We start from the raw sequence: 144,179 nt of genomic DNA, 5'->3' as shown, positions 1-144,179 counted from the left end.
CAGTAGTCATTGCTAGTTTCTATCCTCTGAAGATTTGCAGATACCCCACTCATTTAGCAATTAATCTATGCTGCTTTCTGATACTTAAACATATTGCTAGTAATAAATGATTCTAGATATTTTTTCATCAGCAATCCAGAGACAGATAGCTAGCAACACTTAAGATCTGATCATTTTGTTCTTTAACATTTCTCTGCCAAAGTAAGAGCCAAGTCAGTTTTTTTTTTTCCTCTTATGTGAACTGTTCTTTCATGGAAGAAGGTGCTCACAGCCTGTATCTCCAGTTGCTCTGTCCTGTTATCTCTCCCACCTCACTGTGGCCAGACGTACGTAGCTCTTAACACAGAGTTCAGCATCCAGTGAACGGTCTGTAATATCAAGCAATCTAGCACACACTAAGAATATCTCTGAATTATTCTTTCAACTTCAGTGAAATTTTGTCCCTTTGAGGAACCATCAGAGTACTGAACCAGGAAGATTCCCTGGAAGAGGGCATGGCAACCTATCCCGTTATTCTTGCCTGGAGAATCCCATGGACAGAGGAGCCTGGTGGGCTACGGTTTATGAGGTTGCAAAAAGTTGGACATGACTGAAGTGACATAGCATACACGTACACAGAGCACTGAATATGTCTTTGGGATAGTTCTGGTATTTTATACACTAGGAAATTATTCAACAAGCCATATGGAGAAAAAGAACAGAAAATCCTAAACATTTGTACATAAATTTTAGCTTCTGTTTATCTTTATGCTTCCACTCCACCTTTTCTTGTGTCTTATTTTTGTCCATCTCATCCTCTTTAAAACTGCCTGTTTATGTGTCATTCAAATATAAGCCAATATACAAACATTCATACATGTTTTCATACTGCTGAATTTCTATACCATTTCTTCCTTAAATTTTTGGTTTTCCTTCTAATTTTTAGGGGTTTCTTGTTTGGTTGTTTCTTTGCTCCCCCCCTACACCCCACCACCAACCAGCACTATTAACTATAGTCATTATCTTGTACCTGACCTCCCCAGTACTTAACATTTTTAAAACTGAAAATTTGTATCTTTTGACCACCTTTGTCCACTTCCATTATCCTGCAAACTCTACCTCTGATAATCACAAATCTGATCTCTTTTTCTGAGACTTTGTTCGTTTTTGGTTTTAGATGCCTCGTATAAATTATACCATGCAGTATTTGAATTTCTTTGCCTGGCTTTTTTGACTTAGCCTCAATTCCTCAAGGTCCACTTATGTTGTCAAAAATGGTGAGATTTCTTTCTTTTGGCTGATAATATTCGATTTTATATAAATATATAAATGCTACTTTTTTTTATCCATTCTCCCATCAGTGGACACAGATTGTTTCCAGGTCTTGTCTATTATAAATAATGCTGCTATGAACATAAAGATGAAGGTATTTTTTTATACTGTTTTTACTTTCTTTGGATATATTCTCAACTACATCATATGGAATTGTTATATCATATGGTTATCCTCTTTTTAACTCTTTGAGTAACATCCATACTGTCTTCCATAGTATCTGTACCAATTCACATTCCTACCAGTGGTACATGAGGGTTCTCTCTCCTCCATATCCTCAGCAACATTTTGAATCTCGTTTTTTGATAATGGTCATTCTAACAGGCATGGGGAGATATAGTGGTTTTAATGTACGTTTCCCTAATTACTGGTAGTATTGAGCACTTTTTGATGGACATGTTGGTTATTCATATATCTGCTTTACAAAATGTATATTTAGGTCCTTGGCCATTTTTAAATGGAATTCTTTGTGTTATTTGTATGAGTTCTTTATATGTTATTCTTGTTCAGCCACTAAGTCATGTCTGACTCTTTGCAACCCCATGGACTGCAGCATGCCAGGGCTCCCTGCCCCTCAATAATACCCAAATATATTTCTTTATGTATTTGGATATTAACCCCTAATCAGATATATGGTTTGCAAATATTCATCCCATTCTCTATGTTGTTTTTCATTTTGTTGGTCATTTCTTTGTTCTGCAGAATCTTTTCAGTTTGATATAGTACCGCATGCTTATTTATTTTTTATTTTGTTTCTTATGCTTTAGGTGTTCTGTCAAAAAAAAAAAAAATCATTGCAAAGACCCATATCAACAAGTTTTTTCCTATGTTTTCTTTTAGAGGATGTATGGTTTTCAGTCTTACATTTAAATCTCCAATCCATTTTGAGCTAATTCTTGTGAGTGCTTTAAGATGGGAATCTAGTTTCATTTTTTCAGTTGTGAACATCCAATTTTTTCAACAACACTTATTGAAGGAACTGCCTTTTCTTCATCAAGTCTTCTTGGCTCCTTTATTAAATGTTAGCTGATTTTATTTACCTGGGTTTGTTTCTGGCCTCTGGATTCTGTTCCCCTGTGTTTATTTTTAGGTAGTTTTTCTTCTGCTTCTGGTAGCCAGGACTGGACACAAACGTGCAAAAGTAATGGAAAATCCATACTCTAATTGATTTCATTTAAAAATGTGTGTTTACTATGGTTTTCATCAAAATGATTGAGAACTTCAGAAAAAAAGCTAATAAAAATTGTAGCATATTTAAATATCATGCATACTATGTTGCTTTAGTCATGTGTGACTCTTTGCAACCCTATGGACTGTAGCCCGCCAGGCTCCCATGTCTATAGGATTCTGTAGGCAAGAATGCTGGAGTGGGTTGCCATTTCCTCCTCCAGGGGATCTTCCCGACCCAGGATTGAACCTGCCCCTCTTATGGCTCCTGCATTGGCAGACAGGTTCTTTACCACTAGCGTCACCGTATCCTATACAAATGCACAGGGATTTCCACAGTGGTCCAGCGGTTGAGACTTTACCTTCCAATAGAAGAGGTGCAGATTCAATTCCTGACCAGGGAGCTAAGATTCCACATGCCTTTCAGCCAAAAAATCAAGGCATAAAACAAAAGCAATATCGAAACAAATTTACTAAAGACTTTAAGAGATGTTTCACATCAAAAAATCTTTTAAAGAAACCACAAATGTGCAAATATTTAGATCGATATTGTCTTTCTGTTAAGGGCTTCCCTGACAGCTCAGTTGGTAAAGAATCCACCTGCAATGCAAGAGACCCAGGGTTGATTTCTGGGTTGGGAAGATCTGCTGGAGGAGGGATAAGCTACCCATCCAGTATTCTTGGGCTTCCCTTGTGACTCAGATGGTAAAGAATCTGCCTGCAATGTAGGAGACCTGGTTTTGATCCCTGGGTTGGGAAGATCCCCTGGAGAAGGGAAAGGCTACCCACTCCAGTATTCTGGCCTAGAGAATTCCATAGACTGTATAGCCCATGGGGTCACAAAGAGTTGGACATGACTGAGACACTTAGACTTTTTTTCTGTTTTAAAAAGAAATGCATAGGGAAGACAAGGAGGAAAAAAAAGCAACAATGTAATTTGAGTTAGTATATTTGTGGCATAGCAAAACAACATATTCATTATTTTCTTCCCATTGAAAACTGAAATCTATGTCCCTTCCCTTCAAAGTCCACTGTTCTTTTACTTTCATTATATAAATACCATGAAAATGACACAGTGTCAATTACTGGCTTAGCCTTTATGAAAATTGCCATCTTCTGTGTCTTTATGTTTGGAAGTTGACTATCTTCTTGAAGATAGCAACTGGAGAAGCCTTGGGGTGCCTTGGAGAGGAAGAGAGACTGGCTGAGTACAGCCTTGCAGACTGTCCATCCAGTAAAGTGAGTATACAGGAGGAACCTTCTTGCACACTTCACACTAGTTTTGTTACAAGTGAATACAACCAAGATATTCCTCTTTCTAATGCTAAATGGAGCAGAACTGCCCAGTCAAACCCTGACCAATTTCCTGACCCATGAATCTGTGAAGTCAATAAAATGACTGTTGTTTCAAGTGACTGCATTTCGGAGTAATCCAACATGGAGGAACAGATAAAGGAAATGAGAATCAGTGTGTTTTACATAAAATTACATCAATATATATTGTAGTTGTTGCATATTTTTACTCATTTAACTTTTCCTTAGTGTGGAATTTCTCTCTTTAAGGCAGTTCTGTGAGATTATAAAATGTATCTTTCTCAACATTGTTGTTAGTATTAAAATATATTTTTCAATAAATTTTAAGACTTCAGGTATCTTTAGGATATGATTTATCTATTTATAGCCATTGTATTGACAAAACAAGTTAGAATGATAGCATTTCATAATACATAGGAGTGTATTATATAATTTTTTACTCTAAAAGATCAATTAATCGAATCTCTTTTCAAATAGTTTAATCATAAGACCTATTCTTCCTCCCAGTTTTCAGTATTTTATATTAAAACTGAATTTAAATATTGTTAAGTGAATATAGTTAGAATATAAAGATGTAAGTAGTAAATGGTAGCATGACTACTAGGCTGAAACTGTTGCATAAAACTAGTTATCAGACAAAGGGGGAAAAAATGCTTCCAATAGCTAGCATTTGAAAAATGGAACAGATGCACAAACAATTCTATAAAGAAAAAAATAAAATAACCAAAAAAAAATGCCATAGGCAAAAATACTTTAATCAAAATATAAAATATGTAGTTTTATGAAGTGGTTTTGTAAAATTACAGATTTTAGCTCTTATATTTAGGTAAAATATGTTTCTGTCTCAATTGCAGTAGAGCAAAACCAGCTTAATATCCCTAATCCACCTCTTCATTTACTTTGAAAACAGTCATATTTATAAATACTCCTTAAGACTTGGCTACTTCAGTAAATTTTCATTTTTCTGAGCTCCCCAAAACAGGGAAAAGTTTTCTTTTTCCTTATTTAGAATGACAGGCACATTTCCCCCTGTAGGAAAAAAAAAAAAAAACAGCCAATGTCACTTGTGGGGTAAAGAAAGATTTAAAAAAGAAATAAATGCATTTCCACATTTTCAAAGAATACCTGTTCTTTAAATGTTGCATATGCTTCATACCAAAGGCATAAACATCTACAAAAACAAGTCATATCAGCAATAGATATTATATATTTATTTTCCCTGAACGAGAGATTTTCTGAGTTTTTTATTTATGGTAATTGATGATTAATATTTGGACAATTTCTTGTTATTATTATGACTTATTTGATTATAATATGACAAAGTAGTCAATGCTTGTAACAAATTTGTTTACATTCTTTAGGACACCGTATCAAAGCCAGAATACACAACATTAATGAAATAAGTACACAGGCTGTTTCTTGGGAATGTCACTTCTCTGGCAGAAATAATGAAGTTTATCTTGCTGGCAATCTTTCTAACTTATCACCAGTCTCTCCTTTGCTAATCAGAGTTTTCTGATACTCTAACATTTTGTTGAGAAGTCATGATCATCCCGAGAAGTTACACGAGCACTACACTCTATTGAGTCTCCAGATACTGCAACTGTCAGAACTGATGAATCATCTATTATTATCTCATTGTTTTAGGTCAACCTTCATAGTTTAATGTGTTCATTTACCTCACCATTTTAAATCACTGATGATCATTTTCGAATAATAGAATAAAAATAATGCATTTATATAATACTTCACATCTTACAAAATATTTTATGGAACACTAAATATTTTCAAAGAAAAATAGGAGTTCTATTAAAATCTTTAGTCTCTTTGGTATAAGTAACTCAAGATACATTTACAGAGAGCAAATATTGGCGAGAGCAAATATTGAAGAGAGACCACTGAAAACTCATAAGAAATACCTCTGCACTTAGTAATTCACAATGACACATAAGATTTCTACAAGAGAGATTTCTACAAGGTGTGAGACTGGACAAGTATGAGGAGCTGAATAACAAGTCATCGAACAAATCAGCAGGAAAGAACAAATAACTATTCATTCCTCAGCTGCTCCACAAATTTATTTACTTCCAATATTATGCAAATACCATAGTATGATTTTCCACGCCTTGTAGCCCTGGGAGTTTTACAAAATTCAAATAAGACATTATCACTACCCTCAAGGAACTCATTGTTCTGTCAAAGACATAAGATTAAGTGTAATAAAGGTTATACCAGTAGAATGTAAAATACTCAACATGAGCAAAGGAAGGAGTTTTGGAACCTTTTGGGGGTAGTTTTCATAAAACTTCAGAAAGGAGTATTTTAATCTGTGTATGCAGTTTGAATAGAAGTTTACATGGTAATAAACTGAAGAACAAGCAACAGAGGCATGAAAACGCAAGCCTCTAATTCTTAGGGAAAGAACTCTGACTGAAACTTCCCACCCTGGCCAGGCACCATAGTAACCATTTACATGAGTTGTTTTACCACAGGAGGTTCTGCTAAGGAACACGGAACTAATAAGCCACCACCAACTGGAAGAGTTCAGGAAAGGTCAAAAGGAGACACCACAAGTGTGACCACCTCCCAGAATCCTCGCTGGCATCCTTCTTGGCTGAACAAGGCGTGCACCGCCAGGAAGGACTCTGAGTCAGAATGATTGGCTAAAGACAACCCAGAAACTAATCCCATCACCATAAAACCCGAGACTGCGAGTCAGGTGGCAGAGCAGTTCTCCTGGGTTCCCTTACCCTGCTGCTCTCCACCCGGGTGCCCTTTCCCTAATAAATCTCTTCCTTTGTCAGCACATGTGTCTCCTCAGACAATTTATTTCTAAGTGTTAGACAAGAGCCCAGTTTTGGGTCCTGGAAGGGGTCCCCCTTCCTGCAACATAACTGGGAGAACCTGAGGAATAAGAAAGGGACTAAAGGGGTCTTGAACATGTGCACAACGTATAGTATTGTGCTAAGAAGAGAATAACCCAAGAGAGAAAAACCCCATTTCAACAGCCTGTAATTTTTGCAGAGTGCTGCAATTCCTTCAGCACCGAGGTTGTTCTGACTCATAAACTCAACTCTAATCTATCTGGAAGTTTAAATCCCAGTAACAGAAAAGGAAATATTCAGTTGTAATTAGCTAACGATATTGGCTAAAGAAATCATCATAATAAGTTCTCCTGGCTGGAGTGCATGCTTACTAACCACTATCTTATTAAGCATTCCCTTTACTCATAAAAGAAGCAGATGTGTTCATCCCTTAATAAGCATCCCCAGTCATCTTCACGTTCTGAAAGACTTTGAAAAGAACGCAGGTTGTATAGCTCTTCTGCAGAAAACACCATCATCATTCCCTGCAGCATTCAGAGTTAAAAACCAAAGTTCTTTTAACAGACCACAAGTTCCTCTACCATCTCTTTTCCATTCTACATTTCCTCCCTGGCCCTTGCTTACTACTCATCATCTCTTTTATGGTTCTAGTTACACTAACCTCTGACATATACCTGTTTTAGGCATTTCCCTGAGCTGTTCCCTCTCCCTGAAAAATCCCTATTTAGTCCTGGCATAGTTAGCTTTTGTTATGGTATTTCACCACTTGGTGTTATTTTAATTTCTGGCCCTATCATTTTTTTTTAATGACTAAGAGAGCATTTTAGAATTGGGAATTGGATAAGCTTGCATGCTACCAGCCCTGGCTGTATTGCTTAACTCCTTCTGCTTATTTTCAAGCGTGCATGTGCTGTGCAGGATGCTACAGAATGTGTGTGTGCCTGAGTGAGTCCAGAGAAAGACTTGCTATGTGGTTAGGGCCAGGCGAGTAAAGCTGAGAGAGACGCTTTAGGTTACAATGAATAGAAATTAATCCAAGAATTCATGTGACTGTGACAATTAGTGAAGCAACTTGGGCAGAAGGATTCTCTTGGACCAGGGCAATACAGAGGGATCTGTGGTACTGGCTGCAGTGCCAGCATCACTGGCATCACTTGGAAATTTGACAAATGGAAATGCTTAAGCCCCCTCCAAACCTAATCAGTCAGGAACTGAGAGTACAGTTCACCAACCTCTGTTTAACAAGCCCATACAAGCTAATATTTCAGAACAATTTACTTTGAAGCAGATTAAGGTTATAACTGAACAGTGATCCATTCAATATAGAGTAACTATGAGTTTCTGAAGGATATTAGTACCATACATGAACGGTGAACTTCCTCATGTTCAAGCTGGTTTTAGAAAAGGCAGAGGAACCAGAGATCAAATTGCCAACATCTGCTGGTTCATGGAAAAAGCAAGAGAGTTCCAGGAAAACATCTATTTCTGCTTAATTGACTATGCCAAAGCCTTTGACTGTGTGGATCACAATAAACTGTGGAAAATTCGGAAAGAGATGGAAATACCAGACTACCTAACCTGCCTCTTGAGAAATCTGTATGCAGGTCAGAAGCAGCAGTTAGAACTGGACATGGAACAACAGACTGGTTCCAAATAGGAAAAGGAGTATGTCAAGGCTGTATATTGTCACCCCACTTATTTAACTTATATGCAGAGTACATCATGAGAAATGCTGGACTGGAAGAAACACAAGCTGGAATCAAGATTTATGGGAGAAATATCAATAACCTCAGATATGCAGATGACACCACCCTTATGGCAGAAAGTGAAGAGGAACTAAAAAGCCTCTTGATGAAATTGAAAGAGGAGAGCGAAAAAGTTGGCTTAAAGCTCAACATTCAGAAAACCAAGATCATGGCATCCAGTCCCATCACTCCATGGGAAATAGATGGAGAAACAGTGGAAACAGTGTCAGACTTTATTTTGGGGGGCTCCAAAATCACTGCGGATGGTGACTGCAGCCATGAAATTAAAAGACGCTTACTCCTTGGAAGAAAAGTTATGACCAACCTAGATAGTATATTCAAAAGCAGAGACATTACTTTGCCAACTAAGGTCTGTCTAGTCAAGGCTATGGTTTTTTCCAGTAGTCATGTATGGATGTGAGAGTTGAACTCTGAAGAAGGCTGAGCGCCGAAGAATTGATGCTTTTGAACTGTGGTGTTGGAGAAGACTCTTGAGGGTCCCTTGGGCTGCAAGGAGATCCAACCAGTCCATTCTGAATGAGATCAGCCCTGGGATTTCTTTGGAAGGACTGATGCTAAAGCTGAAGCTCCAGTACTTTGGCCACCTCATGCGAAGAGTCGACTCATTGGAAAAGACTCTGATGCTGGGAGGGATTGGGGGCAGAAGAAGGGGAGGACCGAGGATGAGATGGCTGGATGGCATCACTGACTCGATGGAAGTGAGTCTGAGTGAACTCCAGGTGTTGGTGATAGACAGGGAGGCCTGGCGTGCTGCAGTTCATGGGGTCTCAAAGAGTCGGACACGACTGAGTGACTGAACTGAACTGAACTAACATAAAAATGGCAAATGGGGTCCTCCCTGGCCGTCCAGTGGTTAAGACCTGGCAATTCCAATGCAAAGGGTATGACTTCAATCCCTGGCTGGGGAACTAAGATCCCATATGCTGCAAGTGAAGATTCCCTCCCAAAAACATGGTGCTGCTGCTGCTAAGTCACTTCAGTCGTGTCCAACTCTGTGTGACCCCATAGATGGCAGCCCACCAGGCTCCCCTGTCCATGGGATTCTCCAAGCAAGAACACTGGAGTGGGTTGCCATTTCCTTCTCCAATGCATGAGTGAAAAGTGAAAGTGAAGTCGCTCCGTCATGTCCGACTCTTAGCGACCCCATGGACTGCAGCCTACCAGGCTCCTCTGTCCATGGGATTTTCCAGGCAAGAGTACTGGAGTGGCTTGCCTTTGCTTTCTCTGCCCAAAAACATGAGAAAGAGAGAGAAAAGAAAACTGCAAAAAGGGAATCAGTTTTCAGAGCAAGAAAATTTGGCTCATACTAATTTCAAGTTTCCTATGGGAATCCCAGATGGAGCTGAAATCAGTTTGATTGATTTATTTCTAACATGATTTTTCATATATATATTACATACATATATATATATGACAAAACATGATTTTAAAACATGGCTATGAAAACATGGGTAATCATTAGCTAAATCCGTTTCACCTATAACTGCTTTTACCTGTCAAGATTGTTTTAATTATTGCCACTGAAGACTCTCATTCTACCAAGCAGCACCTGGCCTCAATAACAAGCTGTTTCCCCAGGACTTGGACTCAGGCTGTGCCTGGGTGCAGCTAAGCGGGTAGCTAGAATGAGACCACTGACCCTTCAACAGTGCACATGCTGACATCTGTGCGCTTTGACCTTTTGAACCAGCAGAGGCCTATAGCTCAGTTACTGGGCCTGCGCCTGCGCAGAATGGTGATTACCCATGTTTTTCCACTTTTCTCCATGCTCCTCACGCCTCCTCGCAGAGCCCTGCTTCTTTATTCTTTCTCTGCGATACCCTGAACGCCTTACCTTCTGCGGCGAGGAATATTTAAGACTGATTCTCCTTGCAAATAAACCACGTCTTGGCCGCAAACCTGGACATAGCCTCATTTTGACTTGCTACGCATCGGGCAGGATGGACCTGGGTCAGTTAACAACTAGTTTAACAAAGTACAGTTCAGCTTAAACATGGATACGTGATTCAAACTTTAGAGAGGTAAGGCGCTTCATATATTCATCTGGAGCCAGTCAGGTAAAGAATGAAAGCAAAAATGAAAGGATATTTTAGATATAATTAATGTTCCAACTCAAATGATTTGACTTAATCAGGAAAAGGTGACTCTGCATAAACCTGGCTTAATAAGGTAAAACTTATAGAGAGGTCAGGGCTCCAGCCAACCACAGACCACAGAGGCCCTGCTTGCTGACTCATTTATTGAAGCCACCGTGTTAGAAAGGCCCACTGGGTTTGGAACCCTGGGTTGGCTCTAGAAATTGAGACTGGCTTCCAGGATATAAGGAAATGACAACCCACTCCAGTATTCTTGCCTAGAGAATTCCATGGACAGAGGAGCTTGGTGGGCTACAGTCCACGGGTCGCAAAGAGTCAGACACGACTGAGCGACTTCACTTTTAACCAAAATCTAGCAAATATCCAAATCCCTCAGTCAAGAAAGAAGTCTGCCAATCACCTAAATAATCTTGAGTGAGGCTTCTTCTAGTCTCTGGATGAGAATGCAGGCGAGCTGCCATCAGCAGAGGACCCAGGTAGGCTGTCTCCAGCCCAGGCTCATACACAATGTGAGATACTACTACTTTAAGCTGTACTTACATGATAGTTTATTATGTGTCAGTATGAAAGTAATACATGAGCCTCTTCCTGCATATAAGGGTTAAGCATATATTTTTAAGTACAATCTATAGGTATGTATTTGGAAATAGGGGAAAAAATGTTGATGTGGTCTGTAGTCTTCTTTTTGTTCTCTCTCGCTTCTTCCCTTCCTCCCCTTTAGTCACCATGGAAGCAGGGAAAGCTTACAAAATGGCTCTGGTGGTATTTTAAAGTTTTTTAGGATACTATTTGGCTGAGGGAACCAATAAAAAAAAAAAAAGTCAGATTTGCAGGAAAACTTGTTTTTCTAAGCCTTCATAACACTTAGAAAGCCCTTAGGCCAAAACAAATACTTTCTGTTGCCACATAGAAACTCTTATGAAAGGTGAATACACAACTATCAGGCTGAAATTCACACCTAATCAGTTCTATATTAGAAGAATAAAAATCTCACACCAAAGAAAAATGGGTGTGAAAGCCGATTGTGGAAAGAAAAACATATATTCATTTTATACTGTGTGATCCTATTTCATCCTAGAGTCTAAAGGAACAAAAACAAATAACTATCTTTTAAAATATCATCTTTACAATGTTTATTTTATCCTGTAAGACTTTCATCACCTCAAAAATTGTCTTTGGAGAAGGAAAACTTCTTAAATATACCTCACTGATCTTTCTAACAAAGCAGTAAGTTGGCATGCAATTATTTCAGAGTTTTACTGCTACTTATGAAAGAAAATTGACAACCCATAAAAAAATTACATATGAAAAAGTAATAAAATTTCCAGAATCTTAAAAATGCCTTACACATCCCTGTCACTGATCCATAGTTTACTCTATTAGAGATTATAGTGTAGTCTTAGAGATTAGTGTCTTAGTTTGCTTACCTCCTGGGTATAAACCTAAGTCTGTGCTATTTATCATTCTTTTTCTATTATGCAGATTTTTGTTTGTTTGTTTGTTTTTCTCTTTATCACCTGAACTGTGTCACTCTGCCAGAATCCCACTGTGTAAATATGTCTGTACTTCACAGTTTGGAGACAGTTAAAATTGAACCCACATCCCTTTTCTAGCTTCTGAGCACGTACATTGGGGTAATTGTTTGTTCTTAAATATTCTGTGATAAAGAGCCTTTGTCTGATTTGGAAACTCAGAGTGATATCAGTTTCTGGTCTAGTTAAAGTATCCTGTAACTTATATGTTGGTTCTAAGATTACATTTTTCTTCCAGAGCTTCAAACAATTCAGTCTTGCAAGTGCCACACTATTTCCCTTTATCTACTCAATGGCAACAAAAATATTCAAGATAGCTGAAAGTGAACTCATCATTATAATCTATTTGTACCAACAATCCAGTTGCCCAGCTCAGAAGCCTGATGCTCATTCTGGGTATCCTGTACCTCCTAAACTCCTCAGTCTTCCTTAATTTCATATTCAATCCATCAGTGGCCTGGGCTGTTTGCCACCTGCATAGCTCACACCTTTACCTTTCTCTCCCATCCCTATTTCCTGCTCATAATGAGTTCAGCCTTGAGAAAAGCATATTTGACACCTTGCTCTAGGAGAATCCACAGTAACACAAAATTCACAGCAATAGGTTCAATTTTGTTAGGGATGTTTATAATGTTAATTATTTATCTTAGAAATATTATGAGTCTGGAATCTATTTCAGTGAGCACACCATTAAAGCAAAAGTGATATATTAGTAATTTATCATTCTAATTGTGAAAAAAAAATGTGCAAGCTAAAGTTCACTGAGCAATTACTGCATTCAGTTTAGATGCATTATCTTATTTAATTTTCCCAATAATCTTACTGCATCTTATGAAAAGGCAGTATAGCTGTGGATTAGAGCCTAGACTTTGAAGTCAAACTGGTTGAGGTTGAGTTGCAGCTTTGCTATTTAAAACTTGTGTAATCTTAGACCAATTTTTAAATTCTTTGGTGTTTTGGCTTCCTTATATATAAAATGGGCATGATGATAATCATAATGTACTTGAAAGATCTTTCTTGGGATGGGGTATACGCTCAATGATTAGATATTTTTATTACCTTTATTATGTGATTCTTAGAGACTCAGATTTTAAATAACTTGTCCAAAGCTGCACAGTCAGTACAGCAGTATAAGTTCAACTGAAATATAAGTGTTTACTCAGAATGCATAATTTTAATCTTACTGCTTTACTGTCTTCCTACTAGTGTGAAGGCTTGGAAACACAATTATCAAATGATTTTTTTTTTCTATTTTCAGTAAAATATATTTTTCAGTTGGTATTTTGTCATATTATTTTGCCATAAAATTTATGAGAGATTCTTAAGAATTACATTAACATTTTAGAAAATGAAAATAAAATGTTGACTGGCATTTCCCTTTATTGCTGCCACCTGGAAAAAACATGTGAAAATAGTATTTACTTAGCCCTTATCCTGTCCATTAAAGTCCTAAATGAATCATCTTGTAGGAAATGATTTACAGTGAGTGGTATATTTAGACATTTACATTTTGCAAGGAAATAGTCACATCAAAGTATTTAGAATATACTACATAGTCTTCTTTTGATTAAATATTCTGCTCCCATGACTAAAGGATGAATTAAGGTTTAATAGACTATTTTCTAGCATTTAAATTACAAAAAATAACATCTTGAATTTTCATCTTCATTGATTATTTTACTTTGTGTCTTTATCAGTTCCTACTGTTTGAAGTCATAATGCAAAACAAGACTTGTTGTTTCCTTTAATGTTGGTCATCCTCATGTTGGTATGAAATAATCTGTGAGCTGTATCAGAGGACAGGGCTGACATTGCTAATGACACCTGGTGCGGTGTGAGAATGGTTTATTGGGGAAACCTAAAGGCAAGGGGTTCCTCACACTCTTATCTCATAATGCCACACGCTTAAATCCGGCACGTGGTGGTGCTGAGGGAGGGAGACTTTCCACTTCCCTGTCACTCTGCCTTCTGTGTATTTGTGAGGAATTAGTAGGGGATAGGCAGTGAGCGAACCATTCTGTAATGAGGGAAGAATGTTCATTCCTGGAGTTCCTGGTTACAGAAATTAACATCAGTATATGTTTACTGTTTTTTGCCTAGAAAAATTTCTCATATAGTTTAGGGGGAAAAAAAAAAAGCTCTTATTGGTGGATATTTTCCTCTTGAAAAATATGTATTTATTTGGTTGTGTTGCCACATGGCATGTGGGGTCTACATCATGCTGATTCTCTAGTTGTGGCACACATACCCAGATGGTTCCAATCTATTTGTTGAGATAAGCACACTCAGTAAGGCACCATTTAATTTTGTTCAGTTATTTGGATTTCATGGATCCTATTCCAAGTCTAAGAACAGAATGTTGATTGAATATTGATTAGCAGTCATGGTAATTCCATTCTCTTTGACAGCAATTGTTTTAGATTTGTCCATAGTAAACACTCTTGACTAATGTAGAGATGGAGTTGGTGTTAGGGAAAATGTTCCTAAATAGATATCAAATGGCAGCTCATCTCTTCTTGGCTTTGGATAATGTTCTTTGAGGATGAGATGTGGGGATCTGCTATAACCCCATAGAGAAGCTTCTCTGGGTCCCTCAATTTGTGATCAGTTGAAATATTCCTGAAGCTCTTCTGGCTACAGGCTCTTGCTATGAAACATAAACAAGAGAGAGCCTTATTTATGCATATTTTATGTGTGTGTGTGTGTATTTTTAAAGATATTTTATCTTTTCCTTGAACAGGTTTTCCTTAACCACATCGGCCTCCATTTTTAATAATTTCTTGCCATTTCGGTGTGACTTTGTATATATGTTTTATATTGCACTTTGTTTTTAATAGTGGTTTGTTTGGGCAGCTATGACATTTACTGTTATTTACTTAAATGTGACCCATACTTAGTTTTTGTGAATTCATTCCTCATATTGATGCAGTACTTCTCTGAAGGTGTTTCCTAAGAAGTTCTCTGATACATTACCTATGGTTGCCTGAGAGTATGTTTATTTTCTTGGCATTTAGATGATATTTTAGCTGGCATTAAAATTATATGGTCTAAGTTGTTTTTCTGCAACACCTTTACTCTATTACTTATTATCTTTGTACATCTTGGTTTGCTCCTAAAAATGTGATATTTATATAGTTCTCATTTCTTTGCAAGTGGTTGTAGTTTTTCAGTTTTTGAAAGATTTTTGTATTTTAAATCTGTCTTAAATCTCATTTAATTGTGATAGGGGGTTTTTCTATGGCGTATTTTTGTGTTTGTGTGTAGTTATGATTGTCACTCAACATTTTAAAACAGAGTATCTTCTGTTGGAAAAATTACCAACCATTAATTCAAATATAACTCTAATTTATGTTTTTCTTTCTATAAATCTCTAAATAAAAATGATATGACTTCCAGTTTCTGATGGGTCCAGCATGTTAAGATGGAAGTCCTTACACCCTATCCACCTGACCAGAAAAAAGCAAGCTGAAAATCAACAACTGTTCTTAGATTCCTCAGAGAATTGAGGAGACAGGAAAAACTGCTGCCTGAAAAGTTGGAAAGACCAACAGCTGCGTAGAAAAAATAATAATAATTGTCATACTGCTGGTGACTTAGTGCAGACAAGTGGGAGAGTTAAAATTCCATAGGTGGGGCTAGTCTCAGGGGGCCCCCTATACTTTCATAAGGTTTACATCTGGGAGGACTACCAGGTTACAAGAATGAAGACTGGGGAAAGTTCATATTCTTTTGACAGAGGGGAGGGAAAAGGCAGCCATTTAAATTGCATTCAGGGGACCTCCCTGGCACTCCAGTGGTTAAGATGCCACACTTCCACTTCAGGAGTCACAGATTCGATCCCTGCTCAGGGAAATAAGATCCCAAAAGCCATGCAGCAAGGCCAAGTAAATAAGTGAAATAAATTACAAGAATGTATTGTACAACACAAGGAATATAGCCAATAAATAAAATGCATCCAGAGCACTCTCTCTTTTCTACAAGGCAACCCTCAAAGGCACTATTTTAACAGACCCTAACAGGGAAATGGCACCCCACTCAAGTATTCTTGTCTGGAAAATCCCATGGGTGGAGGAGCCTGGTAGGCTACAGTCCATGCAGTGGCAAAGAGTCGGAAATGACTGAGCAGCTTCACTTTCACTTTCAACTTTTCTTATGGGGGTTTGTTGTCTAACTGATCTGGGAGGAGGGAAATTGATAACTCTAGTCCCGTTTAGCTTTCCACATGTGGGAGAAGAAAATGCTCACCCACGTCACCTACTTGCTTTCCTATAACACCTAAGGGAGGGAGAAAACAGGTAAACTGGGAAACAGTTATGAAGGTCACAGTCCAGGGCTTAGGCTCCCTAAGAAAGACTAAGACCTATTTAAAGGGCTGTAAAGCATGTCAGTAGTGTTCCTATATGATAGCAGGAAAATACAAAGACTCTAACTTTTGTCTCAAACCTTAAGGAGAAATTTCAGGGAAACTCAAAAACAAAACAAAAAAAACAGCCAAAACAGGTACATCAGAGGATGGTTTAGTCTCTGACATCTAGAATTATAGCAAACAGTAAATACAGCCTAACGCCTAGCCAGGTAAACAAAAAACCCACAATAAAGACCCGTTTCTGTTCTGTTTACCCAATATATTCCAGCATTCAGCAAAAATTGCAAGACACACCAAGACAAAAAAGCACTGTTTGAAGACATAAAGCGTGCATCAGAACTAGACTCATATACAGCAAAAATTTGAGAATTATCAGACCAGGAATCTATAATCTGTAGTTAAAAACTATAATCAATTTGTTAAGGGCTGTCATGGAAAAAGTGTACAAGATGCAGGAACAAATGGGTAATGTAAGCAGAGAAATGGAAATTCTAAGAATCAAAAGCAAATGCTAGAAATAAAAATATGCAGTAACAATGTTAAACTAGTTTGTGTATTTGAAATTAAATTCTAGAAGGTCATGACATATAATGTTTCTATTTGGATGAGGATTTTTGCATCTATGTTCATGAGAGCTATTGGTCTGTAATTTTCCTTTCTTGTAATATATGTCTTATTTTGGAATTAGCATAATACTGACCTTACGGAATAAATTAGACTAGGAGTCAGACTACGTTTACTGTTCTCTCTCAATGCAGTATCAGAGGCTGAGATCTTTATAGAGTTCTCATTTTTGTCTCCCCTGTTGTGTTTCTCCAGAGACTATTTCTTAAATAATATCTGAGCCCTTCAGTTCTTTCACCTGCAACTCCTGTTATTACACAGTACCACAGTTGATGTAGTAGTGATGTGGGGCAAGAGAGAAAGTGTCTATAATTCTATGTTTGCTGCTGCTACTGCTGCTAAGTCGCTTCAGTCGTGTCCAACTCTGTGGACCCCATAGACTGCAGCCCACCAAGCTCCCCATCCCTGGGATTCTCCAGGCAAGAACACTGGAGTGGGTTGCCATTTCCTTCTCCAATGCAGGAAAGTGAAAAGTGAATGTGAAGTCACTGAGTCATGTCCAACTCTCAGCAACCCCATGGACTGCAGCCTACCAGGCTCCTCTGTCCATGGGATTTTCCAGGCAAGAGTACTGGAGTGGGGTGCCATTGCATATTCAAGGGGATCTATCTGCTTGAGCTCTGCCTCCATGAGTACTTCTCAGCTTGCCCCTGCCAATCACTTCTATGTGAGAAAGGAAGGCTAGTAAAGGATGGAGTTAGGAGTTAAATTTCCCTACCCTCAGGAGGGCCATGCTCTGATAAAATCCAAGTTGGTTAGACATTAGTAAAATATTAATAGTTTCCTCTGGGAACAGGACTTTGTTAAGGAGACTAGCCTGCGCTAGGGCTATTTTCAAATGATTACATTTCTTCTCCCTGTGCCAGAAGCAAGAGGCATTTTTTCCAAATAGCTATTCTGAGAACCTGGTGGAACTGCAGGAAGTAAACAGAGGTTTGGGGGGTCTCCTTAAGACTGGGCCCCAGGGAGCTTTTAATCTCTCAGTCTCAGCCCTCATCAGTTAGTTAATTACTCAATGATTTCTGTCAGTTGCTGGCTCCAAGAGCAGCAGCTTTGGTTCCCAAATACCTTTGATTCTCTGTGTTTACCTTTTTCTATTTTTGATGTGATATTGATAGTTTGACTCCTGACCTCAGTCCTCTGATACATACAAAAAGAGTTGTCAATTTTCAGTTTGTTCAGCTTTTTTCTTACTTCAAGAATGAGGATGACAACTTTCAAGCACTTTACATGTTGTACCAGAAACCAAAATCTGCTTTGTTTTTAATTATGGTTGAATTTCTCATGTCTCGTGGTCCCTCATGTCTGCAATATTCTCCTGCAGTTATTAAATAGCTTGGATGGTGAATTCTATTTAGTAGAGATACTTAGATTCCACCATGTGTGTGTTCAGTTGCTCAGTCATGTCCAACTCTTTGCAACCCCAAGGACTGTAGCCTGCCAGGTTCCTCAATCCATGGTATACTGGTGTAGGTTGCTATATCCCCCTCCAGAGGATCTTCCCGACCCAGGGATCGAAACCATTTCTCCTGTGTCTCATGCATTGGCAGGCAGATTCTTTACTACCTGTGCCATTTGTAAAGCCTCAGATTTCACCATGTATGACATCTAATGTGTTTAGATGATGATGGAAAAGCCTCCTGAGAACAGAGAATTTGGTATTAAAGTCTTAGAATTGATGAGGAATATTTGATCCAGAACATTCTGTTTAAGAACTCTCTGTTGCAACTCTGTCCTCTGGGAGATAGTGGAAGACAGAGGAGCCTGCCAATTACAGCGCATGGGGTTGCAAAGAGTTGGACATGACTAAGTGACTGAACAGCAACAATTTCAACTCTACTAATCTAGTTCTCTGGATAAAGAGTGAGAATAGGGAAAAGAAGAATGGACTAATCATTATCTCTTACTTAGTCATCTTGTCCCCTTCTTTGTAAAATGCTAGCAATATCTTAATATAATTCAGCTGATTTTTTAATTAATTTATTTTAATTGAAGAATAGTTTCTTTACAATATTGTGGTGGTTTTTGCCATACATCGACATGAATCACCCATGGGTACACATGTGTCTCCTATCCTGAAACCCCTCCCACCTTCCTCCCCACCCTATCCATCTGGGTTGTGCCAGAGAACCAGCTTTGTGGCCCCTGTTTCATGCATCCAACTTGCACTGGTCATCTATTTTACATATGGTAACATACATGTTTCAATGCTATTCTCTCAAATCATCCCACTTTTGCCTTCTCCCACATAGTCCAAAATTCTGTTCTTTACACCTGTGTCTTTTGCTGCCTGGGATATAGGATTGTCTTTTCCATCTTTTTAAATTCCATATATATGTGTTAATATACTATATTGGTGTTTCTCTTTCTGACTTACTTCACTCTGTATAATAGGTTCCAGTTTCATCCACCTCATTAGAACTGACTCAAATATGTTCTTTTTTATAACTGAGTAATATTCCATTGTGTATATGTACCACAACTTCCTTATCCATTGTCTATGGATGGACATCTAGATTGCTTCCATGTGCTGGCTGTTATAAACAGTGCTGCAATGAACACTGGGGTACACGTGTCTCTTTCAATTCTGGTTTCCCCGGTGTGTATGCCCTGCAGTGGGATCGCTTGGTCATATGGCAGTTCTATTTCCAGTTTTTTAAGGAATCGCCACACTGTTCTCCATAGTGGCTGTACCAGTTCGCATTCTCACCAGCAGTGTAAGAGGGTTCCTTTTCTCTACACCCTCTCCAGCATTTATTTTTTCTAGAATTTTTGTGGCCGTTCTGACTGGCGTGAGATAGTACCTCATGGTGGTTTTGATTTGCATTTCTCTGATAATGAGTGATGTTGAGCATCTTTTCATTTGTTTATTAGCCATCTGTATGTCTTCTTTGGAGAAATGTCTGCTTAGTTATTTGGCCCACTTCTTGATTGGGTGGTTTTTCTAGTATTGAGCTGCATGAGCTGCTAATGTATTTTGGAGGTTAATTCTCTGTCAGTTGTCTCTTTTGCTATTATTTTATCCCATTCTGAAGGCTGCCTTTTCACCTTGCTTATAGTTTCCTTCGTTGTGCAAAAGCTTTTAAGTTTAATTAGGCCCCATTTGTTTATTTTTGTTTTTATTTCTGTTACTCTGGGAGGTGGATCATAGAGGATCTTGCTATGATTTATGGCAGAGTGCTCTGCTTATGTTTTCCTCTAAGAGATTTATAGTTTCTGGTCTTACGTTTAGATCTTTAATCCATTTTGAGTTTATTTTTGTGTATGGTGTTTGAAAGTGTTCTAGTTTCATTCTTTCATATGTGGTTGACCAGTTTTCCCAGCACCACCTGTTAAAGAGATGGTCTTTTCTCCATTGAAAATTTTTCCTCTCTGGGCTTTCTATTTTGTTCCATTGATCCATATTTCTGTCTTTATGCCATACCATACTGTCTTGATGACTGTAAGTCACCTGAATTTGATACCAATTTTTTTGTTGTTGCTCTTTCTCAGTAACAACTTAGATGGTCATTATCTAATAGAAGAGAACACCTAAAGGTATCTCCTCCAGCCTAGTTCCTGTTTCTTAGCTAACAGTTTTCTTCTGCTCCAGGCCTTTTCTTTGGGGTTTATATTTGCAAATCAGATGTATTAACTGACTTCTTGGTTTTCTGACATCACATGGATTAGGATTTGGAAGGGGAATTGACAGTTACAAGTTATATAACAACAGGCTCTGTTGTGCATGTCTTCTCATAATTTAGCCTGTTATAATCAGATATATATATATAGAGAATATTTATCAACTCTTCATGGGCTCTTTGCCACCTAAGGTTCTAGGGAAGGTTACTTGAGGAAGGCCCTTTAGTTAGTTTGTATCCACTGTGTGCCTAGGGTGCATGTGCAGGAATTAGAAAAGTACCTGTGGTTATTTTGTAGCATATCTCTGAGCTCTCCTGGGCTGTCTGGGATAGGGTTTAGAGATCAGCTTGCATCCTTTCTGGCTAGGTTACCCCTCCTTGCTCATGCCTAACTTCCTACCTAAAAGATCTCTATCCTTTTTATTAATCTTGCCCTTATACAATGGTTGTATTATGGCTCATATCTCAGTCTATTAACTTTAAAACTTCTAATCCTCTTTTGTAGGGTACATTTATATAAATGATGATAGAAACAAATGACAGTCCCTCTCCTCCATCTGCTATCATAGTCACAACAGATTCTCATGAAGTTCTTTTTCTATCACCCATTCTAGACTCTTCTGATGAAGAGGTGTCTTGCTTGGTGGGGTGACCCAGATCCTCATTCCTGAGTGATCTTAGCTCTATATACCAGGCTCATTTGAGTCCCAATGCTGTGCTTGTTAATTTACCATCAGAATTAGAATGGGGAGTTAAAGACTCGTCAAGTGATCTCTTGGGTGCTATACATATTCCCTGATAACCATTATGGCACAGAAAGTGCACCTCATTCCAATGATCAGGATTAATTCTCCCTGAATGGTGAATGGCTTCTCTCCTGACAACTGCTATCTTGGAACAGGAAAACTGAAATATATGGACAGGGAACAGTCTTCATTTGAGGATGAATGGAACTCCTTCTATAGCATCTGTTGGAAGAATTTCTCTTCTAGGAACTAGAATCTCTGAGCCCAGAATTGAGGGTTTTTAAAGTACAAATTTGCCAAGCCGATTACTGAGTGCTGTTGCAAATGCAAATCATGAGTTGAGTTTCACAAAAATCAGACTCAGAGTTGTTGAGATTTGCTTGCATGAACTTTATTGGAAAGTGTTCTTGGCATCAGACTCTGGGAAACTTGAAAAAATATAATTCACATGAGGGACAATGAGGTTTTGGTACAGTCACAGTAGATTTTAGTTAATCTCACTGAGACTACTAAAATTGTTGAAATAAAGGTGGGTTGTAGTGGAGTATGTCATGTGTTGTCCAGATTTGTCCTGCAGAACTCAGGCTTTAGTTTACCAGCTAATGGGGGTATTAGCAACCAGCAGTCTCAACTAAGTCTCTCTGCCTCTTTTCTCAGATAAAGTCGCAGCTCAGAAGTCACCCACCTCTTCCTGGGAGAAGTTAATGACGAGGTGTGAAGATACGAGATCCAGAATCATTAGCGAATTAGCTCAGACCTTTGTAACTAAACTTCAGCTCACCATTGCCATCTCCCAGTTCTACTTTCTTCCTCCTGTCCCCCAGGTAATGGGTCCTGAGAGCACTCCCTGTTAAACTTCACTCATGTCTCTATGCATGTCAGATTCATCTTTACGGGGAGACTCTTGTGACACTAATATTTCCTTGGCACAACTCTCCACACATATTTCATGAAGCAAGTGGATCTGAAAATGAAAGCAGCCTTTGACAATGACGGTTTTTTTCATGGCTTTCACATTTTTCATGGATGAAATTGCAAGATCCCCTTGCTTTTCGATAGTAAAGTACCTTTTTTATTCAGTCTGCACATGAGATGGGAAAGCAAGACGATATGTAGAGTTTTCACTTCATTCTCTTATTTTTGCCTTCTTATTCTGCACTCTACTTTTCCAGATTCCATTGTCATCCATTTTGATGACTTGGAACTTTTGCTGTTACTTATGTCAACTGTCTCAATGATTTAAAAATATAACTTTCAAAATCTACACCAACTCTTTTCAAGTATTTTTAAATTCATTTTAGGGAAATAATCCTGGGAAACTCATGCTGAGTTCCTCCAAACACTAACTATTGGAATTTCCTTTTTTTTTTTTTTGCCAAATTTTAAATGTCTAATCATTGTATCTGGCCTTAGAAGTTTCAGTTTTACAAAGATATGTTCTCATATGGAGTTTGGAGAAGGCAATGGCAAGCCACTCCAGTACTCTTGCCTGGAAAATCCCATGGACAAAGGAACCTGGTAGGCTGCAGTCCATGGGGTCACGAAGAGTCAGAGACGACTGAGCGTCTTCATTTTCACTTTTCACTTTCATGCATTGGAAAAGGAAATGGCAACCCACTCCAGTGTTCTTGCCTGGAGAATCCCAGGGATGGGGGAGCCTGGTGGGCTGCCGTCTATGGGATCACACAGAGTTGGACACAACTGAAGCGACGCAGCAGCAGCAGCAGCAGCAGCATAAGAAGTTTAAGGACAACACTAGCAATGGTACTACTTTTGGTACTCTGATCTTAATTTGTGCTTAGAAGCTATGCTAATATTTATATAAAACATTATCTCAATATACATTTATAATCCAAAATTTTAATTTGGTACTAACCTTTTTCTAGTGTAAGTTCCTGATATTCAGAAAGCATTTAATTTTAAAGTCCCTTGTTTGTCTACTCACCAGGTAGATCTTTACAATTGCCTTTCCAAAAGCTTATTCCTTGAAGGAATTCTGTGTGTTTGTGTGTAGGGTGAGGGGACTATTTTGAATAACATCTGAACGTGAAAGAAAATATGACAAATAGTTATAAAATCTGATTCTCCTCTGAGATTCAAAATAACACAGAGTACAGATATGACAGCGTTAATAGGCAGAAAAATGATTGAACGAATTGATTATTTTTAGGTCCAGTGTTGGCTGATCATTTTGTGAACTATATTCTCAAGAAAAAAAAACAAAAAACAGTAAGATTTCTCTTAACTGATACTAACTTTGAATATATAGTGTAGGCAATAATACTGAATGTTGTGAGTTTTGGTAGATAACAAAAATTTTATTTTTCTTTAAAATTTTTTATTTGAATCCCTTTGTTTATTGTTATCCTGCCTATACAATATTTGAAAGAATAAAGAGAGAAACTTTCACACTTCTCTAAAGTCTTTGAATTTTTAAAGTTAGCAGTATGCTGTTTTGTTGAATTAAATTTCAAATTTTACTTTGAAAAAAATTTCCATTTATAAAGAAAGAAAAACATGCTAAAGGAGTTTCTTTAAAGTGTTTCATTCTTTAGCCATATTGAATGTTTTGTATTTTGATTTTTTTCCCCTTTGCATTTGTTGTGATGTATTGTTTCCTAAAAATTTATCTCTAATGTCCTATTCTGTTAAAGTCAAAGAGGCTTTAGTCTACATTTTACTGTTTTATAAGTGACTTTTCAAAGGGAAGATTTTGTTCCCTCTCAGCTTGATCCTTCTTCAATAGTGAAATGTTGCATTCTGACTCTTCATTCTGTCTTTAAGGAAATCAATCCCACATAATTTACTTTCTAGAAATAACTAATGATGCTGGAAGTCCTTTGGAAGCATAGAAACTTTTTGTTAGTTTATTATTTACAGTTGATATAAGATCAGACTTTGCAAATCTATTCTTTAATGTACTTTACTTATTTAGCTATTATAGCAATGAAAGTGAAAGCGAAGTCGCTCAGTTGTGTCTCTTCATGACCCCATGGACTGTAGCCTGCCAGGCTCCTCCATCCATAGGATTTTTCAGGCAAGAGTACTGGAGTGGGTTGCCATTTCCTTCTCCAGGGCATCTTCGCTACCCACGGATTGAACTCAGGTCTCCCACATTGCAGGCAGACTCTTTACCGTCTGCGCTACCAGCGAATAGAGTGGCAAAAATAAAGCTGAAAAATCAGACCCATGATTCAGATTTTACAATAGACACTCACTTCTTTCTTTGCCCAATATCAAAATGTTTGTGTCTCTGTTCAAAAATTAAATTTGATAATTATTCAGAAAATACCAAAAACCCATATGTGAAAAGATCTTCCACACTTAGATAGTACTATGTTGTTCACAGAGCAGAGTTAGCACCATATATCACTTACCCACCAATATCCTAGAGTAAGGATGTATCACTTACCCATCAGCATCCTTAGAGTAGAGTAAGGGTAAATGAAAAACCCTTTACCCAGATTCATCCTGAGCTTTCCTTTGGCATAATTTTGATTACTGATTCAGTTTCCTTATTTGTTACTGGCATGTTCATGTTTTCTGTTTCTTCATGATTCAGTCTTAGTAAGTGGTTGTAGGTTTCTAGAAATTTATCTATTCTTTTGGGTTGTCAAATTTGTAATAATTATTCATGGTAGTCTCTAAGATGCTTTTATTTCTTTTTCATCAGCTGAATCAAATGCAATAACCTATCTTTCATTTGTAATTTCAGTCTGTTTCTCTTGGTTAGTGTAGCTAAAGGCTTGACAATTTTATCATTTTAAAGAACCGACTCAGTCTTGTTAATCTTTCTATTTTTCTAGTCTCTATTTCATTTATTTCTACTGTTAATAATTTCATTATTATCATTAATAATTTCGTTCCTTCTGCTAACTTTGGACTCAATTCAGTTTGTTCTTTTTCTAGTTCCTTGAGGTATAAGTTAGATTATCTCAGATTTTAATTCTTTCTTAGTGTAGGCATTTATCACTGTAAATGTTCCTCTTGCCGTTTTTGCTGTATCCCATACATTTTGGTATCTTATGTTTTCGCTTCATCTGTCCTGATTTTTTACTTCCCTTTTGAATTCTTCCCTGAGCCATTTATCAGGGAAAATGATAAACTTAAAATGAAATGTAAGTTTATTTTTACAACAGAGGAAACAATATAATGCAAAGACAATGCAGGAATGGAAGAAAATCTTTGTAAAGCATATATTGTATAAGAAACACCTATAACTCAATATATAAAGAACTTCTACAACTCAGTAGCACCAAAACAAAAGCAAATAACCCAAATAAAGGCAAAGTATTTGAGTAGACATTTAACCGAAGAATATATGTACATAGCCAACAGATGTATAAAAAGGTGTCTGTCACTACTAATCATCAGATAAACACAAGTAAAAAATCACTGTGAGATAGTGCCTCATAACAGACGGCTATTAAACATGACATGTGATAATGAAAATGTAAAGAAATTTGCTCCTTTATATGTCGTGGGAGGGAATGTAAAATGGCACAGCCTCTTATGATAAACAGAGTTTTCCTCAAAATTTGTACAACTGCCACATGATCCAGAATTCCCACTGCTGAGTATATACCAGAAGAATTTAAATTAGAATTTTGAAGGGAAATCTGCACTCTCTTGTTTACTGCAGCATTGTTCACAGGAATCAAGATAAGAAACCAACCCATATGTCCGTCAACAGATGAATGGCTACAGAAAATGTGTTCTATGTGTATAATGAAATATTAACCAGTTTTTAAAGGAAAGAAATCCTACCATTTAGGACATCATAGACAGACATGGAAGACATTATGCTAAGTGAAATGTCTGCCATAGAACCACAGATACTGAATGATTCTATTTATTTGAACTATCTAAATAGTCAGACTCACAGAAAGCAGAATAAAATGATGATTGTTAAGGGATAAAGGGAGAGATTATGGACAGCCTTTTCTGGTTATAAGGATAAGTGAATTCTGAAGATCTGTATAACATCAAGTTTAAACTTAATATGGTATTGTGCTCTTAAAATCATGATAAGAATATAGATTCCATGCCAAGAATTCTTAACACACACACACATACACAAAATATTTTGAAGTTGATGAGTATCTTTATTACCTTGGTGGTGGTGATGGCATTGTGGATGTATGCAATGACCAAGCTTATCAAAATGCATATATTAAAAGTGTGCAACCTTTTCTATATTATGTATACTGCAGAGCTGAAAATAAAGAATTTATGGGAAAAGGAAAGGATCCATTTACACTATTTTGGGGATTTTTAAAATGTACGGTAACTAAAAATAAGATGCTATGTACAGTAATTAGTAGTCCTTTACTAATATTACAAAGATTCAAAGCATAGCTAAATTTGACACATTTAATATGTCCTTTCTCTAGTTTGTCCACTTCAGTAATGTATTTTCCAATAATTTCCTAATGGAATTTTAAAAGTTACTGAGTCCAAAAATCTTAACTTTCAAGTGCTGTATCTAAACTTTCCATTAAGTATTCTGCAGATTGTTCTAAAGTCTGAGTGATTAATCTAATGGCTGAAAGTCCGACGTGGGATTTCTGTTGCTTTGTCATTTGGGGGCTGTGCTGGCCTGACACTCTTCCTCTACAGCTCAAGTGTGCTTTGAGTAGATGACTTCTGCAATCGTTATCTTTGCTCTGATAGAGCGCACATGTAAATCAAGTCTGACTGTTTCCCTTTCAGACTGTGCTTTTAATTCATTGTGATAGATTTTGTCTTTCAAGTCATGCCAGATCTACTGGGATTGATGTGCTTTTCATCTGTCACTCTCTTCACACTGTTTGATTAAATTGGTTCTACTGCTTTCAGAGGAACCGGCTAAAAAGCCTAAGTGGCCATTTCTAACTCAATTGTGTAATTCAACTGTTTTACTATCCAAATTCTTCTCATTAGCCCGAGTTTTCTTTCAAAGGAATTACTATAATTTGTAAAGTTGTCCTCTAACAATCCTTTAAAGGCAAAATTCAAAATAAGATATCCTAGTTCACATTCACAGTAGTTCTATGAAGATTCTGAAATGCATTTTGAGAGTAGATTCTGAATTTCATTTTGTACATTTTGAATAAGACCATGTAAAGAAGCGCCTGCCAATGTAGGAAACACAAGTTGGATCCCTCGGTCAGGAAGCGTTCCTGGTGAAGGAAATGACAACCCACCCCAGTATTCTTGCCAGGAAACCCCCATGGACAGTGGACAGTCCTTGGGGTTGCAAAGAGTCAGACAGGACAGACTTAGTGACTGAACAACAACAACAAGATACCATATTAAAAATTAAATATAAACATAAAAAATGCTTTAAGAAGAGATGTTGTCATTATATTAAAATTTTCTCCTGATATGTAAATGAAAATATACTGAATTGATAGACTATTACATCAATGTCATTCTTTTTATAAATTAAGCTTAAAAAAATGCTCTAACAGCCAGAGTTTCTGGTTCCACTAATTAGTTCAGTTCAGTTCAGTTGCTCAGTTGTGCTGACTCTTTGTGACCCCATGAACCACAGCATGCCAGGCCTCCCTGTCCATCACCAACTCCCGGAGTTCACCCAAACTCATGTCCATTGAGTCGGTGATCCCATCCAACCATCTCATCCCCTATTGTCCCCTTCTCCTCCTGCCCTCAATCTTTCCCAGCATCAGGATCTTTTCAAATGAGTCAGCTCTTTGCATCAGGTGGCCAAAGTATTGGAATTTCAGCTTCAAGATCAGTCTTTCCAGTGAACATCCAGGACTGATCTTTAGGATGGACTGGTTAGGTCTCTTTGCAGTCCAAGGGACTCTCAAGAGTCTTCTCTGCACCACAGTTCAAAAGCATCCATTCTTCAGTGCTCAGCTTTCTTTATAGTCCAACTCTCCCATCCATATATAACTACTGGAAAACCCATAGCCTTGACTAGATGGACCTTTGTTGACAAAGCAATGTCTCTCCTTTTTAATATGCTGTCTAGGTTGGTCATAACTTTCCTTCCAAAGAGTAAGCATCTTTTAATTTCATGCCTGCAATCACCATCTGCAGTGATTTTGGAGCCTCCAAAAATAAAGTCAGCCACTATTTCTACTGTTTCCCATCTACTTGCCATGAAGTGATGGGTCCAGATGCCATGATCTTAGTTTTTTGAATATTGAGCTTTAAGCCAGCTTTTTCACTCTTTTCCCTTTCATCAAGAAGCTCTTTAGTTCTTCACTTTCTGCCATAAGGGTGGTATCATCTGCATATCTGAGGTTATTGATATTTCTCCTGCCAATCTTGATCCCAGCTTGTGCTTCTTCCAGCACAGCATTTCTAGTAGCTAAGGCCAAATTTTTAAACTTTTTTGTGCTTTACTTCTTTATATATAAGATGAGAGAGCTGAAATTTAAAAAAAAAAAAAAAAAACTTTAAGGTTATTTTTAGCTCTTCAAAAATCTATATTCAGGTTGTCATATGTCCCTATCTGTCAATAGGTGTGCCTACATAACCTCCTGTCTGGATAGGAGGAGATGTGCCTATATCTCCTCCTGTTCAATGGAGATGAAGTTGAGTTATTTTCAGAGATATTCTACTTCAGAGATTGAGACTGCTGTTTCCTTTTTAAATGTTTGCATGTGTATTAAATTTAAACTCTAATCTCAGTAATCTTGAAATTTTGAGAAGACTGGGCTGAAATCCTTGTTCCCAATTCTTCCTTGTTATGAAGCCTTGAGAGATTGCATATGTCTATGTGTGTATTTGTTTAAATAATTGCAGTATAGCTACACATTAAAATAATTATTCTTACAGAGTTGGTGTAAGTTGCTTAGTGTAGTATATGGAACACAGTAAATGTCCAGTAGATTATAGTTACATTAAAAATCATAAAATTTGATATGTAATCTATAAATTACCTTTAATACTGGTTTTCTAGAAATAATACTATGCTATTCTTGTCTTTACAAAACCTGGCTCATGTAGTTTAATTTTTCCTTAAAGATTAAACAATATATCACTAGTTAGAGACACTGTGGGGATTCTGCTGAGAGAAAACACTATATAACCAGTATTATATGTTATAATGTTAGTATAAACTAACATTGCTGTTTAGGTTGGATTATTTGAGTTATATGTAATATGTTTTATAATGGTCTCAAGTTTAGTGAGAGGGAGTTTCTATGGATTATCTGGTATATTTAATATGTGATTCATTTTCTTGTGTGGAGAAAAGGCTTATTTCTGATGTCTACCTTGAAAACTTAAAGAGACATGCAGTTTAACCTTTCTAAAGAAAATAGTAAAGGTCAAGTTGCTGGAATGTTAGCATCCACCTGAATTCCCAGAACTTTTTGGTTCAAAGGACCTATGTACATCTCTGGTATTTCTTGCATCCTTGTCTTAAGTCCTTGGGGCCCAATAGTGAGAAACTGAATTCTTAAGGTATTAGCAGGAATAAGTCATCAAGTAGAATATGTATAGACATATATGTCCCGTGATGTACCAGTAATGTTTTACTACTAGTTCTCTCGAAAAAGGTCAGCACTGAGCATGCATGCATGCGTGCTCAGTCATTCAGTTATGTCTGACTCTTTTTGACCCCATGAACTGGGATTGAAGCCACGTCTCTTGCACCTCTTGCATTGGCAGGGAGATTCTTTACCACTGTGGCATATGGGCTTCCCTGGTGGCTCAGGCACTAAAGAATCTGCTTGCAATGACAGGAGACCCAGGTTATATCCTGGATTAGGAAGATCTCTTGGAGAAGGGAAATGGCAACCCACTCCAATATTCTTGCCTGAGGAATCCCAGGGACAGAGGAGCTTGGAGAGCTATAGTCCATAGGGTCACAAAGTGAGTGACTTAGCACGTTTAGCAGGAGACCACTGGGGCAGCCCTGTCATACATACACACAGCTTTATTATAAATTGTACTTGTAAATGGGATATGGACTACCAGTTTTACAAATGACATATAATATTGCTTATTATAAATTCCATATAGTCCATTAATTCTCATAAAATACTTTTATTGATTTTTTTCCTAACTGGTATCTCAGATGGTAAAGAATCTAGCTGCAATGCAGGAGACCTGGGTTCAACCCCTGGGTTGGGAAGATTCCCCTGGAGAAGGGAATGGCAACCCACTTCAGTATTCTTGCCTGGAGAGTTCTGTGGACAGAGGAAATGGAGGGCTACTGTCCATGGGGGTCACAAAAAGTCAGATGTAGCAACTGAAAAAAAGCAAAATGGGGAAATTGAGTAAATTCTTGTATACAAACTTATTTATACCAATTCCATCCCCAAGATCCCCTGGAGAAGGAAATGGCAGCCCACTCCATTATTCCTGCCTGGAGAATCCCAGGGACAGAGGAGCCTGGTAGGCTACAGTCCATGGGGTCCCAAAGAGTCAGACATGACTGAGTGACTTCACTTCACTTCACTTCAAAGATATGATCTTATAATGTTATAATCATTTCAAGGATTAAAATCAATCATGTATATAAATACTCTGTCATAATATTTGCTTTATGACTCTCCTTAAATGTATTTTCTTTTGCTCTTCATCTGCCTCTTAGAATATGGATATATTCACATAGATAAAATTGTAAAATAAGAAATAATTATGTCCATTAATCTTAAAATAATTTGATAACAATAAAGTTTAATGATAAATTATAAACATGTGTATATGATAAATTATAATATAAATGTGTATATATGATAAATTATAATATAAATATATATATATATGATTTATATGATTATAAAGCTAAGCCAGTTAGCCAGGGGTAAAATACTAGTTCCTTCAGTTCTCAAGTGTGTGGCACTGAACAATTCCTTTAAATATTTTGTATTGCCATTTCTTCATCTTAAAACTAGTATGATAGTTCCTTCCTTAGTTACTACATGTTAATTACTTACAAAATTAACTGGTAAATAATAAACTTTCAGTAATGTTTGCTCTTGTTATCAGGTAGACTTCTCTTTCAGAGGTGGGAAAAATCAGTTCACATTCTACACTGTAGACATGATTTCCTTGAAGGTGGTGAATGAGACTCTTTTCCCATAAGCCTTAAAAGACATTCTTGAATTACCTACTTTATAAATAAAGCAGCAAATAGTAAGTGATTGTATATTTTCCATGGGAGTATATCTTTGAAGAAACGTTTTGTCTCCGTAGAGAAGGAGAAGTTCTGTATCAAAATAAATGTTTTATCATAGTACAAAATATGAAGGAAATAATCCAGTTTTAAAGTGCCACCATATACCACGCACCTATAGTTGTCTAGTCTTCCTAAACATGAACACGAGTGATATCCTCTTAGATTAAACCAAAGGGCACATGACAGCAACTTAGTCAATCATTAAGTATTTCATGAAGGCAATGGCACCCCACTCCAGTATTCTTGCTTGGAAAATCCCATGGATGGAGGAGCCTGGAAGGCTGCAGTCCATAGGGTCGCTGAGGGTCGGACACGACTAAGCAACTTCACTTTCACCTTTCACTTTCATGCATTGGAGAAGGAAATGGCAACCCACTCCAGTGTTCTTGCCTGGAGAATCCCAGGGACAGGGGAGCCTGGTGGGCTGCTGTCTATGGGGTCGCACAGAGTCGGACACGACTGAAGTGACTTAGCAGCAGGGTGGAATTTACTTCTTATTGTTTGTGACTTTATGTTGTTTGGTTAAAAATAATCCAGCATGATTGAGAATAGGTTAAAAGTGTAGAGAACATTTCAAAGTGGAACATATCTTGAGAAACTTTTTCATAGACAGAAACATCCAAGATACTCAAAAAGCGAGAAAAGGGTCAATGGGAAATATTATGGTAGATAATATTGTACAAAATAGCAAATTTAAGAACTGAAGCTGAACAGTATTTCCCTTAGAATTAAGTACAGACTCCGCTAGTTACTTTCCTGATTACATAAGTTAAATGCCTGTAATAAAAAAACATATAGCAATTATTTTAATCTATTTAAATTTGCCAAAGTTTCATTCATGGGTACCCTCCATTTTAGAGCACACAGTTATTTTCAGGTGACTGGAAAATGCAATTAAGTACAATGCTTGTGTAAAATATGTGTATTGTACTTTATGGTGGTAGCCCTGGAGAACGTTTCCCATTTTAAAGAAATCAGCTACAAAGCAAGCCCTGTCAATTATTTGCATGCAGTTTTGACAGATTTCACAGGAAAATATGGACATGGAGTATTTGTATACAATATTTTGATATATACATTTGGACAACTAAATGTTTTATAAAACACTGTGTGTAAAAAGCTCACTATTCATTAGACAGATTTGTTCCCTGTGCTGTTGATTCCCATCTTCATCCTAAAGATGAACAAATGGACTAATTCAGCATTCCATCAATTGATATATACAGGTTTAAATGATTATGAATGCTGCCTCCCATCCATCATGTTCTTGTATCACCATGAAATCCCTCAGTTGCATACATAAACTTGATTGTCTCACCTTACTGACATAACACACGCACATACACACCTGGGAATGCAGGTATAAATCCTGCAAATATTTTTCTGCAGGCCCTTTTAAGGTTCCATTTCAAAACTACCTTTAACACCTATTACTTCAAAACACGCTAACATTAACAATTCTTGTTGGGTATAGAACACAGTTTGATTTTTTTTTCTTACAGTTATTAATGTCCTGATAGTTTAACGCCAAATTTCAAATATTTGAAGAAATCTTGCTTTATACTGTCATCAATTTTTCCTTTTGTATGGAAATATATTGGTTTTATTTCTAAGAGCAATGATAACATAGTAGTTGAAAACATTGCATAATGTGTATTATTAAGCCTTCATTTAAATCACTTTTCAGAGGCATTGAACTCTCTTATCTCTGATCATCACTTCCAGTGGCTATGCAAGGGCAAGTAGGGAAGGTTATCTGAAGAGATCTATGTTGATTATAATTGCATGGAGGGAATGTACCCTTTCAAATTCCTCCCTTACTTTATTTTCCAAAGTACACTATAGTGCAGACAAACCTCACAGCATGGTATCAGTTTTCCCTGGGTCAAAGAATAGTCCTGTGGTATGCAAAATGTAATTATGTTCAGCAGGATAACAGATAATTGGGATATGCATAGAGATATGTTTTTATCACATCCTGTGCTGTATACAGTCTTGTCATTTGTTCCTGAGATGTGGGAGAAGTCATAATAACAATCTCTTTATAGCAATCAAAAGAGCTATCAAACAAGTGTTCCTGTGCTCCCACTGTATCAGGTGAGCAAGAACATACATTAATGAAATATAGGATCCTAGCTCTCTGTCACAACTAAGAATATACCTCATAGGGTTCATCCAGGCTCTTGACAAAAATGTTTTTCTCCAAGAGAAACTGAAAAAGTAATTGAAAACATACTGGCAGAGAATCTTCTGGTTTCTGTATTTGCATGTAAAGATCTTTTACATTATCACTCCTGTACTGACAATAAGAAATGACTGGAAAGCATAAAAATTAGTGACTTTTCTTGGACCCATTAGAGAACAGAAGTTGTAAAGAAAACCATAATCCCAACCTTTGAAAACCATGCAAATCAGTCTCTTTCCTCCTCCCACCCTCCTGTTGGGCTTCCCCTTTCTCTCACTGCTTCCTCTCTCTCAGATATAGATATGGAAAGATAAGAATAGTTGCCAAGCCACCATTATAATCAATTTCCTGTTTGTATTTTTTTTTTTACTAGTTTTTTCTAGAAAAGGTGTTTGGTGTTGAGCAAATAAATTATTTTATTAATTTAAAAGTATACTTTTATATATCAAAACCTTTATTTGGGTCTTTAAATGTACTTTGCACTCTGTTATATAGTCTGCCAAGATGAATTAGGCATAGTGCCTTTCATGAAAAAACTGTACCATCATATTTTTAACACATTGTTATGGAATAGAAATATTTCCCATTCTAAACACATCATGTAATCTGTTTCATTTGCAATAATATGATTTGCTGCTGCATCTATTTTACTCACATTATTACATCCAAAATTTGAGTCACAAGATTTGTACATAAAGCTTAACAGATGGAGTTCTTAAATTTTATCCAGCAAACAATAATCTACCACAAGTGCTTAAGAGTCCCATTCTAACACATTGAACAGATGCAATTCCAGTTTCAGCACATCTATTCCTAAATGAAAGAGCTCTTTTGAATTTGATATTTTGTTCATTTTTGAAATTAAGAATATGATAGTCTGAAAATAGTTGTCAGTCCTTTAAGAAAAAAAAAGAATGTACTAGGTGGTTCCAAAATTTATACAACGCATATATACTGTTACATAGAAATTTTAAATGGATAAAGAACTTACTTAAAAGCTTGCTGAAAAATTTTAGAACCAATGGTTTAGTGCTTTAAATTAGCACTTTTCCAAATGAAAAATAATTTAGCTTGACTTGGCAAATTAATCATCTTTGTGTTAAACGTTTACATCTAAAACTAAAAAACATAATTTGCATTACCATTCAGTGCCTCTGGATATCGTAATTGTATTTGTATACTATTTCAAATTTTATGAATATATCTTCTACCTAATAATATCATTGTACCAGTTGGCTTATTGTAATGTAACATAATTATCACAGAAAAAAAAAAAAAACCCTAATAGTGCCAGTAGTCATTCTGAATCATTACAACTGTGAATAAATTATTTTTTTTTCCTTACACATACAATGTATTCAGGAAAGCTGGGACTTTAATTCATTAGCATTCAATAAACCATATGTGCCATAATATAGACCTGCTGCTGCTGCTAAGTTACTTTAATAGTGTCTGACTCTGTGCGACCCCATAGATGGCAGCCCACCAGGCTCCCCCGTCCCTGGGATTCTCCAGGCAAGAACACTGGAGTGGGGTGCCATTTCCTTCTCCAATGCATGAAAGTGAAAAGTGAAAGTGAAGTCGCTCAGTTGTGTCTGACTCTTGGCGACCCCATGGACTGCAGCCTACCAGGCTCCTCTGTCCATGGGGTTTTCCAGGCAAGAGTACTGGAGTGGGGTGCCATCACCTTCTCCGATATAGACCTGGTTTTGTTATAATCAATTTTCAGTCTTCAAGGCAGATAATCCTTAGGTATTGAAAATAAAATGCATATATCTTTCAATCTTTATTCAAAACAGGAATTTGACTCACTAGAAAAGAATATTGTGAAACTAGACAGTACAAAGTAGGTTAAATTACATATTTAACATTAGAATAAAATAATACAGACAAGTATTTACTATAAATAATTGAATTTTTCTTAAAATTCAGAGCAGGGCAGAAAATTACCTTTGAAAGTTGAGAATGAATTATTCTGATTATTCTTCTTTATCAACTATTCCTTAATAGGTCCTAGTTATTTACCTAGGTAACACCTCTCCTATTTTCCCTTTCTTGCCAAATGCAAACTGAGTGACAGAGTGATGAAAGCATCTAGCGAGAAATTTTTTTTTTTCCCCCCAGCTTCTTTGACAGTGGTTACCAGAATCTATCACTGGTCAATTTTAAGATAAACAGAGTGTCTCTGTAGCTTTTAGGAAGAAAGAGAGAGTCAACAATGTCAAATAAGTAGGAGAAATGTAGCTTACATACAAGAGCAACAAAAGAAGGCATGAGTAGGTATTTTCTCCTGTCACCTTTCTCACTGTTAAATTGAGTCCTAGAGAATAAAAAACATACCATTGTACTTTGGTAGGAAAGAGCTCCTATATATTAAGTTTAGAAGATAAATTATATGTGAGTGTGTGTGATGTATATATGCAGAGTATATGTGCATATACTTGTTTGTTCTTAAGCTGCTTCATCATCTTTTTTTCCCTGTCTTTCATTATGAATGAACTGACATTTTAAAGGTCACAAGGACCACAATTACTGGCATGCTTGCTGATTCAAAGCAGAAAAAAAACCCAAAACTAAGATTGATAATTCTGTGGTGACTGAAGACATTTATTTTATTGACTCCTCTCTAAAAGGCTAGTAAGAAAGAATATGTTATTTGGTCTGCTTGAAACAAACTCCTTCTATGTATTTGATGAATAGCTTCCAAATGATCAACAAAACACGACATCCCAATTATTTTATGTTTTGTTTACCATAAAGAAATGTCATAGGTAGACATAAAAAGCAATCTTTCAAGTATAAAACATTGCCATTGTTATGCCAACAATAATTGTCTATTAGCAGTGGATATTTATGCAGATGCTATTTTAAAAATCCCCTGCAACTTCTCATTTTCTGTAACTTAAATTTTTCTTTATTTACTTGCATTCTTCCATCATCAGGTACCTAGTTTGGATTACAGTAAATATAAAGATAAGTATACATCTTTTCCTCCCAAAATGTCATGGGCATGTACATCGATAAAGGTGCATGTAAATTCAAAGGCTTAATGAAACCCCTGAAAATCATACATGGATCCTGGTCCTTCAACAAGAAATGGAGGCTATTTTCAAAACTACTATCAGATCTAGCTCAGAAACATCTGTTTTTTTCTATCCTTTATAATGATTACTCTTAAGTAGAGAAAAGTCCACTAGTTAATGATGAATAATATGCATATGCATTTTATCAGTCATAGTGATCAGCTAATTGATCTATTGACTTACAAGAAATGTGATCTTTTGAATGGTATTTGTATAACTTCCTTTAAAATTGTATTTCAGTTACTGTGTATTGTCTCCATTGGGAAATGTAGATATCCTCCCACTGACATATAATTTGATTTTACATTTGAAACCAGTAAACAGTGGAATTGGAATGATTTGATGCTGGGAGGGATTGGGGGCAGGAGGAGAAGGGGACGACAGAGGATGTGATGGCTGGATGGCATCACAGACTCGATGGACGTGAGTCTGAGTGAACTCCGGGAGTTGGTGATGGACAGGGAGGCCTGGCGTGCTGCAATCCATGGGGTTGCAAAGAGTCGGACACGACTGAGCGACAGAACTGAACTGAACTGAGACACCTTTAGGAGCAAACAAAAGAGGAACCACCTTTACTATTAACGTTTACTTTTGTGCTGACTTGGAAACAGTCAAATGAGTGATGTTCTCTCAATCAGTGAGTGAGTTAGTGAAAGTTACTCAGTCATGTCTGCTCTTTGTGACCCCATGGTATGCACAGTCCAAGGAATTTTCCAGGCCAATCAGGCATAAATGCAATTGCTTTATGATATAATAAGTTACATATTCTCCATCATATCACCTTAATTTCTTCCCCCTACATTTGTGTTAGCTAGCTTAATCTACCCTATAACAGTTCCTTTTACAATATGTCCTATCCTGTTTTAAGAAGAAGCAAACTTAAGATGGACAAATATGTACAGCATTACAAAAAAAAACAAGAAAAGCAGGTTTTGGATTTTAAAAGATGCATGAGTTTGGAGTATGTTGACATGATTGGCAGATATCAAAATGTTCCTTCATATATATGATTGAAAAGTAATAAAGGAAATAATTCAGCTGTCTGTGAGTTTGCCTCACAACTGTAATCAAAGTGTTGCTGTTCAAACCTCAACATGACAGCTTCCTAATTTTCATTGCTTATTTAATTTTTTAAAGTTGCCGAACCCCCAAGGGCTAAATTCCAATGATTTGCTCATTGTTAGAGAAGTTGAAATTGAAGAACAATGAGCATAAACATATCATAAAAAATAAGGAAATAAACAATAGTAAAAATGCCTGTGTGCATTTCACATAATGTTATTTGAATTAAGCATAACTATGACAAAATTTCCAGTTAACTTTTGGATAATATTGAATTGATAAACCTTGAAACATTATTCAAACTGGTATTTAATTATTTATGTGCATTTACTGAGCACTTCTTATGCAGTGATTCTATATAAATCACATTGAAGCATAGGTAGATATTTTTATTTTTAATATTCATGTTCATATATTATTAATGAATGTATTTAAAATATAAACTTTTATGGCTTTATTTTAGCCCAACCCCATGCATTAATTTGAGAGAAAATATAATTCTTTTCAGTTTTTTAATGTTCACAGTGTTTTTTAATATGCATCATCAAATATACACTCCTTTAGCTTTTCTTTCTTTGATCAGACATCCCACAGTATTATTCTTTGACTTACACTTTTTAAAGTTTTTATAGGTAAATACAGTTTTTCTTTAATTGCTTCAATATTTCACTTTGTTTCACTTTGCTTTTTTTTTCCTTCTTGAAATTTTAATTCACTTTTCAGTGTTGTGTTTTTAATGTACTTAAAGGTTGGACAGAGGAGCCCGGTATGCTGCAGTCCATGGGTCTCAAAGAGTCAGACACGACTGAGTGACTTCCCTTTCACTTTTCACTTTCATGCATTGGAGAAGGAAATGGCAACCCACTCCAGTGTTCTTGCCTGGAGAATCCCAGAGACGGGGGAGCCTGGTGGGCTGGCGTCTCTGGGGTCGCACAGCGTCGGACACAACTGAAGTGACTTAGCAGCAGCAGCAAAGGTTGTTATACATAGCACCGTAAATTAATACTTAGTTTGTATATCAGTGATCTTGAAATTTATTATCGTAAGCAGGTAAAAATATTTCATAAATTCCTTAAACTCATTGATTTTACTGAAACTCATGATTTTTTTTCCATATGTGTTTTTAATGTATAACAGTACTGCTGTAAAGCAAGAAAAATGAATAAACTGTAAGTATCACTGACTCAATGGACATGAGTTTGAGTAAACTCCGGGAGTTGGTGATGGACAGGGAGGCCTGGTGTGGTGCAGTCCATGGGGTCGCAAACAGTTGGACACAATTGAGCAACTGAACTGAATATACATAGAAATGAATGACTGACTTGTCCAATGTAATGTAGAATCAAAAGGCAAGTAATAGAAGAGTCCATAGAATAACACTAAATATTTGTTATCTGATTATTTAGTAACACACCTCTATGCCTATATGAACAGACTCAAAATTACAATGACATAAACTACACGTATAGAAATTTTTCTCTCGCTATTAGTGTGGAGAGAGAAGTTGAACCTTAAAGTCATACTTCTAGATTGTTATGCAACCATAACCTATCATCTGTTGTCTCTTCATCCAGAAAAAAAGCAAAAGAGGATGAGTAGAAAACAATTTTCTCTTTAGCAGTGCTGTAAGTCATACACACAAATCCAGGCACACTTCGTTGGTCAGAAGCTAGTTTTCCTGGTCACTATTATAGTAGCTGGTAGCGAGAGTCACAAACGTCATCTCTCTTGATCTAGATCTGTTTGTCCTAAGTAAGGTATAATCTGTGTACCTGTGGTGGTAAGGGGTTATTTCTTAAAGAAAGAAATAGAAATTTCTGTCACATTATTTAGAAAACATTAAAATTCAAAACAGATTAATATATTATTTAATGTTTTATATGTATATGAAAAGAAACATTATGAGTAGCATTATATAACAAAAAACAGAGCTATTACAGTTTTTATTTACTTATGATTTATAGCTTTTTATTCTGAATACAAAAAAATATAAATAGTATCCTTAAATACGAACTTCCTAAATTTTTCACATCTACCCAGTCATGTTTTAGGGGTAATTTATATTTTCATATACAAATACATACATGGATATACAACCTGTTTTAAGCTGTTACCTTATTTTAATTGATATATTTTAGATATTTATAAAAGAATATGAAGTTTTCCCATAGTTTTCACAGCTGCTTTATATTTATTGTTTGGGTTGATACAACTTTGTACGTATTTTTTTTTCTCTAAGTATCAGTAGGACTTCTGTTTAATGAGGACAAAAATACTATCCACTTAATAAATCCATACAGATATGCTAGGTTTTTACAGTGAAATCATCGTCTAGTTGTTGGTAAAACATCCCATATATATTAGTTATTGCTTTTAATAGTAGTATTGCAAAGTGTTTAGCATTTTTTAGCAACAAAGTGAGCTTCCTGGGTGGCACTATTGGTAAAGAACCTCCCTACCAATGCAGGAGACCTAAGAGACACAGGTCCAATCACTGGGTCAGGAAGATCCCCTGGAGGAGATGGCATGGCAACCCACTTCAGTGTTCTTGCCTGGAGAATCCCATCGACATAGGAGTCTGGCAGGCTACTGTCCATAAGGTGGCAAAGAGTCAAACAGGACTGAATCAACTTAGCAGCAACAACAATAAAGCATTCTTTAAACGATGGTACATTTTTATGCATATTTCTATCCTATACTAATAGATTATGGTATAGTGTGAAGATAACTTTATATGCACAGAGAAACCAAAAAAATTGTGACCTGCTTTACCATGATACTGGCTTTATTGGGGTGATCTGGAATCAAACCCTCAATAGCTCTGAGGTACGCTTGTATTTTACTGTTGCAATAAGCAATATTTCCTTAATTTTTGCCTAACTAATATTTGTATATGAATATATATGTACATACACATATATGTATATGTATGTATATATCCATTGATGTATAAGTATATATATATATATATATATATATATACACACACACACATACATACATATGAACATTTCCTTATCCCGTCATCCATTGCTAGACACTTGGTAGACACTTTGGTTATGTCTGTATTTTGACTGGAGAAGGCGATGGCACCCCACTCCAGTAGTCTTGCCTGGAAAATCCCATGGACAGAGGAGCCTGGTAGGCTGCGGTCCATGCGGTCGCGAAGAGTCAGACACAACTGAGTGACTTCCCTTTCACTTTTCGCTTTCATGCATTGGAGAAGGAAATGGCAACCCACTCCAGTGTTCTTGCCTAGAGAATCCCAGGGACGGGGGAGCCTGGTGGGCTGCCGTCTATGGGGTCACACAGAGTCGGACATGACTGAAGTGACTTAGCAGTAGCAGTATTTTGACTATTGTGAATAATGCTGTGATTAACATGGGGTTGCAAATATCTCTTTGAGTTAGTGTTTTTGTTCTCTTTGAACGGATACCCAGGAATAGAATTTCTGAATCATGCAGTAGTTATATGTTTAATTTTTTGAGGAAAGCCCATATTGTTTTCCATAGTGGTTATACCAATATAGATCTCAAACCAACAGTGTACAACAGTTCTCTTTTTCTCTACATCCTAGTCAGCAATTGTTATTTCCTGTTTTGGGTAATAACTATTGTAACAGGTGTGAGGTGATAATTCCTTGTGGTTATAATTTTCATTTCCCTGATATTAGTAATGCTGAACACCTTTTTATGGATGTTGGCCATCTACATGTCATCTTTGGAAAAATATACATTGGTTGCCATTTCATTTCATTGATATTTCTTTTTCTGTGCAGAAGACTTTTAGTGTGATGAAGCTCCATTTGTTTATTTGTCCTTTTGTTGCCTTTGCTTTTAATTTCAAATCCAAAAAACCATCACCAAGACCAAAGTCAAGGAGCTTACGGGTTTTTATAGTTTCAGTTTTTTCTTTCAAGTCTTTGATTCATTTTGAGTTGAATATTGTATATAGTATTTGATACAACTTCATTCTTTTGCATTTGCCTGTCCAGTTTTTTTTCAGAACCATTTATTGGAGAGACTGTCCATTTCTTACTATATATTTTTGGCTTTTTTGTCATAAATTAATTGACCATATATGCATGAGTTTATTTCTGGGCTCTTTATCCTCTTCCATTGATCTATGTGTCTATTTTTGGTCCAATAACATACTGTTTTGATTGTTACAGCTTTGTAATAATAGTTTAAATCATGGTAAGAGATGACTCTGGCTTGTTGGTTCTACTCTTCAGTAAAGTGTCGTAGGAATTTTGATAGGGATTGCAGTGAATTTGTAGATTGCTTTGGGCAGTATAGACATTTTAATAATATTAATTTTTCCAATCCATGAGGAAAGAGTAACTTTGCATTTATTTATCTCCTCTTCCAATTCTTAATATCTTGCAGATTTTAGTGTACAGATTTTTGTTGTTATTGTTATTTTTAGTTGCTAAGTTGTGTCAGACACTTTGGGGACCCCATAGACTATAGCCCTCCAGGCTCTTCTGTCCATGGGATTTCCCGGGCAAGAATACTGGAGTGGATTGCCATTTCCTTCTCCAGGGGATCTTCTCAACTCAGGGACTGAACCCACATTTTCTGCATCTCTTGAATTGACAGGTGGATTCTTTATCAGTGCGCCACCAGACTCATTTAAATTTATTCCTAGACATTTTACTGTTTTGGATACACTTTTTTTTTTTACACATTGGATACACTTTTTTTCTACACATTGCATATACATTTTTGCACATTAAATACATGGTTTGTTAATGTGCTCTATCACTGATTGATTTGCAGATGTTGAAACATTTTTATAACCTGGGAATAAATCCCACTTGATCATAATATAGGATCCTATGAAGGTATTATCTTCCCTGGTGGCTCAGAGGTTAAAGTGTCTGCCTCCAATGCAGGAGACCTGGGTTCGATCCCTGGGTTGGGAAGATCCCCTGGAGAAGGAAATGGTAACCCACTTCAGTATTCTTGCCTGGAGAATCCCATGGACGGAGATGCCTGGTAGGCTACAGTACACAGGGTCGCAAAGAGTCAGACACGACTGAGCGACTTCAGTTAGTCAGTTACAGTTATGAAGGTATTACTGAATTCAGTTTGCTAATATTTTGTTGAGAATTTTTGCATCTATTTTTATCAGGTATATTGGCCTGCAGTATTCTTTTGCTGTCCTCTTCTGATTTTGGTGGCAAAGTAATGCTGGCCTTGTAAAATAAATTTGGAAGTGTTACCTTGTCCCCTGTTTTTTGAAAGACTATAAAAAGTATTGGTATTGTTTGAATGTTTGGTAGAATTCATCAGTAAAGGCATCTGGTCTTGAAATTTTGTTTGTCTCTGACTACTGATTCAGTCTCTAGTAATGATTCAATTACTAGTAGTCCTAATATTGATTCTTACTAGTAATTACTCTGTTTATATTGTCTGTTTCTTCATGACTCAGTTCTGACAGATGGTATGCTTCTAGGAATTCATTCTTTTTAATTATTATTATTTATTTTTTAATTGAAGGACAATTACATTATAGAATTTTGTTGTTTTCTGTCAAAGCTCAGCATGAGTCAGCCATCAGCATTCGTCTCTTTACGGTTGTCCAGTTTGTTGCCGAATAATTGTTCATTGTACTCTCATAATTCTTTGCATTTCTGTGAAATCAGTGGTAATATCTCCTCTTTTGTTTTTTTATTTTATGCATTGGAGTTTTCTTTCTTTCTTGGTGAATCTAGCTAAAAATTTGTTAGTTTTATTTCTTCAAAAAAAAAAAGAGTTCTTAGTTTCATTGCTTTTCCCCTTTTAGTCTCTATTTATTTCTGCTCTATTTACTTCCTTCTTTCTACTAATGTTGGTCTTTGTCTTTTCTTCTTTTTCTAGTTCCTTGAGATGTACAGTTGAGTTGTTTGTTTAAGATCTTTCTTGTTTCTTGATCTAGGCATTTATTGCTATAACCTCTGTTCTTAGAACTGCTTTTTCTACATCCTATATGTTTTGGTATATTATATTTACATTTTTTATCACAAGGTATTTTTGAACTTCTCTTTTAATTTGTCCGTACCTCTTGGTTGTTCAAAAGCATGCTGTTTATATATTGGTGAAATTTCTACTTTTTTATTGTAATTTATTTCAACTTTCATATTATAATTGTAAGAAAAGATTCTTGACATAATTCCTGTCTTCTTAAATTCATAAAGGCTTGTTTTGTTCCCTGATATATCTATTCTAGAGAATAGTCCATGTGCCCTTGAGAAGAAGGTGCATTAAATGGAATATTCTATATATATCTGTTATGTCTATCTTGTCTAATGTGTCATTGAAAGCCAGTGTTTCCTTATTGATTTTCTGTCTGGATGATCTATCCATTTATAAAGTGGAGTATTAAGTCCCCTAATATTATGGCAGAAAGTGAAGAGGAACTAAAAAGCCTTTTGATGAAAGTGAAAGAGGAGAGGGAAAAAGTTGGCTTAAAGCTCAACATTCAGAAAACGAAGATCATGGCATCTGGTCCTGTCACTTCATGGGAAATAGATGGGGGAACAGTGGAAACAGTGTCAGACTTTATTTTTGGGGGCTCCAAAATCACTGCAGATGGTGACTGCAGCCATGAAATTAAAAGACGTTTACTCCTTGGAAGAAAAGTTATGACCAACCTAGATACTATATTCAAAAGCAGAGACATTACTTTGCCGACTAAGGTCCATCTAGTCAAGGCTATGGTTTTTCCAGTGGTCATGTATGGATGTGAGAGTTGGACTGTGAAGAAGGCTGAGCACCGAAGAATTGATGCTTTTGACCTGTGGTGTTGGAGAAGACTCTTGAGGGTCCCTTGGGCTGCAAGGAGATCCAACCAGTCCATTCTGAAGGAGATCAACCCTGGGATTTCTTTGGAAAGAATGATGCTAAAGCTGAAGCTCCAGTACTTCGGCCACCTCATGAGAAGAGTTGACTCATTGGAAAAGACTCTGATGCTGGGAGGGATTGGTGGCAGGAGGAGAAGGGGAGGACCGAGGATGAGATGGCTGGATGGCATCACTGACATGATGGACATGAGTCTGAGTGAACTCTGGGGGTTGGTGATGGACAGGGAGGCCTGGCGTGCTGTGATTCATGGGGTTGCAAAGATTCGGACACAACTTAATGACTGAAGTGAACTGAATGTTATTGTATTACTCTCTATTTTCTCTTCAAGTCTGTTAATATTTGATTTATATATTAAAATGTCCTTTCATTGGGCGCGTACTTAAATATACTCTTTTTGGATTCAAAGTGTTTCTTATCTTCCTCTAATTGTTGTAAATAATTTTATGGCTTGATAATATGCTCATGTTAGGTAAAAATATGCCTTATCAAAATCATATTTAAAAGGATTAGCTAATATATAAAAATAATGTAGCAGATAGTAACTTAATTCAGTTTATGAGTTCAACTGAGAGTTGAACTGCCTCTCTTAAGTGTAGCCCTCATATGTGAAGAAAGTCTAGGAACATTGGTGTTTAATACTACAGAATTTTATTTTTTCCTGTGATTGGTGAGCTTTTTATATTTGGAATATAATTGACCAAGATGTTTTATGGTGGTTGTTTGGGGAACTGTATATTTTTATTTTCTTTTGTTATTGGTAATAAAGAATCATATTTGAAAGTTCAATTGTTTACATTACATAATTGAGTTTCATCACTTACTATAACACCTTTTGAGGATATACATCTCTCCATAACTCACTGTTAGGTCCAAATTTTGAAAATCAAATGCTGAATGAGTATAGGATGTCTACTTTCCAAGTACATTCATAGAAAGTTTTGATACTTTTTTTTCTGATTTGTAAGTGTGTGCTCACAGCAACATTTCTCAGGAGCCTGAGGAGTTTAAAAAAGTTGCAGAGACTCTGCTTTGGTCCCTGATCTCAAGAAAAGTACATGGTGAGATTGTTTAGGTGGTGTTACCATTTGCCGTCCTTCTGATCTTGTCAGCACCTCTATGTGTCAGTAGCTCCAAACCGTGAAAGACAGCCAAGATATAAAGAAACTACTGACTCTATTCTCTTCACTGCCTTCTTTAGGTATTGGATTTCTTTTGGCAAAATTTGTCTGGTTTTGTGGTGGTTTAACCTATGAAAGCAGATCCTTAGAGTCTATATTTCATCAGCTTCTTCCACTTCATAATCTGATTTTCTTGATTTTTCCAAAATAACTGGAAAATTTAGCATTGTGCTTTCAAAATAATCCTGAAAATGTACCTAAAATTTTTCTTCCTTTCTTTCTCTTTCTTCCCTCATTCAATACTAATTTATAGGACTTTGAGTGCTGATTTCTATATCTTATTATTAATAATACTTATCTCTTTTTATTTTCCTGTTTCACTGTTTCATCTCTCTGCCTACTTTTGGTGGCAAAAGATATTATTTCTTTCTACGAGAGAAGAATCTCAAAAAATAAAATAAAATAAAAACCATATATTTGTATTTAGAAAACTCAAGTTTACTATTTGCAGCATAATTCTTAGTGTTTTCCCTACTTAGAGAGAGCAATACTATTACTATTACTCAGTGTTCATAAGATTCTCATACTGATATGGCACTACTCATGAGTATATCTACAATTTCTTAGTGTTATTTATAATGATTAAACCTACCTTCTACACTGACACTCATAAAAAGCTTAGTATAGAGATAATATTACAGTTGTTTTAAATTAAAAGATATGCATGTAAATTTAAAATATGTAAAATCAAGAATGACTGTAAGCTATTCAGATAGAAGGTTGGCATAATTTTCTATCCAGGATATGAGGGATAACTAGTCATGTAACACTATTAATTGATTGTGTGGATATCTAGAAGAATACAATTCCTATAAAGAAATATTCTAAAATTTAAAATAATATATGCTAACATGGGCCTTCCAGGTGGCATTAGTGGTAAAGAACCCACCTACCAATGCAGGAGACATGAGAGACATGAGTTCAGTTCCCGGGTCTGGAAGATCGCCTGGAGAAGGCAGTATTCCTGCCTGGAGAATTCAATGGACAGAGTAGCCTGGCAGGTTACAGTCTATAGGGTTGCAGAGTTGGCTATGTCTGAAGCAACTTAGCAGGCAGACATACATGATGGCATAACTTGCAGAATTGTTGTTTTCCCATTTCCCCTTTAAATTTAATAGTATATTAATTTGACTATATTTAAAGATTATATATTTGATCTTCATATCAAATGTTAAGAATTTTCAACTTTTTAAAGAATTGAAATAATTTTTAAGAGGAGAAGAATATTTCTATACTACCCATCACAATAGTAGAATGGAATAGGTCAATATGAACATTTTTCGAATCAACAATGGAGCAAAGAGTGAGGGAGAATATCTATCTTCGTAGCTTAAATACAAGGAAGCAAGGAATTACTTGCTATTTTAGAAGAATAATATGTCAGTTAACAATATAGTCACACATAAAAGTTTTAAAAAATTTCCGGGAATTCCCTAGCCATCCAGTGCTTAGGATTTCACACTCCACTACAAGTAACATAAGTTCAGTCCCTGGGCAGGGAGCTAACATCTTGCATGTTGAGCAGGATATGTCACAGTGCAGCCAGAAAAAAAGAGATGTTGAAAGTAGTTCTTCAGAGAGAAGGAAAGTGATATGGGTTAGAAACTCAGATCTACATAGCAAAGAGAGTTTGGGAAATGAACTGTTGAGAAATGAAGGTAAAATCACAAAAAAAATTTTGCATTTCTTATAACTCAATTTAAGTATAATCTTAAATCTCCAGTTAAACTAGAACAGCAACTTATTATATCACTAAATTGGAATTTATGCCAATGAAGAGACTTTTTAGGATAAATTAAAAATTAGAATATAATGTTTTGCCACTTATGAATAAATACCAAATTTTTTCAAGATTTTTCTTAACACTTATTTTTCATCTACTAAAATATTATCAAGCTGTTTCATCCATCTTGTTCCTTGGCCTTGAGATCTATATTTACTGCCATGGGACTGGTTGGAATTGTCCATTTGGACAAGATACTCAGATTCTAATAACCAATGTCTATAGTGGCCTTTTTCTTAGACTTCCCCCCAAAATTTCCTTAACTCAGAATTCCAATTTTCACAAAATTAGAAACACAAGAACATTGAGGCTTGTAGAATATTAGATAGCTTTTTTATTAATGTTGATTGAAGATTTGTGAGGCTGAGGCTGTATGTTGACCAGTGAATCCAGGCACTTGACTAAACATTGATTCTATGCCACTCACTTGCCATGTATAGCGACACTGGTTAGTGCATGGAGAGTTCCAAAAAGAAGATGCATATACCCGTAATGCCCTTATATTCTGACTCTCTATCAAGTAAACAATATTTTCTAATGTCTCACGACTGTACCCAAGCATTACTCTAAAGAACCTTGGCACCTGTTTATGACATTTCCCACTCAAAAGGTTTACATAGTCATTTTTTTATTCAATATGGTATACAATATGATAATATTTGGTAATATCAATTTAGAAATGTTTAATTTAAAAAAGGCAATATAAGATAAGGTGTCAATAGGTGTGTGAATTTATCTCTGGGCTTTCTATTTTTTTCCATTGATCTATATTTCTGTCTTTGTGCCAGTACCATACTGTCTTGATGACTGTGGCTTTGTAGTAGAGCCTGAAGTCAGGCAAGTTGATTCCTCCAGTTCCATTCTTCTTTCTCAAGATTGCTTTGGCTATTCGAGGTTTTTTGTATTTCCATACAAATCTTGAAATTATTTGTTCTAGCTCTGTGAAAAATACCGCTGGTAGCTTGATAGGGATTGCATTGAATCTGTAGGTTGTTTTGGGTAGTATATCATTTTCACTATATTGATTCTTCTGATCCATGAAGAATATATGGTGGTATATTTCTCCATCTAATTAAAATTAAAAGCTTCTGCACAACAAAGGAAACTATAAGCAAGGTGAAAAGACAGCCTTCTGAATGGGAGAAAATAATAGCAAATGAAGCAACTGACAAACAACTAGTCTCAAAAATATACAAGCAACTTATGCAGCTCAATTCCAGAAAAATAAACGACCCAATCAAAAAATGGGCCAAAGAACTAACTAGACATTTCTCCAAAGAAGACATACAGATGGCTAACAAACACATGAAAAGATGCTCAACATCACTCATTATCAGAGAAATGCAAATCAAAATCACAATGAGGTACCATTTCACACCAGTCATAATGGCTCTGACCCAAATGTCTACAAGCAATAAATGCTGGAGAGGGTGTGGAGAAAAGGGAACCCTCTTACACTGTTGGTGGGAATGCAAACTAGTACAGCCACTATGGAGCACAGTGTGGAGATTCCTTAAAAAACTGGAAATAGAACTGCCTTATGACCCAGCAATCCCACTGCTGGGCATACACACCAAGGAAACCAGAATTGAAAGAGATACATGTACCCCAATGTTCATCGCAGCACTGTTTATAATAGCCAGGACATGGAAACAACCTAGATGTCCATCAGCAGATGAATGGATAAGAAAGCTGTGGTACATATACACAATGGAGTATTACTCAGCCATTAAAAAGCATACATGTGAATCAGTTCTAATGAGATGGATGAATCTGGAGCCGATTATACAGAGTGAAGTAAGCCAGAAAGAAAAACACCAATACAGTATACTAACACATATATATGGAATTTAGAAAGATGGTAATGATAACCCTGTATGCGAGACAGTAAAAGAGACACAGATGTATAGAACAGACTTTTGGACTTTGTGGGAGAGGGAGAGGTTGGGATGATTTGGGAGAATGGCACTGAAATATGTATACTATCATGTAAGAAATGAATCGCCAGTCTAAGTTCAATACAGGATACAGGATGCTTGGGGCTGGTGCACTGGGATGATCCAGAGAGATGATATGGGGTGGGAGGTGGGAGGGGGGTTCAGGACTTGGAACTCATGTACATGCGTGGTGGATTCATGTCAATGTATGGCAAAACCAATACAGTATTGTAAAGTAAAATAAAGTAAAAATAAAAATTTTTAAAAAGGCAATATAAGCCCAAATTGTGTATCATATCACTCTTATTTAAGAGTGATGTGATTTTATTCATAAAATGTGATGTGATCTAATTTTATTTATAAAATTTTATGAATAGATATTTGAAGTCTATATTGTGCAACTATGCCCCTTTGGGTTCCAAGTGAATTGCTACATCCTGATTTTAGAAGGTAACTCTCTTCTAGGTCATGCCAAAACCCTTTCAAATATTTTCAAACAGAATTTGCAATAAAAAGAGAATCATTAAAAATACATGAATATAGTAAGAAGAAACTTGGGAAAAGGCCATTAGTGTCTGTTCAGTTCCTTAGAAAAGAAGATGAAAGAAAACTCTCATGTCAAGATATATCATGTTTACTCTAAAAATATGGAGGTAGCTTTTCATGTAAAATATGTTTCATTTAATTAATTTCAGGTACTCTTGAGAAACAAAATGAGTCAACATAATTGCTATATGAATTTTCATGAACAAGTCTAATTGGAGTTTTTCATCATACCTTTGTAAATGATTACTTCCACAAGAGAAAATTAAAATGATTGCTCATGAAATACAGTCCTACCTTGATAGAAAATTACTAAATCAAGATGATTCAAGAATGGAAAGTGTATGGATAAGTATATGTACGATAGTTTACTTAAACTTTAAAATGCTGTTAAACTTAGTTTCCTGAATTTACTATTCATGAAATTTTCAAGAAATTCATGTATTTGAAACTTAAATAATGTAACATTATCAAGAGGAGCTAAAATATAAGAAAAATGTAAATGTATGATAAGAAATCCAGTTGAGCTATTTCAAATTCCAGTGATGGAATTCCAGTTGAGCTATTTCAAATCCTAAAAGATGATGCTGAGAAAGTGCTGCACTCAATATGTCAGTGAATCTGGAAAACTCAGCAGTGGCCAAGGACTGGAAAAGGTTAGTTTTCATTCCAATCCCAAAAAAGGGCAATGCCAAAGAATGTTCAAATTACTGCATAATTGCACTCATCTCACACGCTAGCAAAGTAATGCTCAAAATTCTCCAAGCCAGGTTTCAATAGCACGTGAACTGTGAACTTCCAGATGTTCAAACTGGTTTTAGAAAAGGCAGAGGAACTAGAGATCAAATTGCCAACATTTGCTGAATCATTGAAAAAGCAAGAGAGTTCCAGAAAAACATCTACTTTTGATTCATTGACTATGCCAAAGCCTTTGACTGTGTGGATCACAACAAACTGTGGAAAATTCTGAAAGATATGGGAATACCAGAACAACTGACCTGTCTCCTGAGAAATCTGTATGCAGGTTAAGAAACAACAGCTATAACTGGACATGGAACAACAGACTATTTCCAAATAGGAAGAGGATTTTAACACTGTAGGGCAGAATAAATTGGCAGTGTTAAAAAAATCTTCGATAGCATATTTTCTAAAAATAGAGTTATAACTGCAGATATGAACATGACACGACCCTTATGGCAGAGAGTGAAGAACTAAAGAGCCTCTTGATGAAAGTGAAAGAGGAGAGGGAAAAAGTTGGCTTAAAGCTCAACATTCAGAAAACTAAGATCATGGCATCCGGTCCCATTACTTCATGGCAAATAGATGGGGAAACAGTGGAAACAGTGGCTGACTTTATTTTTCTGGGCTCCAAAATCACTGCAGATGGTTACTGCAGCCATGAAATTAAAAGACGCTTACTCCTTGGAAGGAAAGTTATGACCAACCTAGACAGCATATTAAAAAGCAGAGACATCACTTTGCCAACAAAGTTCCATCTAGTCCAGGCTATGGTTTTTCCAGTGGTCATGTATGGATATGAGAGTTGGACTATAAAGAAAGCTGAGTGCTGAAGAATTGATGCTTTTGAACTGTGATGTTGGAGAAGACTCTTGAGAGTCCCTTGGACTGTGAGGAGATCCAACCAGTCCATCCTAAAGGAGATCAGTCCTGGGTGATCATTGGAAGGACTGATGTTGAAGCTGAAACTCCAAGACTTGGTCCATCTGATGTGAAGAGCTGACTCACTGGTAAAGACCTTTATGCTGGGAGGGATTGTGGGCAGGAAGAGAAGGGGATGACAGAAGATGAGATTGTTGGATGGCATCACTGACACAATGGACGTGGGTTTGTGTGGACTCCAGGAGCTGGTGATGGACAGGGAGGCCTGGTGTGCTGCAGTTCATGGGGTCGCAAAGAGTCAGACATGACTGAGTGACTGAACTGAACTGAACTGAACAGTATAATGGAGCAGAATTAACAGAAGTTTCTTGTTTTCCCTGTCAAAGTAGGGCAAGGATTGGGCTAGGTGCTGAGACGTGTAAATATGATAGTCTTTGAGTTAAAATCCCCCAGATAGTGGGAACTTCATGTATTCATTTCTCAATTGACTTTTGTCTTAACATTTTTATGTTGGACAATCAAGCTGAAGTTTATTCTTCCTCATACAGAAGTTTAAGAAATACTAAATATAAATGATGTAATATGACAACTATATTAAAATACTGGGTAAGGTATTTTAGTCTTTTTTTTTTTTTTTTGCAGCAAATAAACATGGAAAGCAGCATTATTTAAACAACCCAAGTATGCCTAATACAAAACAAAAAACAAGAAATAAAACAACATTTCTACAGGAAATATAAGAAATTTAAAATATCAGGATGATTAAAACTTACTGAGTTTAGTTATAACCAGTTTGTGAAGAGTATTGACTGAGCTGTTAGTGATTTTGTATATTTACTATGGCGAGTAAAATTCAAAAACAGATAGATGATAAACATAAATAGATTTGATTTTTTTTTCTAAAAAGTAAAGAGGATAGATAGAAGTAGAGAATAGAGTGCTGAAAGAGAAACTATTTATAAGCCTGGTGTAACGAAATAATGGAGGTCTGAGTAAAAAGAAAAATGCAGATGAGGATATAGCCAGTTTCTGGAGACATTTCTGCTAAATCTTTCTACTAAACAGGGTGAAGACTTTGTTTACAATATCTTTCGAAAGTATCAGACATTGGTTATTTCCTAAATTTGTGTATTTTATGTCTGCAGTAAAGTATGTTTGAGATAAAGTGATCTTGCAGGTCAGTATTGCAATAGTATCTAGTATAGCAGTCCATTGGTTTACACAGGGAGAATTACTCCTGTGATAGGAAACAGGAGAGGCAAGGAAAGTAAGACAGAGAAAATAGAAATTTTTCTAATTCCAAACCACGGTAACCAGTTTGCATATGAATTTTTAAAAGAATAACCCCAATATCTTTTTTCACTTGCTCCTTAATGAGTAATACCTTGAGTATTTTGTCCCCTCTAAGAGAAGAGATCAAATTGCCAACATCCGCTGGATCATGGAAAAAGCAAGAGAGTCCCAGAAAAACATTTATTTCTGCTTTATTGACTATGCCAAAGTCTTCGACTGTGTGGATCACAATAAACTGTGGAAAATTCTGAAAGAGATGGGAATACCAGACCACCTAACCTGCCTCTTGAGAAATCTGTATGCAGGTCAGGAAGCAACAGTTAGAACTGGACATGGAACAACAGAATGGTTCCAAATAGGAAAAGGAGTATGTCAAGGCTGTATATTGTCACCCTGCTTATTTAACTTCTATGCAGAGTACATCATGAGAAACGCTGGACTGGAAGAAGCACAAGCTGGAATCAAGATTGCCCAGAGAAATATCAATAACCTCAGATATGCAGATGATACCACCCTTATGGCAGAAAGTGAAGAGGAACTAAAAAGCCTCTTGATGAAAGTGAAAGAGGAGAGTGAAAAAGTTGGCTTAAAGCTCAACATTCAGAAAATGAAGATCATGGCATCCAGTCCCATCACTCCATGGGAAATAGATGGGGAAGCAGTAGAAACAGTAGCTGACTTTATATTTTTGGGCTCCAAAATTACTGCAGATGGTGACTGCAGCCATGACATTAAAAGACGCTTACTCCTTGGAAGAAACGTTATGACCAACCTAGATACTATATTCAAAAGCAGAGACATTACTTTGCCAACTAAGGTCCGTCTAGTCAAGGCTATGGTTTTTCCTGTGGTCATGTATGGATGTGAGAGTTGGACTGTGAAGAAGGCTGAGCACCGAAGAATTGATGCGTTTGAACTGTGGTGTTGGAGAAGACTCCTGAGGGTCCCTTGGCCTGCAAGGAGATCCAACCAGTCCATTCTGAAGGAGATCAACCCTGGGATTTCTTTGGAAGGAATGATGCTAAAGCTGAAGCTCCAGTACTTTGGCCACCTCATGAGAAGAGTTGACTAATTGGAAAAGACTCTGATGCTAGGAGAGATTGGGGGCAGGAGGAGAAGGGGACGACCGAGGATGAGATGGCTGGATGGCATCACGGACTCGATGGACATGAGTCTGAGTGAACTCCGGAAGATGGTGATGGACAGGGAGGCCTGGCGTGCTGCAATTCATGGGGTCGCAAAGAGTCGGACATGACTGAGCGACTGAACTGAAGTGAACTGAAGAGAAGAGTGAAAAACATGGCTTAAAACTCAACATTCAGAAAACGAAGATCTTGGCATCCAGTTCTATCACTTCATGGCAAAACAGATGGGGAAACAATGGAAACAGTGAGAGGTTTTATTTTCAGGGAGGCTCCAAAATCACTGCAGATGGTGACTGCAGTCATGAAATTAAAGACAGGCTTGCTCCTTGGAAGAAAAAGCTATGTCCAACCTAGACATCATATCAAAAAGCGGAGATATTACTTGGCCGACAAAGGTCCATCTAGTCAAGGCTGTGGTTTTTCCAGTAGTCACGTATGGATGTGAGAGTTGGACTATGAAGAAAGCTGAGCGCTGAAGAATTGATGCTTTTGATCTGTGGTTCTGGAGAAGACTCTTGAGAGTCCCTTGGATAGCAAGGAGATCAAACCAGCCTGTCTTAAAGGAAATCAGTCCTGATTGTACACTGGAAGGATTGATGCTGAAGCTGAAACTTCAGTAGTTTGGACACCTGATAAGAACTGACTCATTGGAAAAGACCCTGATGCTGGGAAAGATTGAAGGCAGGAAGAGAAGGGGACAACAGAGGCTGAGATGGTTGGAGAGCATCACTGACTGGATGGACATGAGTCTGAGCAACTGCTGGAAATTGGTGATGGGCAGGGAACCCTGGCGTGCTGCAGTCCATGGGGTCACAAAGAGTCGGATGTTACTGAGTGGCTGAATTGAACTGACTAAGTAGGGAAACCACTAATTTAATAAATCTCCTGCAAATAGTTTACTTGAGTTTTCTAAATACATTAATCTAGTGCTCTCATATTTCTATCACCTGAAAAGGGCCCCATTTCCACACCTTCCCTAGACAAACACTAATCTTCTATCTCTAAAATTTGTCTTTTCTGGGAAATTCACATAATAGAACTATACAATATGTAATTTTTGTGTTTTACATTTTTACTTAGCATAATGTTTCTGCAATTATCTGTTTTGTAGCATGCATTAGTACTTTATAATTTTAAATTGCTGAACAGCATTTTTTGCATGAATATACCACATTTTATTAATCCATTGATGGACATTTTAGTTCATATTTTTTGAACTGATGAATAGATCTGCCATGCATTGCATATATGTGCCTTTCTGTGGGCACATGCTTCCCCTTGGCTGGGTTCCTTAACAGTGAAATTGATGTGTCATATTTTAAGTTTATAGTTAACTTTTTAAGAAACCATAAAACTGTTTTTCAAAGTGGCTGCATCATCTTACATTTCCAAGAGCAACGTATGAGGGCTTCAGTTTCTCCAAACCCTCATAAACACTTTTTATGATCTCTTTTTGATTATACACACCCAAGTGGTTATATAGTGGTATGGTACTAAAGATATTTATTTAAAGCTGGTGATGGTGTGATGGTTTTGTTATTCATGAATTTATGTTGAATTTTGTATGCTGCTTTCTATATCTAGTGTAATATGTCTTTCCTTTCTGATCTGTGAATGTTTTGAATGTATATCCTAATATTAATATATCTTACATTTCTGGACTAAACAATTTTTCCAGCAGTGTCTGAGCACTGTCAGAATTGATTGATATATATTTTGCTTAGTAATTTTCCTTTTTTTTATATACTTTGAGTTGTAATTTTCTTCTGTATACTAACACAATCAATCATTTTTAATCAAGGTTATACCATAGCATGAACAGTAATGAGTCAATTTACTTTTCTGTGTCTTCTTGAAACAATTTTATGTAGAGTTTCCTTAATTAGGTTGTTTTCTAATTTATTGACATTTCCAAATGCATTTATATAAAATTGTAATAGTCTATTGCTGTCTTTATTACTAACTCTTGTTGCCACTCCCATTCTAATCCCTTATATTACCAGGACCTTAGAAAAATGTGTTTCCTAAGATCCCTTCATTTTATACATATTGTTATTGTCCAGTATTTTAATTCCAACTTGTTTTATTTTCCACCCAAATTATTCATTATTTATGTTATTGTTTATGCTGTCAATCAGTGATAAACTTTTGATTGCCAAATTCTTTGGTCAAATTTCCTTCTTGAATCTCTGATCCTGGGTTCATTTTCTTTCTTTCTAAAAAATTTTCTTTAGGGTTTTTTGTTGTTTTGGGGAACTTATTATCTGTCAGTGGAAAGTTTTGTGGGTTTATTATTTGTTTATTGGCCTGTAACTTCATTGTGAATCATTATTTATTTGCTTCTTTTCGGTTATATGACTTGCTGAATTCCTTGGGGCATAATATAAAATCAATATTTTTAATGCAAATGTTTTTTAGGAAGCACCAGGGAAGAGAGGGAAGCTGTGTCGAGAGAGGGAAGCTGTATTATGTTGAACTACAGTTTTAGATGTGGCTGCCATTGAACCCATGGAGCTCCAAAGTTGTAGGATGGCCCTTCACTGTTACTCTGAGTTGAAATAAGGCAGCTGAGCCTCCTTTTTCCTTATGCATCAGTCTTTGGGCCCCAGCTGCCTCAAGGAAGGGCTGCTGATTTGAATGGATGGAGGCAGCTCTCCACACTGAGGGTAATTCCTGAGGAAGGCTGATAATCGCAGTATATCTGCAAAGAGCATTTACTGTGAGGGAAGTTAAAAATCATCCATTTATAAAGTGCAATCTGCATAGAATATGAATGTGCCCCTATTGGTTCAAAAAAATCAACAGTATTGGGAATTCCCTGGTGGTCCAGTGGTTAGGACTCCACACTTCCACTGCATGGACCATGGGTTCAATACCTGGTCAGGGAACTAAGGTCCTGCATGCCTTGTGGCCAAAAAGTAAATAAATAATCAAGAGTGTTTTCTCGTCTTTTGGGTTTTTCTTTTTTGTTTTTTTATTTTATTTTTTTCTGGTGTGAACTATGAACCTGTCATAATTTAAAGTAGCCTTTCTTTTCTATCAGGTTTCCCTGGTGGCTCAAATGGTAAAGAAATTGACAGCAATGCAGGAGACCCAGGTTCGATCCCTGGGTCCAAAGATCCCCTGGAGTAAAAAATGTCAATCCACTCCAGTATTCTTGCCTAGAGAATTCCATGGGCAGACGAACCTGGTGGGCTGCAGTCCATGTAATCACAAAGAGTCAGACACAACTGAGTGACTAATACTTCTTTTCTGTTAACAGTTGTTTTGGTTGTTTTTCAGTTATGTTTGGTTCCTTCCTTCTTTCTGTTTCTTTATAATTCTATTTGGTATTAATGTTAATTCCTGAATCAGAGGAAAAATACTTTTAGTAAACTTTTTTAAAAAGTTCTCAAACATTACCTCTTATTCCAGCATTTACTGTCATCTTCTGATAATTCTACAGGATATATATTGAATTTACTAATTTTATCTCTGGACATATTAAACTGTCTTTAATACTTTCAGTACTTTTTTTTCTATGCCCTCTTTGTTTATGATTAATTCATATATCTTACAGTTATCTAGCATTTCCTTCAGCAAAATTTAAATTCTAATGTATCCATGCAACTAAACTTTTGTTCCAATCTTTATCATTTCCCAAAATTATGTTCTTATAGAAATCTTTCTACTATTTTAATAGAATCTTCTTTTCTAATGTTTAAATTTTAATCATGTTGTAGTTATATCTTAATGTACGATAGATGAGTTTCAGGGTCCAAATCCACAGATTGTTTTTCTGGTGACTCTCACTTAGGTTGACTTGAAGTGAAAGTGAAAGTTGCTCAGTCGTGTCTGACTCTGTGCGACCCCATGGACTATAAAGTCTATAAAATTCTCCAGGCCAGAATACTGTGTTAAGTAGCCCTTCCCTTCTCCAGGGGATCTTCCCAACCCAGGGATCAAACCCAGGTCTCCTGCATTGCAGGCAAATTCTTTACCAACTGAGCCAAAGGGAAGATTGACTCATTTCTTTATAAAATTTATAAATTTGGTGAAGTCAGTATTATGCTTGGAAGCCCAAGTTGCATAGTGATAAAGAATCCACCTGCCAATGCAGGAGACACAAGAGACGTCAGTTAGATCCCTGAGTCGGAAAGACCCCGTGGAGGAGGGCATGGCAATCCACTCCAGTAATCATGCCTGGAAAACCCCATGGACAGAGGAGCCTAGTGGTCTTCAGTCCAGAAGTTGGACACATCCAAAGAGTTAGACACAACTGAGCAGTTTGTCTCGGACTTAAGGTAGTTCACTCCATAAATTTTTGTTTCTTGTTTGAGCCACTTCAGTGTTCTTAATACCCAGAAAATAATGTTAATTTCCATGGCTTGTATATTCCTGGGTCATTCAGGAATTATGAACTCAAGTTCTTTAAAAAATGAGCCTATGATTATGAATTTCAGTGTAGAATCTTATAACTCCAGAGCTCAAGCCAAACCATAGACACATCCTTATTGCTTTCTCTGACAACATGGGAGATTTGTTCCAGATCCCTGAGTTATGGCTCTTTATGTCTGTTTTGGTGTATGTAATGGGGATGGGAGTGGTGTCTAGGCCTCAGTTCTCTAGGTAAAGACCTGTGCAAGGTGTTTCACATCCTACTGATCCCCAAAAATATAAGTTCCTTGATTCTGAAGATAGGTAAGATCCCCTCAAGACAGCTACAGTGGTCATTTCCCTCTTGTTGTTCTAGTTTTCAGCTTCTCTTCAATGTAGTTTCTTGAAAATATTTTCATATTTAGTCAGTTGTTTTAACTGTTTTGTTGCAAGTAGTTTTTTTTTTAAATCTAGTTTGTTATTTTTAGTTCTGGAAATAGAAAAATAGAAATCCAGATATTTCACAAGCGACAGGACTTAAAGCTCTGGAGGTCATGGGATATTGGACACTTTGATTTTCATCTAAGGAGTCATTTAACATTTTCCGTCTAAAGCTATTTCCATTAGGAAACTTAAAATATTTCATGAGTTTTTGCAAAAATAATTTTTCAGAAACTATATCGAGCAATTAATCAAAAGGTAATATGTGTAACTACTAAGAATGACAACTTTGCAGTTTTATTAAAGGAATGGTTGCACGCTACCAATAATTTAAGTGAAAAAAATACCATTTCAGTTAGTTGAGTATATGGATTTTATTTTTTCACTGTTATTTTGTGCTCACTTTCTGGAACAACCACATTCTAAAATTGGTTATTCCAGGCCATGTATATCACATTAAAGCACTACATCACTATAATTGCTGGTGTAAGAGCTCTAAATTTCCTGCCTCTCTGGAGATAATCATTGGCATTGTGCTTGTGAAGAGGTGTGTGTGTGTGAGTGTGTGTGAGTGAGTGTGTGTGTGTGTGAATGTACGTGTATGTGTCTTTTCCATGAGCCTGGAAAGAAGCTTTGAGACATTTTGTATTCTGAGAATCAAAGAGAGAAATTGGCTACATTGATAGCAGGATGAAAACAAGAGAAAAGGAAAATGAAAAGAAGATTGAAATAATTTGGATACTGTCAGAGAGAAACTGTACTGGAGAGGTTACATAGACAAGGAAGACTTTCATCAACATTACTATAATAGAAGGAGACAGATTGAATACACCTTTGTTGAAACAAAGGTCAGGAAAGTTTTTTAGCACTAGATAGACAGGTGAAAGTTTCCTGGAGGACACTGGGGAAGAGGTTGTTGAATGGGATTAAGCCTACTGCTTGCTAATGTTTGCTTATTGAAGTTAGACTTAAGACCCTTCTTTGAACCTGGGAGGAGTACTGTCTTTTTTTTTTTTAATTTTTATTGGAGTATAGATAATTTACAATGTTGTGTTAGTTTCAGGTGTACAACAAAGTGAATACATAAATATACATTTATGTATATATATATATATATATATATTCTTTTTCAGATTTTTCCCTGTTATTACAGAAAATCAATTAGAGTTCCTTGTGCTGTATAATAGGTCCTTACTACTTCCTTACTAGTTATCTGTTTTATGTATAGTAGTGTTTATATGTTAATCCGTCTTCAGATTTATCTCTTCCCCTACATTTCCAGTTTGGCAAAAATAAATTTGATTTGAGGTCTGTGAGTGTGTTTCTATTTGTACATAAGTTCACTTGTATTATGTCTTATTAGATTCCACTTGATAATTGTATTTCAAGGGACAGCTCACGTTCTGGAGAAAGACAGCTGTGGGTTGAAAAACTGATGAGAGACTGGGAGAAAAACTTATGTTTCAAAGGGACAATGAAAGAATTTATAGTTTTAAGTTTTATAACATTAGTGTTCTAAGAAAAGGCAGGTCAGGGGCCTAGAGACAAGAAGATAAAGTTTAGTTCTAAGCTTGCTTATGCCTTGTTGAATGCTGTGCACAGTACTAGAAGTGAGGGGTAATAGGATTATCCTGGGAATTCAAACAGAGTTCCCAGCACGTTGCTGAAAATTGAGTGTGACTGCTCAAGTTCTTGTGATAGTCTGCATTCTTCTCTGGAAAGCACACACTAGGACTTCGTGGGGCCACTCCTCAACTGCAGCAGTAAGGAGCAACAACAGGAAACAGCTGGACTGTTATTTGTACTCGTTCACTACTTAGTAGGGCTTCCCAGATAGCTTAGTTGGTAAAGAAATTGCCTGCAATTCAAGAGACCCTGGTTCAGTTCCTGGGTCAAGAAGATCTGCTGGAGAAAGAATAGGCTACCCACTGCAATATTCTTGGGCTTCCCTCATGGCTCAGCTGGTAAAGAATCTGCCTACAATGTGGGAGCCCTGGGTTCTATTCCTGGGTTGGGAAGATCCCCTGGAGAAGGGAATGGTTACCCACTCCAGTATTCTGGCCTGGAGAATTCCATGGACTGTATAGTCCATGGGGTTGCAAAGAGTCAGACATGACTGAATGACTTTCACTTTCACTACTTTATATTTTAAGTACCCAACAACTTTGAATGATTGGAGGAGAAAATACAGAATTCCAAGAGAGAATTATTTGGCTCCTTATCTGAAAAAAAATGATAAAAACTGCTTGGGGAGGGAAATAGAAATGAGATATGATATTTATACCTAATTACGGTGAAGAGATTCAACCAGTCCATCCTAAAGGAGATCAGTCCCTGGTGTTCATTTTGAAGGACTGAAGTTGAAGCTGAAACTCCAATACTTTGGCCACCTGATGCAAAGAGCTGACTCATTGGAAAAGACCCTTATGATAGTAAAGATTGAGGGCAGGAGGAGAAGGGGAAGACAGAGGATGAGATGGTTGGATGGCATCACTGACTCAATGGACATGGGTTTGGGTAAACTCCAGGAGTTGGTGATAGACAGGGAGGCCTGGTGTGCTGTGGCTCATGGGGTCACAAAGAGTTGGACATGACTGAGCGACTGAACTGAACTGAACAGTGCCCGTGGTTTTGCCATTTGTTTTCATATTCATTTTCCAAGTTATCCCCTCAAATTGTCAATGTTCAAGTTCTTTATATATACAGAATTTCTTAAGGATGACTTAATCTGACTAACAATATTTAAAGGGAAATAGTTATTGTTGCATTATGTAAGTCAAATTTATTTTTTTATTTTTAAAGGAAAACACTTTTATTAAATATTTCAGAGTAGATGACATAGATGAATAAACACATAAAACACTAGATGAAAGTGTTTTAGTTCCATAGACTGATTAAGACAGTGAGACTGATGTGACATCATGAGAAAAAGTTCTGTTTTGCAACAGACCTATCCTTTGGAGTATGCATCATTGATTAATTTCTATATTACATCAAGAGTTACTCAAGGATGGAAGATTTCATAGAACTAGGAAGAATATGAATTATACCTCACAGGTGTATAAACTATAAAATTCAAAGATCAGTGTCCCAGGTATACATTTATTTTTTTACTTATTTTTTTTTATTGGTAGGAATATATGTTTCATGACTATAGTTTTAGAGTAACACTACATTGAAAGTAAAGTGAAAAAGTGAAAGTGTTAATGGCTCAGTTGTGTCTGACTCTGCAATCCCATGGACTGTAGCCCACTAAGTTCCTCTGTCTGTGGAATTCTCCAGGCAAGAATACTGGAATGGGTAGCCATTCTCTTCTCCAAGGGATCTTCCTGACCCAGGGATCAAAACCTGGGTCTCCTGCATTGCAGGCAGATTCTTTACTGTGTCTGTGCCTCTAGGGAAGCCCAATACTATGTTAGTCATGCTATCGAAAGAAGAGATTATGTTTAAAATTCTGTATTATACAGGAAAACTGACAGTGATAAAAACACAGTTTCAAAACTGTTATCTAATTGAGAAGAAATATAACATTTGCAAGTAAATTATGCATATTTTTTGTTGTTCTACATGAATTAGACCTGAAGAAATCCACAATATCAAATAATTGTTTTAAATTATTATCAAAGGATTTTTAGAACCAAATAACTGGATAGACATTCTAAAAATTCATTCAGGTACATAAAAAATGTTAAGATCACAACTGGTAGAAACATTCTTAGCTTTACCAGTTGCAAATTTTGGTGGAAAATGTCATATATTTTCTCAAAAGACTAAATTAAAATATATGGAAAATTAATTCTCAGAAGGATATGAGAAAGAAAGAATAAAGTAAACATGTATTATAGTTAGGTTGATATAACAAAAAACATGGATTATAAGAAATTATAACATAAAAACACACCAGCACTAAGAGGTAATTACTTTCCTCCTCATCACTGCTGCAATGAGTTATACTTTTTCACCTCTTCCCTCACTGGGCACCCCTTTTCAGTTTTGCTGTTATTTTTCATTTCAGGGCCTCTGAATATTTAAGTGACTCAAGACAGTCCTCAGGATTTCTCTGTTCTCAATGTGATCTCTTGAGTTTCCATCTTCTAAACACTCTCAATTTGCTAATGACTCTCACATTTGTACTTCCAGCCCTTATGTCTCACCAGATTTTATTTTAATCCACTGCCCATAAAACATCAACTATCTAATAGGAGCCACATCTAAAAAACTTTTAATTATCCTCCACAAACTCTCTTCTCCCCTGTCATTGCTGATCTCAGTAAGAAATCGAATCCACTATTTATTCCATCACTCCAAAATGCTTAGAGTAATACTTAACTGATCTCTCGTCCCCTCTCTCTCTCACTCAGTCACACATTTTCATCATTTGTTGACAAAGCTAAAAAATTAATCCCCATTACTCCTATAGGATTTTACTCTGGCTACTTATCTCGTGTCATTTTCTACCCTGTATTCTTCACTCATTCTCTTTCATTCTAATCAACATCGTTATTGTCCTTCTAACTTACCAACAAACAAGTTTAGAGATGTTCCACTTTTTGTTTTCTGGGATATAATTCTTTCAGATATTTTACAGTATGACTTCTTATGTTATTCAAGTCTCTGATCTGTTAGGCAACTCCTTAGAGATGCCGTCTCTGCCTTTCCTATCCAAAATAATCCTCCTATTGTGATTTTTGTTTTTTTATTTAATGTTATAAATTACTTATTTAATGTTGCTCATGTAAGTACTATGAATCTGTGATAACTCTCCTGCATTTTATTTTATTTTTGGTTTTTCTGTCTGTTGATTTTGCTCCTATTTCTCCTTTAGAATGCAAGCTCTGAGAGCCAGAACTTACTATAGTGTTCTCAGTTGCCAGAATTGTGTCTGGTGAACTTAGCTGGGCCGTTAATGTTTGTTGAATGAATAAGTGAATGAATAGTAGCAGAGAGAATGGTATAATATGAAAAAGAAATTTACTTATGGATGTTTAAAACCTAATACTCTCCTGTGATTTGTTCATGCATGCTAAGTCGCTTCAGTCGTGTCCCACTCTGTGCAACCCTATGGATTGCAGCCCGCCAGGTTCTCTGTCCATGGGGTTCTCTAGGCAAGAATACTGGAGTGGGTTGCCGTGCCCTCCTCCCAGGGAATTTCCCTATCTCTTGTGTCTCCTGAATTGCTTGGTGGGTATTTTACCACTAGCGCCACCTGGGGTGTCCTGTAATTGACTGTAGGTGAAGATGTATCAGCATAAAGAAGGACTTCTAGACGTATTCTTTCCGTATAGATTGAGACGTTTCACACTGCATTTAAATGGGCCTATAATCAATTATTCATTGTTTACCAGCCTTTCTCTTTTGCTTGCTGATTTGTAGACATTCCTTATGTATGAAGAATATAACTTTTTACTAATCGCATATATTATAAATACATTTATCATTTTGTCCTTTGCACTTAATTTTAATATAAATTTTATATATAAAAATGCAATATAGTCAGAATGAATTTTTTTTTTCCTTTAATGGCCTATGCTTTTTTATGACTAGTTTAGAAAACCTCTCCCAACTCGAAGGTTACTATTTTTTTTTTACCTCCATATTTTTTTCTTCTTATAATTTTTTTGGTTACTTATGCTAAAGCTTTGACACATTTGGTTTTATTTTTAATATAAGGAATGAAGCAGGGCTTCTTGTTTTTCCTGTCTACCCACTTTTTCCCCACATAATTTCCTCCCAATTCTTTTTCTTAATTTCATTTTTGTTTCTGGATTCTTGACCCTGGAATCACTTCTATTAAGTTTCCCTGGTGGCTCAGACAGTAAAGCGTCTGCCTGCAATGCGGGAGACCCAGGTTCAATTCCTGGGTCAGGAAGATCCCCTGGAGAAGGAAATGGCAATCCACTCCAGCACTCTTGCCTGGAAAAATCCCATGGACGGAGGAGCCTGATTGCAAAGAGTTGGACACAACTGATCGACTTCACTTCACTATTGTATTAGAAACAAGAATAGTAACATTAAATTAAATTGGAGTGTTTTTTTATAAAAGGCAGAATTTGAAGTGGGTTATCAGAATTCACTTTATGATGCAAACAAAAATAGGGAAAATTGTCAAATATTGTACTTACAGCCTTCACCCTAAAAATTTAGTCTAACATGAAATATTTACAGGTAGGATGAAGGAAGATATATTGCAATACCTTTACCAGTAGAGTTTATTGCTTTGTGTTGTCTTTTGAAATGTCTGAGTGAAAATATTTACATATTACTATATAAAAAATTACATTTATGGTTCTATGTGGGATTTGGAACCCTTCCCTCTAGATTTGGTTCCAAATCTACAACCAAACTGGTGAATAATCAGTTTTCTAAATTTCTCCCTTCCTTGTCTCTCCATAGGTCTTCACTCAGGATTCTTTAGTAGATTTGAGCTTTGTGTCAGTTATAAAAGTATGAGAAATGCTATTAAAGAGTAGGAGAGAATCCATTCAGCTCTGCAAACTGGATTGCAAATAAGATCACTGAAAACAACCTCCCTAGTGACCTCATTTTGGGTGGTTTGCCTTGTTTTTCTAAAAGAATGTACTTGAAAGAAAAGGAAACCCAAATCTCAGGAGATAATGAGATAGAACCAAGTGAAGACCTTTGGAGTGAAAGGAGTTGGTTATCATGAAAAAAGAATGATGTTCTGACAGAAACAGAGAGGAATATAGTAGAATATTTATTGGAAAAACCCAGCCAGTGTTATACATTTTATACTGAAATCTATTCTTTTCTTTTTAATAGGAATAAAAATGTGTTTAGGTCTTCATAACATATAAACATACATATTAAAGCATTGCATATCATGAACTTCAATGTCTAAGTTGTTTCTAGGAAAAAGTATTTGCTCACACATTATTTCACTGTGGAGCAGTGCCTTCCTGTGCCTATGGGGTGCTGCCTTGAAAATATCCTTATCCTTACTAATTTAGCCTATTAAATATGATAAACAATTGTCAATGCTTAGACATTTCGCCATATCTATTTCCTTGCTGATTCCTTAATTTCCCCCACAGTTTTATTAAGGAGAATTATTTTATTATTTTTGCTTTTATTATCCCAGCTTTTTGTTTGTTTGCGGTGGGCCAGTGGTGCCTCGGAGAAGGTAATGGCACCCCACTCCAGTACTCTTGCCTGGAAAATCCTATGGACGGAGGAGCCTGGTAGGCTGCAGTCCATGGGGTCGCTGAGGATTGGACACTACTCAGTGACTTCACTTTCACTTTTCACTTTCATGCATTGGAGAAGGAAATGGCAACCCAGTCCAGTGTTCTTGCCTGGAGAATCCCAGGGATGGCAGAGCCCAGTGGGCTGCCATCTATGGGGTCGCACAGAGTCGGACATGCCTGAAGTGACTTAGCAGTAGCAGCAGCAGTGGTGCCTATGTGAGGTTTCTATTTGTAAGAATTTTTTGTGTGGGTATCCAATCTCTACCACAATCATTAGATCTAGTCAAAAAGACAGAAAGTTGAAAATATTAGTCAATGCAAATAGTGCCATCTTTGGGAATATGGCCATAATTAGGGGTGTTAGTGGAAGGAAATCTGGAGGCCCTTTGTCCTGTGGGCCTCAGTTCTTGAAGGAACTGATCACTGAAAGAAGAGATCACTAAAATTAGACAGACTGAATGACTGATTACACACAAAGAAAAAAATAGAACACCTCTAGAGAAAGGTGGGCCATGCCCAGGGGAGGCAAATGGCCCTGCAGGGCGGGTACAGAGTTTTTAAGGCAGGGTCATTTGCATAATCCAGGGGGTCATTGATTGACAGCTGTAGGTTATATAACAAGATGCTCTACCTCACATGTCCTTCTCATAATTCATTCTATTATAATTAGATGTATTCATGGAATATTTATGAACATTTGAGTCCAATGGCCACCAAAGATTACCTATACAAGATAGTGTAAAGTGTCCCCTGGAGAAGTGATAGGCTACCCACTCCACTATTCATGGGCTTCCCTGTTGGCTCAGACTGTTAAGAATCTGCCTGTAATATACAATACTTGGGTTCAATCCCTGAGCTGGGAAGATCTGGAAGACAGCATGGCAACCCACTCTAGTACTCCTGCCTGGAGAATCCCCATGAACAGAGGAGCCTGGTGGGCTGCAGACCATGGGGTCACAAAGAGTCAGACACAACTGAGTGACTCAGCACAGCACAGTGTAAGGTGTGCACACGTTCTGGAGTAGGGAAAGTCCAACCACTTGTCCGGTGGGGAGTTTTTATCATCCCCCTGATTATTTTTGGAGTACTGGTGGAAGTATTTGGGGCAGGGCTGGTTAATTGTTTGGTGGGATTAGGCAGTTATTGAACAGTTAGCTGAAGGGGTCACCCCTCATTGCTCTCAGCTAACTTCCTGCCTATCAGAGGGACCTTCAAGGACCAAGGAGCTGAGATTTGTCTCCTTGTAAATAAGAAAACTGAGGCCCAGAGGCCAGAACTGACTTGCTCAAAGTCACAGAGCTAGTTCATATCAGAACCAAGACCAGAACACACAGTCCTTAACCCTAATGATATGCTTAAAAGAAAAGGACATCCAAGTTATCTTCTAGCCCAACTACTCTGGTCCTGTAACACAACTTCTCTTTTTCTCCTTCTGTTAGAACAGACCTCAGTTGATCATACAAATCACCAGTGACCTGCTGCTCTTTGACCAAACATGCCAGGTCTCCCTCTGTACCTGTCATCTGCACCTGACATTGTGGCTCACCTTTTCTGTGGAGCATGAACCCCTCCTCCCTATTTTCCCCACATTTCATTCTATCTCCCTTATAAAAAGGAAAAAAAAATGTAACACATTTATAGTTATATATAGTAAGGAGGTCTCAGACCTTACCTGCCTCCTGAGAAATCTGTATGCAGGTCAAGAAGCAACAGTTAGAACCGGACATGGAACAACAGACTGGTTCCAAATCAGGAAAGGAGTACTTCAAGGCTGTATATTGTCACCCTGCTTATTTAACTTATATGCAGAGTACATCATGCAAAATGCCAAGCTGGATGAAGCACAAGCTGGAATCAAGATTGCCTGGAGAAATATCTATAACCTCAGATACATAGATAACACCACCCTTATGGCAGAAAGTGAGGGAAAACTAAAGAGTCTCATGATGAAAGTAAAACAGAATGAAAAATTTGGCTTAAAACGAAACATTCAAAAAACTAAGGTCTTGGCATCTGGTCCCATCACTTCATGGCAAATTGATGGGGAAATAATGGAAACAGTGAGAAACTTCATTTTCCTGGGCTCCAAAGTCTGTGGATGGTAACTGCAGCCATGAAATTAAAAGACGCTTGCTTGTTGGAAGAAAAGCTATGACCAATCTAGACAGCATATTAAAAAGCAGAGACATTACTTTGAAAAAGAAAGTCCATCTAGTCAAAGCTATGTTTTTTCCCAGTAGTCATGTATGGATGTGAGAGTTGGACTATTCGAAAGGCTGAGTGCCAGGAATTGATGCTTTTGAGCTGTGGTGTTGAAGACTCTTGAAAGTCCCATGAATTGCAAGAAGATCCAACCAGTCTATCCTCAAGGAAATCAGTCCTGAATATCCATTGGAAAGACTGGCGGTGAGGCGGAAACTCCAATAATTTTGCCACCTGATGTGAAGGACTAACTCATTGGAAAAGATCCTGATCTGGGAAAGATTGAAGGCAGGAGAAGGGAACGACAGAAGACAGTTGGATGCAATCACCGACTCAATAGACATGAATTTGAGCAAGTTCCGGGAGTTGGTAATGGATAGAGAAGCCTGGCATGTTGCAATCCATGGGGTCACAGAGTCGGACATGACTGAGCGGCTGAACTGAACTGATGACCAAAACGTTCTTTCACCCTCTTACACTGTTGGTGGGAATGCAAACTAGTACAGCCACTACGGAGAACAGTGTGGAGATTCCTTAAAAAACTGGAAATAGATCTGCCATATGACCCAGCAATCCCACTGCTGGGCATACACACCGAGGAAATAAGAATTGAAAGAGACACATGTACCCCAATGTTCATCACAGCACTGTTTATAATAGCCAGGACATGGAAACAACCTAGATGTCCATCAGCAGATGAATGGATAAGCAAGCTGTGGTACATATACACAATGGAGTATTACTCAGCCATTAAAAAGAATACATTTGAATCAGTTCTAATGAGGTGGATGAAACTGGAGCTTTTTATGCAGAGTGAACTAAGCCAGAAAGAAAAACACCAATACAGTATACTAATACATATATATGGAATTTAGAAAGATGGTAACAATAACCCTGTATGCGAGACAGCAAAAGAGACACAGATGTATAGAACAGTCTTTTGGACTCTGTGGGAGAGGGCGAGGGTGGGATGATTTGGGAGAATGGCATTGAAACATGTATATTATCATATGTGAAATGAATCATCACTCCAGGTTTGATGCATGATACAGGATGCTCAGGGCTGGTGCACTGGGATGACCCAGAGGGATGGTACAGGGAGGGAAGAGAGAGGGGGATTCAGGATGGGGAACACACGTACAACTGTGGTGGATTCATGTTTATGTATGGCAAAACCAATACAACATTGTAAAGTAATTAGCCTCCAATTAAATAAATTTATATTTTTTAAAAAGTTCTTTCAGTTTTAAAGTAAAAATAAAAGACAAATTTTTCATTTTCACCTAGAACTTTATTGAATAACACATATATCATTTTGTTTCTCTGCCATTTTTCAGGCAACTTCATATTTTCACCTTCACAAAACTTTTTATTTTTTTTTAAGATTTTTGAGTACCTTTTAGGTACCTTTTGCAGTCTTCCATGGGATTTAAATTTTTCCTGTTAAGAGAATGGCCATGGGAACGTGCAATATCTGGTGAAGTAATAAAACATTATATGCCTAAAACATTACTTTCTTTTTTTGACTTCAGTATAAAAATAGCTACACCAAACTCCACCAATTTTTATTAAAAAAAAAATGCTCACTGATATGACAGCTGTCACTATACAGTCTAACAAAATTGTTCTGGATGAAGTTAAAGACAACTAAGCTGTACTAAAACGATCTTATGGGAAAAACTGAATGAACATTTTGGCCAAGCCAATAAGTTAATATGTACATAGATGGTTGAAATTATTTATAATTTTTAATTATTTAGGAATTATTAATCATGAACACTTATAGTATTTTGAAATGCAGAAACACAGAGAAAAAGGCATTCAGGTGACTGTAATAAAAGAGACTACAAAAATAATACAGATGGTTTAATATCTTGGATCAATATTCCTTTTCCAATAGTTTCACAAGGAAATATCGTTTTTTTAAATAACAACAAAAGAAGTAAATGAACACCTGCTTGTTTACTCAGTGACAAAAAACTTACCATTAATCTAATAAACAGCAGTTCCCTAGGCTGGAAAACTTATTTAAAATCTTTCTGATGCAAATATCTTTACATGTTCATAAATCACTTTCTTTTGAACTCCATTTGAACTCAAATTAGCATAAAAATATTGACTTTCATGCGTCAAGTGTCTTATCTGGATATTTCAATTTGATTGTCATTTCATATACTTGTATTTTAGTAACATTTGATGTAATTTTAATCAACAGTAAAACTGTGAGCCTTTTTATCCCTGAGTTTTGGGTTTTGATCAGCTTGTTGTGGTTTTTCTTTAAAGACATGCAAGAGGATTAAACTTTCTTTAGTCCTTCAGATTTTTATTCTCAGTATTATGATAGTTCTGAAGTTTCTCAATCTTACTTCTTGTAAAATACAAATATTTGCTTCATTTTTACTATTTTATTTAAATCAACACTTCTTAATAGATTACCATATGTATGTAGAAAATAAAAATTGCAATGTTTGTGTTTCTGATAGATTATTATATGAATCAGATGCTGAAATTAGGAAAATATGTTTATTTCCACCTTATACAGCACCAATTTATATTAAATACTAATACAGCAAAAATTTTATTCTTTGTGTTTTTGAAATTAAATTATAATTTGTTGGTATAAATGGATTCATACCATATTGCATACATGTGCACACATGTAAACATATATAAACCACATATATATATAATGGCTGAATGAAAGTGACTAGAATCAGTGGTGTAACAATACAAGATATTTCCTTTAAAAGTAAATGATAAATTGTTATAAATTTCATATATAATTGCATATATATAACTATGTAATTATATATATAATTTAAAATATGTGTGCATGGATATGTGTCAACTAATGATGCGTGTAGTATATAAAAATAGGTCATCATTTTGAACCACAGATGCATTCAGTGAAGTCATTTTGTGACTTTCAGTTGGATAAAACATACTCACAAAAGTGGTGTCAGAACTGGCTTAGTTGCAGAAACTTGGATTAAACCACACTTTCTCTGAAACTTGAGTGAACAGTAATGGCTGCCACTCCTGAGGTTCATTTATACTTTTCTGTGGCTGCGGTATTAATACTAAGACACCTGGCTTAGCTGTCTTCATCGGTTTAAATGGACATTACATTTATTTATCAAAATAAATCAAGCACAGCTATTGTTGAAAATCTATCTCTTTTCAGTCTCAGATATCAGAGTTATACATTCTGCATGAAATTTTAAATGAATCCATGGATTAAAAAATGGGTTTGTTAACCCATTAGTACAAATGAGTTTTTTCTTAAATCATGGTGACAAGGACTTATATATAGAAAGTTAATTAGAAAGCAGTTGTAGTCACAGTCTTTGTATTATGTTATATATGTTGATAAACTTTAAGATTTATAGAATTTCTTTTGATATTTGATACTCACACTAAATGTAGATGATCAAAACAAATCTAAAAGTTTAATAGTAAATGTATAGTGTTTTCTGATTTGGTGATAGAGGATGCTAAAATCACTAAATTAGTACCTTAAAATCATTTTTTATTACTAATATGTTTATAGGATTTTTACCTTACTACACCTTCTTTACTCTCTTTTTTTCTCTCTCTCACATACACACACACACAGACACAAATGCATATAGATGCAAACACAACCATAACACACTTTTTATTTTTCAAAATGTGGTGGTGTTTTTTTAAAAAATAGACTCAAAATTTAGACAATTATATGAAATTCATTTGTTTTACCTGACACTATACTAGATATACTTAAAACTCAGTCTAATTCTGTTGATTATAAATGTACACATATTCTGTGTATATTGTATATATATATGTAGAACTGTATAAATGATTTTAGGTAAATATGCTTATACTATGTGATGATATACTGGATTTTCTTAGAACAGATATTTTCTCCTAATGTTAAGCTGTCTCCCATTTCTTCCTATTTTCTTGGCTCCTCTTACTCACCATTCCCCGCTACCCCTATCTGGATGGTTATCTTTCTATGCTCTTTCTATGCACTTACAACTGCTGATTCCAGGGGAGAAGCTCAGATTTGCATTTATCATACAGGATCTGAATAAGAGACTACCAGTGAGAAGCTCTTGCATGCTATTTGGAAGAGTGAAGAATAACAGAGGCCATTATTCTTTAGATGCAGGTGTAGAAAGACTTGTAGAAAGACATAAAATGCACAGCTGCTTCCTCCTGAGTGTTTGTGTACCACCAGCTAGGGGATTCAGGCTCATGAAGTACTAGCAGCTTCTCTGATTGTGTAAGCTCCTTACTGACTTTATTGTAATACTTTGTATGTGGAATCCAGAGTATCTTATGTTTTCAACATGCACACAAACATACACACAGGAATTTCATCATTGTTAGTTTTAAAATATATATTACCAGCATGGGTTAGATTATAGCACTTCTCTTTATCTTATTTTTCTCACTAAGCCATTCCTCGTAAAAATCCTTCAAGTCACTTGTTTGAGTTTTAAATGTAAGAACTACAGTGTACAATATAGTTATTACATAATATAGTCACTCAGTAGTTATTTTCATTCACTTTTTAAAATGATTATTCAAAATTTCACATTGATCATCATTGAACATATACTTGCATCTTTGTCTTTTGAATTCTATAAATACGTCCCAAATAATGGATACATGGTATGTATACATGAATGAGGGTTTTTGTGGGGATTTCTGTGTTTTAATAGATGTTGCAAGATTATTTCCATAAAAGTATAATCTTTCAAGTAAACACCAGCTATCAATGAAGTCCATATGTTTCTTTATTCCACTCATTACTAGTCTTTTTTGTTTTAACTTTACCCAGTAAGTATAATGGGTGTGATTGATATCTTATCCTCAGTTTATTTCTATGACTAATTGTTATTCTGAATACATTTTAATATTAGTTAGCAACTTGTCTGTTCAGTGAAATTTCTCTGTATTATTTTTCCTTTTGTGTTTTTTCTTTTTGGTGAATATTTAAACATTTTTTATGATAGTTTTAAATATAATCCTTCATCTGCAACTGGCATTGCAATTTGTAAACTAAAGTATTTGCTTTTGATTTTTTTTTCATGTTCTGTTCTAGATAACCATGAATATAAACTTATTTATTTATACTATTTTTTTCTTTTCCAGCTTATGGATTATCACAGATAAGGTCTTGACTACCCCGAGACTGGGTAAGTCATCCTTTAAAGCTTTTTATGTTTAATGTTATATTGATTTCCAGTTTGTAAATAGGTCTTTTGGAAAGTAGAAATGTGATGTTAACACACCAAGAAAGTTGAAATAAGGTATGGTATAAGGACAGGATACACTGAATATCTTCATTGAAACACACAGGTCTTAGCTATTCATACACAGAATTATATTCATAGAGAGAATACAGTATCTGCTGTTATTGTGAAAATATCCTGAAAATATAAAATGTGAAATTTCTAGTAACTGCATTGTTGAAAGTGAAAGTGTTCTTTGCGACCCCAGGGTTTATAGCCCGCCAGGCTCCTCTGTCCATGGGATTCTCCAGCCAAGAATATTGGAGTGGGTAGTCATTCCCTTCTCCAGGGGATCTTCCCAACCCAAGGATCGAACTCAGGTCTCCCTGCACTGCAGGCAGATTCTTTACCATCTGAGCCACCAGGGAAGCCCAGTAACTATAGAGGAACACACAATTCTCCTGGATAAAATATATACCAAAAAAACCTAGTAAAAATGGAGTATGTGAGACTTTGATGGGTAGTCAGTGTAGAGGAGAGAAATGAATACATTTCTGATTGGGACAATAAGTATAAATTTTATATCAGATTTTATTTTAAATGATATTATGTATACATAAATGATATTATTTATATGTGTGTGTATGTACATGCATAACACACAGAGGCACAACAGTGTGTGTTTAGATAATGAGAACTCAACAGTAGTTGATGACTGCAAAAAAAGTTTGATTTTAGATGGAGATTCCCTAATAGAATATATGTTATGAAAAATAAATTGCTCTTACCTCCTTCTCTTAACCTGAAAACAGTATTTCACACTAGAGCTATTTGATATTCCAGGTTTAAAACTGATGTCACCAATTACTCAATTTCAGATGATTTAGAAAATATTTGCTTTTAAATATAATTCTAAACATAATTCTCTTTAAAATATTACTTAAATAATTAAATCATAATGAGTACTAGTTATTGGTGCAATAAAAGTAGATAGCTTTATTTTTAAAATATTAAATCATTCTTTCAAATGCAACATAAAAATAAGTTTTACTAATATGCATGTTATAAAATTGAATTGGAAAACTATATTGCATTGCATATTGATGCTCCAGGAAGTAACTTACATATAGAATTTTTCCAAATATACCCATGTAATTATTGTTTTAAATATATGATATATTTTAAATGTGATTTGGTTTGATTGTCAAAGACAAATATGCATATATTTACTATTGAGACATTTACATGCAGAATTAAGGTATGATATTACTTTTGCCATGTTATTTGTTTTATCCATTCTTCAATAAGATTAAATGTTAGCTTAAAATTTAGGCTAATATTTGAAGAAAAGTTACTGGTGAAAAGTCTTCTAATTAGCTGTGTCTAGTTTAATATATATTAAAATAAAAGAAGCAAAGTACTTTGTCATTGAAATGGAAAGTGAAAGCAAAAGTTCTGCAAATTAGTTCTAATTTTAAAAGATTTCAAGAACTTTATTGGATGATTCCAAAGAGTTCAAATTTGAGTTCAGATTCTAGGAATTATATTAATTTTATGCACACTAAAAATGTGCACAGAATAATTAAAACACTAAGTTTTGTTTTTATAGACTATAATAGAGTGAAATACGCATGTTAATTTGGAAGGCTGATTAGTCAATTCTGTTTCATTATGGATTATTTGAACACCAAGTAGAAACACAGATCCTGGACACAGAACTAAGGTCAACCTGACTTTTCTGTTGATTATAAAAGATTAAAAGTGAAAAAGAAAATAGTTTTTTGTCAACCCTATGAGAAAAGATATAGATTTCATATATTTATAATAAGACATTTCACTTGACTATGTCACCTTGATAGTTTGCCACTATTTCCCCATTTTATTATACAGAAAATTATGTGTTACTCTCTTCCTTTGTGTACTATTAGTTTCTAAATTTATGTAACTACATTAATGACAGAATTAGCATTTGACAAATTATATTAATGTAAATATTGGATTATTAGAAAATCAGTATTAAATTTTTATGTACGTAATGAAGACCTACTGAATGAAATGCTATTTTTCCTCTAGTGAAAAATTCTCTTCAGTTATAACTCTACTTTTTCTTCAATTATTATGCAAAATTCTTTAAAATCTTTATTATTATAACGAAGTTCATACTGAACAGCAACAGAAATTATTCTAGCCTAGTTGAGCTGAAGGTATATGTATTAATGGATATGAGGTCAAGTGGAGAACCTTTAGAAGTACAGGAAATTAGGGTTATAGAATGCATCACAGGAAACTATGTACAGATAATACCATGGCTGCCTTCTGTTACAGAACCAGTTCTATCACGGCTGCGTATGAAGCATCTCCCTCTTCTTCTTCTGCAAGTTGATCTCACTATAACTCCCTCCCTCAATTTATGCTGGAGATAATAGCTCCTTTTCATGCCACTCCCCTTCAAACTATAATCTCTAGGGTAGGCCTCTGATTAGCTGACACAGGTCATATGCTGTGCCATAAGTGCACCATATTCTGGGAAAGCAAATGTGTGGCCTCCTGTCATGAAATGAAACTCACAGTTTGCAAAATGTAAATATGTAAAGGATGTTTAAATGGTGAAAGACTGAAAAATATCCACTATCAATGCAAAAGTACAACTCCACCCTTAAGAAGGTAACTTGTAGTATTTTATTCTGTGTATTACATGTGAACTAACAGAGTAGACATTTAGTCATATTCTTTATTTTGCTTGAGATATTACTTGAACTTATAAATTTCATGAAAACAGAATAATTCATGGCACATGCAGACCAGCACAATCATTCAGTATATAGTAAAAACATATCGAAATCCTTTCTCTCGTGCTTATTAAGTATAAAATATAAAAAGACACTCAAATGTTTTTCTTATTGTCATAGCTGCAGTTTATCATAATATGTATGTGAGTGAAACTTGGCTTATATTGGCCTGTTTTCCAATCTGGGTATGCCATATACTACTTCTGTGACTTTGGACAAGTTAGTTAACTAATCCAAGGCTCAGTTTTGTGATTTATTTCATTATAATAAAAGCAACTCTGCTCTTATTTATATTTAAAAATATTGCAGAGAAAAGAATTAAGCACAATGTCTTGCTATTGACCATTCAATGAAACATGACTGGCTAAAGAAACAAAGAAACTAAAAGATCCAAGAAATAGGAAGTTTGTTATTAAGGGGGTAATTTTGTTATTGATGGGCTTCCCTTGTGGCTCAGCTGGTAAAGAATCTGCAGTGTAGGAGATCTGGGTTCAATCCCTGGGTTGGGAAGATCCCCTGGAGAAGGGAAAGGCTACCCACTCCAGTATTCTGGCCTGGAGAATTCCATGGACTGTATAGTCCATGGGGTCTCAAAGAGTCGGACACAACTGAGCAACTTTCACTTCACTGTGTTATTGATAAAGTTAGCAAGCTCAAAATATGCTTGACTAATGCTTTCTGTAAGATGCCAAAGACTTGTAAGAGCTTCTGTCATCCATCATCTGAAAACCTGCTCTTGGATAATGCAGAGAGCTTCAGCGAAATAAGAGCATGACTCTTTCACTTGACATATGATGGCTTTGTAGTCATCATTCCTCTTTATGTGTAAGGAATACAAAATCACCCAGTAGTCAGTGAGCATTGAAATCATGTCATGAATTGTGTATACAAGTAATCTCAATTTCTGAGGTATAGAAGATTAGCTAATGAGTGCTCCTCCTTACTCATACAAATTATTATGAGACATATGAACAAGTTAATGACAGTTTTGAGAAAAGTCAGAAAAATATAAAAGACCAGGTTTGTGTGATGGGTACAAGATAGTCAACAACACCAAGGTAGAAAGCACAGATTTCAGCTTAATTAAAAAAAAAAAAAAGAATATACAAAAAAAAAAAAAAAACTTTTTAAAATATGTGAGCAAGGTACTGTGAAGGTATACAGGAAAATCCAATATATTGATAATATAAAAATATAAATCCTAAAAATTATTGAAAGGATGTCATATAGTGATGAGAAGTGTCTACTTAGTCTGAAGCTCTTATATTAAAAAGTCATACGTGAGTACAATATGTTAGAGCTACAATGATATGAAGGCATTAAAATATGGGAGGAATGCTGATAAAACGAATTGAGTAGTAGGAGACCTTCTTTGCAGTTTTGGCTCTAAAACAGATTTGTTCTTTGACTCTAATAAAATCCAATAAAGTTAAGCCTCCGATTTTTAACCTATAAAGTATAGGATCTAGCAAGGTCATTTCTCATCCTGATCTTAAATAATTTTATTTTTTCATATATTAACTAATTCAATAGCTTATTCTTAGATCTTAAATTCTAATAGAGCTGACCAAAGCAATAAAGAGGTAAACAAATAGAGAAACAACATAAATGCAATGGTGGTAAGCTTTACAAGAATAATATGTGCGTGATGTGACATTTACTAGTGAGGAGGGACTGGGGAGATAGAATTACATTAACAATGATTGCAGATGTCCTCTCTGAGACAGTAATATTTGAGGTGAAAACTGAAGGAAATGGAGGCTGCGGAGTTAAAAGGAAGAAGAGACTTTCAGGAAGCCAAGCTTATGGCTAATGTGCTGAGTTAGGAAAGAACCTACTGTGTTTGAACAACGTAAGAAGGATGGTTGTGGGGCACACTGATTAAGAAGAAATTTTGCAAAAGTAGGTGCTGCTCGTAGTGAAGAACCTGCCTCCCAATGCAGGAGATATAAGAGATGTGGGTTGAATCCCTGAGTCAGGAGATCCTCTGGAGAAGGAAATAGCAACCCACTCCAGTATTCTTGCCTGGAGAATCCCATGAACAGAGGAGTCTGGCAGACTACAGTTTATAGGGGTGCAAAGAATCAGACACAACTGAAGTGAGTTAGCATGCATAGAAGATCTTGTAGTTGAGACTTTATTCTTGGTGCAAAAAGAAGTTGCTAGGGGACTAACACACAGTGTGACATGACTGGATTTATATTTTAAGAAATATCCTTGGGCTGCAGTGTGGAAATGGGTTATAGGAGAGGCAGAAATGAATGAAGACAGTTCAGAGGAGAGTTTTAGCCTCTTCTGTGAAGGATGGCTTGGGCTAGGGTGGAAGGGAATATACATTGGTCTGAGAGAAATCTACTTTTGAATTCTTATAATAGTTTATTCAGCATGTAATCTGTGTCAGTCTTGTGACTGAAATAATGGCTGCTTTTGGAGATTGTGGTGGACATAGAGAGATGGGCCTCACAGTCTCTCTGTACCTTCCTTAAAGAAAGACTCGTGGTATCAGCTGCAGAGAGTGCTGTCAGCAGATAATCTTCAAATCATCCTCCTCATGGGTTGTCTCAGTTGCAAAGAGCCACCTCCTCCCAGCTCACTCCCTTAGGGGGCGGTCTATATTCAGTGACAGGTTAAGTAAGTATAATGTCTTGTATTCCTATGCGTTTGCTTGAGAATGTCAGGCCTGCATTGCTCCTGCACACCTCTCTTCACTCAGTTCTCCACAGATGTTGATCACAGTGACTGCCTTCTAAGCATCCTTGATTCTAAGTCCTGTCTCAGAGTCTGTCCTCAAACTCAGACTGTCATGAATAATGTGGAAGTCAGAGATACTGAAAGAGAGAAGGAATGGGGGATGATTTGTGTTTCACTTATTCTATTTTATAGGTTCCTGTGACATTTCTGAAATGAAGAAGTTTGGGGGAAAATATATGTCAGATGTTAACTCAAATACTGCTTTACACATGTTGAATTTGAGGTTGCCTAAGTGACACATTAGTACAAAAATTATTTGGCTGTAGATTATGAGTTTGCATCTCATGAGATATATTACACATTTGGGAAGATCCTGAATGTGGATAGCATTTTTAATGATGGCATACATGGGATAATGCAGGAAGTGCATGTTGATAATTATGAGAAGGACAAAGAATAACCCCTACATCAAATTAAAGTTTAAATACTGAGAAGGTGCTTCTGGTATCAGCTAAGATATATAAAGAATTTAGACATTATTATTTCTATCCCTACGTCAAGAAAAGGCTGGACAAATTGGAAAACACACCTTTTAGGGGGTTTATAAGAGAAACTTACATTCCAGGGAAAACCTTCACCCCAAAATATAGGAGAAAAGTATATTTAGAGAGAGAGACAACAACTGCTTACATGAGTGAATTTCTGGAGGTTAAGTATGGGTTAGAGTGGCAGTGAGAAACTGCTAGGGGTCATCACGTAGTCTCATAGGCTTTTCCTCCAGGGATTCACCAGGTTCTTGGGATCCTCACCCCCAAGAAAGATCCTGCATGACTTTGGACCTGAGAGGGAAAGAGTGACCATTGTGAAACATACCCAGAAATGTCTCTATAGCAAGGATCTGCACTACAGGGACAGAACAGATTGTGCCAGAGCACAATTCTGAAAACTAAAAAAAGCCTGGGATGTAGGAAATTTATCCCACTCAAACCCTATCCAGCCTTCCTCTCTAACCTAAAAGAAAAAGAAAAAACAAATAGTCAAAAGGGAGCATGACCTCAAGGAAATGGACTGGGAAATATATAGACAGGAAAGGGAATAAAATGTATGTGAGCAAGGGAAGGGGCAGATCCTTATAAGAGCCACAGGTCTAAGACGTGAAACCAGTAAGTTCTGAGCAAGACTGGGGGAGTCTACTTGAAAGAGTATAGACACCCTCACATACTACATCACCATGTCAAGGGAGCTCCAGTGTAACAGTGCATTTCAGCTAAAAGAGCTGTAAGATACAAATTCCACCTGAACATTAGTTTATAGGAAAGTCCATCAATTTACAAAAGAAACACCAAAAAAAAAAAAAAAAAAGCACCATGCAAAGAAACACAGCTACCTTGAAAACAAGACTCAGATATGATAGTGATGTTGGAATAATCAGTCAAGAATAGCATGATTAATATGTTCTGAGCTCTAATGGAAAGAGTAGAAAATAATCAAAAATTCTGGATAATGCAAGAAAGTGAAAGTGAAGTCGCTCAGTCGTGTCCGACTCTTTGCGACCCTATGAACTGTAGCCTACCAGGCTTCTCAGTCTATGGGATTTTCCAGGCAATAGTACTGGAGTGGGTTGCCTTTTCCTTCTCCAGGGGATCTTCCCGACCCAGGGATCGAACCCAGGTCTCCTGCATTGCAGCCAGACACTTTACCCTCTGAGCCACCAGGGAAATGTAATGCAAGCAAAGTTAGAAACTCTAAGAAGTGAAATAAAGTGTTAGAAATAAAACAAAAAATGTAACAGAAATTAAGAATGCCTTTAACGATTAAGCGGTAAACTCTACAGCCAAAAAAATATCACCAAACTTGAAAACAAATCAGTAAAGTCACAAACTAGATTGGAAAGAGAATGAATAATGAAAAGAATAGCAACGCAGAATAGAAGATGAAGGACTGTGGGACAATATCAAACAGTGTAAACACCAAAAGAATAAGAGAAAGAGAATGAAGAAGAAATATGTAAAGAAATAGTATTAGACAGTTTTGCATAGTTAATACCAGATACTGAACTAAGTATCCCAGAAGCTTTGGGTGCACCAAATATAAACAAATACCAGTAAGTCTGTAAAAGAGAATATTCAGGCAGTAGAAAACTTCAAAGAGAAAATCTTGAAGGAAGTCAGAGAATTTAAAAATGCCCTATAGAGAAACCAGGGATAAGAACTACAGCAAAATTGTCATCAGAAACATGCAAGTAAAATGATAAAAATGAAATAGTTAAGAGGTTAGTAGGAGTTGTGGGAGACCCCAATCTAGAATTCTGTATCAACAGATAGTATCCTTTAAAACAAAACAGAGAATTCATTACTAGAACATTTATCATTAAATGTTAGTAGAAAATATTCAGGCAGAATAGAATTGAAGTAGATCAGAATCTTGGATCTACAATGAAAGGAAGAGCATTGGAAAAGAAATATTGAAGGTAAGACTCATCTTTTATACTTTATATTCATCATTGACCTGAAAATAAGAGATTGTTTTAAGCAATAGTATTGACAACAAGTGGCTCAGTGGTAAAGAATCTGCCTGCCAATTCAGGAGACATAGGTTCAATCCATGGGTCCGGAAGATCCCATGGAGAAGGAAATGGCAACTCACTCCAGTATTCTTGTCTGGAAAATCTCATGGTTAGAAGAGTCTGGCAGGCTACAGTGCAGAAGAGCTGGATGTAACTTAATGACTAAACAACAATAACAAATTGACAATGTATTATATGATTTAAGAAGCCGTGTCTCAAAGAAAGGGAGGGAGAAAGTGAGAGGACTCCGTTAGAAGGTACCTTCTAACATATGTACTAAGTATGATGTGAAATAATTTTTTTTGACGATAAACTTACTTTAAATGCTCGTTTTAAACTGGTGGATAACCACAGATATTTCTTTTAAAGATGTGTAGTTGACATTCTAAGAGAGAAGATAAAATGGAATAATATAAAATGCTCAATAAAACAGAAGGCAAGAATAAAGAAAAAAAAAGACAGTAATGATGCAAAAGAGTTATAAAGATACTTATCTAAATACATCAATAATCATTTTAATAAATCTGAGAAGCTTAAAATACCAGTTTAGAGAAATTTATCTATGGTTATTTTTGCATTTGGGGGAAATGGAAATATATAAGAATAAATTACAGTGTATTTAAGGCTAGGGAACTTACACATATTTCCTGTCATAAAGAGATAACAAATATCAAAGGCAATGTTCATGTCCAGGGAATAAATCTTCAACCACTAAACTAGAATTTATGTCTCAAACTAGATTTCTTAGACAAGCCTAGACTTTATAAATTTGGAGATTTGCTAACATGTTGAGGTCTGAACACCAAAGGTCCCTATTTACCCATGCTTTTGACTTAAGCAGAGGTAGAATTTGTTTCTTCCTAACTTTGTTTATATCTTTCTTAGTAAAAAGGGAATACACTCATGTAATTTTGAACCATGACCCAGTAAATTTTCCTTCATTAAATAGTACTTGGATTTAATATATGTTCACACATAAAGAATCTCTAGGCTTGGTGCAGGCTGGGTACTGATTATCACTAATGAATATAAGGTTTCACAAGTGACTGGAAAACCAGGTGTATTATGCAGTTTCTGGAGATTTTTTGTGAGAAAGATTAAGTATAAAGAATATTCACAATGACTTCAGGGGAAATGGCAAAGCATGATTAAACATGTTTAATAAGAAGAGGTAAAAATCTTAAATGAGTTAAAGCTACCAAGATATATTAATGATGAGATCCAAGCTATATATTATTATTCATACACATATGTATCTAAGCCTTATGCATGCATTTCTATGTTTTAATGCAAAATACTTATGTGAAAACTTCAGAAATACTTGACACACAAAGTGGAAGTCTTACAATTAATATTTTATAAACCTTTCAGTCAGTTCAGTTCAGTCACTCAGTCGTGTCCAATTCTTTGAGACCCCACGAAATGCAGCATGCCAGGCCTCCCTGTCCATCATCAACTCCCGGAGTTCACCCAAACTCTTGTCCATCGAGTCGGAGATGCCATCCAGCCATCTCATCCTCTGTCATCCCCTTCTCCTGCCCCCAATCCCTCCCAGCATCAGAGTCTTTTCCAATGAGTCAACTCTTCGCATGAGTTGGCCAAAGCACTGGAGTTTCAGCTTTAGCATCATTCCTTCCAAAGAAATCCCAGGGCTGATCTCCTTCAGAATGGACTGGTTGGATCTCCTTGCAGTCCAAAGGACTCTCAAGAGTCTTCTCCAACACCACAGTTCAAAAGCATCAATTCTTCATCACTCAGCTTTCTTTACAGTCCAACTCTCACATCCATACATGATCACTGGAAAAACCATAGCCTTGACTAGACAATGCTTGTTGGGAAAGTAATGTCTCTGCTTTTCAATATGGTATCTAGGTTGGTCATAGCTTTCCTTCCAAGGAGTATTTTTAATTTCATGGCTGCAATCACCTTCTGTAGTGATTTTGGAGCCCCAGAAAATAAAGTCTGACACTGTTTCCACTGTTTCCCTATCTATTTCCCATGAAGTGATGGCACCAGATGCCATGATCTTAAAACCTTTAAAGTCTCATAATTTCTACCATTATAAAAATTAACATTCCTACCTAGACTATGTCAGAAAAATAGCTTAGTTGATGCTAAAATTTCTTGGAGATAGTAAAACAGCATAATCTTTTCTTCTCTGAAATACATCATGAAGATTTATTTAAAAAGGAATATTCAATCAGATTTAATTTGCTTCAAGAGACAGACAAGGAGCCTCATTAGATTGTTGTACATAATGTCAATTTGATCTAAGCCACTATCTTTCAAGTGTCATAATAGGGGAAGGTATTTAATGTGGGGGAGTGCTTCTTATAACAGTCCTAAGACTAACTACTTCCTGTATACGAGACACTATTCTCTGTGTGTTTCAATTCCTTTAATCCTCACAAAAGCTTTATGACATAGTGATTTGTTTGAAGACTTGAGCACCCAATGTAATGGAAGAACTGGTATTTCACTTTTGAGTCCAGAGACTGCTGTTTTAAGCCATCTTCAGTCCAGTAATACTCCCTCCCTTCCAGTTCCTATTTCTTCATACTGCATCTAACTGTTTGTGACTAAAATTCACCTGCGACTTTAATATTATGGTTCAACATATAAATTAGGGGAGACTTATTTTCCAAGACTAAGGAGTCTGTATTTCTTCTGCTGAATAACAGAAATAATATTTGGACTTTAAAACTTGCGTTAATGCATTTTCAATCAAAATGTTTGCTTACTATTTGATTTGGTATACATTTCATGCTGCTTTGAAATAGAATTTGTCATGTTTGGTAGAATACCTTGATTCAATATTGTGAAAGGTCATATTCATAAATTTCCTAATGTTAGTAAAAGCTAAAGTTAAAAAAATTATCTTAGCCAAACCTTTATAGAGAAAGTTTGAAATGGATTTCCAATTAATACTTGAAAGGTCAGACAACACAGATGACTTTTTGCTGTCAGGTTAAACATGACAGAAAAATAGAAGGAAAGAATCTTTTAAAATAGCTTAAATATATCATTTCAATTTAGTACTTTATTTCTTGTAACAAACTAAAATTATATTCTGAAAAGGTTAATAAATCTTATTTTAAGAACTTATATTTTTACCTGTGATCAAGTGAAATAAATAGATGGAAAGGTGGTGTTTTTTAAAAATCAGTAAAAAGTCACAAAGTAGTTTCCTATGTGATCCTGTTGCATGGGAAATCTTAGAAAGTAAAAATAAATAAATAAGCTAGTCAGGTAGATTTGGGAAGGCAGAAAGTTAATGTGACTGATACAAATCATCATGGCACACCAGAGACTTGTATTCATGAAGCTAATTACTCTTCTGGCTGTTTCTAATCCCCTGATTTGTTTGATGAGAAGCAACTGGTTGTGGAGTAATGTTTGGGGACAGCCTAAAAGGCCGCTGATTTGATCAGGAAAAGTCCCTTGGAGGTTCTCAAATGGTTGAGAGAAATACTGAGTATCTATCACCTGTAAATATATGGATATGAATTGAATGGGAAAATGGAAACTATAGATTCTGAAACAAGTTTATCCAAACTACAAAGACTAATACTTAATTAAAATGGATTAGGATTTATCCAGGACTTTTCAAGGCAATATAAGCAAACTAAGGAAGATCTTTATGAATAAATAAGGAATGGAGGTTAGGTGACTACATGTAGAAAGTAGGCAACCATGAGAAAAATCAGTGAATTTCCAAGTCAAAGTAAAGCAATCATGTAGTTGAAAAATGCATGAATGAATAGATAGCAGGGTCAAGGCCTTCCTAGATATTTTGAAGACCAAGAGCTGAGTTCATCAAGAGATTTATAAATTACATTTCAGTGAAATGCCACAAGATGTTACCAACAGCTGCCATGTATAAGTCCCTCCTAGGTTTAAAGAAGCAATGGCTTTAAGAAAAATACCTCTTGGAGAAATGTGAGGTATCAAAGGGAAGACCAAAAATATGACTTACTTGATATTCACAAAGACAAACCACATTTAATTTTAGTTTTCGTATCAATATCTGTCTGTGAAAGAAAAGGATTACATATTGTTACCATTTTGCTTTCTTAAAATTTCACATTTTTAGAAATTTAATATGTTGTTTTACTTATGATTCATTAAATGATAAATTAAGTAATAATCATTGTCAATACTCTAGGAAATATCTTTTTCACTTATTTTTTACAAGCAACCAAAAGAGAAAAGATTTTCACTAGTTAATGATTCAGTAAGCAGTAGGGTATTTGTTACCCTTTCCTCAGACTCCTCCTGCAGTGAATTCAAGGACTTAGAGCCAATATATATGCATAGAATACAGTATTTTCTTGTGTGTGATAAATAGGCACATTTTGGAATTTCTAAGGATTATTTATATTAAAATACAAAGAGTTTGCAACAGACAAATCATTTATATGCACAGTAGAAAATATATATATATATTTTTAAATAAATTCTGATTGACAAAACATAACAGGGATGTTCATACTTTTAAAGAACTGACAGCTTTTTACCTCTTTTTTCCATTGCTAATATGAGGGCAGAGTATATCTTGCTTTCTGATGAAGTTCCCAGAAGACCATTTGTCTTGGTAATTGACCAGGAAAACTTACCTTTAGAAAAAAATCAGTGAACCATAGTAAAATAAATTTAGAAGAGTAAAGCTATTCATAAATTATTATTTTAGATAAGTTGGTTAATTTCGAATATAACTTTGACTTATGTTTCATTGAAAACCTTACCCCAGGTATAATTATTTTGAATATTAAATTTGTTTCAATGAATTTGCCCTAAGAATATGACTCATTATTTTAGCAGAAAATATTAGTTGCATTTATTTGCTTTATATAAGATATGTGTTTCAGTATGACTAAATAAGACATATAGAACAACCCTTTGGTATCTATGTTTTCTACATAGGTGTTAAGGAGCTTATGCAAATATGTTGGTTTTTATTGTATTTCTTTTTATAGCATAGGGTTCATTTTCTAGACTACTTTATTGCTGTGACTCATGACTCTTCTGGATAGTCTATCTGTACCACTTTTCTTTCAAAATTTTGTGTGATTCTGAATATGTGAAATTATTATGTGGTTCACAGTTTATGAGAATATTTAGCTAGCAAAATTACTATCTATTTAATTCAGAGCTATATAAAATTTTGATCAGAATAAGTATTAAATGTAAGATACAGTGTGTTATACATGATTTCCTGCATCTAAGTTGGTAGAAATTTTCTTAAAGGAGAGTAAATCCTTTTTTATACTAAAGATCTAAAGAAGGAGATGTGATGAAGAATATTATAATATTTTTGTTTGTAGTGAATGTTGCTTCCTTCATTACTAGTGCCAAATAAAATATGAACAATTTAATGTCAAATTTGTCATAATACAATTTTTATGAGTGAAAAGTTCATCCAGAATTAGCCCTGTCACTTCATGTAAGTGAGTCACATGAACTATTATGTCAAAATAGTAGATGTCCTTGAAAAAAAAGTCACATGCACTCTCCAAATGCACATGCTGAACTGTCTTATTTCCTTGTTTGTTGCTTTAATAATTGCAGTATAGCACATTATACAAATTTAGGTAATTGAAGGAAATACCAGTACAGCTTTTAAAATTCAGTTTTTCCCAAAAATGCTTTAAAAATTGGTTAAAGCTTTTTAAAACAAAAACAAAAACTCTGCCTGTCACATATACCAGGAGAGACAATTGCAGTTTTTAGAATTTCTGTTGAAAATTTGTGCATGATAAAATAGTCATGGAATATTGGAGCTTAAATACAAGTTTAAGATCATTCAAACGCTGCTTGATGATCAACAGGCTTCCTTCCTGTTTTCTATAAACAAGAGGATATCCTCATCAGGTGCTTCTGGTTGTTTCACTTTGGTACTGGAACTGAAAAAGCATGACTTAGACCTACCACAAGGTGCTGCATGGAGTAAAACTCTCCTACAATCTGGACTACCCTGAAAAGGACTAAAACTGAGGCAGGAGGTTGATGTCCCCTGCCCCCCAGGATAAAGCAATTGGAGATTCAGTCTCGATTGACCCAAAGTCCAAGACAAGAATAGCAGGACAACTAAGGGAGGACACTGGGTGCTGCCCAGATCACATATTTCTTTTCTCACAGTCAGCGGACCTCCCTGACCACACAGGCACAGAAAAGGAGCTTGCAGCCCAAAGATGGAGCAATGTTAAGGGATGTTCTACCCAGAGACCTCTTTGGTAGGATCCATCTTGGCTAAGAGATACATGTGCCTACATGGAAGGATCCTGAGATATACTAAGAATGGACTGTGAACCAGGCAAATCAAAATGATTGGCCAAAGGAAACCCAGAAGAAATACCCCATGAAATGGATTCAAACTACCACAAAACTGTAAAATATTTCAAAGTGTTCTAATACAATTTCTCCAACAAGTGAAAAGTTTTTCTTTTTAATTCATATTGGGAAATCCCCTGGTAGTTATACATAATTTACCTCCAGTGAAGGCAAACTTGACAATAATACTAAGGACACACACATTTACTAGTAACCAGGCACTAAAAAAAAAAAAAAAAAAGAAAAGAAAAACAGCAAAATGTATTTGTAAAATTAATAGATATATCAAATAGGATCAGGAGACCAGAAGAAAGAGCTCCCTACAACCAAAGCAGAGCCAAACAGGAATAAGAAAGGCTCTTCTTTTCTGACAGGGAGCCATGGACTATATAGTCCATGGAATTCTGCAGACCAGGATACTGGTGTGGATAGCCTTTCCCTTCTCCAGGGGATCTTCTCAATCCAGGGAAAACACAGGTCTCCTGCATTGCAGGCAGATTCTTTACCAGCTGAGCCTCAAGAGAAGCCCAGGAATATTGGAGTAGGTAGCCTATTCTGTCTCCAGTGGATATTCCCTACCCAGGAATCAAATCGAGGTCTCCTGCATGGCACATGGCTTTCAGATTCTTTAGCAACTGAGCTATCAGGGAAGCCCTTGACAGGGATGCAATCAGCGAAAAGCTGTGGATTTGTTTCTTTGTTTTTTTACTGTAGTCTCCCCAACCCCCTTTTTCCCCTCTATAAAAATGTTCTTCCCTTGCAGCACACGGATTTGCATGTAACTCACCATGGTGGCATTGGAGAAGGAAATGGCAACTCATTCCAATGTTCTTGCCTGGAGAATTCCAGGGATGGCAGAACCTGGTGGGCTGCCGTCTATGGGGTCGGCAGCACCATGGTGGCAGACCCAGAATTGCAGTTCTCTGTTGACCCAAATAAACCCATGTGTGCTGGAGAAATATCTGGAAGTCTTCTTGTGTTAGGTCAACAGATTTTTTTCTACAGCTCAGGTAAGTATCACTCTGCCCTTAGACACTACAGCTAGCAAGCTGCTGCTGCTGCTGCTGCTGCTAAGTCCCTTCAGTCGTGTCCAACTCTGTGCGACCCCACAGACGGCAGCCCATCAGGCTCCCCTGTCCCTGGGATTCTTCAGGCAAGAACACTGGAGTGGGGTGCCATTTCCTTCTCCAATGCATGAAAGTGAAAAGTGAAAGTGAAATTGCTCAGTTGTGTCCGACTCTTAGCGACCCCATGGACTGCAGCCTACCAGGCTCCTTCGTCCATGGGATTTTCCAGGTAAGAGTACTGGAGTGGGGTGCCATTGCCTTCTTCGAGCAAGCTGCAACAAAGGTTAATTCCAAGGCAAATGAAAAACTATTTTGTTGGCAGGACCAGTCATACTTCTTGGCTAGTAGACAGGAAATAGATTTTCCCCTGAAAACAGGGGGCCAACAGAACAATAAATCTCAAAACTATACTGAAATTATTAGTCTGACCTATTTGTTATACAGCTTGATGAAACGAGAGTAGGATAATATGTGTGTGTGTGTGTATATACACACGTATACACATGGACATATATATATATATACACATTTTAAAAACATATTCATACTTAAATTCATATTCATACATTCATTCTTAGCATATTTCACTGACTGTTGAAAATGTAAAGTAACTTTCATTGGAACGTTGATTCCTGATTAGAGTATTTCAAATGTTAACTAATCTCTGCTAGTGGGTAAATTAAAGATAATTTGCATATACATATATATTTTGCATATACCATAATTTGCATATACCATTCTATTTATACTGAAGTATTTTAAAAGCAAAATACCATAGAGTCAGTTAAAAAAAGAAAGACATGTGGTGAGGTTCATTCATTTTTTTTTTAATTCAACAAACATGCCAGGAACTATTCTAAACTTTAAGGATACCAATAAAACAAAACAACAAAAACTTTGATTGCTAATGGAGAGAGATGCTGTAGAATGGGATGAAAGAGAAGGAAAGATGTCTTTTTAGTAGAGGAATCAAAGAAGTCTTAGTGAAAATAGAACATTTAACTATAATAAAGAGGACAGCTGATAAAGTTAAATAGATTTACAAAAGCCTTCTTGCTCAAATTTCAATTTTATAAATAAGTTTCCTTCTGGGTTGTTCTTTTTCTTAAATTAGAGCATGCTTTGGGGGCAATTTCACTGGTAGCCCACAATCCCATAATTGATGCCCACTATTATTATATTTTTAGTTTATGCTTAATCTGGGATATTGATCAGTAACAGCTCTTTAACTTCTTTTTAGGAATTACAACTAAGCTGTCTTGCTATAAAGGTTTTTTATCAAAATGCTTTCTTGACCCAGTTTTAAGGCACTGGCTAAATACTGGTAAATTCTATTTCTTGAAGAGTGGATTACATATACACCCTCAACCACTTCTTTCAGGCTCTGGGTCTCTCCAGAGGAGGTACCAGATGATGGAGAAGCTCCCTCTGCCTGGGAGCTTGAAATCATTCAAATTTCTAAATTCAAAATTCAAAACCTCTAGGTTGTGCTAGTGGTAAAGGCAAGAGACATAAGAGATACAGATTCAATCCCTGCTGTCGGGAAGATCCCCTGGGGAGGAAATAGCAACCCACTCCAGTATTCTTACTGGGAGAATCCCATGGGCAGAGGAGCCTGGCAAGCTGCCATCCATAGGGTCACAGAGTCAGATACAACTGAAGCAATTTAGCATGCAGTATGCTTGCTGGAGCCTGGCAGACCTAGCTGACCCCATTCTCTTGGGGTCCCATTGCTGCAGTTCCAGCCATGTCACTCTGTCATGGTCCTCCCTGGCCACCGTAACACATTTGGAGCTGAAAGTAACAAAGTTATTCCTTTTCTTGATCAAAGTGTGTGGGTTGTAGTTTACCATATAAATAATCTCTAAATCTTATAAAACAGTTAGCACTGTGAGCAGAATAGTCAACTCTTGGATAGCTTTGTGGGCTTATTAGTTGGTTCCAAACTGCCACAAGAGTGACTTGAGACTTGCTCTCTACTATGTCTGCCGGTGGCTACCGCTTTTCTCTCTACCAGAATTTTCTAGGTGTGGGAATATTCAGAATAAATAGTGCTAATTGGCTACACCCCAGGGGCTAGTTGCTAGCTCAAGTGGGGGTTTTGGTGCAATAGAAGTGATGGGCCACTCGAGCCATTTCCTGGGTGGGACTTTCCTGTGTGCTTCCTGTCACAGCCTGCACTTGCTAGAGGCTTATGTCAGGGACTGTCACTTCTTCAGCAGTGCTATTTTATTATTCTGGGTAGAACACTGGTGTGTCTGTGTTTCAGGCCTCCCCTTTGCAGAGGAAGCCGTTGGTTGGGCTCCTCTAGGTTAAAGAAATCCCATTCTGGTCTCATCCATATTGCTCAGGTAGGGATAGCGGCCTTCTTCACTGTTGCATACTCAGCCGCTGTCACCAGGGATTCTCACGTTCTCAGACACTTAGAGGTATTGTGAGTTATACTCTCGGATTCCAGCAGTAGCTCGGTGTTTAATTTAGAGAGTGTAAGAGGACAAATATCTCATCTTCACACCTGCCTCTTAAGAACTCTTGCTGAAGTTACATAGTTGTTTAAATAATAAAGATCCTCCTTGCCATTGTGTGTGGGCCTCAGCAAGTATCACCCTCCATCACCAAGCGAAGGGACTGATACTGTGGACAAGAGGGCTTACTGCACCATCCCAGAGAGAATCCGTTATATAGCTCTCAAAGTGCAGTTCTAACCCTGAGAGGTTGGCTAAGAAGTCTTGAAAGAAAATGGCTGCCAATGAACTAATTCTTGCCATCTGGCAGCTTGCATTTGTAACTAAGCTGACTTTTCTTCCCCTGTTAGTAGTTTGTTAATGGAAGGAGAGAATACATAGCAGATGCAGTGGAGCATAGTAGTAAATCAAGGTACTTGAGTCCAAAATTCCTAAATGTTTTACCATGCACTTCCCATCTAAGCAAAACATTTATTTATGTTTCAGAAACTCTTTTACATTGATGCAAATTTTCAGAGTTTCCGTAGCCTAATTTCATATTTTAAATCGCCCAAAGGAAGAAGCCAAGGTAGAGAACATCTAATCAGTACCTAAGTGGTAGGGTAGATTGCTAAATCCAGTGGTTATCAAATAAAACTTCAAATCTTCACAGAGATTATGATTTGAGACATCTGTGTTTATGAGACTCTAAAGGTTGGTGAGAATACATTTATTAAAAGCCTAATAAGAATTTGGCAGTTGTATGGTCATTGAAATGCAGCACCTATGAAAACATTAAGAAAATTCTCAAGAACACATACACAAATCACTGGAATCCCAAAGTAAACTAGTGAAGATTTGTTTTTTTCCAGAACTTGCACTCTGCTCAATGTACATTGCAAATATAATTTTGAATGTTAAAAACAAAGGTTATCTTAGGAAGATTAGAAATCAGAGAAAGGGAGGGCGCTGGTGATGAGTCTGTGCCTACATTTTCTAGTTTTCTGTTTCCCAAATCAGTGTTGTATCTGCTTGCAATCTCCGCCATTGTACACGCTGAGTGTTTTGTTTCTAAAACTCCGTGTTTTAAACCCTCCTCTTAACCACTGATCTCCTACTAATGCCTACACTAGGTCTACCTTAGCAAGTTGCACATTCTTCAGTTGACTCCTGTTCCTTCTTAATCCTTCTTTTGGCACCAATTCCTGATTTTCTTCTGGAAATCCCTTCCTCTCCTGCCTTTCGAGTCTATCTGCTTTACGTGGGTTTCCTCTTGAAAGCAGATATCCTGTAAGAGAATAACGGCTTAGAATAAGATGCCCATTTGGTTCATTTAACCAGAGACAGTTCTGTTTCACACCTGTCATACTTGTTGAATTATTCTTAAATCTATTGCACTCTAAGGCATCCTTTGTTCTTGTTCAGTCACTCAGTCATGTCCAACTCTGTGATCTCATAGACCATAGCATGGCCAGCCTTCCCTGAGTTTGCTCAAGCTCATGTCCATTGAGTTGGTGATGCCATCCAACCATCTGATTCTCTGTCCCTCCTTCTCCTCTTGCCCTCAGTCTTTCCTAGCTTCATGGTCTTTTCCAGGGAGGCGGTGTTTTGCATCAGGTGACCAAAATATTGGCGCTTCAGCTTCAACATCAATCAATCCAACGAATATTCAGGGTTGATTTCCTTTAGGATTGACTGGTTTCATCTCCTTGCTGCCCAAGGGACTCTAAGAGTATTTTCTAGCACCACAGTTTGAAAGCATCAATTCTTTGGCTTTCAGCCTTCATTTTGGTCCAACTCTCACATCTGTACATGACTACTGAAAAAAACCATAGCTTTGACTAGACCTTTGTCAGTAAAGTAATGTCTCTGCTTTTTAATATGTCTAGGTTTGTGATAGTCTTTCTTTCAAGGAGCAAATGTCTTTTAATTTAATGGCTGCAGCCACCATCCACAGTGACTTTGGAGGCCAAGAAAATAAAGTAATTGCTTCTATTTTTCCCCATTATTTTGCCATGAAGTGATGGGACCAGATGCCATAATAATTTTTTGAATGTTGAATTTTAAGCCAACTTTTTCACTTTCACCTTCATTAAAAGGCTCTTTAGTTCCTCTTTGCTTTCTGTCATAAGTGTGGTGTCATCTGCATATCTGAGGTTACTGATATATCTCCCAGTAATCTTGATTCCAGCTTGTACTTCATCCAGGCTGGCATTTCACATGATGTACTCTGCACATAAGTTAAATAAGTAGGGTTTTGTTAAATAAGCAAGCATCCTTATTTGAATAATATACACTCAACATAATCCAGAAGTATTTTCCATCCTCCTTGTCACAGCGATTATTTCAGCCATATTTAAAACTATTGAGATACTAGATGTTTTCTGAGAATGCTAGAAGAGAAGCAAGACTTTAAACTTAGAGGGTTTAATACACACAAGCAGAGAAGAGCCCAGGTCATCAAATCCATTAGCTGCATTAGAAAACAGCAAACACTTTGGAGAGCAAGGCCAGAAAAATCTCAATCCTTGTGATAAATTTTATCTTTGATATCCAGGTACCCTTATTTTGTATCTGTGTTTTTTCCAGATTTTGGAGTCAACACATTTTTTTTTTCCTCTCAGCTTTGTAGATCATCCTTTTTTGTTGTTGTTGTTGTTACTTGACACAGACATAGTCTTCATTGTTCCAGGCAAAATTCTTATAACTTAGCATCTGTACTTCCATTTCCTGAAATGCAAAATAATCACAAGGCATTTTGTCCATGTATAGATGTGCCTTATCACTATTGTTTGGCTGCTATTTCATTCCAGTGTTCTGTTTGGCTCTTTCTAAATAAATCATATTCAAACATCACTTAAATAAAAAATAAAAACAATCAAAAGCAAATTTAGCTTCTTGTTTTTTTAAACTTTTGCTATAGTCTTAAGAACCTTTCATTGTTTAAAACTGTATGAAACTATTAAAGTACCTGACTGTTCATGAAATATGCCAGTGAATAAAAATACTACTAGTTTTACTGCAAAGTAAATATTTTCACCTATAGACCAATCATTAAGCAGCAGACAGCTATTGCTTATCATGCAAACAAATTCATGTAACTTGAATCAGGCACTTAGCTTATAGATTTTTAAAGATAAATAATAACACATATTTGTCATAACACAGCCTTATCAGTGAAGATTGTATCTATTATCAGTAAAGATTAAAAGAATTACCAATAAGCAATGACTGAATCAAAAGGGTGAGAATCAACAAAGGTAAAAATTTTCTTTCATTTATTTTATGTAAGATTGAATTGGAAAAGTATAGATAAAAAAGTCTATAGCTTATATGTGAAAAGACTTATTGAATTTCAAGTTTGATTTTTGACAAACAATAGTGTGATTTTTTTTTCTTGTTTAATATTGCAAAGCTAGCATTTAAAAAGGTTATGCTGCACAAGGGAAAAGAAAACTTTGATTCATGTACAAAAGATATTGAAAGCCAGATGTTTTATCTCAATATATATTGGAATTTCTAATGATTCATGCAGGACTGCCAGTATCCAATGTAAAATGTGGTTGGACATCAGTCAGAGGAAATATAACAATCATTTATTCTACTTGGTAGAGAATTCGACTAGTTGAACATCCCTTTCATCTTTCAGTTTATACAGTGCCCCAAGGTGTGAGTTAAATCCTGATTGCAGTTAATTTATATAATCACCAGAAGCAGCACTCTGAAATTTCATACTCATAGGTTATCATGCTATTCCCCAGAATAAATAGGCTTGATTCTATGGACTTGCATATACAAGATTTTAAATTGTCATTCTGTTAGTAACAATTGTAAGAGATATATGTATTAGTCATATAGGCTTCCCTCATAGCTCAGTTGGTAAAGAATCTGCCTGCAATGCAGGAGACCCCAGTTTGATTCCTGGGTCAGGAAGATCTGCTGGATAAGGGATAGGATTCCCATTCCAGTATTCTTGGATTTCCCTTGTGGCTCAGCTGATAAAGAATCCACCTGCAATGCGAGAGATCTGGGTTCGATCCCTGGATTGGGAAGATCCCCTGGAGAAGGGAAAGGCTACCCACTCCAGTATTCTGGCCTGGAGAATTCCAAGGACTGTATAGTCCATGGAGTCACAAAGAGTCAAACATGACTGAGCGACTAATCTATGTTAGACATATAGATTTAGTAAATATATTGGTATTAATGTTAATGAAGCAATTACTAAATTTCTGAGAAAGTATATTAGTATTATAATTGAAAATATTGGAAATGGAATTGAAGTTTTAACAGGTGAATATGAATAGATATGTTTCAGACATAAATTGCCAGAATTCAATACTGACAGGGAAAATTAATGTTAAGAACACAGGGACTCTCAAGATACTCTGAGATAAAGATTCCTAGTTGAAATAAAATGTAAAGAGGTCAGTTTTGGATGTGTCAGATAAAAATGAAGCATCTTAGACCACAAGATTTTATAGAAGCAGATCTTAAAAATGTATCAACTAGTGAAGTGCTTGACTCTGGTTGGGTGAACAGTGCACTTTTTTTACTATATTAATGAGCTAATATTGCCCTTTGAATTTCATTTAAAATATATGAGTGCAATATCAAACAATCATCCGTCAATCTAGAATTGAGCTTAATACAGGTCAATTACATTAAGTGAATTATTTGCATTAACTCATAGAACTAAATAATGAGTGGATGTCCACATGGAGTTCTGGGTTAATGCATATGTATTTCTGACCCTCAACATCAACTCATATTTTAAACTTTTTGATGATGACTTCTTATTAATAAAATACCTCATTAATTTTGTGCTAGTTTAATTTAGTTTTCTATCCCTTGATTTGCAGAGTATATTTTGAGTTCTCCCAACAGAGATGCATGTATTCTGTCATTATGCTGCTATTAATACTTCATGGGAATCTTTTCAAAAAGACCATTTCTCTACTAGAGAAAAATTCACCAATGCACAGGACACTGCAATTTCCATTCTTACAGCACAAGATAGTATCACTGTTCTAAGAAGAGTCATTAAAGTTTTCTCAACAAATTGCCTTAGTTTCCTTTCCTACACAACTTCAATATTAGTTTTTATTATGTATTTATATCAACCTTCAATATAAAGCCTTAGAAGTGATCATTTTCAGCTGTTATAAAAATAACATAGAATGATTATTTTGGATATAATCTTTTTTTTTAACTTTTTTTCTAGTTAAGAATAATGGGATATTGCTTATATGCAGAATGTTTTTAAAAAGTTAAAAATAAACAAATTAAAAATGCAAACACACTCACAGACTTAAAGAATGAACTTATGTTACTGGGGGGAAGGGTGGGTGGGAGGATAGATTAAAATTTGGGGATTGACATGTACATACTGCCATATTTAAAATAGATAATGATAATAATAAATAGATAAACAACAAGTACCTACTGTGTAGCACAGGTAATTCTACTGAATGCTAATGATCTTTTCCAAAAGGAATTTGGAAAAGAACAGATACATGTATAACTCAATCACATTGCTGCACTCCTGAAATTAACAAAGCATTATTAAACAATTATACTTCAATATAAAAAAAGTAAGACAACATACCTTCTGCAGATTGAAATATAGCAATTTTGGAAATGCATTAATGGGCTTGAGTTTCAGAAAGTGACATAGAATGTATTTCAGTAATTAATCCCAGATAAGGAAAATTTCCTGGTGACTCAGATGGTAGATAATATGCCTACAACACAGGACACCAGGGTTCAATCCCTGGGTCAGGAAGATCCCCTGGAGAAGGGAACAGCTACCTACGCCAGTATTCTTTTTTTTTTTTTCAATGGAATGCTATGGATTTATTTCACGTTTTCAAGGCTGTTTATAACATGGACATAATCTTGACTGGAGAATCCCATGCACAGAGAAACCTGGCAGGTTACAGTCCATGGATTTGCAGAGAGTCAGACACGACTGAGTGATGAACTTGCGAACTTGAGAAGGAAAGTTTCAGTGGCAGAAAATCTTTTCAGAGATGAAACTATCTCAAGTATCAAAGAATTTTGCTAAAGAATCATCGCATGGTCTTATGAGGATTCTCTGATCTCTGTTCACTCAAGATGATGTCCGTCAGCTGAGGACTTCATGGCCATATCTCTGCCACCTAGATGAAAAATTTCCAATAGTTTGAAGATCACCCCTTAATTTATAAATTAGAGAAATAAAGCAAAGATTGTTCTCCCTAGATAGAACATTCATTTAAATTGGAACTGAATTAAATCTGACAATTCAAAGGGTAAAAAGCAATCATGAAACTAAAACAGGAAAACATTCAGTTTTATTTCTGTAGTGGTATTAAGAAATGAGAACATAGATCTAGAGGATGTTAGGCTTTCCTACTACTAATACTTTTCTTTATCAAAAGAATTTAAAATTGTAGAAAAATTGGAAGCAGAAATCATGAGGATAGTCTAGTCTTCATGTATAAGGTCAGTTCAGTTCAGTTGTTCAGTCATGTCTGACTCTTTGGGACCCTATGGACTGCAGCACACCAAGCCTCCCTGTCCATCACCAGCTCCCAGAGCTTGCTTAAACTCATATCCATAGAGTCAGTGATACCATCCAACCATCTCATCCTCTGTCATCCACTTCTCCTCCTGCCTTCAATGTTTCCCAGTGTCAGTGTCTTTTCTAATGAGTCAGTTCTTTGCATCGGATGGTCAAAGTATTGGAGCTTCAGCATCAGTCCTTTTGATGAATATTCAGAGTTGATTTCCTTTAGGATTGACTAGTTTGATCTCCCTGCATGTATAATGTGACTTCTCCAAAAATCTGAACATGTTAAAAACAAATAATGTGATTAGAGCTATGGAAGAAATATTATCTTATGTTACACCATATTATATGTATCAATTATGTCTGACTAAAATTATTTACTACTGCTGCTCCTATTAAGTCACTTCAGTCATGTCTGACTCTGCACGACCCCATAGATGTCAGCCTACCAGGCTCCTCTGTCCCTGGGATTCTTCAGGCAAGAATACTGAAGTGGGTTATTTCCTTCTCCAATGCATGCATGCATGATAAGTCGCTTCAGTCGTGTCCGACTCTGTGCAACCCTATGGACAGCAGCCCACCAGGCTCCTCTGTCCACAGGATTCTCTAGGCAAGAATCAGCACTGGAGTGGGTTGCCATTTCCTTCTCCAAAATTATTTACTAAAATCTTACCAAATATGGGATATCCTTGGCGGTCCAGTGGCTAAGATTTCACCTTCCAATGCAGAGAATGATGATATGATCCGTGTTCATCAAGCTAAGATTCCATGTGCCTCATGGTACCAAACCAAACCAAATCATAAAACAGAAGCAATGTTATAACAAACTCAGGCTTCCCTGGCGGCTCAGAGCTTAAAGCATCTGCCCGCAATGCGGGAGACCTGGGTTCGATCCCTGGGTCTGGAAGATCCCCTGGAGAAGGATATGGCAACCCACTCCAGTATTCTTGCCTGGAGAATCCCATGGACAGAGGAGCCTGGTGGGCTACAGTCGATGGGGTCGCAAAGAGTTGGAAACGACTGAGTGACTTCACCTTCGCTTTCACTTTCATGGTGAAAAACCAAACCATAAAACAGAAGCAATATTGTGACAAATTCAGTAAAAATGGTCCACATCAAAAAAACTTTTTAAATCTTACCAGATAAAATCTTCACAAAATTGACTAGACAGATTTTTTTTACTCCAGTGTAATGCATGTGCTGTGCTCAGCTGTGGTGAGTTGCTTCAGTCATGTTCAGCTCTTTGTGACCCCGTGGACTGTAGCCTGCTAGGCTCCTCTGTCCATGGGGATTCTCCAAGCCAGAATACTAGAGTGGGTTGCTATGCCCTCCTCTAGGGGATCTTCCCAACCCAGGGATCAAACCCAGCTCTCTTGCATTGCAGGTGGATTCTTTACAGACGGAGCCACCAGGGAAGCCCCAGTGTAATGCATAATCTATATTATATATTTAATTTTATTTTGCCGATTACTTTAAAAACTGGGGAAAAAAGAGGAAAAGAAAGTTAAGAGAATCAATAGCATCTCAGAATTGGCCTAGATGTGTATTTCTAGTCACTTTTTCTCCCAGAGATTACTAGATTTTTGTCTTCTAATGTCATATATTTATTTTGCTTTGCATTTAAACTTTATAAAAGTGATATTATACAGTATATACTATTTTACACCTAGTTTATTTTACTTGTTATATTTGTGAGATTTTGCCTGTAGTGGTCATTTTATTCCTTGTCATTGTTGACTAGTATTCCATTGTATGAACATGCCAGAATTTATTTATCCCTTCTATTGTTGATAAATAGATTAATTTTTAGTTTTTGGTTATTGCAAATAACATTGGTATACACATATATGTGCATTTCTTTAAGGAAATATGTTTGCTGTTTTGGTAGGAATAAATTTAGCAGTGGAATTACTGGACTAGTGAATAGTAGTATATCTAGCACCAGTTGATGTAGCATAAAAAACTGTTCTCCAGTCATAAGTGCCAGTGGCAGAAAATGAGAATTCTACTTGCTGCCCATCCTCACTAACATTTGATATCATTTGTCTTTTAGGCCTATCCTAAATTGTGAAGAATAGTCTTTCTTTTTTTTTAATTATTTTTATTTATTTATTTATTTATTATTATTTCTTTTTACTTTAGAATATTGTATTGGTTTTGCCTCACATCAACATGAATCCACCATGGGTGTACACGTGTTCCCAATCCCAAACCCCCCTCCCACCTTCCTCCCTATACCATCCCTCTGGGTCATCCCAGTGCATCAGCCCCAAGCATACTGTATCCTGCATTGAAACTAGACTGGCAATTCATTTCTTACATGATATTATACATGTTTCAATGCCATTCTCCCAAATCATCCCACCCTCACCTTCTCTCACAGAGTCCAAAAGACTGTTCTATACATCTGTGTTTCTTTTGCTGTCTCGCATACAGGGTTATCGTTACCATCTTTCTAAATTCCATATATATGTATTAGTATACTGTATTGGTGTTTTTCTTTCTGGCTTACATCACTCTGTATAATAGACTCCAGTTTCATCCATCTCATTAGAACTTATTCAAATGTATTCTTTTTAATGGCTGAGTAATACTCCATTGTGTATATGTACCACAGCTTGCTTATCCATTCATCTGCTGATGGACATCTAGGTTGCTTCCATGTCCTGGCTATTATAAACAGTGCTGCAATGAATATTGGGGTACACGTGTCTCTTTCAATTCTGGTTTCCTCGATGTGTATGCCCAGCAATGGGATTGCTGGATCATAAAGCAGTTCTATTTCCAGTTTTTTAAGGAATCTCCACACTGTTCTCCATAGTGGCTGTACTAGTTTGCATTCCCACCAACAGTGTAAGAGAGTTCCCTTTTCTCCACACCCTCTCCAGGATTTATTGCTTGTAGACTCTTGGATCGCAGCCATTCTGACTGGCATAAAATGGTACCTGATTGTGGTTTTGATTTGCATTTCTCTGATAATGAGTGATGTTGAGCATCTTTGCATGTGTTTGTTAGCCATCTGTATGTCTTCTTTGGAGAAATGTCTATTTAGTTCTTTGGCCCATTTTTTGATTGGGTCGTTTATTTTTCTGGAATTGAGCTGTAGGGGTTTTTTGTATATTTTTGAGATTAGTTGTTTGTCAGTTGCTTCATTTGCTATTATTTTCTCCCATTCCAAAGACTGTCGTTTCACCTTGCTTATAGTTTCCTTTGTTTTGCAGAAGCTTTTGATTTTAATTAGATTCCATTTGTTTATTTTTGCTTTTATTTCCAATATTCTGGGAGGTGGGTCATAGAGGATCCTGCTGTGATTTATATCAGAGAGTATTTTGCCTATGTTCTCCTCTAGGAGTTTTATAGTTTCTGGTCTTATGTTTAGATCTTTTATCCATTTTGAGTTTATTTTTGTGTATGGTGTTAGAAAGTGTTCTAGTTTCATTCTTTTACAAGTGGTTGACCAGTTTTCCCAGCACCACTTGTTAAAGAGATTATCTTTTCTTTTAAAAGATTTTTTTAAATCTATTGGAACAATTTTTGCCACATCTTGAGCACTTTGTAAATGTTAGTTTTATTTTTTATGGATAGTATTTTAGTAAAAATAAAAGAAAGAAAAACTGATCCAAACAACATAGAATTCATGATACTTTGGGGGTTTATCTCCTAAGTAAGCAAGTAAGTAAAGATACTATTGATATAAACAGAGAATCAAATTCATACCATCTTAAAAAGATTAGGAGGTCTGATTTTAAAATATTCCTAATTTCTGTTTGACAGTATTGTTAAGGAAGGTATTTTGTGTCCCAGCCTCTTACTGACTTTAGAATTTTGATGTTTTTTATATGTGTTGCAGATCCATTAAGAATATTTTCAGAATCATTACATTTATTGTATATTCTTTAATCATGATATTCCTTTCATATTTATTTTGAAAGAGAATAATGATATATTTTAAATGCCATACTGTTATCATGATAAAGCTAAAAGTAAGTTGAAACCATTTCATTTAAGATGTAGGAAATTCTGATGTAAGGGTTTGAAAGAAATCACTTATTTTTTTAAGAATATTGAGAAAAAATATACCAACATTCAATATCAAATATCTTAGAGTGAATATTAACGAATGATTACATTTAAAGCCAAAGCTCCACATTTTCAATAATTGGTATATGTTTTATAAGTGAAAGCATGTTATTTTAGTAGGAAAAAAAAAGGATAAAGTCATCCATCAAAAACTTCTTTATGTTCCATGAACTTGAGAGACTAAAAATATTGCAATTGTCTGTCTTACCAGAAATGGTCCTCAATATTGAGATTGAATTCCCTTGGAAAATAGTTGCAATCAATTTTCATTTGATCCATTCAGCTACTCAATGAGATTAGATGTTAAGATTTATAGTCTGACTTCTTGTGCAAATTATAGGTCTCTTGCAAGGGTGAAGACATGAAAGGAGTATGCAGTATATTTCCCATACTTGGTGTTCAGCATTTAAGTGGATACAGAAACTAGTAGGGATCTGATCAGAAGGAAAGGAGAATACCATTTCAATCTGAAAGGAGGCCGTAATGATCTGAAATATTGTTCTTATAGTTCACTTGGATTCTGCTCAAGCTATAGAAGTGAAAATCTTCAAAGGGAAACAAACACTTAAGGGCAGTGAACTTCTCCATTGAAAATTGAGACCCATTTCTATTATATGACCACAGGGAAACCACATACATCTTGTTTATGAGTACTGGTGGGTGGCTTAGAGCAACTTTGACATTTCTTTAGCAATGGTAACTAGTACAGGAAAGAGGTAAGAATGATCATTAACTGCGTATGTATATGCATCTTAAAAATGAAATGAAAAGCAGTAAAATGTTCAGTTGAAATTTAATTCAAGTATTTCTTTCAATTAGTCTACATTGTTGAAATTAAACTCTGGAAATTCTAAGCCCAAAGTACCGCTTATCTATAATATGATTAACAGTCATTCTGTATAATCTTGATGTTAGAATGATAGGTCAAATATAAATTGTTGTTTCTGCTCATATTAAAATCAAATCCCTCTCTGTCTTCTAACCTCCTTCCTTTCTGACGATATGCATGTGAGTATTATAAATCCAATTTCTGAAATAATTTTATTTCTTTCTTTACTTAACTAACTGTTAAGGTCACAATTGATTAAATTGAGACTACAAAAGTATATATGTTTACTGAAAGTTCCAACTAAAGGTCAATGGGAAAATTAAAGGAAGACTTTATAGTAATATAAATATTAATTTTTATTATAATGAAAAAGCTGTGAAATTCTCTGAATTTCTCATTCTGCCTTTTTGCATTTGTTTAAGATTATTCACTAAACTAAGGAAGCTTGTTTGACAGAAAATGAAAACAAATACCCATTTTTCAGTCAAAAATATACTTAATCTTCATGCCAATATTGTATTATTTTAATTGTTATTTTATCATCAGTAGTAGCAACATCTAATCACATGGTATTGTCTATTTCAAACTCAAACTGCATTAACTAGTCTTTTCAACAACAGTTTGAGATCAATACTATTATTTTTCCAACATTTTGGAAAAGTAAGGAAAACAGATTAAGGTACTTAACAAAAGTTCCACAAAGATGATGAGCCATGTTGAGAAAAGCACTAGATAAGAAATCAAGAATCCTGTGTACTTTTTTTCTTCTGTCCATTTCTAAAATCAGATAGAAAGATATGTGATTTGGATATTCTGTTCCCAAAGAATTGAGAAAGACTGAGTTCTTACTGTTCAGGCATTATTTTGCAATGGATATTTTATTTAATAATTCAACCCTGCATTGTTAGTACTTTACCTTTTTATAGATAAGCAAACTGGGATTTCTTTGGAAGGAATGATGCTAAAGCAGAAACTCCAGTACTTTGGCGACCTCATGTGAAGAGTTGACTCATTGGAAAAGACTTTGATGCTGGGAGGGATTGGGGGCAGGAGGAGAAGGGGACAACAGAGGATGAGATGGCTGGATGGCATCACTGACTCGGTGGATGTGAATCTGAGTGAACTCCGGGAGTTGGTGATGGACAGGGAGGCCTGGCGTGCTGCGATTCATGGGGTCGCAAAGAGTCGGACACGACTGAGCGACTGAACTGAACTGAACTGAAACTGAGATTTGAGAAGATAAAAGAGTTTTCCAAAAATATACGTTGAGTGGTTATATGAATTAAACATACACCCTTTTCAGGCCTAAATGGTCAAGCTCATTCCATTAAGTTCAGTCACTCAGTCATGTATGACTCTTTGTGACCCCATGGACTGCAGCAGGCCAGGCCTCCTTGTCCATTGCCAACTCCTAGAGTCTACTCAAACTCATGTCCATTGAGTCAGTGATGCCACCCAGCCGTCTCATTCTTTGATATCCCCTTCTCCTCCCATCTTCAATCTTTCCCAGCATTAGGGTTTTTTCAAATGAATCAGTTCTTCGCATCAGGTGGCCAAAGTATTGAAGTTTCAGCTTCAGCATCAGGCCTTCCAAAGAATATTCAGGACTGATTTCCTTTAGGGTGAACTGGTTGGATCTCCTTTCAGTTCAAAGGACTCTCAAGAATCTTCTCCAACACCACAGTTCAAAAGCATCAATTCTTTGGTGCTCAGCTTTCTTTATAGTCCAACTCTCACATCCATACATGACTACTGGAAAAACCATAGCATTGACTAGACAGACCTTTGTAGGTCAGCCTCCTAGAAATGCTCTGCTTTACTTCCTTCATTAAAGCACACTCCTTGTATGTTTTCAACTTCTAGCTTCCTCAGATATCTTCCTTTACTCTTTAAATTGTGGTGTTTTCACAGGTTTAGTAATTAGAGATGGTTAAATTTGCCAAGTAAACAAAAACGTGGAATCTCTTATTTTTAGAAAAATAATTGGTAATAAATATGGATATCTCTATATGTTAATATTTTCATCAAGAATAAAATCACTCAATTATTTAAAAAAACTCCTCAGATGTTTGTCTCACATATCAGCCAATTATATTCATCTTCAAATGATATGGATATAATATTTTGAAAGATAAATATACTATTTATACTGAAATATAAGATTTACTTGAGGAACTGAGAAATATTCATTGTATATTGGTCTTTAGGGAAATGTTATTTTTGAGGGAGTGTGATTCATAGGACTTCATTTCAGTTCAGTTCAGTCGCTTAGTATTGTCCGACTCTTTGCGACCCCATGAATTGCAGCATGTTAGGCCTCCCTGTCCATCACCAACTCCTGGAGTTCACTCAAACTCATGTCCATTGAGTTGGTGATGCCATCCAGCCATCTCATCCTTTGTCATCCCCTTCTCCTCCTGCCTCCAATCCCTCCCAGCATCAGAGTCTTTTCCAATGAGTCAACTCTTCGCATGAAGTGGCCAAAGTACTGGAGTTTCAGCTTTAGCATCATTCTTTCCAAAGAACACCCAGGACTGATCTCTTTAGAATGGACTGGTTGGATCTCCTTGTAGTCCAAGGGACTCTCAAGAGTCTTCTCCAACACCACAGTTCAAAAGCATCAATTCTTCAGCGCTCAGCCTTCTTCAGAGTCCAACTCTCACATCCATACATGACCACTGGAAAAACCATAGCCTTGACTAGATGGACCTTTGTTGGCAAAGTAATGTCTCTGCTTTTGAATATGCTATCTAGGTTGGTCATAATTTTCCTTCCAAGGAGTAAGCGTCTTTTAATTTCATGGCTGCAGTCACCATCTGGAGTGATTTTGGAGCCCCTCAAAATAAAGTCTGACACTGTTTCCACTGTTTCCCCAACTATCTGCCATGAAGTGATGGGACCAGATGCCATGATCTTCGTTTTCTGAATGTTGAACTTTAAACCAACTTTTTCACTCTCCTCTTTCACTTTCATCAAGAGGCTTTTTAGTTCCTCTTCACTTTCTGCCATAAGGGTGGGACTTCAGTAGGGATAATCAAATAGTCTGGAGAGTGAATCTAGGGTCACTTCCTGTGAGTATTGTGCAGAAACTGAAAGTGATACTAAGGTTGGCAAATATGCTTACACTGCTAATATATTTCTTGTTTAGGAACTTAGTTGTTTCTTTATCACTATAGATATAGTATGTTTCAGCATCCTATATTTAGCCTGGATTCTATGAATCTAGTGAACAGAAACACTCACATTAAACTGAATTGCATTGTATACTTACAAAAACACCACTATAGGAAGAGACTTGAGAAAATATTTTCTTTAAATTAGATAATTTTCTACCAGTAATATAAAAGAGGATGTAGGTATGATCATAGGAGAAGAAATCAGAAACAGCAGCTAAAAGTTTGAATTGTAGAACCATAATTCTTGAGTTAGTATTTAGGATTCACTGTTTAATAGAAGTATAACCTTGGTCAGGAAACTTAATGTTTCCATATCATATTGCCAGATTAAATTTGGTAATGTTAATTTCTTGGGACAGTGTCTGCCACATCTTGAATACTTTACAAATGTTGGCTATTATCTTTATTAAAATGGCAAGATTGGTATGAAAACAGGTCTTAGCTACAGGCCGAAAAACCTAAGTTTGAATTCTATATTCTCAATAATAGTAGGCAAGTAGTGTTGCTGACTGGAACCTTTAAAGAACTGTGAATACCTGGCCTCTATTAAAAAGTTTCTGTTCCATCTGTTTAAATATCGTATGTAAGGCTGTAAGGCTATATTACAAACTAAATAGTTCATCAATGCTCTTAATTTCCCTTCAGCCCTATTTCTAGAGTGATTTAGCTATAGTAATCCATATTAGAATCTCTTGTTCAGAAGGAAATATGTGTCCTCACACTGGGAAACAGATTTTTTTTTTTTCCTTCAAATGTGGCCTTTGTTTACCTGATTGGTGTCATCTCCCATTGTCTCTCTTAAATATTGCACTCAGGTTATACACAAATTTTTGCTACTTCACCAAATAGGAAATAAGTGGCTCAGTGGTAAAGAAACTGCTTGCCAATGTAAAAGATGTGGGTTCGATCCCTGGGTCGAGAAGATCCCCCGGAGGAGAAAATGGCAACCCGCTCCAGTATTCTTGCCTGAAAAGTTCCATAGACAGAGGAGCCTACTGGGCTGCATTCCATGGGGTCGCAAAGAGGTGGATACAACTGAGAACTCACAAGCAAATAGATGATAAGACTCAAGTGATATTCTTTCTGAATGCACATCTTTTCAAACCATCTTCTCTCTACGAGAAGAGTACAGCTTCCTTCAATTCAGGTTCACTTTAAAAGTGTGAAAGTGATCTTTGAAAGCATTTATCATCCAAATGTGCCTCAATTCTTTCATCAATTTCATTTGTTGTCTGCTAAAATTCCTGTTTTTCTAAAACTGGAATTTAGAAAAATGTGAGAATAAATAGGTAAATATCAGTCAATAGAAAAGCAAATATCAATAATTAGAAATCAGATTAACTGAAGTGGGGTGAATGTTTGAATGGCTTCAAACATTCTGGCAGGAAAAACACCCTTAGTGTAGGGTAAATAAGCATGGGAAAAGAATTTGTTAAATAAACACATATAACAATGACTTTCTAGAGATAGACACTGGAGACTGTAAACTGACCAAACTGCCAGTGAATCTTCTTACTGCACACAGCCCTGAAGAATCTTGCAAAGTATTGACTCTTTCCCAAAGGATAGACACTCAAGTTTTATAATGACCCAGTTTGACTGAGAATGGGGGGTTGCTATTTTGGGGATCTCCTGGCTTTCCCAGAACATCATAATTCATTATTTCCTGGGCAATTTCATTTGGGGCACTCAGGTGCCCAAAACTGATTCATGGAATCATCAAATTAATTATTTCAATCTCAAAGGCAAAAAAACTTATAGGGGTCCTTCATAAAGGGTAGGCCTGTCTTTATAAATAAAATGTAAGGGAAGAATTAAAAGTGCCAAATAAAGTTTTAGTAAATGATATATGTCATATAGATTATGATAATAAGATATCTTAATTTAACCTCACACAATTTGGAAAAGAGTTGACTATATCATCAAATGTCTGCTACATTTTCCCATCATCTTTTAACTTAATTTTATATGTTGACCAAAAATCTGGAGCACTGAGTAATAAAAAAGCTAAATTAGAAAATATTTTAATTAAGAACATTAATCTAATAATAGTGAACTAATATGAATGAATTATACATAAATGGAAATATGTATATCTGGTATTTTCAAATATATATGCATTTGAGAAATAAGTAAAACTTATTACATAGAGACTGTGATAAATCTAGTAGTATAAATAAAGATGAATTTCTCATAGCAGATTTCTGTGTGTGCATGCGTGCTAAATTGATTCAGTCGTGTCTGAGTCTTTGCAACCCTATGGACTGTGGCCCTTCAGGTGCCTCTGTCCATGGGATTCTTCAGGTAATAATAATGGAGTAGGTTGTCATTCCCTTCTGCAGGGGATCTTTTTGACCCAGGGATCAAACGTGCGTCTCTTGTGTTACAGGCAGATTCTTTACCAACTGAGCTCTCAAGACCTAGTGCATCCTTAATCCAGTCAACTTGAAGATCATGAGATGCCTGATTTTTCTAAATTAGAGACTAGCAGCATTTGTTTAGCTACGTAAGAGACTGTCTTTATGGTATATATTGGGTGGGCCCAAAAGTTTGTTCAGAGGTTTAAAAATCTAAACAAACTTTTGGAGCAACCCAATAGTAGGAGTACTTTGTGAAAGATCTGAGATAGGGCTGGAAACATGGTTTATTCTATAAATTAGGTAGGCCATAGGCCCTTATGAAAACATAAATCTTATATATTACAGAACAAGTGAAGGACGATCTTCATCTTTATACACAGGGATGGAGTTAGAGGGCATGCATAAATGATCTTATAGATGGAAATCCAATAGTAAAAAATATTTATTCAGGCATCAAAAATTAACATACAGTACTGCTAATGGCCTAACTACCAACTAGGAAAAAATACTGTGATACTGTGGAATTAAAGCTTAAGAATATATACACACACACTCACACACACACATATATATGTGTGTGTGTAAACATATAACTGAATCACTTTCTTGTATACCTTAAACTAGCATAGCATAATAAATTAACTATACCTCAAAAAAGTGGTTAAAAAAAGGAAGAAAGGAAGAAAATGGTAACTATGTGAGGTCATGTATATGTTAATTATATTGATCATGGTGGTCATTTAGCAAAGCAATATATTCCGTGTGTGCTCAGTCATGTCCGACTCTTTGCAACTCTATGGACTGTATAGCCTGCCAGGCTTCTCTGTCCAAGGGATTTTCCAGGCAAGAATACTGGAGTACGTTGTCATTTCCTCCTGCAGGGATAGAACCTGATTCTCCTACATTGGCAGGTGGATTCTTTACTGCACAACCTGGTAAGCCCAGCAATGCATACATATATCAAAATGTAAGTTGTATGCCTTAAATGTATGCAATTTGTTTTTGTTGATTATGCATCAATAAAGACAATAAAGGGGGAAAAAGCTTAGCTAGGTAGAGAATCTCATATAGACGCCTTTTTAATTCACATAAAATTTACCAATTAATGAGACTTTAAGTGAGAAGATTCTAATAGTTAATTTGCATCACCTTGTTGTCAAACTTACCTTTTTTTGATCAGTAAAGAGAGTAAAATGGAGATTTAGAAATGGTTGTCTGGCAGAAACACATTCAATCCTATCAAGTATTAAAGGCAATATGTTCCATTTCTCTTTGCTTTTGAAGTGTGAAGGCTAATTGCTCTACAGTCCTTCAGTAGCAAATGTTTTCACAGCTCACATTGCCATTTAAAGCTGCAGAAACACAAATGAAACTCCATAAGTCATCCTGCACCAAAGGAACAAGGGGACATTGTGACCTGCAACGCTGTATGTTGCTGGCAGAAGATGCTAAATTTAATTTGAACTAAATCTCTGAGGAAATACCCGAGATTAAATGTCCACGTTCTCGAAATCTTGTTTAACTTACTTAGAAGGAAGCAATATTTATTTTTCATTTTGTAGTGTCACTATCACCTTATTTTTGTAAACACTGTTGGCTCACAATACTCGATTATAGCTCATATGATGACATGCAGTTAGCTGCAACTGCTAAGATTTGTCAAAAGGAAAATCAGGATCTCTTCTAGATTTAGAAAGTATCTATATTTCTCTTCAGAAATACAGGATTGTAAAGAGAAACAAACTGCAATACATATCCAGAAACAACTAAAGATGATATTAGAATAAAAATATCTTCACTAATACAAATAGTTGAAGAATGCACACTTTGTAACTTGACAGCCACGATAGGAGCTTTGTAGACTTTTCAAATGCTTCCTTGTCAGTATACTCTGAAATCTTCCCAATGTGACCGAATGTTACAGTTTATATGCTGTACTTGGAATCACTGTTATTAGAATGAAAGTGGAAGTGAAAGTGAAATCGCTCAGTCATATCGGACTCTTTGTGACCCCACGGACTGCAGCCCGCCAGGCTCCTCTATCCATGGAATTTTCCAGGTAAGAATACTGGAGAGGGTTGTTATTTCTTTCTCCTGCGAATCTTCCCAACCCAGGGATCAAACCTGGGTCTCCCTCATTGCAGGCAGATTGTTTACCGTCTGAGCCACAAAGGAAGCCCCTTCCTTTCATTAGAATAATTGTCAGTAAAATAACTTTCAGTAAATGTCAAGGAGGCCATTGCTCATTTGATTGCTAAAATTTTGAATTTTTAAATTTGTATTGCATTCAATACTTATATTTTATCATGTTTATGCATAAATGTATAAAAATACATTTACATAAAATATATTTGTATAATATATATTATACTTTATATTTCAAATTTATAGTCTATATTTTGTTATATCTAATATAATTTTGATATCTATACTATATTAAATTCTAATATAATGACAATGACACTGCAAATAAATTTGCTTCCTTTATAAAACCACTTAATCTGTCATAACTCAATCAGCATCAGATAATCAGATGTTAACATTCAGAAACATAGAAATATTCATGTTACTACAAAAACAAAGTTTGCATGATTATTAACATCTTCTGACAAAGATATTCCAGATATTTTTGCCTGCAATTATGGAGGCAATGTATGAACCAAAATCAACCCTCTTTCATAAGCATATATAAACAAACTGAAAGGTTACGGGTCATTCTGTTTAGGATTTAGTTAAACTTGATTTGACTCACAATTATGTTGCTTTGTTTAAAATACAAAGGAAATGTCACTGACTTTTGTTGTAGCCTGGATTACAGTACATGGCCTAAATCAATGTTGCTCAAGGATCAGGAGAAGTGGAGAAATTTGGAGTAGTCATTTTGAGGCAAGATTGTGCAGTTTTTGTACAAGTGTGAGGTGTGATCCAACAATTAAAGCCTGTATGCAGATTAGGAGGAGGAAAGCTATCCCAGACATTCTATTTACTGCTGAGCTGCTGCTAAGTCACTTCAGTCGTGTCCGACTCTGTGCAACCCCATAGACGGCAGCCCACCAGGCTCCCCCGTCCCTGGGATTCTCCAGGCAAGAACACTGGGGTGGGTTACCATTGCCTTCTCTGGGCATTCTATTTAAGATCACTCTTTTTTCATTCCTCATGCTTCTGGTCTAGGTCCTCAAAGCAGGTACCTGTTGCCGTCAGGTACCGAAAAGTGCTGTTATCTTTTTGTTTGCTTTGTCTTTTACTCTCTAATCCCTATCTCCATCCCATGCCCTTCTCAATCACAGATGGTTCATTTTAGAAACAGTATATGACTTCTTGTTTCTGTCTATGCACTTTTTCCTCCAAAATTTAAACATGAAATTCATTGTACTCTATTTTCTAATTGTGTAAACTGGTGCCAGCAGCTTACCTGTTGGTACTCTGTGATTTCATCTCCTCATCCACAGACTGGGGATGATAATGGTGATTATGATGATAAGTTAGTATTTTCATAATGCTTCCAAATACCACTCCTCATTCAAGGCATTTTTCACATGCTAATTTATTTTTGCCTCATAACAACTTAGCGGAGACACACAGGAGGAAACTGAGATATGAACGTTTTGGTAACTTACACAAGTATGTGCAACCAGTAAATGACAAATCTAGATAGTTTGTTTTAAATCCTTCTTTGATCTTAATTGAAATGATACCCACTTCACAAGATTTTTATTAAGTATTAAATGAATAAATACATAACATTTGCTTAGAATAGTTCCTGGCACATGGTACAACCTCAGTAACTGCTAAGCTACTATAGTCGTCATTATTGAGTCAGCAAAGAGCTGACTCATTTGAAAAGACCCTGATGCTGGAAAAGATTGAAAGCAAGAGGAGAAGGGGGTGACAGAGGATGATATGGTTAGATAGGATCACTGACTCAATGGACATAAGTCTGAGGAAACTCTGAGAGATAATGAAGAACAGGGAAGCCTGGTGTGCTGCAGTCAATGGGGTCACAAACAGTTGGTCATGACTGAGTGACTAACCAACAGCAAAAGACAGTCAGTTTGATTTTGTTATTATTTAAAATTTCCCCCAGTGTTACACATAAAAATTTAATTCTCCAACCAGCTCATGTCATATATTTTGTAAACTACAGATCCAAACATCCTAAGATAGAGCGTTTGTATCTGTTATAAATAAAAAGACTAAAAATTCTCTAACAACTGTTATGGCAACAAATAATATTTGGTCTTTACTGAGCATGTATGGAAATAAACATATAAGAATATTAGAAATGAAGAATTTGTTCAAAGTACAACAAATATTTATTGAGCACATAATTTAAACAATTGGACAGTAATGAGATCAAACCAGTCAATCCTAAAGGAAATCAATCCTGAATGATCACTGAAAGGACTGATGCTAAAGCTGAAGCTCCAGTACTTTGGCTATCTGATGCGAAGAGCCGACTAAATAGAGAAGACCCTGATGCTGGAAAGGATTGAGTGCAGGAAGAGAAGGGGGCAACAGAGAATGACATGGTTGGATGGCATCATCCACTAAATGGACAAGAGTTTGAGCAGACTCTGGGAGATAGTGAAGGACAGGAAAGCCTGGTTTGTTGCAGTCCATGGGGTCCCTATGAGTCAGACATGACTGAGTGACTGGACAAAAACAGATTTTTAAAGTAACAAATTGCAAATTTTTTATTCTTATTAAAATAAGATTAAAACTATTGTTATATCCCCATATCAGTTAAGTTAAAAACATATATTAGGTTGTGGGGCTTTTACTTTATTCCCTAGAGTGAAAAAATTTAAATTCTTAGGATGATGCAGCAAATTAAGTCTTCCAAACAGAGACTTCTGGATAAGAAAATCGGTTACTAGATACATGGACCTCAGTCCTTAAGATTTCCTAACTCAGCATCAGGAAGCTTTGGAGCTTGAGATTGTGATCATTAAACAAGAAAGAAAAGTGAAAGTTGCTTAGTCTTAGGCTCTTTTTGACCCCATGAACTATAGCCCACCAGGCTCCTCTATCCATGGGATTCTCCAAGCAAGAATACTGGAATGGGTTGCCATTCCCTTCCCCAGGGGATCTTCTCAACGCAAGAACTGAACCCAGGTTTCCCTCATTATAGGAGGATTCTTTACTGTCTGAGCCATCAGGAAGCCTGCCATTCTGAATCAAATAGACTTTTTAATCATGGGACTATAAAGTTTAGCAGAAGCATAAGTTTAGAGTTTGAATCTTAACTCTGCTTGTTCTACGACTTTAGAAAAAATATCCTAAAAGTGATGGTTATTAATTTTGATAACTGTAGAGATATTGAGTCCATAAACTTATTTTTAGGTTAAGTAAGAAAATAAATATAACAAAAATATTGTCCTGACTCAGTACATAGTTATTTACTTTAATCAGTAATAAATTTTATTGTGTGGAAGTCAAAAAAATTTTAGACTTAGTGTTGGTTTTCCTGAAGTTTATCATATATATTTTTGAGAAATATGACTTTTAAAATCTCTTGACTAATGTTATAATAGTTTTTGTATTATACTCAAAGTTAGCAGTTGGGTTAGTGAATGTTGTCGGCATACTTGTGTAGCTGAGATATTCAAACAAAGCTTAATAGATTGTATTCTCTCTGCTCTTATAATAGTCTAAAGGAACTTAATGCATAACTTTTAGAATTAAAAACATGCTTTCTTCTTCTTTTCTGTTTTTTGGCTGTGCCACACACCTTGCAAAATCTTCGTTCTCCTACCTACCAGGAATTGAACCTGGTCCCTTGTCAGTGAAAGTGCAGAGTCCTAACTACTGGATCTCCAGGGAATTCCTGAAAGATGCTTTCAGAAATAGTCTATGAAAACCTTTTAGCAGATGCATAGAGTCATGGTAGGGAGAAGGAGAAATAAACATAATTATATAGATCTAGAATACAGTGTGTTTTGAAATGTTGTGTTAGGTGATTGAACTTTTCATTTTTAGTTACTTCTTTCTTAGCTTTTGTGTATGCCTGCTTTACATACTACACTAAAACAGGAATTCTGTTATGGTTGAAACAAAAAGCTTTTTATCATCTAAGAACAGTTCTATTTTCAAGCATTCTGTAATTCTGTTTATCATTTAGATTCATTTAAAGGCATACCATTTGCATTATTAATGACAAGGACTTTTTTATTGCTTTGGCATTCTAATGCATTAAAACAAAAACAATAATTCCTTTAGTAGAAAGAAACAATGATAGTTTTGTACATTTTACTGCAAAATAGCTATAAATGCAAACATAATGTAGTATTATATGTTTCTAAAAGATAAATTATTTACATTAATATACAATAAAGACAATGTTGCTTAATAGAATTAATTTGTTATTTTCTACTGTATCAAAGCCAAAAATGCTGCATAATCATTCAGTTTAATAATAGGTGATATGTCATACCATTTAGAGAACAATGTGATTGACAGAAAGCAAAATCTTGTTTTTTATGTCTATCCAAATTAGTGCTTTGTTTTGTTACCAGAATATATTGAACCCATTAAGATCCATTGCAATGACTATATAACATATTTATTCATCATTTCATTAATGTGTTCATTTGAACTAGAGAAATTTATTCAACAACATGAAAGACATGAAGAGTGGTTATTTAGAAAGATTATTTTCATGTAAAAAGTTTCAACACAATTGAATGCCAAGAAATCAATGAGGAGACTATTGCCAGACTGAGTTAGAGGAAGAAAGAAAAGAAGAAAGGACGCAGACATATTAAAAAGTAGTAGTAATATACTTCAGTAATCTAGTGGATATGGGAATATGGATATGTGAGAAGAAATTTGTAGTCTCAAATATAGTTTCATATAAAAATGCCAAATCATCACTCAGTTATTTGTAATCTTCCCTTGTCAAACCTGAAATTGTTTTACTTCCTCAGCTTTCCTCAATTCCTCCTCTTTTCATTCTCTTGTAATTTACAATTTGAGCTAGCCAGTCTGTAGAAGAGAAAACTCATTTTAACAGTTTTAAGCAGAAAATAAAATTATGGAAAGGAAACTCAGAGACTTGGACATCACACTTCAAAGAACAATGCTGAAAAATGTACCCTGAAAGCCCCTGGAAGCTCCCCTCTGCCTCAGCCACCTGACAGAGGCACTGCCATTAGCAGTCTCTCTGAACTTCTTCCACTATTGCTATTAAAACCCAAAGCTTCCGTTGCCATCCCCTGGAGAAGGAAATGGCAACCCACTCCAGTATTCTTGCCTAGAGAATCCCATAGACAGAGGAGCCAGGAAGGCTACAGTCCATGGGGTCGCAAGAGTCGGACACGACTTAGCAACTAAATCTCCTCCTCCTCCATTGCCATACACCCAGATACCTTGCTGTTGCCATGCCTTCGTGTTTGACACAAATGATTAGTTATTTGGGGTTATGAGTCCTGACTTCCGTTATCTGAATCCAATGTGGTAAATACCTTCCTTTCATAGTTCAGTTCAGTTCAATCGTTCAGTCATGTCCAACTCTTTGTGACCCCAATGATTGCAGTACGCCAGGCCTCCCTGTCCATCACCAACTCCCAGAGTTCACTCAGACTCATGTCCATCGAGTCAGTGATGTCATCCAGCCATCTCATCCTCTGTTGTCCCCTTCTCCTCCTGCCCCCAATCCCTCCCAGCATCAGAGTCTTTTCCAATGAGTCAACTCTTTGCATGAGGTGGCCAAAGTACTGGAGTTTCAGCTTTAGCATCACTCCCTCCAAAGAAATCCCAGGGTTGATCTCCTTCAGAATGGACTGGTTGGATCTCCGTGCAGTCCAAGGGACTCTCAAGAGTCTTCTCCAACTATGGACGGAGATTCATGACATTGTACAGGAGACAAGGAACAAGATCATACCCATGGAAAAGAAATACAAAAAAGCAAAATGGCTCTCTGAGGAGTCCTTACAAATAGCTGTGAAAAAAAGAGAAGCAAAAAGCAAAGGAGAAAAGGAAAGATATAAGCATCTGAATGCAGAGTTCCAAAGAATAGCAGGAAGAGGAAAGCAAGCCTTCCTCAGTGATCAATGCAAAGAAATAGAGAAAAAGAACAGAATGGGAAAGACTAGAGATCTCTTCAAGAAAATTAGAGACACCAAGGGAACATTTCATGCAAAGATGAGCTCGATAAAGGACAGAAATGGTGTGGATCTAACAGAAGCAGAAGATATTAAGAAGAGGTGGCAAGAATACACAGAAGAACTATACAAAAAAGATCTTCACAACCAAGATAATCACGATGGTGTGATCACTCACCTAGAGCCAGACATCCTGGAATGTGAAGTCAAGTGGGCCTTAGAAAGCATCACCACGAACAAAGCTGGTGGAGGTGATGGAATTCCAGTTGAGCTGTTTCTTTCATAGCAGGTACTCAAAATTCTGCCAGCAACCCCGAAGTTTGGAAATAATCTATTTCTGTACTTTGTTCACATTTCGTCAGTCACTACCTACTCTGACTTTTTCCAAGTGTTTTTTATTCTAAATTGTGAAGTGCTGATATTACATGCTGTCCTGTGCTAAGTTGCCTCAGTTGTGTTTGATTCTTTGCAACCCCATGAACTGTAGCCCATTAGGTTCCTCTGTCCATGGGATTCTCCAGGCGAGACTACTGGACTGGGTTGCCATGCCTTCCTCCAGGGTATCTTCCTGGGCTGGGGATCAAACCTGCATCTTTTATGTCACCTGCATTGGCAGGCGGATTCTTTACCACTAGTGCCACCTTGGAAACCTGCTGATATTGATAATCAACTAAGAAAACCAATTGGTGTGAATAGATATGATGATAATAATATATGAATTAACCTGTACTTATTGCTAAAAATATTTCATGCACATTCTAAGTTAAATTTCTAGGTATGAATACAGATGAAATTTTGAAACTGACTCTGTGCTTATAGAACATGAACTATATGTGTTAATTTTCAACTTTTGACAAGGTTAGTTCCTTTTGTTGGTGTGAATGTCTTTGGGAAGAGCCAGATAACTGATATTAAATATTGAAGGTAAGGAAGCTGGTTTCTATTCATTTTACAGTTTTCCTATAGAATCTGTATAAGTTTAAGTTTCCATAATACATTATCACAACATTAGTGGTTGAAATCAACAGAATTTTATTTCCCCACAGCTCTCAATGTGAGTTTAAAATCTTGATGTCAGCAAGGCAGCACTATACCTGGAAGCTCCAGTGGAGATTACTCCCTTTTCTTTCCCAGTTTCAGGGGCTGTCAACCTTTCTTGATTTGCTGGGTTCATTCACATCATTCCAATCTTTGCCTTACCTTAATGTCACCTTTTCCTCTGGATGTTTCATCTACTCTGTCCCTTATAAGAGAGTTTGTCATTGAATTTAATGACTATTGGGTCTAGGATGGTCTTATTCCAAGATATTTAATAAAATCTGCAAATACCCATTTTCCAAATAAAGGTTTGCAGCTTCACAGTTGCAAGGGGATTTGGACATGGTGGCATCATGTTGCTGGGCACCATTTAAGCCAACAGAGTACTATATGAGATCATTGAAAATACCATTGAATGACAAATTTTACTCTCATTCACTTGTTTATTATTGATCCCATCAGTCTCTTGGGAACCATGACAGAGTATCCTCCATGTATATATTAACCTTAAGAGAAGGCACTGGTGAAACAAAACTGAACAAGTAAAAATCTCCATCTCTAAAAACTCATACTATATTATATATATATAAAATAGTATTTTTTAAATGCAGAGTATTTATCTAGTAGAAATGGATAAGTGTGCATCAATGGATATGGGAAGTAACATCAATTTTACATCTTAAAAAGTGTAGGGAGGTTATAGGAAGAAGTGTGGGAGAAAATGACACTGAGTTGAGATTGAAGAGTGAGTGGAGATCTACCTGGGATACAAACAGAAAAGCCATTACTCAGCTAAAGTTCACAAGTGAACATTTCTAAACGTTTTTGTCTGTTTTTGTCATATTCAAATCTAGTATATTTGCACATAGCAGTAATTATGCTAAATTTAATGCACAGTAGATTGATTGTTTGCTTCCAATATATCTGATTTATTTTTAATTAAGTAGAAGCCACTAAATCAATGAGTGCAGAAATATATCAGAACAATTCGCAAAAAAGTAATTGGAAAAATTGACCCAATTATATTTAAATGTCAGTATTAATTTAAAACTTTATGATAGTATTAGAAAGATATGTATCTTAGACCACATGATATTGGTGCTGTCACTTAAGAGACATTATTCACATTGGAAATAATTCTCCTGAGCTAGCCAAGATATTCAATTAGTGCAGGCAGGCCAAGTCTCAAAATGTTACATAGCATTGCTTCTCTGGGAAGATTTTCTAAATTTCTAGTATATTATCATTTGCTTAATGACACTGTGTCCTCCTAACAGTCAGAATTAAAATGCAAGCATAAAAAAATGATTCTACAGCAGTTACCTTATAGAACATCATTCTTTAGTAATCTATGTATAGATCACATCATTTGTGATATTTTTGGTATTAGACTGTTGCCATTGCTGGAAAGGGCACACTTAAGGAATTTGTGCAGCCTCCAGAATCTCTCCTAGAAGGAAAGGAAGACAAAAGGAATTCAGTTCTGCAGACACTTGAATTTTAGCTTTGTTACACCAATTTTAGGCCTTTCCATGTTGCACTTGTGGTAAAGAATCCACCTGCCAGTGCAAGAGATGTAAGAACCATGGGTTCGATCCCTGGGTTGGGAAAATCCCCTACAGGAGGGCATGGCAACCCACTCCATTATTCTGGTAAAATTCCATGGACAGAGGAGCCTGATGAGCTTCAGTCCATGGGGGTCACAAAGAGTTGGCATGACTTAACTACTGGGCATATCTGAAACTGTTTGGGGGCTGCCTGAGCTCTTAAGAATCTATGCCTCCATGATAAACAAGTACACTACACATTTGAGTAGCTCTACAGTGAGTCGCATCAATTTTGCTAAAGTTAGTCGCATCAATTTAAAAATGTTTGTTCCTGTTTTTCCATCTTATCATGGCATGACAATGAGAAATCATTCAGTTATGCTATTTTCAAAATAAAAATGATGAAAACTAAAGATTGTTATGCTATTGAGAGCAATATTCATATTTATAACTAGCAATTCCTATTCCTGTCAGCAAAAACATAACAATGACTAGTTTGAGAAAATGACCTATGTGCTTTGCACATTATGAATGAATTCAAAGTGTACCTGTCTGCTGCAAATGGTCATGATGTGATAATAATTAAATGTTAATTTAATAGCAGCATTCTTAATTGGAATAAGTAGAACATGGCATGCCATGAAAAGCATTTGGACTATAGCAATAGTGAATGTTAAAATATTATCCCTTTTCTCCATTGAAACAATCATTTAGTTTTACACTCTAGTCGCTAGGGGCTTGATGCTGTAAGAGCTTTGCCCACTATAAATTGCATAAATCACACAAAATGTCCCAGAACATCATGCTGTGTGGCTGATGAGAATTGTATTGTTCTGCACTTTTCAAAAATAAATTTAACCCCAGCTATTTAACCAAAGAATATAGCCAACAAACCCTTGTTATCAACTCTTATCACATGTATGATAGCTGATGCTATTATTCGTAAATTACCACTTGCTATAGCATTTTAAAATTTTTATTTGACCTTGCTAAGACAAAGATATTTTCTGTTGAAATTAACAGGCTTCTCACAGCTGCACCTTTTATCTTGCATTAAAAAGTACTTGACAACACATGGTTGTACTTTGAGCAAACCCATGTTTTTAAATAGCCTGTCTCCTGTGTGTTGATCTGGGGCAATGATAAAGTGGAGACTGAACACCCGTTTGTTAGGACAATTTTCCATTCAGGAGTTTCTTGTAAAAATTAATTGGTTCTTTTTGTGTTCTCTGTCTCCAAATTTTTAGTATCAAGGATTCATTTTTCACCCTAATATTCTGAATTATTCCTCTTTGTTATAAAGAAGTGGAACTGTTGCTGCTACATAAATTTTCTTTGCTGGGTCCAACATCTAATTAATTCCAGAAGAAAACCTCTTTCCATTAAGTAATGGTCTGTATGTGGCCAGCATATTTTTAGGCCTCCTTGCGGGAAGAGGGAAATGGTAGGGATAATTTCCAAAGAATTACCACTGAATTCACAGACTTCCTAGGAAGCACAAGAGGTGAAAGATAGACACTGTCCCTTCTGTGGCTCCTACGTCAGATCAGTATTTATAGAAAGTCTTCAATATAGGAGAAAGCATCTCCTTGTAATTTATTAAGAAATGTGGAATCAAGGTATTATTTAGTGAGTGGCACAGTAAAAAAATGTTTTCTGAAGATAATTCCATGAGGCATTAATAATAATAATAATAGTAATAATGAGAGGTGTGAGGACTTAAATGATGCCTTCTTCAACAGGAATTCCAAAATCAAGAAATGATAAATGGAACATGAAAAATAGAAAGGTATAAATGTCATATTTAATGTCACAATTCTGTAATTCTGTAACTCTGTTCAGTATTATCCTCTGCATACACTGAGATTTTTTTTCCACATTTACTCAATTTCTATAACTCATCTCAAAGTAAAGACAGTATATTTATGTAACAGTTGTCAAAGCACTTTCACACGTTTCATTTTGTGACTGCCGTAGAGTATGATAGAAAAAATAATGGATAAGCAAACTTTCAATAGATAAAAATAAATGCTCAACAGTCAATATATAATTTGTAAAAAATTTACAAATATAGTAGATAATCTGTGGGATTTTTTTTTGAAAATACTATTTTGAGCAGTTTTAGATTCATGCAAAGATCAAGTGAAAAGTACAGAGGGAGGGGACTGTATTCAATATCTCTTAATAAACTACAATGGAAAAGTATCTGACAAAGAATATATATAACTGAACCACTTTCCTGTACACCTGCAATTAACACAACATTGTAATCCATGAAACTTCAATAAAAAATGAATGCAAACACAAAAATGACTTAATTTTCCCAAAATTGTATAGAGGATTCCAATATCTCTCCTGTTTACCACCCCACAGCTCCACTACTATGGACCTCTATGGCCAGAGTAGTCTGTTTGTTACAATTGATGAACTTAAGTTGACACATCATTATAACCAAGTCCATAGTATATACCAGGGTTCACTCTTGATGACATCCAATCTGTGGATTGGACACATGCTGTTAGTTTTCTAACTCAGGATCTAATTTCTTACTCAGAGTAAATAATTCAATTGTGCTTGGTTAACCAACTTTATCACTTGCAACCTATTACACATAAAAGCTCAGCTCCTGGGGTCGTCCTGAATTCTCATTATGTGCAAGGTAAAAGATGGAATCAAAAGCCCTTCATAAAGTAAACCTACACCTCCCATCTCATATCTGGTTGGCTCACAACATACTGTGCTACATCTATATTGGATTAGCTACAATGTCTATAATGCTTAATTCAGTTCATATATAATTCTCACCTAGAATTCTCCCTTTCATCTCATCATTCACTTGTCAAGAGTCTATTGATTCCTATAAGATCCAGGGTAGGCATCAATTTCACCTGAGATATTTCCTGAATTCTTGAATCTGTAACATTCTTTATAACTGTATCAAGGCACTAAATACTGTATGCTATAATTGTTGTCTATGAGCCTATCTTCCTTACTAGACTATAGAATTTATAATCTACTTAGAGGAAAGTACTATGCTTTATTTCTCTATGTTCAGTATCTGAAATAGGCAATTAGATTCTGAAAAATTATATTCAGATAAGTGAATAAGAAATAATAACCTTTCTTAGCTACTAAAATTATTTTACATTAGTAACAACAATAGTTATCTAAATGTAACCAATATGAAATGGAGAAATCTCTTAGGCTGTCTCTGAAAAAGGCTTTATTGAAAAAGAAAAGATAAATCCACTAAGAAAAGCCTTAAAAAGTGAAATCCTTTGATTTGCATTTCTCTAATTGTTAGTGATATTGAGCATCTTCTCATTTTTTTTCCATCTGTATGTTTGCTTTGAAGAAATGTTTCTTTAGGTCTTCTGTCCATTTTTGGCTTTTTTAAATTTCTATTGAGATGCATGATCTGTTTGTATATTTTGGAGATTAGTCCTTTGTCAATTGCTTCATTTGCAGATATTATCTCCCATTCCGAAGGTTGTTGCTTCATTTTTTTATTTATAATTTCCTTTGTTTTTGTTTTTATTTTCATTACTCTAGGTGATGGATCAAAAAAATCTTGCTGTGATATATGTCACAAAGTGTTCTACCTATATTATCCTCTAAGTGTTTTGTAGTATCCAGACTTACATTTAGGCTTTTAATTCATTTTGAGTTTATTTTTGTGGGCTTCCCTTTTGGCTCAGCTGGTAAAGCATCCGCCTGCAATGGGGGAGACCTTGGTTCAATCCCTGGGTTGAGAAGATCCCCTGGAGAAAGGAACAGCTACCCATTCCAGTATTCTGGCCTGGAGAATTCCATAGACTCTATAGTCCATGGGGTCGCAGAGAGTCGGACACAACTGAGAAATTTTCACTTTCACTTCATGGTATTATGGGGTGTTTTAATTCCATCTGGGCTTCCCTTGTGGCTCAGCTGAAAAAGAATCTGCCTGCAATGCGAGAGACCTGGGTTTGAGCCCTGGGTTGGAAAGTTCCCATGAAGAAGGGAAAGGCTATCCACTCTAGTATTCAGGCCCGGAGAATTTCATGGTCTGTCTAGTCCATGGGGTCGCAAAGAGTCAGACACTACTGAATGACTTTCACTTTCACTTTAATTCCATCCTTTTACAGGTAGCTGTCCAGTTTTCCCAGCACCAATTATTGAAGAGATTGTCTTTTATCCATCATAGATTCTTCTCTCCTTTGTCATAGATTAGGTGACCATAGGTGTGGAGTTTATCTCTCAACTTTCCATCCTGTTCCATTGATGTATGTTTCAATTTTTGTGCCAGTATCATACTGTTTTGATTACTGTAGCTTTGTAGTATAGTCTGAAGTCAGGGAGCCTAATTCCTCCATTTCTGTTCAATCACCTATCACCTCACACTGGTCAGAAGGGACCATCATCAAAACATCTACAAACAATAAATGCTAGAGAGGGTATGAATAAAGAAACCCTGTGTACTGTTCATGGGAATGTAAGTTGATACAGCCACTATGGAGAACAGTATGGAGGGTCCTTAAAAAACTAAAAATAGAACTATCATATGACTCAGCAGTCCCACTGTTGGGCATATACCCTAAGACCATAATGCTAAAAGACACATGTACCCCAGTGTTCATTGCAGCACTGTTTAGAATAGTCAAGATATGGAAGCAATCTAAATATCCAACAACAGATGAATGGATAAGAAGATGTGATACATACACACATACACACACACACACATACACATACACAATGGAACATTACTCAACCATAAAAAGGAACAAAATTGGTCATTTGTAGAGATGTAAGTGGACCTAGAGTCTGTCATACAGAGTGAAGTAAGTCAGAAAGTGAAAGACCAATATCATGTAATATCACTTCTATGTGGAATCTAGAAAAATGGTACTGATGAACTTATTTGCAAAGAAGAAATAGCATCACAAATGTAGAAAACAAGCTTATGGTTACCAAAAGGGGAAATGAGAGGTGGGATGAGTTGGGAGGTTAGGATTGACACACACTACTACATATAAAATAATTAATGAGAACCTACTGTACAGCATAGGAAACTCTACTCAGTGCTTTGTGGTAAACTAAATGAGAAGGAAATCTAAGAATGAGTGGAAATCTCTCTTCTCTCTCTCACTCTCTTTGTGTGTATATGTGCATTCATATAAACACACACATACATATATGCATATAAAAATATACACACACATATGTAACTATTCATTTTGTTGTATTCAGAAACTAATACAACAATGTAAAACTATAATTCAATAAAAACTGATTTTAAAAAAGTAAAGAAAAAGAAAAACCATTTATAAAAATTTTAAAAAGTAAAATCACGACATGTCAATGATTTTAACAATTTGCCTGCTGTTAAGCTCTCTCACCAACTTTATTAGTGTTTCTAAATATGTTCCAATTTTTGTCTGTCATCTTTAAAGAATGATGATGGGCAGAGGAATATCCCATTTTAAACTGGTAGATGCCATGGGCAAAGCTGGATTTTGTCAGGATTTGGAGTACCTGGGGAATTTTGGAAGTCACTATTTACAGGAAATTGATGCCCAATGAGGAGATATGGAGCTAGGGAGCATGTATTTTCTGCTAAATTGTTTGTTTTCCACAGCTTTATAGATCATTGTCTAATTTCAACTCTCCCATAAATAGTGCTCAAACATCATTTATTCATCTATTCACTCCAGGCCATCAGACTGCTACATGAATATAGAAATCGGCCTTGTAATAAAATATTTAGATCCCATAAGACTTCAAATCTCAGATAATCCCCTTAGATTTTAATGTGGTTTAGACACATTATTACAGATAAAGCCATGGCATATTATGAGCACTATAGTGAATTTTGGAATTTTAATAAACAGAGAGATCTCCAGAGATTAAATAAAAGATGCTAAAAACAGAAAGATGAATGATGATAGTGAGAATTCTGTATTATACTTGCTTTCACAGGATACTGTAATGCCAGTCATTTTGTGTTTTTCAGCATTCATACTTAATAATGTGTTTTAGACTTCTGTGCTCTCTATTCAAAATCTCATTTTTTACAGCATATATTTCTGTTGTTGCCACTGAAAAAATGGTACAGACTTCTTGCTTTCTTGTTTAAAGAAACAATAGCTATTTGAGACTGAAGACCTTTGTTTCAAATTTCAGCTACCAAGGTCTAAAGCCTTCAAAAATTGTGATTGTAATGGAAATTCCTTAGGAACTTCTACATGACACAATGACATTGAAGGCTTAAGTTGTATTTTATAAAAGCCTCTTTTGCCTTCTTTGATTACTAACCTGTAAAAGCAAAAATTGTTTGAAAACTCAGGATTTAGTTTACTTCCAAGTCTTCAGACAATCAGGATGCATCGACAGAGATTCTGATTCAAACTTTAAACCAATTCAGATGCAAATTATGACAAAGAATCCTCCATCTAATACACAGGACTTTAAAGTTGCTCTGGCACTTGGAATGGGGTATGGTCCAATGATACTTCTAGTGTCATTTTCCTCTATTAAAGAATTCCAATGTTGTCAGAATATTTGTGTCTAAGCTACCTTACTTGACAACTAACCTAATTTTAGGCTACATTTTATCCTATACTTATACAGAGCTTTGATGACAGGTGGTACCAAAGCAATTATTGAATTAGAAGGTGAAATAGAGTAAACCAAAGATAAAGTAGATACTTAACGAGTGTGCCATAATTTAATGCTACATAATTGAAATGCAAATATATTTGATATTCATTATAAAAACAGTACTATTAATTTAAAACTATAATCATAACAATAATATTTATTCATAAGTGAAAAGTAAATTTTTTGAGTGAAGGAATTAATTGTGGCAAAATTGATACATTTATAAATGAGGTGTATATACATATGATTTAAAATGTTGAGAAATGGTAGAAAGAAAAACATGTTAAAAAGAAAATATAAACTGTAATTAAAAGCTAAAATATAAATGAGAAGATATTTGATTTTAGACATAAAATGTTTTAAAATTACATATATATGTATACATACATATAGCAATAGAAATTTTAGAAATTATAAATACTCTAGTCACTTCAAGTGTTATGACAGTGAGCTAATCCAGTTTCTTTATCCATATAATGTAGTTAATAAAGGCATATGAGATTATGAGGCCATATGCAAAGTAATTGAAGTCCCAAAGCAGAAAATATCTTTACTGAAGCTTCGTTGATATTATTTTATCATTAATAATAATATACATTTCAGATTATTGAAATCCAGTGAGATAAATTATATATTAGTCCAGTTTTTCTGAGCATGTATGATGAGAAGACACAGCTCTGAAAAGGAGACATTGCTAATGTGTTCCCTCCGTGAGGCACTCTGCTATTCATTTATTCATCCACATATGCATCTATTCACTCACTTCATGTGCTTATTCCCTTATTCCTAACCAAGCCATTCTTTGTTCAGCAGACATAAATAAAACCATTGCTTACTGCAAGGATTATTCTTGAGCAATATTTGAAATGACTATAACGGAGTTCCGAGCTTTTTGATCATTGAAGTAGAATTTAGTATACTACAACACTATTTAACAAACTACACTGATATGCTTATTTTTCTAAATAAGGTCTCCCCTGAGTCCTAGATAGCTTAGTCAGGAATGCAGATGAAGACACACAGATATCACTGCTGCTGCTGCTGCTAAGTTGTTTCAGTCGTGTCCGACTCTGTGCGACCCCATAGACGGCAGTCCACCAGGCTCCCCCGTCCCTGCGATTCTCCAGGCAAGAACACTGGAGTGGATTGCCGTTGCCTTCTCCAATGCATGAAAGTGAAAAGTGAAAGTGAAGTTGGTCAGTCGTATCAGACTCTTAGCGACCCTATGGACTGCAGCCTACCAGGCTGCTCTGTCCATGGGGTTTTCCAGGCAAGAGTACTGGAGTCGGGTGCCATTGCCTTCTCCGCAGATATCACTAGGTATCATATATCCAAAGCTACATTTATTTCTATGGCAATATAAACTATAAATTTCTTTTACCAGTCCCAGACCATTGAATTAGTCATGGGGATAAATAAAATTATATATGATAATAATATCTGATAATAACAATAGAATGAACTTTTTCACAGTGTTCTTTCTATTATATAGTAAAAATTTCAGAAAATTGATAAATTAATTCTTAGTAGAAGTAATTTATCATTGTAAATTTCAAATTCATTTATCCATATTTAAAAAGTTCTAGACATCTCTACATTTAAAAATGCTGGAGAGTGTGTGGAGAAAAGGGAACCCTCTTACACTGCTGATGGAATGCAAGCTGGTACAGCCACTATGGAGAACAGTGTAAAAATTCCTTAAAAAACTAGTAACAGAACTGCCATATGATCCAGCAATCCCACTGCTGGGCATACACACTGAGGAAACCGGAACTGAAAGAGATACATGTACCCCAGTGTTCACTGCAGCACTTAAAATAGTTAGGGCATGGAAGCAACCTAGATGTCCTTCAGCAGTTTAATGGATAAGAGAGTTGTGGTACATATAAACCATGGAATATTCAGTTCAGTTCAGTTGCTCAGTCGTGTCCGACTATTTGTGACCCCATGGACCGCAGCATGCCATACCTCCCTGTTCATCACCAACTCCCAGACTTTACTCAAACTCCTGTCCATTGAGTCAGTGATGCCACCCAGCCATCTCATCCTCTGTCATCCCCTTCTACTCCTTCCCTCAATCCCTCCCAGCATCAGGGTCTTTTCCAATGAGTCAACTCTCCACATGAGGTGGCCAAAGCATTGGAGGTTCAGCTTCAACATCAGTCCCTCCAGTGAACACCCAGGACTGATCTCCTTTAGGATGGACTGGCTGGATCTCCTTGCAGTCCAAGGGACTCTCAAGAGTCTTCCCCAATGCCACAGTTCAAAAGCATCAATTCTTCGGTGCTCAGCTTTCTTTATAGTTCAGCTCTCATATCCATACATGACTACTGGAAAAATCATAGCCTTAACTAGACTGACCTTGTGGGTAAAGTAATGTCTCTGCTTTTGAATATTTTGTCTAGGTTGGTCGTAACATTTTTTTTCCCCAAGGAGTAATCGTCATTTTATTTCATAGCTGCAGTCACCATCTGGAGTGATTTTGGAGTCCCCCAAAATAAAGTCTGCCACTGTTTCCACTGTTTTTTGCCATGAAGTGATGGGACCGGATGCCATGATCTTCGTTTTCTGAATGTTTAGTTTTAAGCCAACTTTTTCACTCTCCTCTTTCACTTTCATCAAGAGGTTCTTTAGTTCTTCTTCACCTTCTGTCATAAGGGTGGTATCATCTGCATATCTGAGGTGATTGATATTTCTCCCAGCAATCCTGATTCCAGCTTGTGCTTCTTCCAGCCCAGCGTTTCTCATGATGTACTCTGCATATAAGTTAAACAAGCTAGGTGACAATATACAGCCTTGACATACTCCTTTTCCTATTTGGAACCAGTCTGTTGTTCCATGACCAGTTCTAACTGTTGCTTCCTGACCTGCACACAGATTTCTCAAGAGGCAGGTCAGGTGGTCTGGTATTCCCATCTCTCTCAGAATTTTCCACAGTTTATTGTGATTCACACAGTCAAAGCCTTTGGCATAGTCAATAAATTGAATATTACTTAACTGTAGTATTACTCATGGAATATTACTCAACTGTAAAAAAGAATGTATTTGAGTCAGTTCTAATGAGGTGGATGAAACTGGATCCTATTATACAGAGTGAAGTAATTCAGAAGGAGAAACACCAATACAGTATATGAATGCATATATATGGAATTTACAAAGACAGCAACAATGATCCTGTATGTGAGGCGGCAAAAGAGGCACAGATGTAAAGAACACACTTTTGGACTATGTGGGAAAAGGGGAGGGTGGGATCATTTGAGAGAATAGCATTGAAACTTGTATATTACCACATGTAAAACAGAGGACCAGTGCTAGTTTGATGCATCAGTCAGGGGACTCACAGTGAGTGCTCTGGGACAACCCAGAAGGATGGGTTAGGGAGGGAAGTAGGAGGGGGTCAGGATGGGGAGGCACATATGCACCCATGGATGATTCATGTAGATGTATGACAAAAACCACCACAATATTTTAAAGAAATTATTCTCCAATTAAAATAAATTAATTAAATTAAAAAATGCTCCTTAGATTCCATTAAGTGCAGTGAAATGTCATTCAGGTTTTATGAACATTTCTTATATTTTTCCTTTATCATTGTGTGTTTGTGTTCTCCTAGTGCCTCTGAAAATGCCTTGTGAAGAATTGGTTCCCCATAACTTTGCTGAAGACACTATTTTACCTTTACTTCTTTAAACATTATTACCAAAATTTTTGAATCTTACAATTGAATTTTGAAAAATACTGGGGAATTTTTTTTTAATTTTGTTTACTTTTGGCTGCTCTGGTTCTCCGTTGCTGCATGGGATGTTCTTTAGTTTCGGTGAGGGGGGCTGCTCTCTAGTAGTGATGTACCTGCTTCTCATTGTGGTGGCTTCTTACGTTTCACAGCATAGTCTGTAGAGTACATGGGCTTCAGTATTTGCAGTGCTTGGCCTCAGTAGTTGTGGTACACAGGTTTAGTCACTCACTGGCATATGAGATCTTCCGGGATCAGGGTTCAAACACAAGTCTCTTGTATTGTCAGGCAGATTCTTTACCACTGAGACACCAGGGAAGCCCAGAAATAGTTTTTTCTTAAATAAGCCATTTTGCTATAGCTCCTTTAAAAATAGCTCCTTTAAAAAAAAAATTGAAGAAAGCAGAGATAAAGTAAATAATCCATGTATATAAATAATTCATGTATGTGTTTGAAATACTGTGTTTTTATTATGAAAATCCACAAAAATTCATATTACATAATACACAAAAGTTTAGATTACAAACAGGCACAAGGAAACTAGGACATGATGGATGTGTTAATATATATTAAGCCATAGCCACATAATTAATGTACCTATCACATTATTCTATATTCCATGTATAATATATAGAAGCATATTAAATTTTGTTCTTTATGGACAGGCTGTCCATTGTATTGTAATAAACTTATTAAAAAGTCAGTGACTAGTACCCTTAATCAATGTGATTATTACTTCATTTAAATTATAACTCAATAAAGTAAAATAAAAATGTTGAGCTTTTCTTCCTACTTGCCATTTTCATTACCGTGAACTTCCCAGTGTTCCAACTGGTTTTAGAAAAGGCAGAGGAACCAGAAATCAAATTGCCAACATCTGCTGGATCATCGAAAAAGCAAGAGGATTCCAGAAAAACATCTATTTCTGTCTTATTGACTATGCCAAAGCCTTTGACTGTGGAATAAACTGTGGGAAATTCTGAAAGAGATGGGAATACCAGACCACCTGACCTGCCTCTTGAGAAACCTGTATGCAGGTCAGGAAGCAACAGTTAGAACTGGACATGGAACAGACTGATTCTAAATAGGAAAAGGAGTACATCAAAGCTGTGTATTGTCACCCTGCTTATTTAACTTATATGCAAAGTACATCATGAGAAACACTGGGCTGGAAGAAGCACAAAATAGAATCAAGATTGCCGGGAGAAATATCAATAACCTCAGGTATGCAGATGACACCACCCTTATGGCAGAAAGTGAAGAGGAACTAAAAAGCCTCTTGATGAAAGTGAAAGAGGAGAGTGAAAAAGTTGGCTTAAAGCTCAACATTCAGAAAACGAAGATCATGGCATCCGGTCCCATCACTCCATGGGAAATAGATGGAGAAAGAGTAGAAACAGTAGCTGACTTTATTTTTTGGGGCTCCAAAATCACTGCAGATGGTGATTGCAGCCATGAAATTAAAAGACCACTACTCCTTGGAAGAAAAGTTATGACCAACCTAGATAGCATATCAAAAGCTGAGACATTACTTTGCCAACAAAGGTCCATCTAGTCAAGGCTATGGTTTTTCCAGTGGTCATGTATGGATGTGAAGAAGGCTGAGCACCAAAGAATTGATGCGTTTGAACTGTGGTGTTGGAGAAGACTCTTGAGAGTCCCTTGGACTACAAGGAAATCCAACCAGTCCATTCTGAAGGAGATTAGCCCTGGATGTTCATTGGAGGGACTGATGCTGAAGCTGAAACTCCAGTACTTTGGACACCTCATGCGAAGAGTTGACGCATTGGAAAAGACTCTGATGCTGGGAGGGATTGAGGGCAGGAGGAGAAAGGGACAACAGAGGATGAGATGGCTGGATGGCATCACTGCCTTGGTGGACATGAATTTGGGTGAACTCCGGGAGTTGGTGATGGACAGGGAGGCCTAGCGTGCTGCAACTCATGGGGTCGCAAAGAGTCGGACACGACTGAGCGACTGAACGACTGAACTGAACTGATGATAATAACGTACAGTCAACATGTGGCTTCAAATCTGAAAATTTGTACTTTTTTCTATACATAGACTAAATATGATTATAGATTTACATTTAAAAACAGAACATGCAGATTCTCTGTGCATATACAGAATGATTCCAGGGACATCATAGTCTTTGTGGAGGGACATGACTAAAGCCAGCCTAAAACTGAGTGTTGTCATTTTTACCCTTTTGAAATGGAATTTTATACTTCTAATATCAATTTACTTTTTTAAAGATTTTTTAAAAATAATTTTCTATATTTAAAGTGTCTCTTTGGTAAAGACAGCTTCTTATTTCTTTTCCTTAAAAATTAGGGGTGTGTGTGTATGTATATATCTCCTTTAAAAATGTATGTGTATACATGTGTGTGCATGCTAAGTCTCTCCAATAGTGTCTGACCCTTTGTGACCCCATGGACTATAGCCCACCAGTCTCCTCTGTCCATGACATTCTCTGTGCAAGAATACTGGAGTGGGTCGCCTTTTCCTCCTCTAGGGGATGTTCCCCATCCAGTGATAGAACCCACGTCCCTTAGGTCTTCTGCACTAGACTAATACTAGCGGTTGGAAAAGAAATCAAGCGATCTAAGGGAAAATAGAGATGACGCCTTTTGCAGTGGTTCTTAGGCTCAGTTAATAGCATGTGGATCTTATATATCTGTAGCAACAGAATGCTCTCAATTTCTAAAAGTTGAAACAGTAATAAAATAAGTTGAATTATTCTAAGAATTGTTTGATTGTGTCTTACAACAGTGAATTACATTACCCAGTTCTTCCCCATTGGTCTTTATTCCATGGTCTAAGCTCTGCACAACTAGTCACTGAATCACATTAGAAAACATAATGAACACTGCAGGGGCACTAATTTACCAAGGAAACTTGACATCATGGAAGAACTACTCTTAATCTTATGCACAATTTAGCACAGCAGCCTACTGCTGAGTACCCTGGGGTAGGTCCTTCATGTCTCACAATGTATTTAAAGTCCAGGAAAATAGTCCTGATAATTTCCTTAAAATATATAGGCATATATTTATATATATATTGCTGCCTTTGTCATGGATAATAAGACATACTTTTAAATATATGAAATTAGTGCTTAAGTTGAGTAAATAAAGTTGGTATTTTTAAACTGTATTTAGTTTTGAGAAACATCTGAAAGACATATTCCTATCAAATGCTGTACTTAGTTAGTTGGGGGTGAAAGTCAGGTGGGAAACATAAGATCAAAGGCTTTTCCAGGAAAGTGGTATACGTGATTTTACCATTAAATTACCTTTAGAAATAATATTGTTGTTATTTGGCTGCTAAGTCATATCCAACTCTTTTGTAACCCCATGGGCTATAGGCCGCCATGCTCCTCTGTCCATGGGCTTTTCCAGACAAGAATATTGGAGAGGGTTGCCATTTCCTCCTCCAGGAGATCTTTCCAACCCAGGGAGTAGACCTGTGTCTTCTGCACTGCAGATAGATTCTTTACTGTCTCAGCCACCAGGGAACCCCTGAAATATTATTTCGGGAACCCCTGAAATAATATACTAAATAACAAAACAGAAGAATGGGAAATAAAAACTAAATTAAGTTTTGCTATCAATTTTCAGAAAAGTTAATAGTATTGTGAAGAAACATTTAGCACAGATAAAATAACAGCAACAATAATAAAACTAAATGATTTCGGGTTCCTCATCTCTTTTACACCTATGCTCAACTTGAAAACTAATATAGAAATATATGTTAATGACTTTATTCAGAAAACCAGCATATGGAAAAATGTGGACTAGTGTCCCAAAGAACTATAGTGACTGAGTTTGGATACCGGTTTCTTTCATAGAATGAAGAAAGGGAAATCAAAACATAAAGTGAAAACAGTGATAATTGTAAATATTACCTGGTTCCCACCAGATTTTGGAGGAGATGTGTAAATTTCTTCTTTCCTGCAGTCATTCACATGTGGACCTGGTCCGGATATTTCCTGTGAGCTTTAGCTCAACACACAGGCAGGCATAAGAGGCAAAGTTCCTGGAGACAGACCATTATGTGTACTTTAAACTATAGGAAGTACTCCTGTAGATACTAACTTGTAGCAAAAGCAATAGAACACAAAAATTGAAGTCAAAGAAATGGATCCACTATGGAGTCAGATTTGTTCTTCCCTATTACGAACACATCACTGAAATTACTTCATTTATTGGACATTGTACTGTATTGCCATAAGTTTTATAAACCTGTTGTTGAACTCAGTGTCTCTACATGTTGGTACATGCAAAGTTGCTTCAGTCGTGTCCGACCCTTTGTGACCCATGGACTGTAGCCAGCCAGGCTCCTCTGTCCATAGAGTTCTCCAGGCAAAAATACTGGAGTGGGTTGTCATGCCCTCCTCCAGGGGATCTTCCCAACCCAGGGAGTGAACCTGACTGTCTTACGTCTCCTGCATTGGCAGGCGGCTTCTTTACCACTAGAGCCACCTGGGAAGCCCGTCTCTTCACCATGACCCTCAAAAAACTCTAAGTATATCATTGAAATTAAATTCTGAATCTCTGAAGGTTAAAAGCTTATCAGTTATGCTTGAATAATTTCTTACTCCACAATGTAACCTGACGTTAGACTTCTCATCTACATGCACACTTTTATGAATAAGTGATCTTTCCCATCACATTGCTTAAAAACATCCATATACTGATAACTCCAAGTGATGTATTACTTTTTCCATGAATTCCATGCTAAAGCAATCTGACAACATAATATCCCCACCAAAATACCTAGTTACTATTTCAGACTATAGATATTCTAAATCAAACTCACAGTTTACCTCCCCAAACCCTGCTCCTCATCCTGACTTCCCCGTCTTATTACTCACAAATCTACCATCAGTCTCTTGATATTTCTTGGAGCAATGTTGACTTTCTCTTTGATACCCTATAACTTAAAAGTTATGGTGTAAAAATCACAATACTCAAATACTGATATAAAATTAGTAATCTTACATGGTAAATGAATAATGGAAGATAATACCACATACAGATATTCATAGAAAAATAAGAAGAAACTATGACAAATTTTGTCCTTGTTTCTGTTACTGGTCACAGAGTCATAGCTGGTATTTACAACTACTTTCTTGTATTACTACCCATCCTGTATTCCCTTTGCCATCAGGAGGTGCCCTAACTGGTCATGCTTCTTTATCTTCAGAGGTGACCCAAACCTTTAAAAAAATATTTTTAATTCAAGGATAATTGCTTTATAATATTGCCTTGGTTTCTGCTATATATGAACTTGAATCAGCCATAGGTGTGCATAAGTCCCCTCCCTTTTGAACCTCCCCCCACACCCCATCTCACCCCTCTAGGTTAGCAGAGAGCACTGGATTTGAGCTCCCTGGGTCATACAGGAAATTTCCACTGGCTATTGCTACTCTCAGTTTGTCCCACCCTCTCCTTCCCACCCTGTGCCCACAAGTCTGTTCACTATGTCTACATCTCCATTGCCATCCTGTAAATAGATCTTGGCCATTACTAGTCCTGTTTGGATTGAGTTATTGTAGTTTCCATTGACCTTAATCACACAAACATGGCGATATTACTAAAAGACACACTGGGCATCTTCTGTATTCCAGAAAATCTCTTCCTTACCTCCACTGTGGGGTACTAGTCTGGTTTCCCCTCAGTATTTAGAACCGATTACTCAAGCCACCACTGTAGTTCTTTTCTTTGCTTATTGATTCAGATAAATGAGGAATGCAAAATGGCTATGGATCTGGTAGGCTTTTACATATAAGCATTATTTGTGACTAGCACACTTGCTCACAGTGGATTGATCTTTGAAATGTGAGTTGTTACTGCCAAGGCTTTTTTACTTGGTACTTGGAGATATGCTGAAGTTTCAGAGATAGGCTGTAGTAGTGAAATATATAATAAACACATATATTTTTTAAGCGATTAATAAAAAAGCAAGCTCACTGCAAGTGCAAATTAAAATGTGACAAGAGGTAGCATCATTTGATATTAGAATAAACATATCTACTCTTTCATAGTCTAAGTTCTTGGAACTTAAATTCTGTCCAGGGAATTTAACCAAGCATTACTCATCAGTTAATATTTTACGTGAAATTCAGTTGAGCCTTCTTTCTATTTGAACTGTGATTTCTAAAAAGTAATATGGTAATAATACTCATTTCAGTAGACATACTGAGCAAACTGAAAATATTAACCTCTGACCCTTTTACAGTCTCCAATCATGCAGAGAGTTTGCAGTTTAACTAAAGAAATTGACAGTGGAAACAATGCAGTTACACAGTATGACTTTTATAGTCTCCTCAATCAAATAAGAGGACCTTTGGAAGACAAGAGAAAAGTCTTCAACTTCAATTTGGTACAAAATTGCTGACTGCTGACAAATGCTAGATCTATCAAAATCATAAGCGGTTCTGGATCATTACCAACATCAAAAAAAGCTTCATAATCACCACATTGAAAGAGCAGTTCACTTGCTGTGATGTGCATCTGTATTTGTGTGACAAAAAAAAAAAAAAAAAAACACCTATATACAGTGTGTGCAAGGCATTTAAAGCAACACAGGAAACCTGAGGAAATTCATACTCAAAACTGCTATAGTTTACACAAACACACACACACATACACATCATACACACACATTCCATTCACCAGCTATAATTGCTGCTCCATACTCTTCTTTTTATTCATTTCCAAGATATTTTCTAAAATCATTATTTCAAATATATATTTTTATTCTTATATATTAAGTAAAAATGAAAAGATACCTTCAACCATGCCTCTTTTATTTAATTTCCATAGATGATCATAAGTAGAATAGATACATGGTTTATATGTTAATATGACAAATCTTGACAGCATATTAAAAAGCAGAGATATCACTTTGCCAAAAAAGGTCTGTCTAGTCAAAGCTGTGGTTTTTCCCGTAGTCATATAAGGCTATGAGAATTGGACCATAAAGAAGGCTGAGCCACAAAGAATTGATGTTTTTGAATTGCGGTACTGGAGAAGACTCTTGAGAGTGCCTTGGACTGCAAGGAGATCCAACCAGTCCATTCTAAAGGAAGTCAGTCCTGAATATTTACTGTAAGGTCTGATCCTGAAGCTGAAGCTCCAGTACTTTGGCCACATGATGGGAAAAGCTGACTCATTGGAAAAAGACCCCAATCCTGAGAAAGATTGAAGGCAAAAAGAAAGGGGAGCAACAGAGAATGAAATGGTTAGGCAGCATCACTGACTCAATGGACATGAATTTGAGCAAACTTCGGGAGATGGTGGACAGAGGAGCCTTGTGTGCTGTGGTCCGTGAGGTTGCAAATAGTTGGACATGACTTAGCGAATGAACAACAACAAAAAATTTTTATTTAAATACTTCCTCTGTATATGCCTGTGTTACTCCAAAATATACAATTAATATTTTCTCATTCATATTTCCCTGGAGATATGTGGGAAAAAATTTACCACAGTGCAGTTACAATCTTCTGGCTTTTTTCCTATAGCTGATCAAAATTTCTACCAGCTCAGGCTCATGTCTAAAAAAAATGAGTCTACCACCCACTAGTGGTGATGAAACTGGGGTGCTAGTCTGTTGCTGACTAGCTCCATGTCTCAGAGAAGTTCCTTCTGTGTTTCCTCAGTTTTAAAAGGAGATTGATAATTGGTGATTCTGAATATTAAATGACATAGTGCATATTTTTGGAAGCTTTCTCTTTATACCCACTTTTTAATATTGCCTAATAACTCGATGCAATATTAACTAATATAATTATGGAGATAGTAGAAAAATCATAGAAACTACTACATGAGAAAATAATCTAAAAAAAAGAATATATGTATACATGCAATTATATCACTTTGCTGTACACTTAAAACTAACACATTGTAAATCAACTATACTCTAATAAAATTGCCCAAAAGAGACAGTACAACGGAAAAAAATAATGTAATTTTCTTTCCGTTAAACTAAGTATGTTTATGTTAAGTACATAAAAATGTGTGTTAACATTATAAATCATTTTAGGAATTTGAGCCTCCTCTCTTTGCTTTGAGATTTTCTGTAAAATTATCCCATTTTCAGAGAATGAAACACTTCTGTGGGCTCTGACCCCCTGGTTTTATGAACACCCTCAGGGGAGCAGATCAGGCCTCACTTTTAAAAATCTTCTTAGACAGCCCTGTTTCCTTCTCCAGGGGATTTTCCCAAACCCAGGAATCCAACCCAGGTCTCCCACATTACAGGTAGATTACCATCTGAGCCACCAGGAAAGTCCACAGACAACCTGATTACTTTCTAACTTCTTACCGATTGTAATGAGAAAAGGAATTGAGAGTCCCCTGCTAGAAATGCCGTCATATAATCCAAATAATAAAAAGTTTGATTTCAGTGCAAAACAAATTAGAAATAGTAATAGTTATAGTAGTAATAGTGCTGAGTGCCTGGCCACAGACCCTCTCCTGGCTGCTTTCCTTAACTATCTGTGGGACAGTTTATTACCACCAAATTTTTTCAACAAAATAAGTGGTATTCACTCTGAGAAAGTTTCCTCCCTCATCAAAAACTCCTTCATACCTTCCTTTTTGTTATATAACTCAATTTTAATAAGTTACAAGTTATTGAAGTCAAGCTCTGTTGATCAGATTAATAAGTATTTGACCATAGCAAGAAATGAAAAGAATTAAGATTGAATGCCATCAGTACCCTAACTTTAAAATCCCAGCCTTCCCTCCTCCCTTGTGTCTTTCCTTCCTTCCTTCATTCCTACTTTTTTTTCCTGCTCTCTCTCCCTCCAGTACCCCTCCTTTACTTCATTGGTCCCTTCTTTAGTTCACATGTCCAGGCCATGGTTCCAGCAACAAAGCCCCATATAAATACTAATGTTTTATATCTCATAACAACATATGAAATGAGGTATATTACTATCCTAATTTTTCAGGTAAAGAAATTGAGCCACAGAGAGTTTACACAGTTTGGCAAATATCACACAGTTGGTGTGTACATTTATGTATGTATATATGTATGTTTTGGTGGTGTGTGGATTTGAATGCAAGTAGTTCAACTCCAAAGTAGTGTGTCTGTGTGTGTGTGTGTGTGAAATAAATATCTCAAAGCATATTTCTTGTCCAAGAAATAATAGGAATCTCAGGGGAATGTCCATAGATACTCCAAAATTTAATAATATTTCCAAGCTCACATGGCCTAAACAATATTTATTTTTACTTTTCTGCCTACAAATCCAGATATTGTGAAGGGATACATTTGAGTAAATTCTGTAGTAATAAGAACCTGAGATGCAGCTGAGGATTGCATTTTAGTTTCCTTAGACAAACTACATCTGTTTCCACATGTTATCTGGGGACTGACTTGTCATTCTTTGGGAAATATTTTATATCTGTGTGATCCCATATTTATCCAAACATGAAACTCAGTACATCCACCTGGTTCAGCAGGAATTATGCACGGACAACTGAAAGTCACAGGAAAACTTGTAAAAGGTCTGATCATTCATTGCATACCCTCGGCCATCTGCTGCTGCTGCTGCTGCTAAGTTGTTTCAGTAGTGTCCGACTCTGTGCGACCCCATAGACGGCAGCCCACCAGGCTCCCCCATCCCTGGGATTCTCCAGGCAAGAACACTGGAGTGGGTTGCCATTTCCTTCTCCAATGCATGAAAATGAGAAGTGAAAGTGAAGTCGCTCAGTCATGTCCAACCCTCAGCGACCCCGTGGACTATGCAGCCTACCAGGCTCCTCCTCCCATGGGATTTTCCAGGCAAGAGTACTGGAGTGGGGTGCCATTGCCTTCTCCTATTTACAGTTTATCTTCTCTGTATCATTCCCAGTACTGTACCACATCCTCTTAAGCTTTGGAATCAGATTGTCTCTGCTCTTGAGGTCAGAGCTTTCATAGTACATTTATTTGGATGTTTTAAATGTCTTCAAATCTCATTATCAATGAGTACATGTGTGAAGAAAGAAGGGACTTCCCTGGTGGCTCAGCAGTAAAGAATCCTCCTGCCATGTGGGAGATGCAGGAGGCGTGGGATCGATCCCTGGGTCAGGAAGATCCCCTGGAGGAGAGCAGGGCAGCCCACTACAGTATTCTTGTCTGGAGAATCCCATGGACAGAGGAACCTATCGGGCTATGGGCCACAGGGTTACAAAGAGTTGGACACAACTGAAGTGACTTAGCACAGCATACACACACATGAAGAAACAAATAGCTTACATGTTTGTGTGCCTGTGCATTTGTGTATGTTGTATGAGAAAGCATGATATGAATACACAGGATAGTGATATAATCTTAATAAATATGGATTATGGTGACTAAATAATTTAGCAGATTCCCTAGAAAACATACTAATAGTCTGAGACAAAAGTCAAAAGTGCTGGTAACTTTCTCAAAAATATGAAAACTCAAAGAGCCAAAGGTTTGGGATGGGCAACGAGAAAAGATGTGAAGCAATGCCAGTCAACACACTGCATATAATGATCTACAAAAGAAACCTTCACAGCATTTCTCAGGACAAATTGACACAGAAATTATGCAGGAAAACAGTTGAGAAAATGTATTCACACAGTTAACATCTTAAGTCTTAGCATAAACAATTAACATCCCTTAGGTTTCTCCTTGGAGAAGGCAATGGCACCCCACTCCAGTACTCTTGCCTAGAAAATCCCATGGACAGAGGAGCCTGGTGGGCTACAGTCCATGGGGTCACTAAGAGTCGGAGACGACGGAGCAACTTCACTTTGACTTTTCATTTTCCTGCATTGGAGAAGGAAATGGCAACCCACTCCAGTGTTCTTGCCTGGAGAATCCCAGGGACGGCGGAGCCTGGTGGACTGCCGTCTATGGGGTCGCACAGAGTCAGACACGATTGAAGCGACTTAGTAGTAGTAGTTGTAGTAGTAGGTTTCTCCTTTGGGAGAGAGAGAGAGAGGGGAAGAGAGAGAGAGAAGGGAAGGAGGGAGAGAGACAGAGGAACAAAGTCAATGCCTTGCCTTCTAATATGAATAGCTTTGAATAGTAGTTTTCTTAGAAGCAAACATTTTTGGAGAGCAAATTGCTCATCCTGTGAGATTTTTCAGTCCATTCCTGGGATCCTTGGGTCTTGCTCACTGATGCAAGTTTCACAGGGTGTGGTAAGCACCATTCATGTTTGTGATTGATCTTTAATAATTCAAGTCATACTACTTTAATCAGTGAACCAAAATTCTGATGAAATCCTGACATTGCTTATAATTTCACCTCTTAATATCTAATATGTTGCATGCCCTTTTCCACATACAGTTATCACTATTAATTGTTGTTGTTAATATAATCATGCATTGTTAATATTATAATTAACATTGTTAATATTCAGACATTGCAAGTTGGTATCATCTGGTTAATTTGGGAAGCAAAAGCTCTTTTTCATCCTTTGTCTAACCCATGAGAGGTCAATTTACCTCAAGATTCTGTCTTCTACTTTGGTCTTACTCTCTCCACTATATTAAAATGATATAATATACTTCCAGTTTTAACTTCCACCCAGAAGTTATTTTTACTTCCTAGAAATAAACTTCCAGCTGAGAATTCTCCATTTGGTTTAAGAATCAAATGCCTAATGTGTTCTGGACACCTGTGCTTGTATTATCAAAGACACCTGAAACTCATTATCTCTAAAGGGGAATTCATATTCCTTGCTCCCTAATGGCTTATATTCCCATACTTTCTGTCTCATTTGGTAGAAAATACATTTATTCTCTTACATTAGAATCTAGAAAATTATCATTGACGTTTTTTTTTCTTTCCTTCATCTCTCACATCAAATCCTTCACTGAAAGTATTGAGAATCATATTTTCCTACTGAAAATGTCAGATAGCACTTTATTTTGACCATTAGTCACTACTCCAAGGCTTAAGTACTAAAAGTCAATAACTTTTTAATTTACATCTGGATATTCATGATGTAAACAATACCCTCTTAACATTCTCTAATTTAAATTATATCTGAAGTGCATCTTGCTTTGTTCAGGTTTATTTTACTGTCACTGGGAGCACTTATATCGTAGGGTGACACTTTACGATTAAAATCAGCAAACATAACATAGATCAACACAAGAAACATTGTTAACTCATTTGTTGTTCTGATGTCAGTATATAAATCTGTGACCCAGGCTTGGGATTGACAGCTTTATTTAACATTCATAATTTAAACTATGTATGATTTTGCTTACACTGTTTTCAGTACACTTTTCCTGAGCAATTAAGATACAAATATTTTAACCAAATAAAACTTACTGTCCTTCTTGAACAGCTAGCCTACAATCAAAACTTATTTGATCTTATATAGTTATTTAAGCTAGGTTTTCAATTTGTGCTTGAAAGGCCCTCATGCTGGCTACAATAAAGACTTAATTGTGAAATGGACAAGCTGATTAATTGCATGTTTTCTCCAGTTTCCTCTCTCCTGTTTGGATCCTATATACAAACTCTCATGCTGTTGTATTAGGAAAATGTAATTTTTTTGCTAATGCCTGGTGTTTTCTCTTTCTTCAAATGAATTAGCAACCTTTATAATATTTAGTGTTAAATCAGGCAAAACCTTCAGTATTACTCCACAGCGATGATACCTTTCAAGTATAGGAAAGTACATTAATATGACCAGTTGTTGCTGAATCAGTGCCATTTGTGGGTAGAATTGGGTAGGCAGTAACAGAGATTATAGTTCCAGAGATTAAAGAGAAATTTAGATAGGAATTGCCTTTCCTCATGCTATTGTGTTGGCCTGAGTTATTATCAGGGTAACTCAGAAGTGGATAAAGAGTGAATGTCAGTCACACCTAATTAATCACAGGAGTTAAAAATTACAAGAGGATTTTTTGCTTTTCCTTTTTTTCCCCCATCAAATGCTTTAATAGTTCTTCTGAAGTCATATTGGAACCAATAATAAAGGGAGATGTAAATATATATGCAAAGGTTTCCTCAATTCTGGAATCAGTTGTTCACTTTTCTCACTTGTAAGTAGTCTTTTAGAATGCTTTTAGACAAAAAGCAATGGCACTAAAATGATGAGACTATTAGCATATGTATGATTGTCATATATTATGTCATACATATAATATATTTTTTAATATTTATATTAATATATTATGACATATTTTTGGAAGAAAAGCTATGACCAACCTAGACAACATATTAAAAAGCAGAGACATTACTTTACCAACAAAGGTCCATCTAGTCAAAGCTCTGGTTTTTCCAGTAGTCATGTATGGATGTGAGAGTTGGACTATAAAGAAAGCTGAGTACCAAAGAATTGATGCCTTTCAACTGTGGTGTTAGAGAAGACGTTTGAGAGTCCCTTGGACTGCAAGGAGATCCAACCAGTCCATTCTAAAGGAAATCGGTCCTGAATATTCATTGGAAGGACAAATGCTGAAGCTGAAACTTCAATACTTTGGCCACCTGATGTGAAGAACCAACCCATTGGGAAACACCCTGATGCTGGAAAGATTGGAGGCGGGAAGAGAAGGGGACAACAGAGGATGAGATGGTTGGATGGTATTACCGACTTGATGGACATGAGTTTGCGTAGGCTCCAGGAGTTGGTGATGGACAGGGAAGTCTGACGGGCTGCCGTCCATGGAGTCGCAAAGAGTTGGACATGACTGAGTGACTGAACTGAACTAATTGTGATATATAAGTCACTTATTATGAGTATATTAGTGTGTGCTCCTCTGTCCATGGGATTTCTCAGGCAAGAATACTATAGTGAGTTGCCATTTCCTTCTCCAGGGGATCTTCTAGACCCAGGGATTGAACTCATGTGTCCTGCACTGCAGGTGTATTCTTTGCAGCTGAACCATTATAGACCTGATGACTGAGTTACTTTGAACTTAAATTTTTAAAAACTGATTTGACTTTTGACTTTACTGCCTCATAAGTTTGGTATTTGTAATAAGGAAAATTAACGTCTAAAGATAAATGATGAAAATAAAATATTAACATAAATTTTAATTGATTGAAAGAAAAACAGAAACAGAAGAATTTTTTTAGAGTTAAATATAACTTACATTCAGAATTTTATTGACAACTCTTCCCTGATTCATAGTGATAGTTAGTCCCCAAAGATTGGCTTGTTGTTCAGTTGCTAAGTCGTCTCTAACTGTGACCCCATGGATTGCAGCACGCCAGGCTTCTCTGTCCATCACTATCTTCCTGAGTTTGCTCAAATTCATGTCCATTGAGTCAGTGATGACATCCAAGCATCTCATCCTCTGTTGGTGCCCCCTTCTCTTGCCCTTAATTTTCTCCAGCCTCAGGGTCTTTTCCAATAAGTCAACTCTTTGCATCAGGTGGCCAAAGTATTAGAACTTCACCATCAGTCCTTCTAATCAATATTCAGGGTTGATTTCCTTTAGGATGAACTGGTTTGATCTCCTTGCTGTCCAAGGGACTCTGAAGAGTCTTCTCCAGCCTAGTTCGATAGGTTGGCTTACCTGCCATGAAAGGTCACATATACCCTTCCTCAGCTCTCAGCTCCTCAAAACAGATCAATGTAGTTCTTGTTTTGTTGGAGCACCTCCTTGCTCTCTTAGGATGCAGTAAAG

This window comes from Budorcas taxicolor, chromosome 12 (assembly GCF_023091745.1).
Source record: "Budorcas taxicolor isolate Tak-1 chromosome 12, Takin1.1, whole genome shotgun sequence".
Classification (NCBI taxonomy): Eukaryota; Metazoa; Chordata; class Mammalia; order Artiodactyla; family Bovidae; genus Budorcas; species Budorcas taxicolor.
The sequence above is the reverse complement of the archived record's forward strand: the minus strand, read 5'-3'. Positions refer to the sequence as shown.